General features: G+C 42.7%; 6 protein-coding genes across 15 annotated transcripts in view; 4 read left to right on the top strand and 2 right to left on the bottom strand.

Moving 5' to 3' along the window:
- Positions 1-1564: 1564 nt before the first annotated feature.
- LOC142658961 (uncharacterized) lies at positions 1565-95675 on the bottom strand. The gene is made up of 12 exons (XM_075834566.1): positions 95601-95675; positions 89462-89652; positions 48456-48690; positions 30832-30947; positions 10730-10971; positions 10196-10249; positions 4242-4339; positions 4066-4162; positions 3843-3974; positions 3548-3702; positions 3096-3449; positions 1565-1792 (listed from the first exon to the last, which is right to left on the bottom strand). Exons 10-12 carry the CDS (start codon positions 3596-3598, stop codon positions 1565-1567), a joined length of 633 nt encoding a protein of 210 aa, XP_075690681.1. The 5' UTR covers positions 3599-3702; positions 3843-3974; positions 4066-4162; positions 4242-4339; positions 10196-10249; positions 10730-10971; positions 30832-30947; positions 48456-48690; positions 89462-89652; positions 95601-95675.
- Positions 36279-69638, top strand: SLC38A5 (solute carrier family 38 member 5). Of its 5 annotated transcripts, none has more exons than XM_075834944.1 (17): positions 36279-36315; positions 54031-54108; positions 56429-56591; positions 56927-57008; positions 60240-60355; positions 61218-61291; positions 61514-61606; positions 62369-62450; positions 62574-62656; positions 62910-62968; positions 64837-64965; positions 65059-65138; positions 65641-65741; positions 66593-66717; positions 66812-66956; positions 68845-68948; positions 69181-69638. In XM_075834944.1, exons 3-17 carry the CDS (start codon positions 56494-56496, stop codon positions 69283-69285), a joined length of 1476 nt encoding a protein of 491 aa, XP_075691059.1. In that variant the 5' UTR covers positions 36279-36315; positions 54031-54108; positions 56429-56493; the 3' UTR covers positions 69286-69638. The 5 variants fall into 5 exon arrangements, with proteins under 5 accessions (XP_075691059.1, XP_075691056.1, XP_075691058.1 ...); XM_075834941.1 differs by lacking the exon at positions 36279-36315 and adding an exon at positions 36626-36735; XM_075834943.1 differs by lacking the exon at positions 36279-36315 and adding an exon at positions 49477-49583 and having other exon boundaries at positions 54036-54108.
- Positions 73389-89697, top strand: WAS (WASP actin nucleation promoting factor). 2 transcript variants are annotated; one of them, XM_075834937.1, is made up of 12 exons: positions 73389-73541; positions 81648-81782; positions 81863-81949; positions 82701-82797; positions 84150-84191; positions 84270-84320; positions 84512-84698; positions 85411-85453; positions 86669-86825; positions 87033-87439; positions 89176-89290; positions 89482-89697. In XM_075834937.1, the coding sequence occupies exons 1-12, from the start codon at positions 73428-73430 to the stop codon at positions 89535-89537; spliced, it is 1491 nt and encodes a 496-aa protein (XP_075691052.1). In that variant the 5' UTR covers positions 73389-73427; the 3' UTR covers positions 89538-89697. The 2 variants fall into 2 exon arrangements, with proteins under 2 accessions (XP_075691052.1, XP_075691053.1); XM_075834938.1 differs by lacking the exon at positions 73389-73541 and adding an exon at positions 75616-75959 and having other exon boundaries at positions 89482-89696.
- A 312-nt stretch (positions 95676-95987) lies between the features above and the next one.
- On the top strand, positions 95988-106982 carry SUV39H1 (SUV39H1 histone lysine methyltransferase). 2 transcript variants are annotated; one of them, XM_075834930.1, is made up of 6 exons: positions 95988-96063; positions 99805-99950; positions 103423-103914; positions 104708-104854; positions 105143-105272; positions 106311-106982. In XM_075834930.1, the coding sequence occupies exons 1-6, from the start codon at positions 96036-96038 to the stop codon at positions 106442-106444; spliced, it is 1077 nt and encodes a 358-aa protein (XP_075691045.1). In that variant the 5' UTR covers positions 95988-96035; the 3' UTR covers positions 106445-106982. The 2 variants fall into 2 exon arrangements, with proteins under 2 accessions (XP_075691045.1, XP_075691044.1); XM_075834929.1 differs by having other exon boundaries at positions 103423-104112.
- A 794-nt stretch (positions 106983-107776) lies between these two features.
- WDR13 (WD repeat domain 13) lies at positions 107777-115231 on the bottom strand. 3 transcript variants are annotated; one of them, XM_075834928.1, is made up of 11 exons: positions 115162-115178; positions 114764-114880; positions 113845-113930; positions 113533-113770; positions 112497-112606; positions 112298-112428; positions 111734-112041; positions 111211-111391; positions 109236-109377; positions 108239-108357; positions 107777-108083 (listed from the first exon to the last, which is right to left on the bottom strand). In XM_075834928.1, the coding sequence occupies exons 3-11, from the start codon at positions 113883-113885 to the stop codon at positions 107899-107901; spliced, it is 1455 nt and encodes a 484-aa protein (XP_075691043.1). In that variant the 5' UTR covers positions 113886-113930; positions 114764-114880; positions 115162-115178; the 3' UTR covers positions 107777-107898. The 3 variants fall into 3 exon arrangements, with proteins under 3 accessions (XP_075691043.1, XP_075691041.1, XP_075691042.1); XM_075834926.1 differs by lacking the exon at positions 114764-114880 and having other exon boundaries at positions 115162-115231; XM_075834927.1 differs by lacking the exon at positions 115162-115178 and having other exon boundaries at positions 114764-115151.
- Positions 115232-120455: 5224 nt separating this feature from the next.
- Positions 120456-122828, top strand: part of ZWINT (ZW10 interacting kinetochore protein) — a 10489-nt gene continuing 8116 nt past the window's right edge. The window contains exons 1-2 of one of the 2 annotated variants that reach the window (XM_075834933.1): positions 120456-120515; positions 122648-122744. In XM_075834933.1, coding sequence (XP_075691048.1) covers positions 120496-120515; positions 122648-122744 — 117 coding nt within the window. In that variant the 5' untranslated portion in view covers positions 120456-120495. The other variant, XM_075834934.1, reaches the window with a different exon arrangement.

The following is a 122828-nucleotide window of genomic DNA, read 5'->3' as shown; positions in this document are numbered from 1 at the left end:
TGATATACATTTTTATTTTTTCCAAAGGCGTACATAGCCTTTAACTAAACTGAGCTGATCCTGAAAAAACTGCTCACCTTCTTAAGGTTTGCCTATAAGAAAAAAAGAGCAGTATAAGAGCTAGTCTACACGTGGTGTAAATACTGTGGATTTTACGCAACGTCTTAAAAGAAATTGACATGCGGTGCGTTTTTTTTTAAGCTGCAACATCTCATGTGGTTGCGAAATCGCCGCAGTTTTGTTGCAGGTTTTCCCCATTGAATTCAATGCGGATCTAAATCCCGCAACGAACAGTCAATTGTTGCGACTTTTGCGTCAGGATTGCAGCGATTACGCAGGAAAAATCGCAACGTAGGAACAAAACAAATAAAAACCTTATACTTACCTCTGATGTTTCATCCCATGTGACTAATGCAGCCAATCACAGGCTGTAGTAGCGGTCACATAGGATGAAACGCCATCCCAGGAGGCTGGCCTGGATTTCGTCAGAGGGTTGGCCTCCTGGATGACGTTTTATCCCATATTATTGCCACTGCAGCGGTCTCCTGGGGCCAGCAGGCCGACTAAATGCTGCAGTTTTCTGCAGTGGACATTCCAGGCGAAAAACCACCAGAATTTAGTGTATTTTTTTCCCCCGGAATTCCCTGCGGCCACTGGGGCAGATAACGTGTACCTTTTACATCGCTTATCCGCCCCGTGTGAACTTAGCCTAAGCGTTAGTTAAAAGGGTTGTTCACTTTTTATTTTTTTGTATTCGTTTACTTATAGAATGGGAAATCATACAGGTTACTAATATACATGTATATAAAATTCTGCTCACACCTTTTTTATATTGGTGCAGTTGGCTCTGTATGTCTGTATGTATGTATGTATGTATGTGTATGTGTATGTGTATATATATATAAGTATAACCCACAGATTTATCCATAAAAAAGTACCCATAGGATAACTGAATGGACTAAATATGGTGTCAATCATGTGACCAACATCATGTGAACCCTGGTATTCAGGTAACACTGTCCAGGTATAACAGGTGAAAGATAGTTTATTGACAAGCAGAAGTTATAATGTATTTCTACCTACAGCAACATCTCATCATGTCTGTCAGTGTCTGTGAGGAGCAGCTCTTCCACTCTTCCTCATGGCTCCTGTGTGTTGTTTTTTTTAAATTTAACTTTTATTAACTTTATGACAACATCTCAAACAGACAGGCACCCATTTTATAAATCATCTAGGGACCGTGAATAAGCCGGAAAAAGCCGAACAGACACGAGGTAGCTGAGCGCTCACACGAGCGCTTCAGCTGCTTCGTTCTAGCGATTGGTCGGGGTCTCAGTGCTCCGACCCCCACCAATCCAAACTTCTGACATGTCACTATGACATGTCACATGTTTGTCAGATGTTTAGCTACACTTTAAAAAATAAATAAAAACTGGACAGCCCCCTAGTTAGTTTCAATTTTTACAGACCAATATTACTTGTTTCAAATGGTGTTTCTCAAACCATTAGTTTTGAGACATTCTATTGTTTAACTCTCTGTTGATTATCAATCTGTTCCCAAAGTTCAGCAACACTGTCGGCGTGATTCTTGTGCAGCGGCTTCATGCTGAAGGGTGGACTCCTCCAAGTCACCACTCCGTTTCTGGAACTCTGCCTCTTGATTCTTGTTCAACTCAATCTGAGCTGAAGTTTCCCCTCCAACTTCTTCAAGCCTTTCACTGATCTCCTCAAGCTCTCTAGACAAGTCGGCCCTGACACGAGCAGCCGGCCGGCTCAGCTTCAATCTCCTCCACTTCAATACAAGTCTAGTAAAGGAAAATTGTAATCAAAAAATAACTTCTACTCCCACTCCATACACCAATACTCACCCCCCCCACCCAAATTCAAATAACCACAAACCACACCCAACCACAACCAAACACACAACAAAACCACCACCACCTACCACAACTAACACCTACCAAACACCAACACCAACTCCACAACCCAAAACCACAAACAACCACCCAAACAACAAAAAACCACCACAACCAAACCACAACAAAACCACAACACAAACACAAAACCCAAACAAACACACCCACACCACCAACACACCAACCACAAACACACCCAACCCAACAACCAACCACCAACAAAAACAACCCCACCTCCACAACACACCACACAACCAACCCACCCTACCCACAACCTACACACCCCAACAAAACCACCCAACACACCCCAAACCAAACAACCACCCACAAACACAACCAACAAAACACAAACACAAACACAAACCACCACCCACACACCACCAAACACAACAACCACAAACCCAAAACAAACACAACCACCAAAAAACAACCCCACACCCACAACACAACCACAACAAACCCCACCCAAACCAACACACCCCCACACCCCACAACCAAACCCACCACCACACCCACCAACAACCACCACCCCCCAAACCCAACAACACCTCCCACCCCATCCAACCCCAACCACACACCTACCCCAAAACCACACAACAACAACCCACCCCCCCCAACCCACAACCCCTCCCCACCCCCCCACAACCTCCCCCATCTCCCCTCCCCCATTCCCTACCACCCCTCCCCCCCCTCCCCCCCTCCCCCCCTCCTATCTACCCCCCCCATTCCCTATCTACCCCTCCCCCCCCATTCCCTATCTACCCCTCCCTCCCCCTACCTACCCCTCCCCCCCACCTACCCCTCCCCCCCATTCCCTATCTACCCCTCCCCCCCCATTCCCTATCTACCCCTCCCTCCCCCCTACCTACCCCTCCCTCCCCCCTACCTACCCCTCCCCCCCATTCCCTATCTACCCCTCCCCCCCCATTCCCTATCTACCCCTCCCCCCCCCCCCAATCTACCCCTCCCTCCCCCCATTCCCTATCTATCCCTCCCTCCCCCCATTCCCTCCCCCCTCCCCCCCATTCCCTCCCTCCCCCCCATTCCCTCCCTCCCCCCCATTCCCTATCTACCCCTCCCCCCTCCCCATTCCCTCCCTCCCCCCTCCCCCCCCTCCCCATATCTACCCCTCCCTCCCCCCCCCCATTCCCTATCTACCCCTCCCTTTCCCCCATCTACCCCTCCCTCCCCCCATCTACCCCTCCCTCCCCCCCTGGGAGTAAGTCCAGCGTTGCTTTCCTCCTCATCTTCCAGTTTCTTCTTGGGAGTCAGTCCAGCGTTGCTTTCCTCCTCATCTTCCAGTTTCCCCTTCTTGGCAGTCAGTTCAGCGTTGCTTTCCTCCTCATCTTCCAGTTTCCCCTTCTTGGCAGTCAGTTCAGCGTTGCTTTCCTCCTCATCTTCCAGTTTCCCCTTCTTGGCAGTCAGTTCAGCGTTGCTTTCCTCCTCATCTTCCAGTCTTTCGGCGAATTCCTTTATTTTATTCTTAATGAGACGGTCACAGCTTTCCTCTACATCAGTTGAGTTCTCTCCTTCCTATGGAAGGGAAAAGTTTTGTTTTATATACAAATTATATTTAAAAATATTTTATTTTTTTTACAAATAAAAGAAACTTTTAAAATATTATATCTTACAGATTGCACTTGAACCAGTAAGTCATTCTTTTCTTGCAGAAAACCAACCATTTTCTCCTCCAATTCTTTCCAATTCTTGTGTCTGATTTAGACAGGACGTACTTGGTATTCACAAACTCTTCCTTCATGTTGGGCATCTCCTCAGTCTCAGCATTCTTCAGAAGTTAAAATACAGTTTCATCCATCACCAATGCTTCACATTCATGAATAATCTGACATTGTACTAAATGGCAAATACAGCATCACTAGCACACAATGGATTCTATCTACACTTTATTACATTTTTTTTTTTTACCTTCTTTCCACCATCTTCCATTTGACTCATCAAAAAACCTCTATGAAGAGCTTGAGTTCAGGTGATTTGTTGGGCCAATTTATAATCCGTCATTACTTTTAGAATACCCAAAAGACCAGCTTTGAGGAACACCTGAAGGGAGAGGGACATTATTAGTTGGTATCCCACATGCTTTTCAGTTTGTTTTTTTATTGGACTTTTAACATTGGTATAAAACTCCTACCTTTGTGTGTTCTAATCTGTACTGTGTGTGATCAATATCAATAGAGCCCAGGAGCTTCTCAAAATCCCCACCTCGAATAGCATTTAGACTCTTGTACCTGAATTGGATGACGGATGATTTATAATATGTTTGTATTTCTTTTTCATTTTGGTGTGATTTTATTAATAGCGGTTTACCATGGTTTAACGTCACCATATAGGATTCTGCTGGAGAATACTTTCCAGCACACGAAAACATCTCAGTTAGTAGATGATCAGCTGATGCTCCATGATACCTGGGTGAGAGCAATATCATCAATTGGTAACAAAATAGCCTTGCGTGATTTTTTCCAAAAGATACTGGTGGTGATTTACTCAGAGAATTGGTCTTACTGAGAATCAAACAAAAGCACAAAGTGAGAATAAGTGTTCTCAGGTTAGTCATAAGATGCTCAGAGTCTCCTGTGAAATTAAATATACCAAGTTTTTTTTGATGAGAGGGTTACCTAACCCCCTTATTGACTGCCAATACACCTTTTTACCACACAGTCATTAAGGGGTCTCATTCCAATGAATAAACCTTTTCATGCTACATCGGTATGGTGTCCCGAACTGGGAGTAGCAGCGGCTCAGTAGTCTGATGACAGCTGGGCTCCTGCTCTAACACCTAGGATCGGAGTTACCTCCAATCTCAGCCGTTTAACCCCTTAGATGCCACAGTCAATAGAGATCATGGCATCTAAGCGGTTTACTAAGGGAGGTGGGCCGCCGATGGACTGCAATAGCATTAAGGGGCCTAACATGACTGTATGCTTATTGGGCCATGCTGTATATTGCCTGTCAGTTTTATACTATATATAGAAGCTATCAGCAGATCGCATAGTATTGTAGTATTACTGTATATACAGAGCTATTTGAGCAACACATTGTGGTACAACTGCATGTGTATTACTATACAGCACTGCCATGTGGATACTACTATGTATGTATGTATGTATGTATGTATGTATGTACTGCTCAATCTGTCCTTATACAATTAAATTACATTTGTGTACTAAATCTAAATAGATCTATTTTTTTTTTGCTATAGGAGGCATTAATATACATGTGAATATTAATTTTGGTTGGCCACTTGAAAAGAACCTCGAGTAAGAAAATAACTTTGAATAATGTACTCGAAAATGCAATAGAAGAGTGAACTTTATTATTTTAAGATTTCATGGTGAAGTATCAGTCGGCTATTCACATGTCGTGTTATGCAGGTGCCATTCCTATGTCCAAGCAGCACAACCCAATGAATGAGGGGGATCAAGAGTTCAACACAAACTGTTCTTCTACCTTTCTGGGGCTGCATTTTATATTTATGCTATGGGGTCTAATTACACCTGTGGAGTAACTACCTGAAAATAAAATCCATTTTTAATTGTTCCAAGTATAAACACTAAAATGGGCTAAATTGCCAATACATATCTGGTAACAGGTAAAAGCAATGAATCAGACTGAAGAGAACACCGGAAAAGACGAGAGCACAAGCTCAATTTCCATATTGGAGTAAACCTGCTCAAGTTCAACAGTATCTACCTGATACAAACTGGCGCAAAAAATTGCAACTATCCAGCATAGTGTGCCCTACGTGTTTCTGCACTCAGTTGGTGTAACGAGGGCGTCCTCAGGGGTCACAGACAGTGTTAGATGTCACCGGGCAGTACTATTATGTACTATAGAACGTAACCCGGTGTGTATATGTCACAATAGAACATGAACTGATATCTGGCGGTCAGCAGTGTCGTTTGCGCGCCGGGAGACGCGATACAGTACTCTCGAGTGCGGTCTGGCAGTTCATGTTCTATTGTGATATATACACACCGGGTTACGTTCTATAGTACTGCCCGGTCACTGTCTGTGACCCCTGAGGATGCCCTCGGTACACAAAGTGCAGAAACGCGTAGGGCACACTATGCTAGATAGTTGCAATTTTTTGCGCCAGTTTGTATCAGGTAGATAAAGTTGAACTTGAGCAGGTTTACTCCGATATGGAAATTGAGCTTATGCTCTCGTCTTTTCCGGTGCTCTCTTCAGTCTGATATACATTGCTTTTGCCTGTTACCAGATATGTATTGGCAATTTAGCCCATTTTAGTGTTTATACTTAATAAAATCAATTTTTAATCGTTCTTTCAGGTAGTTACTTTACGTCAATTTGAAAGAATACTGTATCAGCAATTTAGTGAAATAATTTTCTAATTACACCTGTGGGTACAAAAAAACACTGTACGTCAGGTAAGTTTGGTTGTGATCCAGCATTGAATTATTACAAGGACACACTATAATAATCCCAGCCTAGAGGATAGTCATTAGACAGATGAATCCACATCAGATAATCTACCTAGATCTCTACTTTAACCAATATGAGCTGTACATAAACCTATAAGCTGTACATTAGCGGGAAGGTATTACACAGCTGCTTTCTTATCCCCACTCCTACGTCAGTGATGAAGTCTGGTTTCAGTAAATAAGGGGTAATCGTGGCAGAATTAAAAGCTCTACAACTTTCTAATATTCTGTATGTGGCAATTCGGTACAGTTTTCTAGATCTCTGCTTGATTTAATTCAATGGGAATCTTCATTGTTAACTTTCAGACGTTGAAAATGTGTCCAGGTTCATGTGATGATCACAAGATCTCCGAGATTAGAGCGGGGCTGCGGCTGCGTATTACAGTTGTTGCCGGGCTCCTGATTGCACGAGCTCGCCTGCTGATCACGAAACGCGTCACTGAGTTAAATGTGTTGTACAGGATTAGAAAAACATGGCTGCTTCCTTCCAAAAACAGTGCCACATCTGTTCACAGGTTATGTGTGGTATTACAGCTCTGCTGCAAAACCAGACACAATCCTTGGACGGTATGGAGCCTGTTTCTAGAAGAAAGAAGCCATGTTTTTCTTATCCTGTACAACTCTTTTTAGAGGAATATTTTTAACCTGTAATATTTTGTTAGGGGACAACTGTTTGTACTTTTTTGCTTCAAATGTTGGTGGAATTTCCCGTCTCAAGGTATGTCGATTATGGGCAGCCATATCTAGCGAGTCCCTGTTTTGAACATGTCCCTACTTAATAGATCTGTTTTAAATCTATTAATTCTCAAGTTGAATCCACTAAGAAAAGTGCAAATCTACAAATCTCTAATAGCGTTGCATAATTATTCCCTCTTACAAAGGGAGCAATTGTAATACCAGGTTCCCCGCAAATGGCCTGCAGGACTATCAACACAATACAGGGGCCATTCACATAAGCTTGTGTCCTGTGAACAGGGATGTAATGACTGGCATGGACCACAAAAGCATAGGTTGGGCAGCACATTGACAATTCACAGAATACTGTATTCTGTTCTTGGCACCTGTGGCGTTCTGCTAACATATTAAGGAACTGCTAGTTACACAGTTCCCAAATATGATCGTTCTAGTGGCTGCGGCCTACAACTCCACTATAGGACTGAATTCTATTCTATTAGTATTCATTATATGATCATGTGAACAGTACAGCACCAATTATATTTTACCAACAATGTGAAAGATATTGAAATGCAATTCTGAGAGCAGCGAGTAGGTTATGGCCCTAATGAGAACTTTATGGCATCCGGTGCTATACTACGGCACTCATTGCAATTGTCTGGGTTTTGCAGTCAGTGGAATAACAAACTTTGATTCCATTTGTAGTATTGTCACCATTGACTGGGATCTATCACGTCTTGTGGAACGTGGCAGCTTTATCTGGCAGCAGCTATTCGGACCAGCGCACAAGTATCTTGTATCCTTCCTTGGACAGTAGTCACACTGCGCTTAAACCCTGTGTTTTCAGCCTGTTGGCAGCATGGCTCCATTTAATAATATGTTACACAGGAGCCTCAATCTTTCCATGAAACTAAAAACATCCTATGAAGTGTCTTTGCCCTTGGACTTGACAAGATGCCCAGTTTTAGATCTCCTTGAAATTCAATCTGAGACTTGTGCGCTCCTTCCCCTCCCGTCTTTGACACTAAGTAAATGCAAACAATCTTAAACAGATACCTGATACCAACCACCCACATGACATCTGGGCTCTATTCTAGGCCTGGCATGTCTGGCAAGGAATTAAGGAAAATACTTAGCTGCCTTCTCAGCCTGTCTCATCTTATTAGACACCATCTTAAAATTAATTATATGTGAGATTTATGCCGTGTTTCATAGCCAGCAAGAGACTCGCACAGATATCAGGGGCACTCTTAACAGTTCTGTTTCCTGTTCAAGGAGCCGAGAAGGATGAGCAACATCTGGCACCTGTAATGGGTAAGAAAAGGCAAGTCCTGGAGTGGAGGAGGGAATTCATTTCTCTTAATTAGGATTTAATCCCCCCCAGGCTGAAGAAACTAATAGAAGCTTCTTGTGCGAGTCTAACCTTCTAGATCGGTGGAAATCACAGGGTGCACAGTCATTACTGAGAGCGCTACCAACTGGCAACTTAAAAAATTACCACCTGCAGGACAGATATGCCCACTCCGCAGGCTGCCTGACCTTCAGAGGTGAGTAATAATACTGCATGTGTGTTTGCACTACAGAACATCTGTCTAGCACTGTATCTCTTAACATGACAATACAATTCTATTATACTCCATACATAGAGCACAACAACTCCCAACATGGCCACGAGATAAAAAGCCTGGACGCTCCATGGCGCCAGACACTGCTGGATATTTGTTGTTAGTACGACTTTACTTCTGTTTCTGTAATAACACATCTGAATTCATTTAGCATGTATATAGTAGTGTACAGGATTTTTGTGTCTGCATGTGGGAACAGCGTGCATCTTCCGTGCCGCTCTGTGGATTAAATCTGTTGAATGTATGAAAACAGGACACGCACTTGGGTAACAAACCAATGGGTATGCTAAAGTACACAATTGTAGAATTTTTTCCCCTATACAAACGTATAAATTATAGCTGTAACTAAGTAAGCAACTGCTGATTTCATTATTATGCTGTTCTCGTGGAGAGTAGCCCAAAGCTCTCATTTAAAGGAACACTCCAGTCAATATTTTTTATCTTGGACCCCAGGAAAGGTGATAAATGTACAACCGCTGGGACATGTGGGAGTCCCGTGTTTCCCGTTTGAATGAAGCGGCGGTCAAGAGTGCGTACTGCCACTTCATTTACTGTCCACAGGACTGACAATGGAATGATGGTCATGCTTGGCTTTCTCAAACAGGGGACACAGGACCCATGTCAAATCGAGTTTCCAGCGGTGGGACCCCCAGCGATTGTACATTTTGTAGAGGTTTATTGTGGGCCAATGCCTTTAAACCTAAAATGTATCATCCCTCTATTTAATATACATACAGTTCCCTGTTATAAGCCATTAAGGGCTGCCTATAGAATGACTGCAGTGGGATGACTGACAGGAAGTGCAAAATAAGCTCTGACCCCTGTGTTTACTCCCCCATGTCTCATATCTCTCCTGGTGAACCCCCGGACACTTACATCCGTATATGTGACTTATAGCGCTGCTATACTCTCAAGAGCTCGTGTAGTGGCCCTTTAATATTGATTGAGAAAACGCATGTAGTTTAATATTCCCAGCGGTAACACTGCTCCTATCCAGTCCTGTCTCTTTCCTGGAGGGACCGCTCATATATTTGGACTCTGTTCACACCTTCTGGAAGTGAAGAGAGCCATAAATACTCATGTAAACCAGAGAGGCTGCAGACGACCTGCACCAGCCCTTCAGATCCTCATGTCTGTGAGAGCAGGTGCTGGGTCACTCTTCTGAGGTGGTGTCTCTTGCTTTGTGACAGATGTCACATATGGTTTTTCTTTTAAAAGGACTCTCCAGCAAAGTGAGGGGCGTCACGACAGAGAGTTTCATGTGACACCCTCAGAACAAAGTTCAACCTCCGGGGTCAAGTTTTTCTTCACCGGCGGTGGCTCTGTAGGCTCAGCTCGTGAGTTACGACCTTTCCTCATGACAGGCTGGGAGATCAGGTCACCATGTTTTCCTCAGAGGTCAGAGGACAAGAACGGTCTACTTGCCAGACTAAACACTAACCTTATCTTATTAATAACTGGAGCATTATGGGAGCTTCTAGGAGAAATAATAGAAGTAATATAAAGAGATTCTGGTAACCTGATGTTAATAGTCGGCCAATTCCCATAATCCGGCACAGAACCGTCTGACACTCTGTAAGGAGAAGATTTAGTGGTAATAACCATTGAGAAGGCTCCTGTGAAAATACCAAGTGTACAAGTGGTCTTATAATAAGGCTTCATTCACACGGCCGTATAACCATACGTTTGGTGCCAAAAGCAGGATTCAATTCAGTCATGAGAAAGCCAGAGAGCCACCCCCCCCCCCCCCCCCAAAAAAAATCCTGTGTGGGGTATTAAATAAAGCGTAATACAGCCGAGTGAATAAAGATGGAGGGAACGTTCCCTGCAGGAGAAGCAGCTGGATATAGTCCACGCCGTGCAGAATCCAGCATTAGTAAGGTTGTGATGGGCGACTTCTTGCCAGTTTCAATAGTAACATGAGGGAATTGTCGTTCAAGCAATTCTCTACTATAATCATTATAGGGACAAGACTCGTATATTTGAGCGTCTCCTTCTGATTAGATTTGCTTATAATATAATAATTCTGTACATTTTTATCTTAAGATCTTACCAGTTGTACATGGACCTCCCGACTCTCGTACCAGGTCATCTTGAGTTTCCACGGCTGTTTCCTCCCGATAGACAATGCGATTAAACTACAAAGACGGAATATTTTTAGCTCGGTATTTCCACGTTGCCTTTAATGTCGTAGGATGTGTCACATCAGGTAACCAAATATTTTCTCAGTCTCTGTCGTTTCTTTCCTCTTTCTAGTAATTGTATTTCGTGGTTCTATTTAGGAAAATATGTGACCTGGAATAATAAACAGAATGAACATGCTGGTGGCGCTATTTTATGAGGACTGTGTAATGGATAAACATCATTTACTGAACCAAACCAAAAAACAAAAGCAGATGCAATGGATGCAGGCAAATATATACAGAGTTTTTTGATCAACACCCTAACAAAACAATTTTTGGACACATGTATTTGGGGGGCGATCACTACTAGATTTCTCCTTTTGGTTGCGTCATTTACTGTACCGGTGGCATGGACAGCAATCCCCTACTATACGCTTCTTATCTGAATTGCTTCTTTTGTTAGATTCTCGGTATTGAGCGCCAATCAACAAAACCGCACGTCCATCAGCGCTCGTCTGCTCCATTTAAACAGAACAATGATCGGAATTGTTGAGGACGAAAGATCATTAATGCGATTGTTTGCCCCCCATACATTTTGCATCTTATCGGCAGCAAATCCCCTGCTTACACTGGAAGATGTAGTGCCAACAAGCGAACATTTTGTGGGCCGCATAAAAGATCCGATCAGCTGACAAACGAGCATGTGCTCATTTGTGGGCTGATCATTGGCCGGTTTACACAGGGCAATGATTGGGAAGGAGCGTCATGCGAGCGATTGTTAGCCCGACCATTGTCCGTTAAAAGGGTCTTTATAGTGCGAGAACGGCCAAAGGGATGGAAACAATCCCTGCAGTTCAGTTGATTTCCCCGTCATGGTCCTGTGTTCTTATCGGACAGCTCATCTTGTAAAGCATGATAACTGAAGTACCAGATATAACAGGGGTTCATGTGTATCGATGCTAAAGTCAAGTTGTTGAGTTGGAGGTCATCTGGTTTAAATTATTAATGGAAGGGGGGGGGGGGGTGAAAAAAATAAATACATATATTTTTTTCCCCTTAGGTATTGGGTGTGGACTGGATGGGGTTTTGGCTTTATAGGTCATTTTGTATATTGGATGCTGGGTTGTGATATGTAATGTAGCTTATGCAAATAAAAAGATTTGAGAAAAAAAATGTAATTGGTGTATATGCGGTTCCTAACAAGGGGTTGTTTCATGAACCCCCCCCCCACACACGACTCCCCTCTGTTAGCCAATCTCTCGTTCTGGCAGACTCAACCGGTCCATATTTTACACAGTCGCCCATTCATTCTCCCTGTGATAAAATGATTAGTGGCTCATCCAAACTGAAGGTCCCCTTGTGGTCAAAAAGAGGTACATACACTAAACGTTCCCAAGCATGAGAGCCGCACTATGATGATCTATAACTAATGCTAACAAGAATAAAGACAATAAGTAAACTAGAAGAAAATTGTTAATTGAAAAAAAATGCCAAGTGTCCATATTACTGAGCTGCAGTGAAGTCCAGGTCCACGGTGGTGAAAGTGGTGTCAAGCGCCTGTTATATGAGCATCGGGGAAAAAAAGGCTTCAATTTGCGCGGCCGTATCGGAATTGGACCACCGTTGATTGGTAAAGAGTTGCCTTCTCCGATGAGTCACGTTTTCTGCTTCATAGAACGGATGGACGTCGGCGCGTCAGGCGAGAAACATCAGAGAACAAACACCCGGCAACCATTGCTGGAAGAACACGAGCCGGTGGCGGCAGAGTTATGGTCGGGCGATGTTTTCATTGCGTTCTCTGGGCCACTCATCCATGTGGAAGGCTCTGAAGAGATTTGGGTGTGAATCCATCGTTGCAGGTCACGTCCCCCCCCATACATGCTGACTGTTTTCCCTGGGACAGATAGAATCTTCCAGCAAGACAACGCGACATGTCACACGACTAGAAATGTCAGATAGTGGCTGGAAGAGCACGACCGAGACCTCCAAGTGCTTCCCCGGCCCCCTAATTCACCAGACTGGAACCCTATTGAGCATCTGTGGGACCACCTCGATAGAATCTTCCAGCAAGACAACGCGACATGTCACACGACTAGAAATGTCAGATAGTGGCTGGAAGAGCACGACCGAGACCTCCAAGTGCTTCCCCGGCCCCCTAATTCACCAGACTGGAACCCTATTGAGCATCTGTGGGACCACCTCGATCATCTTGTTCGCTCTGTGGTATGATCATCTTGTTCACCCTCCACCAACGTGGGATGCTCTGCAGTCAGTACGGCGCCAGATACAGGAGACCACCACCCTATAGAGTCACTCCCCGCCGTCTACTGCTGTCCAGCTGCACGTGGCGGTTACTCTGGATATTATCTGCTGGTCATAATAATGGGACTCGACTGTATGTATCCAATGGTTTAATAACCACAAAGAGTGAAGGCTCCACCTGCGGGAACACAGATGATGCCACTTCACAGGTAATCATCACTTCATATACTGACAATTATTTCAGTATAATATAGAGTAAAACTACCAATGTCCTCTGCAGCATGGAGTACAACCAGTATTACAATGACAGAGGTCACCATGACATCCTAGCATGAATGTTACTAAATCAAGCCCCTGACGGACATACACATTATACTGCATTGTTGCTGCCCCTCCTGCCACAGTCCACACAGAACGCCATTTGAGGCTGAAAGTAGCACCAGGGCCAGTCTGTGTGTGCAAAGCAAGATGTCAGGTAGACATATCACATAATAGAGAATACCCATAAACACACATATATATCTCTCTCTCCGTATCGAAGTCAAATATGCCGTCGAATATCTAAAATTGCACACAATAACGTGGTGGTAAGGGAATGTAAAGTACATATAGTAAAGTTACAAAGTGATCAATAGAGCATGATAAAGCATAAATATATTTCCATTGAAACAACTATATACTGTATACACTCCACATGAACCACTATTGATAGAATATATTTACCCAAACGGGAGGATACAGCTTTATAAATAGGAACCCATTGAAAAAGCTGATGTCGAAACTCGTGTCGGGGTGTTCTAGTTGTATAGGGGATCAGCATGCAAGACATGGGTTGGTATTGGATTTTGACCCTGGTTTAGGGTTTCCTATTCATAAAGCTGTATCCTCCCATTTGGGTTAATATTTTATTGGACATATACTTATGCTTTATCATGCTCTATTGATCACTTTGTAACTTTACTATATGTACTTTATACCCCCTCACCACATTATCATGTTCTATTGTGTGTTATTTTAGATCTTTGATGGCCAATTTGTTTTTATTATGTTTCTCAAAGTATTTGATTTTTGTATGGTACAGGATTGTGTACTGTTGGTTATTATTAGACCTCGATACAGATATATATATATATATATATAGAGATACATATGTTTATGGGTATTCTGTTTAAGTGCTTATATATATATATACACACACACATTTATAATATTACGCTGTTTAGGCTTGGATTTATTTGGGTATTGTTATCACATTATGTATCCTACCGCCCTTTGCCAATCTGCTACACACTGTGCCCGTTCAGTGATAAATGTAGTACTATCAGAAACATCAAATTCATACACATGGAGAACATGCTGTATCCTCCTGCTCCCATGTACATCCTTACCACAACAAACGGGGCATATAAATTGATGCACATGTGAGCCTGTATGGTAAATACACCCGCACGCGCACACGCACACACACACACACTTCATGTATTACTTGTAGCAAACGTTTCTGACCAATCGGTAGAGTGGTATTGTGCCCAGTTATTACTCAATTACTACACCCCGGTAAATGAATCCTTGTGTACTGTCTAGAATGGCGTCAAGGAGGTGGTGTAAATTTTTGGGAGTTTGGTCTGTCATCCTAACCCCCTCCTCTTATTTTCATCTGATTGTATATATTTACATTGAGCGATACTATATGTAGAATTGAACAAACTTGAAGGTTTTTTTTTTAATATCTATTTGGGCAGGTAATCTTGTTTTAAATTTTTTGGCTGGTCTAGTTTCGGAGGCGCCCTTATATTGTATCGAGGATAAATTTATAGGTTCTCTGATCATCCGGCTCTTCCAGATTCATGAACAGAATGTCAACTCTACAGTAAAGACTGACACGTAACACAGAAATGAGTGGCGCGAGGTGAACAATGGACATTTATATACTATGGTAAGCGACAGGACAACAAGATGGGATCTGTGTCTTCAGCCATTTTCTGTTAACCATTTAAGACAGAAAATATGAAATATTTAAAAAAAACAAAATATATATTGAAAAAACATAAAATATAAAACACACTTGGAATTTCAAATTCTCTCACGCCAACCAATAAAATCAATAAAAAAACAAATAAACCCAGCCATGACTTCTTCCCGTGTTCCAGTAATGAACCCAGGAGCTCATTGTATGTATTTTTATCCACTGACGCCATCAGAATGTTCGCAGTGATCCATGGTGCTCTGCTCTGGCAGAATGGCTGCCTACTGTGCACTTCCAACAGATGGTGGAAAAACAATTGAAATAGCAGGAACTTTGTTTTAAATCTAATTTCTTCTGCCCGCAGGACACGTCTAAATATAGCGCTATGTACTGCGCCCGCTGGGAGCTGACCGGAACAATCTCTGCTCTTATCTACAGGGCACAGATCTCGTCAGGAGCAAATGAACATATCAAATAGTAAATGATATCCGGCCCCTTAAATCCCAGGGCGCACACAGCAGAACGATACCAACATGTGACTATAAACGCGTGCTGGTGCGGAGTACAGGCCGGCTAATACCGAGAGGCGCTGGATGGCAGAAACACATTTTTGCAATATATATATTTATTGACACCCCCCCCAATCCAAAAAAACAAACAAACACTTGTTACTGTAAGTCTTCCTCTGTTATGTTTTATCTGACAAACAATATGCAGATTAAATGTTTTTTTAAATTTAGGTTGACAACCCATGTCCATATGCCTGTTCCCACTCGGGACCCTCTATGTGCCAGAACCAAACGATGAGGGTTGTCCTCCCCCCAGGGGGCTAAGGCCTCATGCACACGACCATAAAGGTTTTTACTGTCCACAAATACAGGTCTGACGGCTACGGACACACATCCGGGCAGGTCCATGCCACAATTGCGAACAAGAATAGGACAAGTTCTATTTTTTGCGGATCATTTCTTTGACACAGACACACATCCGTAAATATACTGAAAGATAGAATAGGCCAATAGAAATAAGTCTGCAATTCATCCGTAATTAAAGATGAAAACTACGGTCGTGTCTTAGGGTTAGTCTACAATTGTTGAGACCTCAGACTGATTCAGCTGCACTGATACATCGTAACAAACTATCAGGGCAGGTGATATATTGGTGCTGCTGACTTTATTTCGTTTGTCTAGACTGAATACAATTGTAACAAACCCTCAGCTAAGAGAAGTATTAGGTCAGTACAGATTTTCAACTTCTGCATGCAAACAAGAAAGTTTCCATCCACTGACATCAAGCAGAGATTGCAGTACCAGTATTAGTTTTAATGGCATTCGATCAAAACGCAAAGCTAGCAAACAGTGACACTGGCGTTGTGGTAACGACACAACAAGGATTGATGGTGCGTCTGCCCACCTCTGATTTCCTGACACGAATTATATCACCTTTTGGCTGCCATAAAATCCTTGACCTGTGAGAAATGGACATCGGACTTTCTGTATCACTGTCATCTCTTCACACTTCATGTTAGAAGTCGTGTGTAATCTTACCAGTCAATTTCATATGTGATGGGTCTGATGTCTCATTAGCACTTCCTGTGGCTGCCAGACTGTCCACGGAGAAGTAAACAGACTTGCTGCCAAACACGACCAGAGCAGCGAAGACATCACGGATCTTGGCACGTGTATGACAAGTTTGATTTCTTGCCATGAGACAATGACGAAATCGCTTGATCAATTCAGAATTCGTGGAGATCACATGTCCCAATCGCAAACCAATCAGATTTTAGCTATCACTTTTCTAGAGTAGATAAAAGAATAAAAGCTCGAAGCTGATTGGTTGCCCTGGGCGATGCCTTTATTTAGATTTTTCCTTGTTTTTCATAAATACATTAGGAAGAACATAATAGGTCTTATTTGTGTTTCCATTTCTTTCTAGCCATTCTGCATGGAAGCAGGTGACCTGTCCTTCAGGTGTCACTCAGGCCATGGAAACATTTCAAGGAACAGTTCATAAAGTAAATAACAAGAAGTCAATAGATTAAAGCAGCGTAAATACACATAAAAGCGTTAGAAGCTAAATCAAGAGCTTGAAATTACAGGGCCGGAGCGCTCTGAAGGTCACAAGGCGTCTGTCTCGGGTTCAGCTGTCTACTTTTATAGACAAGGCTCCTGCAGATTTCCACAGCTTGGCAGGCAAGGAGCGCGGACGTGTCTCAGGAAAGCATTTTAATCCCCCCTATTCTTAATGCCGCTGCTGCTGGTGAAGAATAGACTTCACATACCAAGAGTGGACTCATCCCTGGGAAGAGGTTCTAAAATTAGGGTAGTTGGGTCCCAGGTCTCCACTGATGCTTGTGTGGAATGACAGGAATGGAAATGTTAGACGTCTGCCAGAAGTAGAGTTCAGGAGAGAATAATGGGGTTCAGTACGATGATAATAAAAATGTAGTCTTATCACCAGAAATCAGGACGGGTGCAACTTTCTAATTTACACCCTGTAACAATTATAGAGGGGGGGGGGGGCGGTCACACAGATGAAGGAGAGAACTTCCTAAACTCGACATGGACACCGCTGCCATCTGACGTGCTCCGTAATCGCTGCAGGGATGCAGAAACAGGACAGAGTGTATATTTAATGGCTTTTCCCCACTTTAGAGATAAATGTCTTCAGCCCTGTTCACACAGACATGTTTCAGGAATTTTGAGGCAGATTTTGAACTGCCTGCAAGTATTTTTCCACGTTTTTTGGCCGCAGTAATTGAAGCTAATGCAAGGACCGCGGGCAAAAAAAACACTCAGAAACGAGTGCCGCAGGATTTTCTGCCTCTCGCTGATTTTAAATGGGAGTTCAGAGGCGGAGACCGCAGCCAGAAGCCGCCTGGTAAAAAACAGTCTCTGCCTCCCATTGAAATTAATGAGGGGCAATTTCGGCTTTTTTTTGCCACTGATTCCCATGAAGTTTTCGCATCAAAATCAGCGCCAAAAAAACTCAGCGTGAACGGACCCTTATAGGTGAAGGTCTCACCTCTGGTGCCCCCACCCATAAAGCAGCAGGAGCATACAGAAGGAGATTGAATGGAGAGGTGGGCGCACATGTTTATATCTCTCTCCATTAAAGTCTATGGTAGGTACTGAAATAGCTGAGCAAGAAACATTGACGTGAACGGTACTATCCTCTTTCCTTAAGATTTAGCTTCTGATCATAATAATAATAATAATAATACCAACAATAACACAACGAAGAAGCAGCAAGTACAACGACATGTACAAGGGGGCATCCAGTCAATATTAAACTTTGTGTAGTGTACCTCTAGACTAGGGAACTCCGTCACCATGTACTAATAATTTACTAAGTCATAAATGAAAAATAAAAAATAGTTAAAAACATTTATATTCTGAATGTCTTTTCTATCATGTACGAGATATAGAACCAATTTTCAAAACCCGGTAGAAACATTCTTCAGTGCTCAGTGTTTCCCTCTGATGAGTAATGTGTTTTGTATGAGCTGAGCAAAGAGGTAGGGAAGTGACAACTACTCTTAGCATGAACAAAGTAACTACTATAATACTGCCCCCTACATACAAGAATGTAACTACTATAATACTGCCCCCTACATACAAGAATATAACTACTATAATACTGCCCCCTATATACAAGAATATAACTACTATAATACTGCCCCTATATACAAGAATATAACTACTATAATACTGCCCCTATATACAAGAATATAACTACTATAATACTGCCCCCTATATACAAGAATATAACTACTATAATACTGCCCCCTACATACAAGAATATAACTACTATAATACTGCCCCCTATATACAAGAATATAACTACTATAATACTGCTCCTATATACAAGAATATAACTACTATAATACTGCTCTCTATATACAAGAATATAACTACTATAATACTGCCCCTATATACAAGAATATAACTACTATAATACTGCCCCCTATATACAAGAATATAACTACTATAATACTGCCCCTATATACAAGAATAACTACTATAATACTGCCCCATATATACAAGAATATAACTACTATAATACTGCTCCTATATACAAGAATATAACTACTATAATACTACCCCTATATACAATAATGTAACTACTATACTACTGCCCCCTATATACAAGAATATAACTACTATAATATTGCACCCTATATACAAGAATATAACTACTATAATACTTCCCCCTATATACAAGAATATAACTACTATACTACTCCCCCCCTATATACAAGAATATAACTACTATAATATTGCACCCTATATACAAGAATATAACTACTATAATACTTCCCCCTATATACAAGAATATAACTACTATAATACTGCCCCTATATACAAGAATATAACTACTATAATATTGCACCCTATATACAAGAATATAACTACTATAATATTGCACCCTATATACAAGAATATAACTAGTATAATACTGCTCATAATACTGCTCCTATATACAAGAATATAACTACTATAATATTGCACCCTATATACAAGAATATAACTACTATAATACTGCCCCCTATATACAAGAATATAACTACTATAATACTGCCCCTATATACAAGAATATAAATACTATAATATTGCACCCTATATACAAGAATATAACTAGTATAATACTGCTCATAATACTGCTCCTATATACAAGAATATAACTACTATAATACTGCTCCTATATACAAGAATATAACTACTATAATACTGCTCTCTATATACAAGAATATAACTACTATAATACTGCCCCTATATAAAAGAATATAACTACTATAATACTGCCCCCTATATACAAGACTAAAACTACTATAATACTGCTCCTATATACAAGAATATAACTACTATAATACTGCTCCTATATACAAGAATATAACTACTATAATACTGCCCCTATATACAAGAATATAACTACTATAATACTGTCCCCTATATACAAGAATATAACTACTATAATACTGCCCCTATATACAAGAATATAACTACTATAATACTGCCTCCTATACACAAGAATATAACTGCTATAATACTCCCCCCTATATACAAGAATATAACTACTATAATACTGCCCCTATATACAAGAATATAACTACTATAATACTGCCTCCTATACACAAGAATATAACTGCTATAATACTGCCCCTATATACAAGAATAACTACTATAATACTGCCCCATATATACAAGAATATAACTACTAATACTGCTCCTATATACAAGAATATAACTACTATAATACTGCCCCCTACATACAAGAATATAACTACTATAATACTGCCCCCTATATACAAGAATATAACTACTATAATACTGCTCCTATATACAAGAATATAACTACTATAATACTGCTCTCTATATACAAGAATATAACTACTATAATACTGCCCCTATATACAAGAATATAACTACTATAATACTGCCCCCTATATACAAGAATATAACTACTATAATACTGCCCCTATATACAAGAATAACTACTATAATACTGCCCCATATATACAAGAATATAACTACTAATACTGCTCCTATATACAAGAATATAACTACTATAATACTGCCCCCTATATACAAGAATATAACTACTATAATACTGCTCCTATATACAAGAATATAACTACTATAATACTACCCCTATATACAATAATGTAACTACTATACTACTGCCCCCTATATACAAGAATATAACTACTATAATATTGCACCCTATATACAAGAATATAACTACTATAATACTTCCCCCTATATACAAGAATATAACTACTATACTACTCCCCCCCTATATACAAGAATATAACTACTATAATACTGCCCCTATATACAATAATATAACTACTATACTACTGCCCCCTATATACAAGAATATAACTACTATAATATTGCACCCTATATACAAGAATATAACTACTATAATATTGCACCCTATATACAAGAATATAACTAGTATAATACTGCTCATAATACTGCTCCTATATACAAGAATATAACTACTATAATATTGCACCCTATATACAAGAATATAACTACTATAATACTGCCCCCTATATACAAGAATATAACTACTATAATACTGCCCCTATATACAAGAATATAAATACTATAATATTGCACCCTATATACAAGAATATAACTAGTATAATACTGCTCATAATACTGCTCCTATATACAAGAATATAACTACTATAATACTGCTCCTATATACAAGAATATAACTACTATAATACTGCTCTCTATATACAAGAATATAACTACTATAATACTGCCCCTATATAAAAGAATATAACTACTATAATACTGCCCCCTATATACAAGACTAAAACTACTATAATACTGCTCCTATATACAAGAATATAACTACTATAATACTGCCCCTATATACAAGAATATAACTGCTATAATACTCCCCCCTATATACAAGAATATAACTACTATAATACTGCCCCTATATACAAGAATATAACTACTATAATACTGCCTCCTATACACAAGAATATAACTGCTATAATACTGCCCCTATATACAAGAATAACTACTATAATACTGCCCCATATATACAAGAATATAACTACTAATACTGCTCCTATATACAAGAATATAACTACTATAATACTGCCCCCTACATACAAGAATATAACTACTATAATACTGCCCCCTATATACAAGAATATAACTACTATAATACTGCTCCTATATACAAGAATATAACTACTATAATACTGCTCTCTATATACAAGAATATAACTACTATAATACTGCCCCTATATACAAGAATATAACTACTATAATACTGCCCCCTATATACAAGAATATAACTACTATAATACTGCCCCTATATACAAGAATAACTACTATAATACTGCCCCATATATACAAGAATATAACTACTAATACTGCTCCTATATACAAGAATATAACTACTATAATACTGCCCCCTATATACAAGAATATAACTACTATAATACTGCTCCTATATACAAGAATATAACTACTATAATACTACCCCTATATACAATAATGTAACTACTATACTACTGCCCCCTATATACAAGAATATAACTACTATAATATTGCACCCTATATACAAGAATATAACTACTATAATACTTCCCCCTATATACAAGAATATAACTACTATACTACTCCCCCCCTATATACAAGAATATAACTACTATAATACTGCCCCTATATACAATAATATAACTACTATACTACTGCCCCCTATATACAAGAATATAACTACTATAATATTGCACCCTATATACAAGAATATAACTACTATAATATTGCACCCTATATACAAGAATATAACTAGTATAATACTGCTCATAATACTGCTCCTATATACAAGAATATAACTACTATAATATTGCACCCTATATACAAGAATATAACTACTATAATACTGCCCCCTATATACAAGAATATAACTACTATAATACTGCCCCTATATACAAGAATATAAATACTATAATATTGCACCCTATATACAAGAATATAACTAGTATAATACTGCTCATAATACTGCTCCTATATACAAGAATATAACTACTATAATACTGCTCCTATATACAAGAATATAACTACTATAATACTGCTCTCTATATACAAGAATATAACTACTATAATACTGCCCCTATATACAAGAATATAACTACTATAATACTGCCCCCTATATACAAGACTAAAACTACTATAATACTGCTCCTATATACAAGAATATAACTACTATAATACTGCTCTCTATATACAAGAATATAACTACTATAATACTGCCCCTATATACAAGAATATAACTACTATAATACTGCCCCCTATATACAAGACTAAAACTACTATAATACTGCTCCTATATACAAGAATATAACTACTATAATACTGCTCCTATATACAAGAATATAACTACTATAATACTGCCCCTATATACAAGAATATAACTACTATAATACTGTCCCCTATATACAAGAATATAACTACTATAATACTGCCCCTATATACAAGAATATAACTACTATAATACTGCCTCCTATACACAAGAATATAACTGCTATAATACTCCCCCCTATATACAAGAATATAACTACTATAATACTGCCCCTATATACAAGAATATAACTACTATAATACTGCCTCCTATACACAAGAATATAACTACTATAATACTGCCCCTATATACAAGAATAACTACTATAATACTGCCCCATATATACAAGAATATAACTACTAATACTGCTCCTATATACAAGAATATAACTACTATAATACTGCCACCTATATACAAGAATATAACTACTATAATACTGCTCCTATATACAATAATATAACTACTATACTACTGCCCCCTATATACAAGAATATAACTACTATAATATTGCACCCTATATACAAGAATATAACTACTATAATACTTCCCCCTATATACAAGAATATAACTACTATACTACTCCCCCCCTATATACAAGAATATAACTACTATAATACTGCCCCTATATACAATAATATAACTACTATACTACTGCCCCCTATATACAAGAATATAACTACTATAATATTGCACCCTATATACAAGAATATAACTACTATAATATTGCACCCTATATACAAGAATATAACTAGTATAATACTGCTCATAATACTGCTCCTATATACAAGAATATAACTACTATAATATTGCACCCTATATACAAGAATATAACTACTATAATACTGCCCTCTATATACAAGAATATAACTACTATAATACTGCCCCCTATATACAAGAATATAACTACTATAATACTGCCCCTATATACAAGAATATAAATACTATAATATTGCACCCTATATACAAGAATATAACTAGTATAATACTGCTCATAATACTGCTCCTATATACAAGAATATAACTACTATAATACTGCCCCTGTATAGAAGAATATAACGACTATAATACTACTCCCTATATACAAGAATATAACTACCATAATACTGCCACTATATACAAGAATAGAACGACTATATTACTGCCCCTATATACAAGAATATAACTACTATAATACTGCCCCCTATGTACAGGGATATAATTACTATAATACTGCTCCCTATATACAAGAATATAACTACTATAATACTGCCACTATATACAAGAATAGAACGACTATATTACTGCCCCTATATACAAGAATATAACTGCTATAATACTGCCTCCTATACACAAGAATATAACTACTATAATACTGCCTCCTATACACAAGAATATAACTACTATAATACTACTCCCTATATACAAGAATATAACTACCATAATACTGCCCCTATATACAAGAATATAACTACTATAATACTGCCCCCTATATACAAGAATATAACTACTATAATACTACTCCCTATATACAAGAATATAACTACCATAATACTGTCACTATATACAAGAATAGAACGACTATATTACTGCCCCTATATACAAGAATATAACTACTATAATACTGCTCCTATATACAAGAATATAACTACTATAATACTGCCCCTATATACAAGAATATAACTACTATAATACTGCCTCCTATACACAAGAATATAACTACTATAATACTGCCCCTATATACAAGAATATAACTAGTATAATACTGCCTCCTATACACAAGAATATAACTACTATAATACTGCCCCTATATACAAGAATAACTACTATAATACTGCCCCCTATATACAAGAATATAACTACTATAATACTGCCCCCTATATACAAGAATATAACTACTATAATACTGCCCCCTATATACAAGAATAACTACTATAATACTGCCCCTATATACAAGAATATAACTACTATAATACTACCCCTATATACAAGAATATAACTACTATAATACTACCCCTATATACAAGAATATAACTACTATAATACTGCCCCTATATACAATAATATAACTACTATACTACTACCCCTATATACAAGAATATAACTACCATAATACTGTCACTATATACAAGAATAGAACGACTATATTACTGCCCCTATATACAAGAATATAACTACTATAATACTGCTCCTATATACAAGAATATAACTACTATAATACTGCCCCTATATACAAGAATATAACTACTATAATACTGCCTCCTATACACAAGAATATAACTACTATAATACTGCCCCTATATACAAGAATATAACTAGTATAATACTGCCTCCTATACACAAGAATATAACTACTATAATACTGCCCCTATATACAAGAATAACTACTATAATACTGCCCCCTATATACAAGAATATAACTACTATAATACTGCCCCCTATATACAAGAATATAACTACTATAATACTGCCCCCTATATACAAGAATAACTACTATAATACTGCCCCTATATACAAGAATATAACTACTATAATACTACCCCTATATACAAGAATATAACTACTATAATACTACCCCTATATACAAGAATATAACTACTATAATACTGCCCCTATATACAATAATATAACTACTATACTACTGCCCCCTATATACAAGAATATAACTACTATAATACTTCCCCCTATATACAAGAATATAACTACTATAATACTACCCCCTATATACAAGAACATAACTACTATACTTCCCCCCCTATATACAAGAATATAACTACTATAATACTGCTCCTATATACAAGAATATAACTACTATAATACTGCCCTCTATATACAAATATATAACTACTATAATACTGCCCCTGTATACAATAATATAACTACTATAATACTGCCCCCTATATATAAGAATATAACTACTATAATATTGCACCCTATATACAAGAATATAACTACTATAATATTGCACCCTATATACAAGAATATAACTACTATAATACTGCTCCTATATACAAGAATATAACTACTATAATATTGCACCCTATATACAAGTATATAACTAGTATAATACTGCTCATAATACTGCTCCTATATACAAGAATATAACTACTATAATATTGCACCCTATATACAAGAATATAACTACTATAATACTGCCCCTGTATACAAGAATATAACTACTATAATACTGCCCCTATATACAAGAATATAACTACTATAATATTGCACCCTATATACAAGAATATAACTAGTATAATACTGCTCATAATACTGCTCCTATATACAAGAATATAACTACTATAATACTGCCCCTGTATATAAGAATATAACTACTATAATATTGCACCCTATATACAAGAATATAACTACTATAATACTGCTCCTATATACAAGAATATAACTACTATAATATTGCACCCTATATACAAGAATATAACTACTATAATACTGCTCCTATATACAAGAATATAACTACTATAATATTGCACCCTATACACAATAATAGAACTACTATAATACTGCTCCTATATACAAGAATATAACTACTATAATACTGCCCCTATATACAAGAATATAACTACTATAATACTGCCCCCTATGTACAGGGATATAATTACTATAATACTGCTCCCTATATACAAGAATATAACTACTATAATACTGCCCCCTATATACAAGAATATAACTACTATAATACTGCCCCTATATACAAGAATATAACTACTATAATACTGCCCCCTATAAACAAGAATATAACTACTATAATACTGCTCTTATATACAAGAATATAACTACTATAATACTGCCCCTATATACAGGAATATAACTACTATAATACTGCCTCCTATATACAAGAGTATAACTACTATATTACTGCCCCCTATATACAAGAATATAACTACTATAATACTGCTCCTATATACAAGAATATAACGACTATAATACTGCCCCTATATACAAGAACATAACTACTATAATATTGCCCCCTATATACAAGAATATAACTACTATAATACTGCCCCCTATGTACAGGGATATAATTACTATAATACTGCTCCCTATATACAAGAATATAACTACTATAATATTGCCCCCGATATACAAGAATATAACTACTATAATACTGCCCGCTATATACAGGAATATAACTACTTTAATACTGCTCCTATATACAAGAATACAACTACTATAATACTGCTCCTATATACAAGAATATAACTACTATAATACTGCCCCTATATACAAGAATATAACTACTATAATACTGCCCCCTATATACAAGAATATAACTACTATAATACTGCCCCCTATATACAAGAATATAACTACTATAATACTGCCCCTATATAAAGGAATATATCTACTATAATACTGCCCCTATATACAAGAATATAACTACTATAATACTGCTCCTATATACAAGAATATAACTACTATAATACTGCTCCTATATACAAGAATATAACTACTATAATACTGCCCCTATATACAAGAATATAACTACTATAATACTGCCCCCTATATACAAGAATATAACTACTATAATACTGCTCCTATATACAAGAATATAACTACTATAATACTGCCCCTATATAAAGGAATATATCTACTATAATACTGCCCCTATATACAAGAATATAACTACTATAATACTGCCCCCTATATACAAGAATATAACTACTATAATACTGCTCCTATATACAAGAATATAACTACTATAATACTGCCCCTATATAAAGGAATATATCTACTATAATACTGCCCCTATATACAAGAATATAACTACTATAATACTGCTCCTATATACAAGAATATAACTACTATAATACTGCTCCTATATACAAGAATATAACTACTATAATACTGCCCCCTATGTACAAGAATATAACTACTATAATACTGACCCCTATATACAAGAATATAACTACTATAATACTGCCCCCTATATACAAGAATATAACTACTATAATACTGCCCCTATATACAAGAATATAACTACTATAATACTGCCCCCTATATACAAGAATATAACTACTATAATACTACCCCATATATACAAGAATATAACTACTATAATACTGCCCCTATATACAAGAATATAACTACTATAATATTGCCCCCTATATACAAGAATATAACTACTATAATACTGCCCCCTATATACAAGAATATAACTACTATAATACTGCCCCTATATACAAGAATATAACTACTATAATACTGCCCCCTATGAACAAGAATATAACTACTATAATACTGCTCTTATATACAAGAATATAACTACTATAATACTGCCCCTATATACAGGAATATAACTACTATAATACTGCCTCCTATATACAAGAGTATAACTACTATATTACTGCCCCCTATATACAAGAATATAACTACTATAATACTGCTCCTATATACAAGAATATAACTACTATAATACTGCCCCTATATACAAGAACATAACTACTATAATATTGCCCCCTATATACAAGAATATAACTACTATAATACTGCCCGCTATATACAGGAATATAACTACTATAATACTGCCCCCTATATACAAGAATATAACTACTATAATACTGCTCTCTATATACAAGAATATAACTACTATAATATTGCCCCCTATATACAAGAATATAACTACTATAATACTGCCCGCTATATACAGGAATATAACTACTATAATACTGCTCCTATATACAAGAATACAACTACTATAATACTGCTCCTATATACAAGAATATAACTACTATAATACTGCCCCTATATACAAGAATATAACTACTATAATACTGACCCCTATATACAAGAATATAACTACTATAATACTGCCCCCTATATACAAGAATATAACTACTATAATACTGCCCCTATATACAAGAATATAACTACTATAATACTGCCCCCTATATACAAGAATATAACTACTATAATACTACCCCATATATACAAGAATATAACTACTATAATACTGCCCCTATATACAAGAATATAACTACTATAATACTGCTCCTATATACAAGAATATAACTACTATAATACTGCCCCCTATGTACAGGGATATAATTACTAGATTACTGGCCCCTATATACAAGAATATAACTACTATAATACTGCCCCTATATACAAGAATATAACTACTATAATACTGCTCCTATATACAAGAATATAACTACTATAATACTGCCCCCTATGTACAGGGATATAATTACTATAATGCTGGCCCCTATGTGTGCACAGTCAGGTTACTTTCGGTTTAGATTGAATAGTTGTTTGCAAGGCCACCCTGCCGTAGGAATGTCAGCAGAGCCAGGACCAGGCAAAGTTTGAGACTGGAGCCAGCAGGAGATTGTAGCGGGAAAGGCAGCAGAAAGTTAGAGATACCCACATTCAGCAGTCGGCCTGTGCAGACAAGTGGGTCAATAGAAGAGGAGGAGTAGGAGGGTGTTGTACTGACTAAGTTAAGGCTTTTTTACACCGGCCGATAAGCGGCCGGTACAGCGAGGGCCGATCAACAAGACATCGTTGATCAGCGATCAGGTCACACTATGGATCCCCTATGGATGGGGACGAGCGGTCGTTACTCCGATCGCTCGTCCCCATACATTATCATGTCAGTAGCGCGTCTCGATGTTTACACAGGGAGACGCGCTGCCAACAATGATAATATTTCACTTTTTTAAAACGATACGACCAGCAGATGATTCAGCGTCAGCGTTTGCGTCAACGTGCGTTCTATGAACTATTGTCTGCTCGATAATCGTCCTGTGTAAAACGCCCTTTACAGTCATTGCCTATCTAAAGCTCCCAGACCTAAGCGGCAAATCACTCAGTGTGAATTAACTCCCCCAAAACCACACCAACTTTTTACCCATGTTTAAATACACCCTGAACCTGGCTGGTATTATTGGGTGGGAAAATGGAAACCCTATGGATGTTCATGAAGGGATTATATATTTATCCGTTATTTGCATGTAGGACGACGTGATAAATAATTTCTATCCCGTTTTAGGATTTTTATTCTCGGTGTATCGATGATTTGTGGTATGTGTGTTGTAGGTTTCTCTCTGCGGTGAGTAATCCGATTCCCCAGTAGGGACTTAACACAAACCTCACCTTCACACCGTTTTATTTAGGTTGCGGCACCAAACACCCACTCCCTGGTTAATTAAGAATCAGCGCCTGACATCACACCCACAAACAGGATGTGCCAAACCAGGCATCACCTTCTGGCGGCAAGTCCTGGGAATGACTGTACAGCACAATAGTCTTAATATCTCAGATCTCATTAGGATGTCCACCATTTGTCCTATAAGGGGTTATCAGCTAAACATAAACGTGCTAAGCGGAGGACTCCCCATATTATCCAGAGTGAACAGATGTGTAACTCCATAGAAATCAAAAATCCACTAATTCAAATGGGGGGGGGGGGGGTCTAGCCATCGGTGGAGGTCTTATTACATAGGCAGTATCCACGGACATGACTGGGTCAATGTACACGATGCGTATAACGTGCGGTTTTGCGTGCTGCAAATCCGCAGCGTAATACAGTACCAGCATAGTCAATAAGATTCCAAAAAATCTCATGTACACGCTGCGGTATTTTTCGGACTGAAATTTACCTGTGGTGCGTTTTTTAGAATCCGCAGCATGTCAATTTATCTTGCGTTTCCGCTTGCAAATTCTATCTGCCTAGTGCAGATAAAAACCGCAGCATGAAAACGTGGCGACCACGACCAAAATGGAAAAACACACCTTTTTGCGGTTTCCTGCGTTTTTTCCGCAAGCAAAATACGCAATGTGGGCATGTAGCCTAAAATGTCATACAACCACATTAGAACTAAAATAAAGCTGTATTTGAATGGTTGCATTTGGGATTTTTTTCCACTAGATGGCGCCAGAGCACTACATGACTGCCAGATCATAGAGCAGGTTTCCCATAGTATTACTGACCTGGTTTACAATGAGTCACTCCATCATCCCACAGTGAAGAACTTCGCACCTCTCTTTGTAGAGCACACCAATGAAGGAGGAATAATGCAGTAATTCTTCCACCAACAGGAACAAATCTTAAAAAAAATAAAAATAATAGTTCATTTAATAAAAAAAAATAATTATAAAATGTATACCCAATTCTGATTGGAGAGAATCCCTTTTCCTTCACTATTGCTTACAGCAGCGCCTGAATACTTTGTGCAAAAAGCTGAACAGAATATTAAATGTTTTCACACAACTGAGAAGGACTCCCCCTTCAGTTAATTTTTACTTATAGAACGAGATCTGTTGCAACATGGAAACCATCAACAAGCAGGGTAACTTTTACTAATAAATCGTATGGCTGGAATGAATCCCCAGGACAGCTAGTGATTAACATAAAACTCATTTCCACGTATTCCGATTAACATATCTACTACCTGCACTGGGTCTTCACATGTTTATGATCTGGACTGCAGGGGGTATAAAAGCTGCTAATGAGTCAATCAGACCCATGACCCGTTCCCAAAAGTACCAAATACCCTTATGTGGACAGATACAACAATACGATTTGTAATCATAACAGATCTGTCAGCAGCAGCAGCTTGTTGATGGCTTCCAGGTAGAAACAGGAGATTCCTATTTACACTGCACAGAGGGGGGAAAGAATGTTAAAAAGCGAATGAATACATATTAGAAAGATTTTACATTTGCTGACTATAATTAATGTGAATAGTTTTTGAAGGCTCTACTGTAAACACAGAAACCGATGTGATTGCAATCTCTGTACTGCGCTTTGGAGAGTTGAATCAATATATTAGGGATAAAAAAAAACATAACATATGGATCTCACTATCAGTACTGCATCTCCCCCTCACAAAAAGTGGTGTGTGCCTCGAGAAAAAACGTTGTCATTATTATTAAATCAACCACTAGATGGCAGCACATTACCAGTCCATAGAGGACCATAGCCTCCAAATGTAAAGCTGCTATAAAGGGGTTGTGTTGTATTGTATGGCTACACCTGTCCTATAGAAGGAAACATTTTACTATAGGAACATTTACATAAAGGAAAACTGCATGAAAGGCAACTCCCTAAAATCTTCCCATTCACTGCAGCACATCAGCAAACACAGGGTGTTGGTGGTGTGAACCCTCTAGTATTGGGGAGAGTAGAGGTAGGACAACGTATTAAATCAGAGAGGGGTGGGGAGTCATTTCTGGGTTCAATTGCAAATATGGGGTGCATACCTCCCAACATTAGGTGGTCTAAGAGCGAGTGGTCTAAGAGTGATGGTCTAACATTCAGCCCTATTAACATATGGATTGCTCCAATGACAATGCAAATGTATAAAAGCAGTAAATGATAAGCTAGTATACAAGGTGAGGTCTAAGTAGTAAGGAAGCAGAAACACACCTTATGGAAAGCCAGCAAATGTAGGGATCTGGTGTCAAAATTAGTAGTCCCCCCAAAACTGGGAGGTATGAGGGTGCATTACCCCACAAGTATTCTGGATTCCGCAGGACAATAGGATATTGCTGCCACTGTCCCTTGGACATGTACAGACTCTTTCGCTGGCCAGACTTATTCCTCCTGTGTCAATCTCAGGAATACATGTACATGTGATCTTCACTGATAAACTGCTCACATGTGACATCCTACTTGGAGGAATATGTATGACTGCCTGGCTCCATGGCAGTCTGTGGCTGCTACGGTTACAGGTGGCACTGTGGTGTATATTTGTCACCACTTGATTTCCCATCTCCAAAGGATGAGAGGTATGAATAAAACGGTATAGTATATTCACTGTGCAGCAATAACATTAAAACCACTGACAGGTGACGTGATGACATTGATGATCTGGTTTCAATGGCGTCTGACATGGCGGGGGGGGGGGGGTATATCAGGCAGCAAGTGACCGTCAGTCTTTGAAGTTGGTATTGGAAGCAGGAAAATAGAGAAGTGTAAGGATCAGAGCGACTGTGACAAGCGCCAAATTGTCTGGACGACTGGGTCAGAACATCTCCAGAACGTTTGGTCTTGTGGGGTGTTCCCGGTATACAGTGGTCAGTACCGACCAAAAGTGATCCAAGGTAGGACAATCAGTGAGCCGGCGACTGGGTCATGGACGCCAAGCTAATTAACGCATGTGGGTAGTGACGTCTGCCCGGTCCGGTCCAAGCCCACAGAAGAGACACTGTACCAAAAATTACTGAAAAAGTTACTGCTGACGATGATAGAAAGACGTCAGAACACGCAGAGCATCGCAGCTTGTTGTATATGGGGCTGTGTAGCCGCAGACCGGTCAGAGCGCCTATGCTGACCCTGTCCCCCGCCAAAAGCGCCTACAATGACACGTGATCATCAGAACTGGACATGGAGTAATGGAAGAAGGCGCCTGGTCTGATGAATCACGTTTTACATCATGTGGACGGCCGGGTGCGTCGGTCACCTGGGGAAGAGATGGCACCAGGATGCATTATGGGAAGACGACGAGCCGGCGGGGGCAGAGTGATGATCTGGACAATGTTCTGCTGGGAAATCTTGTGTCCTGACATGTGAATGTGACACGTACCACCGACCTAAACATTGCTGCAGACCCCCCCCCCCCCCTTCATGGCAGCGGTATTACCTAATGGCAGTGCCCATAATGCCCCCGCCACACTGCAGACATTGTTCAGGAATGGTCCGAAGAACCTGACAAAGACTTCAAGGTGTTAACTCCAAATTCCCCAGATCTCAATCTGATCGATCATGTGCTGGGGACCTGAAGAATATTAGGCAGGTAGATTTAATGTTATGGCTGATCGTAGTATAATATATATATAAACTTTAGGGACCCAATGTAAATATGGGACGTACATTGGTGCAGTATACAGACGACTCCCATCATCCACGCCGGACATACAATGATGATGTATACAGACAACCCCTATCGTCCACGCCGGACATACAATGATGATGTATACAGACAACCCCTATCATCCACACCGGACATACAATGATGCTGTACACAGACAACCCCTATCATCCACACCGGACATACAATGATGCTGTACACAGACAACCCCTATCATCCACACCGGACATACAATGATGCTGTACACAGACAACCCCTATCATCCACACCGGACATACAATGATGCTGTACACAGACGACCCCTATCATCCACACCGGACATACAATGATGCTGTACACAGACAACCCCTATCATCCACACCGGACATACAATGATGCTGTACACAGATGACCCCTATCATCCACACCGGACATACAATGATGCTGTACACAGACAACCCCTATCATCCACACCGGACATACAATGATGCTGTACACAGACAACCCCCATCATCCACACCGGACATACAATGATGCTGTACACAGATGACCCCTATCATCCACACCGGACATACAATGATGGTATATACAGACAACCCCTATCATCCACACCGGACATACAATGATGGTATATACAGACAACCCCTATCATCCACGCCGGACATACAATGATGCTGTATACAGACAACCCCTATCATCCACACCGGACATACAATGATGGTATATACAGACAACCCCTATCATCCACGCCGGACATACAATGATGCTGTATACAGACAACCCCTATCATCCACACCGGACATACAATGATGCTGTATACAGACAACCCCTATCATCCACACCGGACATACAATACGGCTGTGATGTGACGGCTCTGAGGACACCTGAGTTCATCTGCATTGTTCCACATTTCCTTACTCTAATGCCAAGTCTAAAAATGGGAAACAGCAGAACTACAGGAGCTGGCGCCACAATCTGCGGGGAGCCCCGAGCGCAGCGTGTCATTATATCATATAGCCCATGCTGAGTTATAATATACAATACAGTGAATAGAAGAAACAATATCATATATAGAGTGTACAGTGCGTAATAAGCTAATAATATAAACCCCAACCTGACAACGCACGACACAGACACGAGTACATCGTTGTCAGATCCTTCTTCTGTAATCCACTTATTAAACTGTCCCATACATGATAACACCAGACATGCTGGGAGTTGTAGTTCTGCAACAGACGGATGAACATTTATTATATGTAGGTGCCGGGAGACAGGAGTGCTGGCATGATAAGCACATCCTCGGTGTGCCAGGCAAAAATAAATAAATTTCACTGCCTTTGCCCCATTCTACTTGTGCCCCTTCCAGACTATAAGTGGACGAAGTGTGTTCAGGCAGCAATCCATTGTGCGGTATTAGGGTGCCCCTGGGCACACCTGGCACAGTACCTTACAAATGCTTTAACAGTTGCCTGCCAAATATTTGCTACGTCACCCTCACCCTTCAAAATGGCTTCTGTATATGTCTACAGTTTTAAGCCGGGCCGTTATAGTCTGCGATGCCAAGGGGAGATAAGGAAGCGGACTAACTGGTCCTACCAAATTATGCACATGGGCGTACTGGTCGACTCCCAGGCCTCATATGACAGTTTCAGCAGAATGTGCAGGATGAAACCTAGAAGTAATCTCGTCCTGATAAAACAGTCCCCCTGGTGGACACATTTTTCTGAAAAACTAATTACATTGGTAATCTCCAATTAAAAAGAGCATATTCCCTTAAAATACAGCCCAAAAAATGAGTTATCTTTTTAGAAGTTCTTAAATTTTTCTCCACTATTTCTGTCTTATGTTGGTTTTTGGGAAAGCCGTGGGACAATTAATATGGAGGCCATTACAGTTCCTACAGCGGAGGTCTCCCAGCTTTCTTGGACTCCTGAATGGCAAATCTGCTTAGGAGATACACATATAGATATCCCCATGGTACCTGTATAGAACTTATTCTAGGACCACCAGGTGGTTTAAGGTCACCTGTGTGGGTGGAAGTGGGTAAAAATAAATGAACCCTTTAAGAGTTAACTGCAACTATAATAGCAGGCGTTAGAAGAGACAAAGCATGTGTGGTATCCGGCACAAATCTGAAACTTAACAGTGACAAAAACCAGGACAGAATCACTCTATAACAGACTCATAGCTGCCTCTAGAAGATGCACCCTGGACATCTGCAGTCAACATGTTCCCTCCTGAATTTACACATAGGGGAGTATATATGACTACAATGATACATCAACAGTAAAGAAAATAGGAAAACATGGCTTCTCTCTTTCAGGAACAGTGCCACTTTCGTCTTTAGGTTGTCTATGGTATTGCAGTTTAGTCTCATTCAAACACCAGACACAACCTATGCGGTAAGTAGCGAGATGAGTAGGGAGAAGGTAGAACAGAATTTTGTGCACTATACCCTATAGCAGGGATGTCCACGGTCAGCCCCTTCCTCCATGTCACTACGATGACATCATCAGTATAAGCGGTGCCCGAATCTATAAGTGCTGCTCAGTCTGGACTTGGCATTATTACACAGACCCAGACCGGGGACTCATCACAACTGGACCCTTCACATTACACCATGGTCAGTCCTATAGACTTTCCATCAGGTATTTCATATGCAGAAGGATGGTAGGAATTTATCATCTAGTTTGTCAATTTAATCCCTGAAATACGGAAAGGGGGAGGGGGCAGGTGGTAGAATAGTCCATGCCGAAATAAGATTTTACATTTTGGGTTGGTTGGTTTTTTTGGAAGGGGAACTTTAATGAGAAGTGTCTATTCCAGTAAGTGGTTCAGTTCTTCCGGCAGTTCTCATGGAGTCCCCCTGTCAGCCCCTCCCCGCAGCTTCCCATACACTCAGGTTTCCATGTGTTCCAGGGACTGCACAGACGTCCGTAGCTCCGGTGTAATATCTGCACATTATTTTTGTCCTCTGCTTTGGATTAGTAGGATATAATAGACTTATGTGAGCCCCAGAACCAAGATCGGAGGCAGCAAGAAGGTAGGGATTGCAGTTATATATCTATGTGCATAGATTTCCTATGGTGGGGTGACGTGCGGTTATATATGTATGTATGAATATGTAATGTTATGGGGGGCTTTATAATCTATATGGACTACACGCACACGTTCCGCAGATAAAATCCGCAGGTAATATTGTGGGGTTTTTTAAAGCGGATTTTACATATTGATATGGAAACCGGTGCAGATTTCCTGCTGCCAATTTTGGTGCTATAATAAATATACACACACACACACACACACACACACACACACACACACACACACACACACTTGTCAAATACAATTCCGAGGCAAAAACGCAAGATAAAAATCCGCACCACAGGTCAGTTTAGTGTGTGAAAAAATTTGGCAACATGTAGATAATATTGCTTGAAATGTAATTTACTTTGCTGGTACTGTATTACACTGTGGACTTTTTGCAGAACATCTGCATGTAATACGCATTTGTGTGCATGTGGCCAATATTACCCCAAACTGCCCCCGATCCTTGTTATCAATGGACGTGGGGAGCCCAGAGACTGCAATGAACATAGGGGGTCTCCAGACTTATGATCATCTTGACTTAGATGCACATGGAGAGGGGGGGGGGGGGTTCAATAGACTCTTTACGTATTGTCTTATTGTCTTATACTTTTTATGTATATATAAATTATATATCCCCAGGGGTTTTATATATATATATATATATATATATATATATATATATATATATTCTGTTATATGCTGTAGACACACATGATGTAGCAAAGAAATAATATTGGAGTGTATATAACTTTAGGAGTTCAATTCTAGAAATACAAGTATATAAAGAGTTCCTGAACCCCCCCCCCCCCAGATGAAGAAATGGTTAACTGCTATTATAGCGCTACAATTCCCAACTTGTCTCTTCAGTATTCTGCTGGCTGGGCATGCTGGGAGTTGTAGTTCTGTTGCAGCGGATCTCATCTCGTTCTCTGGGTTCATCCTCTTTTTGTATGGGGACATTTACATCTATCATGTTGTGTATATGTATATTCCACCTTGCACTGGACAGGCAGGTGTGTACTGGGCCTATATCTTGGGGACATCACTACTTAACGGGACCCTCTGGGATTTTGGACAACTAATATGAGAGCGGTAGACATGTTCCCACTTCCTAACACACGCTGATAAAATTCTGATGCTGGGAATGGAGCATTATTAGTTTCCATAAGCCAACATTACAGAAGGGGGAGTTACAAAGCTCTCTATGGTCCTCCATCCCCTATTCTATAGAGCAATCTTAGGGTATATTCACACGCAGCAGATTTTCTGCTGAAATTTCTGCGACTGGAACTCTATCCCATACATCTAAATGTGAATGAATTTCTGCAAACCTTATTCAGATGACTAGGACACCCGCAGACATTTCTGCAAGAAATCTGCCATGTGTGAATATACTCTTAAAATCACCATACTATACTATAATAATAAGTTCTGTGACTTTCTAATGTACTTTTCAAAATCTCTGCTTGTGGTGAGAGAATGGAAACATTCTTATTTATATCCAGGGATTGAAACCCCAAACATACAATTTAACGTTTGACACAAAGTATCCAGTCTAGACAATCCTCTGATCTAAACACGTCAGCAGCACAAATGTCCCTCCTGGTCTTGACTTCAGGCTCTTACTTACACTGATACATAGTAGCAAACTACAGCTGCGTGCCAGCAGGACTAGATTTGTATGGATTTTTTCAGCCTCTGGATGTAAACAATGTTTCAGTCAATTGAGAGCAAGCAAATACCTAGAAAACTGTGATCGTATATTAGAAAGTAGCAAAAAAGAAAGTTATTATACAATGGCAACACTTTACATATAGGACAATCCCTTTAAGGATCCCACTGGAAAAGGTAATAGTTCGCAAGAAATACCAGAGCACTTGTTGGATCGGGACCAAGTGGTCTTATGGATGGAAAGCTTTATTGAAAAGACTCAAAACACACACACACACACACACACACACTGCCCTCTTTCCCATAAAGCTATGTTCACACAGAGGTTTTTGATAAATTTTTTACGCGAAAACCGAGCCGAAAAACTAGTCAAAAACGGCCCGAAAATGCCTCCCATTGATTTCAATGGGAGGCAGAGGCGTCCTTTTCCCGCGAGCGGTAAAAACGTCTCGCGGGAGAAAGAAGGGACATGCCCCATCTTCGGGCGTTTACGCCTCTGACCTCCCATTGACAACAATGGGAGGCAGAGAAAGCGTATTTCACGGCGTTTTACACCCGCCGCTCTCAATGGCCGCGGGCAAAAAACGCTGCGAAAATCGGCGTGCAGGGAGAGGAAAATCTGCCTCAAACTTCCAAACAGAATTTACAAGCAGAAATTCCGCCTGCAACAAACTCTGTGTGAACATAGCCTTAGGGTATGTTCACACGGCCATTTTTCGTGCCGTAAACGCCCGAAAAACGGCTGAAAAATCGGAAGCCTAACGCCTCCATATATCTGCCCATTGTTCCGACAGAGCGTTTTTCACGGCGTTTTTTTACGCGTAAAAAAAAAAACCAGCGAAAAAAAAGTGCAGGACACTTCTTGGGACGTTTTTGGAGCCGTTTTCCATAGACTATTGAAAAAAGCTCCAAAAACGGAAGTAAAAAACGCAGCGAAAATTGCAAGTGGCACGAAAAACGTCTGAAAATCAGGAGCTGTTTTCTCTTGAAAACAGCTCTGTATTTTGAGACCTTTTTGACTCTGCGTGTGAACATACCCTTATGAAAACATGATTACAGTACGGGACAGTTGTCTGGCAGCGAGGCAGGGACTCCTAGCGTCGTACATAACTAAAATGCTAGGAGCCCGGCTCCCTGCAGTGTGTTTGGTCCGGGACTTGCGGCCGAAATACGTTCCGTCATTTACGGACGTAACATGCTCGTGTGAACCCAGCCTAACCGTAGTCTGATGCTTTGCATAAAGTTGCTGCACTCAAACTTTTCCACCTGACCTAGGAGATCTCTACTTCACCGTACTGCTGTGTAAGGGAGGTGGCAACCACTTAAAGCGATTGTCATCAGTATTAGCGCCACCCACTGAGTCCTTAAAGGGGTTGTCCAGGATCAGAAAAACATGTTTGCTTTATGCCAAAAATAGCGCCCCAACTGTAAATAGGTTGTGTCTGGTATTGCAGCTCAGCTCCATTGAGGTGAATAGAGCTGATATGCAATACCACACACAACCTGTGGACAGGTGTGGCGCTGAGAGACAGCAGCCATATTTTTCTTGGTACTGAAAACATGATTACAGTACGGGACAGTTGTCCCGCAGCGAGGCAGTGACACCTAGCATCGTACATAACTATGATGCTAGGAGCCCGGCTCACTGTAGTGTGTTCAGTCCGGGAAATGCAGCCGACAAACGGACCGTATATCACGCACTGAACACACTCATGTGAATCCGGCCTTAGCCCCATGCACACTACCGTGCCCGTAATCACAGCCCGCGATTGTGGGCACGGCCAGCCGCTGACGGCTGCCTGGATCTCAAGCACAGACTCGGGCCTCATGCACACGGCCGTGCCCGTAATCACGGCCTGCTATTGCGAGCTCGGCAGGCTGCCGAGGGCCGCATTTTCGGGCCATGCTCCCATAGTTACATAGTTAGTACAGTTGAAAAAAAGACATGTCCATCAAGTTCAACCAAGGGATGGGAAAAGGGAAGGTAAAAATTAATCCCATACCAAGTATGGCCTCATGCACACGGCCGTGCCGGTAATCACGGCCCGCGAGTGTGAGCACTGCCAGCCGCGTGCTGCACTTTCGGGCCGTGTTCCCATACAATGGGAGCACGGCCCGTAAAAAACGAAAAGTAGGACATGCTCCATAATTCCCGGCACGGTTCTACAGCACGGACACCTATCCGTAGAAACACGGAAAGGTGTCCGCGGCCAATAGAACCGGGCGTGTCCGTAATTGTGGACCGTATTACGGTCCGCAATTACGGAGATTTTTTTACGGTCATGTGCATGGGGCCTGATTTATAACCTGCAGTTAAAAGCTGGCTATACACATAACAACTGTTGGCTTAATGCAATGATTTTGCTAGGATCGCCTCACATTCTAATATGCATAGGGGTGCAATGGCCGATCCTTTTTTCAAGAGATAAGCGGCGTCAGGTGCCTGACCACTGCTTTTCTCCTTTACCTACTGGTATGTGCCAACATTGCACCTGGTCATTCAGCACATCAAGACCAGATCCATCATTGGCAGGGAAACAGGAGATGAGGACACTGCAGCCAGCCTCTAGGTTATAAAATGTTACTAGGACTGGATGATGACTACAGCTGCACGGCTCCCACGTGGTGTATTAAGCTGCACATTACAGAGTATGAACACTTTAGCAACCATTTTTTATATTCCACTGCACTTGCAAATTATCTTGATTAAACATGTATTATAAAATTGTATCTACAGCTCCTATGTAAACCTGTATGTCTCTATGGTTAGACTACAAACAAACCCTGTCTAGTCTGATACAGCAGCCATAGTTCTTTTCAGCCGTCACCTACTTCTTGCTAAGATTGTATAGGTACCACATAAAATCTCAATGTTGAGGCCAAGTAGTGTTGTCCTAGTCACGTGACGTGATCGTGAGCTATGATAGGGCGGCTGCTATGCCCCTGCCTTCATGGTATCACTAAGGTTGTGTTCACACCACATTCAGTGTGCACGTTCAGCCTATGCCGACCAGGTCCATAGACCCTTATAGATGCCAAAAGATTATCCATTGGTTCTCCGCCAGGCAGGCATACATCGGTAGAACTTTATTTCTTTTTACTGTAAGGAAAAGTGCTGCCTGCTGCGCATTCCTATACCGCCAGGCAACGCACTGTATAACATGGCAGTCCATGCATGACGTATTTCACTGTTTGACACCTGGTTGCGTATGTCGGAGGGATTATGTTAGGCGCATACGTCAGGAGATTGTATGATTACACTGTCTATGATTTCACATATGTTCACCTCACTCATTCGTCATCGTGTGCCGTCTCGTCGGATGACATCTTGTTGGTTACCTGGGAGGGACGATGGTTCAGCTGTATTTAAATGTTCACAGATGACAGCACAGCCGAGTGTAAAACACACATAACTAGTATCCTGCTGCCCGGCTTACTAGAACACACCGCATTGTCCTATGGTTTTATATGGACACACACTGGATACACTGACCTTTCTCCAGCACTGGTCTATTAATACCCGTGTATTTCAGGGACTGAAAGGCCCTAAGGATTCAGTATAAAAAAAATCTGCTCCCATTTCTTTAACCCCTGTTCTTCCTTAGAAGCCATAACGGGACCGTTCGTTCCATCCGGCAATTGGCCTACTCATGAACCAAAGCAATGTTTAACCCTTTAATTTAGGGACCGTCACTCAGGCTCATGTATTTAATTTCCTACTATAAATCCCTTAATTGCATCAATTAACCCCTATTTATATTACAGCAAAGCTTACATTTTGATCATTATTTTACGGTTTACATAATAATCTAGAATTCATCTATGTAAAAAGTTGAGTTACTTTGTAAATAAATACGCTGTGTACATAGTAAATGACATTACTTATCCTGTACTGATCCTGAGTTACATCCTGTATTATACTCCAGAGCTGCACTCACTATTCTGCTGGTGGAGTCACTGGGTATATACATTACATTACTTATCCTATACTGATCCGGAGTTACATCCTGTATTATACTCCAGAGCTGCACTCACTATTCTGCTGGTGGAGTCACTGTGTACATACATTACATTACTTATCCTGTACTGATCCTGAGTTACATCCTGTATTATACTCCAGAGCTGCACTCACTATTCTGCTGGTGGAGTCACTGGGTATATACATTACATTACTTATCCTGTACTGATCCGGAGTTACATCCTGTATTATACTCCAGAGCTGCACTCACTATTCTGCTGGTGGAGTCACTGTGTACATACATTACATTACTTATCCTGTACTGATCCTGAGTTACATCCTGTATTATACTCCAGAGCTGCACTCACTATTCTGCTGGTGGAGTCACTGGGTACATACATTACATTACTTATCCTGTACTGATCCTGAGTTACATCCTGTATTATACTCCAGAGCTGCACTCACTATTCTGCTGGTGGAGTAACTGGGTATATACATTACATTACTTATCCTGTACTGATCCGGAGTTACATCCTGTATTATACTCCAGAGCTGCACTCACTATTCTGCTGGTGGAGTCACTGGGTATATACATTACATTACTTATCCTGTACTGATCCGGAGTTACATCCTGTATTATACTCCAGAGCTGCACTCACTATTCTGCTGGTGGAGTCACTGTGTACATACATTACATTACTTATCCTGTACTGATCCCGAGTTACATCCTGTATTATACTCCAGAGCTGCACTCACTATTCTGCTGGTGGAGTCACTGTGTACATACATTACATTACTTATCCTGTACTGATCCGGAGTTATATCCTGTATTATACTCCAGAGCTGCACTCACTATTCTGCTGGTGGAGTCACTGTGCACATACATTACTTATCCTGTACTGATCCTGAGTTACATCCTGTATTATACTCCAGAGCTGCATTCACTGTACAGCTCTGGAGTATAATACAGGATATAACTCAGGATCAGTACAGGATAAGTAATGTAATGTATGTACACAGTGACTCCACCAGCAGAATAGTGAGTGCAGCTCTGGAGTATAATACAGGATGTAACTCAGGATCAGTACAGGATAAGTAATGTCTTGTATGTACACAGTGACTACCAACAGAATAAGTGAGTGCAGCTCTGGCGTATATAATACAGGCTGCATCTCATAATCCTGTACTGATCCTATCTATACATAAACAGTAAAATCACGCTCAAAGTTGAAGTAGGTAGATTATTTTTTTTGTCCGAGAACCAGTATCATGTGCTGCTGGAGTGTATCCAGTCATGTCACACTGCCCTAGGAATTTTTTCTATATGCAATTCAGCTTTAGTGATACATGATGGGAAACCTAGTGCTGTGTGGTTCTCTGAAATAGTATCACACATCAAAGGCTTAGATACAGCAGCTCAGAAGACCACGGCATACATAATAGGCTTAAGTACACTGGCTCAGCTAATCGTATCACACATGATAGGCTTAGATACGGCACCTCAGCAGACCGTATCAGACACAATAGGCTTAGATACACTGGCTCAGCAGACAGTATCACACATGATAGGCTTAGATATACCAGATTTAGTGTGGAAAGCAGTACGTTTTTTCTTCTTACTTTGTCCTGCTTTGTTGACATTGCTCAGACTACAAAATTTTTCCACCTAAGGTCGTGTTGACACTTAGGTTCTAGTTTTCCTTGTGTGAGTCGGGATATAGATGACGTGTTCGGATTTCATATATGCACGCGGTCTTCAGAAACATCCCCTATGGCACATCATACATCATCCCCTGACGTCCTGCAGTGGGAGGAGACGCACACACCTGTTACATGAATGATTACCTGATATCAGCAGGAACCTGTCACTGATAACTACAAGGCCAGCGGTGCCCGAGCGCAAAACCCTGCACAAACAGCCGCAGACTCCTCCACGGAAATCTGTTGCAAAAAATAACCTTGTCCTCTTCTGTAAAGTTGTGAAAAATCTGTATCTGGGAAAGCTGGGTGAAAACCAATATGCAACAGCTTCTGCCAGGGCTCTAACCCAGCTTTCCAAGACTCTGCAACGTCACTTATAATAATTCCTAATGATAAATAGGACATTGGCGTAAAAGGACTTGGGGCAGTTAATGTAGAACCCACTGGACCTCCCAATAGTCTGGCATAGTCAATCATCCGGCATTTTTAGATTAGGCCGGTTACTACAGTCAGTACTATTAACCATGTCACTACTGAAATGGTTCAGGTAGTTAAAAAATGTTTAAAAAAAGTACCCAAAAAAAACCAATCCTAAAATAGTTATGTCTATTACATCCATTGCAGAACTCGTGTAACTTTATAACAATAATTGCACTTAATATATTTAATAAGTGGATCTATCATGGAATATCCAACCGTGTGCCCCTCCCCCAATATTGGTATCCCTCCCCCCCGGCTAAGTCTCTGGGTTGTAATATGACGACTCTCAGCCGGCCTGGATCATGACAGAGGCAGCAGGAGACAGAAGTCAAGTCATATTTCGGCTCCCTGCTGTCTGGACTCACAAGTAGCCAAGGAAGATGTTCTGCAGATTACAGGAGGAGAGATGCTCTGCAGATGATAAGTCAGTAAATGAGGAGTATATAAAATAATAGAGGAAGCAGAAGGTGACAAACTATCAATAGAAGTTACGAATTATCTGTACAAACCCCAGGCGTCGTCCCTCGTGGCTCTATAGGGCATGCAGCACATTAGGGCTTAATTACAGGTTATGGTTAAACCACGTTTTTTGCATGGATTTTGCAAAAACCGTGGCAAAAAAAAAAAGGCGACTTTGCTGCACTGTGTGAATAAGCTCAATACTAGACAGTAACATAACAGAGGAGTGTAGGTAATACAACCATAGACACTGTATCACCAGTAAATATAAGGAGTCCATCACACAACGGTGAATGTCTGAGGTGTACAGAGTCATAATAAGTCACCCATAGACGACTATAAGGCCCTGCTGTTCCTAAAATAAACATTAGCACGCTTCTTCAGATGCAGGTAGTCATTATTAGAAGAATATGTGCCGAAAAAACAGACGCTGCGCTATTTTTTTGTACCGGATCTGCTACGTAGGTGTGAACGGAGCCTTAGTTACATCAGTTACCGGAAAAGCTGGGCTAAAACCAGTATGGCTGTGCATTGGTGCTGTTATTCGGCTTTCCAATACTCCTGAATGGTTATGCGCTGATCCACGTCTCGCTTTCACATTACTGATTGGCCATTCAGAACTCTGGAAAAGCTGGGTGACAGCCCCGGTGGCAGCTGTAATAGCGGTCGTACTGGTGGTGACCCAATGTTCCTAGAAACAAATAGAACTACAAGAGAATTTAACGTTATGTAGGTGGACGCGCTGAGAGGGTAAATCTAAGGCAACGCTGGAGCTCTTCCCAGGTTTTTCCCCTGATACAAGGATAGTAGACTACCGGCTTTCACATATGGAATATATAGTACGTATAAAATACACTATACATTACACAAAGGGATAACGGTTTACCTACTGTGCAGCCTCAGTATATTACAAGGTCATCCTGGAGCAGAATAAATGCAAGGAGGCCACACGGGTCTAATATGACCCCCCCCCCCCCCCTTGAGAAGGATAGGTGATAAATGTATGAACGCTGGGACCCCCACTGATCACTAGAACGATCGCTGTGAGGAGTCTGAATGAAGCAGCGGTCACACATGCCTCCTGCAGCTCCATTTACGGTCTATGGGGCTGACGGAAAAAGCAGAGCGCTGTACTCTGCTTTCTCCATCGGTCCCAAAGGCATTAGATGGAGCGGCAGGAGGCATATTCCAGTGACATCCCACTTACTATTATGGGGGGGGACAGAGACACTTAAAAGGTGAAAGAGGGTGTCTAGGATTAGAAAAACATGGCTGCTTTCGTCCAGAAACAGCACCACACCTGTCCGCAGGTTGCGTGTGGTATTGAAGCTCAGCCCCATTCGCTTCTATAGAGCCAAGCAGCAATACCAGACACAACCCACAGACCGATGTGGCGCTGCTTCTGGAAGAAAGCAGTCATGTTCTTCCAATCGTGGACAACATTCTGGCTGCCTGCAGTCACCACTAGAAGGAGCTCACAGCATATGGATCTATACAACACCTATTGCTATGCGCTCCCTCTAGTGGCAGCCAGAATTTTATCATTTATTTCTATGATTGTGTGAAGGGAAGCAGGAGATTCTGAGTTCTGCATCAGAAAAACAAAGCTCTGAAGATTATGAAATCAATCAGCACAAATGTTTGGACCGATTTGATCAAGCTAGTTAAAAAGTTAGAAGCACTTAAAAAGGTGGTGGAGGTTGCCCTTTGTTTGCAGGGCCATACATATATAAGTTGTCCGACCCTGGGGAACTGCATATTCCGGTTTAAAGTAGAGCTCTACTATGGTTCGGTGGTGACCGCGCAACCGAGCTCTGCTCTATAATCTCTGGAAATGTTATTTTTCGTTACACTTTGCATATTTTCTCTATAATCTGTAACGTTTAAACCACAAACAAGTGCGGCGTTCCCAGAGATATCATCCCAGGGGGTTGGACATGGTATCTGAGGGGGGGGGGGGGGGGAATCAGCTGGACTTAAAGTGAATGTCCACCATTAAGGGTGTATTCAGATGTAGCGGTTGAGGTGCGGTTAAAACCGCATTAAGACAACCCCAATGCGCTTTTACTGCATTTTGATGCATTTTTCGATGGTGCTGCGTTATTTACTGCAACTGCGTCCAAAAACGCAAGGTCTGAATATACCCTTAATATTTTTTTATGTCCAAGACTAGGTGCTGATTTCATAATATGTCTATATAGCGCGGTCAGAGCTCTGTTTTTCATGACACAAGGCTCCAAATTCACTGCACAGACAGGTGCCTAAGTGTCGCAACTTACGCAAATAGCTGTTTTTCACGTGTATTTTTTGCAACTTTTACATTTTTACGCCGCCTCCGGCACGTTAACAAAATTTTAAACATTTACTATAACTTAGGACAGAAAATGATCGTTCATAGCTGGGCTATATTTGATTTTTTTGGGGCGCGTGGACAGTGAGAGTTGCGGCTAATTTAGTTAGTAAATGGCGCGCTCCTTTTAATAAATCAGGTGCATTTTACTCCAGACTGTTTTTAGATGAATATGAAAGGTCACTCTTAATAAATTCACCCCCAGAATTAAATGATAAAACCCTTTCTGCCTGCAGCCACCACTAGGGGGAGCTTACTGCATACAGATTTATTATGGAGTTGAATGTATAAAAACAGTATGCAGGAATCTCCCCCTAGTGGTGGCTGCAGGTATCATTTATCTCTATAGTTAGGCAGTAGATCTGGAGTTCTGCAGATATTTCTCAACATATGAATGATTTTCATGACTAATATTGTAAAAGAAAATTGTAAATCACTGGACACTGATCGACGCCAAAATTGTCAAAATACATATATCTGCCAGTATTCAAGCAAGTTAGGATGTGGACATTGATGAGGATGGTGATTTGGATTAAGCCCACATTTATTTAGCATCACAGAAATTGGATCGGGTAGTTGGCAAAAATTGCGCCCTCTTTGCCTTTTGATAAATGCTTCATCACACCTACTTTTCTCACCAGTTTTAAGACGACAGTTGTCGCAGTTGTTTGCGCAAATTTGGCGCAATTTTAGATTCAACTTTTTAACCTTGTGCAGTTTCTGCCAATTTCAGCCGTAAAATGAATAATAAATCTGGGACAATGTCCTTATGACAACACTGGACCACCATAGGGGAGAGCCTACATTTTTGTGGCGTTTTTTGGGTTAGTGGCATTTTTAACAAAGCGCAGGAAGCTCTTAGTATGTCGTTTTTTTCCATCGCCTCTATATATTCGAATCCTGTTCTGTAGATCTATATTGTTGGAGCTTAATTAATGGGTTATTTTATTCTCCAGGAATAGCTCGCAGACCAACTATCTGCAGATGTTAAAATGATTTCCTATCCCTCCTGGGAGTCCAGTTCTGGGTGTCTTTTTCTTAAAGGTACACTAACCTCAAAAGGATTTTCCCACTGTAGACCTCTATATATAGACTGGATATGTCTTAGAAGTCTGATGTGGGTGTCCAACTGCGCGGCTTTCTCAGTATCTCCCATTCAGTATAATGTAGAACGACTCCAGATGCGCCGCCCGTTGTCTGCCAGGACCGGGCACCCACATTCGTTGTATTGGTGCAGATGCCAGTGGTCAGACCCCACTGCCCGGTCTCTCTGTATGATATGTCAAATTCTGTAGCGAGGAAAACATTATGAAGTCTATATTATTTTACATTTACTATGCTGAAAGCAAACTATCATTTGCGGTTATCAGCCATTTCATATTTTATGGTACTTAGAATATCGAACATTGTAATAAATTACGTAGAATTATATATATATATATATAAACATTGTATAGGCCTCCACCTATGCCTTCCCTGGTCCAATGACATACACTGTATAGGTCTCCCCCTAAGCTGTCCCTGGTCTTAGTGTATATATATATGTGTATGTATGTATGTATGTATATATATATATATATATATATATATATATATATATATATATATATATACATACACACACACACACACACGGGGGAAAAAACATGTAAATATATATATATATATACACACACATAAATATACATATACACACACGAGAAAAAAAACACACACACACACACACACACACACATATATATATATATATAAAATTTATTCTTTTTTTTCTTCGTAAGCGAAGAGCGCTAAGGGTTAACCTCCAGCTTGAAGACTTTTTGTAGGGCGAGAGTGGACGTCTTTATAATTACAGGGGTATTTTCTGTGAGTGGACACAGTGTATGTGACTTGGAGAAATTCTTAAAGGAGAACAGTGCGGCCTCTCTTCTCAGGGGCCTCCACCCACCACCCAAGGAGCACATGGTATATATGAATGCAGCACTGACTAACACTAGCAGAGTAGACCATATACGCTGTAAGGGGCGGGTCTGTGTGTGTGTGTCACTAGGTTTTGGGTTGGCCAGGGTGGGCCTTTCTGCCTGTGTGTATGTGCAGAGTGACAGCATTGATCCTCCGTCCTGTGAATTCCAGCAACAAGTAAAAAATCCCAAGAGTGGAGCACCCCTTCCCTGAGATGTGCTGGGTGAGTGTTGGGTTGAGGTGGGGTGTGACTGAGGCGGAGCAGGGGGATCTTAAACCCAGAATTCATGACTTCCAGAGCAGCCTTGATGCAATACCACGCTTCTCTTGCATCAGACGACACTTGATCTGCTCCTTCAAGCTGCCTGACAACTTCAAGTGCAACAGGCCCCTCCCCATTAGCCATGGGGGGGACTCGCAAGGGGAACTGGGGTCCCTACTTTAATAAAGGGATGTATCCCTGGCGGTTGTCGCTCTGAACTAAAAAAAAGGTAGACGTTTTATTATCTACCATCTGGGTGACTAAGAGAGAGAATGTGTGTCAGAAGGAAATACATTTTCTGGTCTTTCCTGCATGCCGGTTTATTTCATTATTTCCTTTTAGTCAGCTGAGTAGACCTAGCAAGACAGGTCAGGACATCTAGAGATGATAGTAGAGCTGAGTTTGTCATTGACACTAGATCATTAATGCATCGGGAGAACGCTTTGAATGAAGATAATGTAGTAGATTGAGCTGCATTCCTATGTAAAACCACAGATAACGCTTCTTTAAGTCACCCCGAGTTGTGCTGATCTACAAAATCAGCTTAGTTACATTTGGCAAAGTCAGCTCTGCTACATCGCAGTTCCACAGCAGCTGGAAACTCAAACCATTATTTTTGATACTTTTGGACAGGAAAAAGTTAAAATTGACATTTTAGTAGAAAAGTTCCACATCTGGCGGCAATTGTGCATTAATTTTAACTATATCATTACCAGACTGCCCCCCAGCTTCCGGCGATGCAGGTTTTGTTTGGTTGCTCGCTCTGCTTGAAAACGTGGCCCAAAGGAAAATGAGGAAACAAAGTAACTAGAGAACAAACAGCGTGAACCTGACAGTGTTCCTTCCGCTGTAATAATAGAGGATTACAGGCGCACAATGGCACAGAAACGTTTAACTGTATCTGACTATACAATAAGAAGCCCCCTACCCTCCTGACCCCCGGCGCACACCATGAAACATAAAGTTACTTCTTCATACCAGAACAAAGTCTCCCCCTCCTGAGCTGCTCTTAAAAATACTAATGGCTGGAAAAAAAACAAACAAAATAATTGTATCAATATTTTTGTCATTTTTTATTTTGATATTTTATGCGTATTTTAAATGCAACAAAAGTTTGACTTTATTCTAATTTTAGCTACTGTGGACTCAGCGGGAGGAGCAAACAAACACATTGAGATAATAATAACCAAAGAGACAGAAAATGTCTGTCAAAGTGTTGTGATAAAGTTGGAGGAGTTGGTATTGTATTTGTTAGGCTACCGTCTGGCACAACAACCAGGTGCCAAATCCACAGCAAAACCATATGTTACTATAGAAGGTTTGACCACAATTGTGCAATATATTATTAAATATATATATATATACACATATACACACACACACAACTGTTTTTGCATGAATGTGTGTGTGTGTGTGTGTGTGTGTGTGTGTGTGTGTGTGTGTGTGTGTGTGTGTGTGTGTGTGTGTGTGTGTGTGTGTGTGTGTGTGTGTGCGCCCGCCCCTGATGTAAGGTTAAGGGTTTTAACACTTTGGACAGTCCTGTTATGTTAGAATGGTCACTCAAGTTAATCACAGGGACTGGGACCTGCGGCGATCAGCTGTAATCTGAGGCAGGACCTGGAATTAAGTGTTCAATTTCCCTGCAGTGCCACCACAGGAGAAATAAAGCAATGCACAATTCCCAGCCTGTAGGAGTCTACCTGTATAGCATCTGCTGGAATCATTAGAGATAGTGTAGTGTTTACACCAGGCATTTTACAGCAGTATAAAAAAAAATCTTGTATGCAGCTCTGGCGGTGAACGTAGTATAAAACATGATGTTTTTCAATGAAATCATGATAAGTTAACAAATTGTGATCTCATCAGTTATTAGTCAGATCTTCATGTACATCTGTTGTATGACTAACAGAAAAGCAGCAGCCCCCATCCCTAAAAATGATTCATCCTAATAACTGATATAGACAGACCCCTCCCCCTTATTACTAATAGATAGAATTTAGTGTCTAAATGGGTACCTCAAGTATAGATGATGCCTCCACTAATAATCAAGATACGTATTCTGCCTCCTAACTCTTATATGGGATATGGAGGCAGCTGTCAGCGTGATAACTGGGATACAGAGCGGCCTCCAGCGCGATAACTGGGATACAGAGCGGCCTCCAGAGTGATAACTGGGATACAGAGCGGCCTGCAGCGCGATAACTGGGATACAGAGCGGTTTGCAGCGCGATAACTGGGATACAGAGCGGCCTCCAGCGTGATAACTGGGATACAGAGCGGCCTCCAGCGCGATAACTGGGATACAGAGCGGCCTCCAGCGCGATAACTGGGATACAGAGCGGCCTCCAGCGCGATAACTGGGATACAGAGCGGCCTCCAGCGTGATAACTGGGATACAGAGCGGCCTCCTGCGTGATAACTGGGATACAGAGCGGCCTCCTGCGTGATAACTGGGATACAGAGCGGCCTCCAGCGTGATAACTGGGATACAGAGCGGCCTCCAGCGTGATAACTGGGATACAGAGCGGCCTCCAGCGTGATAACTGGGATACAGAGCGGCCTCCTGCGTGATAACTGGGATACAGAGCGGCCTCCAGCGTGATAACTGGGATACAGAGCGGCCTCCAGCGTGATAACTGGGATACAGAGCGGCCAGCAGCGCGGTAACTGGGATACAGAGCGGCCTCCAGCGTGATAACTGGGATACAGAGCGGCCTCCAGCGTGATAACTGGGATACAGAGCGGCCTCCAGCGTGATAACTGGGATACAGAGCGGCCTCCAGCGTGATAACTGGGATACAGAGCGGCCTCCAGCGTGATAACTGGGATACAGAGCGGCCTCCAGCGTGATAACTGGGATACAGAGCGGCCTCCAGCGTGATAACTGGGATACAGAGCGGCCTCCAGCGTGATAACTGGGATACAGAGCGGCCTCCAGCGTGATAACTGGGATACAGAGCGGCCTCCAGCGTGATAACTGGGATACAGAGCGGCCTCCAGCGTGATAACTGGGATACAGAGCGGCCTCCAGCGTGATAACTGGGATACAGAGCGGCCTCCAGCGTGATAACTGGGATACAGAGCGGCCTCCAGCGTGATAACTGGGATACAGAGCGGCCTCCAGCGTGATAACTGGGATACAGAGCGGCCTCCAGCGTGATAACTGGGATACAGAGCGGCCTCCTGCGTGATAACTGGGATACAGAGCGGCCTCCAGCGTGATAACTGGGATACAGAGCGGCCTCCAGCGTGATAACTGGGATACAGAGCGGCCTCCAGCGTGATAACTGGGATACAGAGCGGCCTCCAGCGTGATAACTGGGATACAGAGCGGCCTCCAGCGTGATAACTGGGATACAGAGCGGCCTCCAGCGTGATAACTGGGATACAGAGCGGCCTCCAGCGTGATAACTGGGATACAGAGCGGCCTCCAGCGTGATAACTGGGATACAGAGCGGCCTCCAGCGTGATAACTGGGATACAGAGCGGCCTCCAGCGTGATAACTGGGATACAGAGCGGCCTCCAGCGTGATAACTGGGATACAGAGCGGCCTCCAGCGTGATAACTGGGATACAGAGCGGCCTCCAGCGTGATAACTGGGATACAGAGCGGCCTCCAGCGTGATAACTGGGATACAGAGCGGCCTCCAGCGTGATAACTGGGATACAGAGCGGCCTCCAGCGTGATAACTGGGATACAGAGCGGCCTCCAGCGTGATAACTGGGATACAGAGCGGCCTCCAGCGTGATAACTGGGATACAGAGCGGCCTCCTGCGTGATAACTGGGATACAGAGCGGCCTCCAGCGTGATAACTGGGATACAGAGCGGCCTCCAGCGTGATAACTGGGATACAGAGCGGCCAGCAGCGCGGTAACTGGGATACAGAGCGGCCTCCAGCGTGATAACTGGGATACAGAGCGGCCTCCAGCGTGATAACAGGAATACAGAGCGGCCTCCAGCGTGATAACTGGGATACAGAGCGGCCTCCAGCGTGATAACTGGGATACAGAGCGGCCTCCAGCGTGATAACTGGGATACAGAGCGGCCTCCAGCGTGATAACTGGGATACAGAGCGGCCTCCAGCGTGATAACTGGGATACAGAGCGGCCTCCAGCGTGATAACTGGGATACAGAGCGGCCTCCAGCGTGATAACTGGGATACAGAGCGGCCTCCAGCGTGATAACTGGGATACAGAGCGGCCTCCAGCGTGATAACTGGGATACAGAGCGGCCTCCAGCGTGATAACTGGGATATGGATTAGCCTCCCACCCAATAACTGTGTGCTAGCAGGTGACGGTGCTATGGGTGATGCTCAGAGTGTTGTGTGTGTGTGTGACATTCATGGTCGGTGTGGGGTTTTCTCGAGTAAACACGAGGTGCTGACTTTTGATTTGGTCTCTCGCAGGGTAGGATGGAAAAAGTTACCGTCTGCTGTAGAACTCTGTAACGCACCGTCAGCCCATCACCATCCGGCCGCTCACAGGTAAACATCTTATTACTACATAAAGACCCTCATATCTCCCCAAAAATACTGATATACAGTAAATACTGGTTAAATGGTAGACTATAAGGTCACAGAAAACCTCCTGTCCATAAATGTCTATCTAACCCATTCTATACCCAACCCATCTGAGTAGTCCTGTACTAGGTATTAAAAATTCTAAAATTGCAGTCAGCCCTCTAGTCCGGAAATATGGGTATTACTGTATAATTTCTTAACGTGTAGTCACGGGGCCGAGGCTCATGTGCTACACATCCAAGGCACATCCTGTGCCCATCTATTAACTTTATTGACACGGTCCTGAAGAACACATCTAGGGAGAAATGGGTTTTCTTTATATGTCTTTGTCAGATGCCAAGCCAAAGGATTCCCAAATTGGGCTTCCAGTTCAGACATGCCTTACATAACAGAGGCCAGACCTTCGTATCGGAGGTCAGACTTAGGTGGACAGCAACTTACTGCACTCAAGATATTCATCTTATTTTTATAATGCCATATTTCTCCAATGTGGACGCAAAACATGAAATGGGTGACGATCAATTCATGTAATAGTTATATATGGATGCCAGATGTGCCATGATGCTTTGCAGCAGGGGGGGGTGGGGGCAAAACAATCAAACTCCCTTTTTCTGCAAAGTGGGGGAAAGAAAGTGACAACTGCTCAGAGTCCAGATAACTTATATCACCTAAGCGTTACTGCAATATTTTTCACAGAGATTAGTCAATATGTTATCCTGTATTTTTAATTATGGCTGCAAAACAGTCCCAAATCAGAAAGTCCCAAAAGCATACAACCCCTTGAATCCAGAACCTGATGATCTAAGTACCAATGACCTTTTTTGGGACAACTGAGGGAATAAAGATCCTGGAGAACATTTTATTTTACATATTTAAAGAGGATCTCTCAGGTCTCGATCAGAGGGCTGCATAGTATAGGGAAGGAGACGCTGAGCTCGGGAATATATAGTTTTCTATGATTTGATCAAGTAATTTTATGTAAAATGTGGTTAAAAGGCTTGAGAGCCTGAGAGTCCTGCTTCCTCCGCCCACACAAAGTGATTGACAGCTCTACATACATACAAACGCATGCAGGAAAAGCTGTCAATCACTTTGTGCGGGCGGGGAAAGCAGGACTCTCAGGCACTCTGTCCTGGCAGCATTTTAACCACTTTTTACATAAAAATACTAAATCAAGTCATAGAAAACAATATATCCCTGAGCTCTGCATCTCCTCCTCTATACTAAGGCCCCCTTTAGACATGCACCTGATTGGATCCACTTTAATTATTTTTTTTTAGATCATTAATTTTTACATTTAAAAGTCTGGACTAAAAAGTTGCAGCCATTCTGGGTATGGTATCTGCACTCACGGTCATGCTGTCCAACTGGTTAAAAAAAAGCCCCCGCATTGCTTCAAGCATTTATTTTTAGAAGTGTAACCGTATACAGTAGCTCCGTCCTACCAGACACCTGCACAGTACTGTGAAGAGGAACATGGAGTGTAAAAACGGTCAAAGGAAGTCCTAGGTCTTAGGGACTGGTTAACCATAGGGTACACTTTCCTGATCTGCAAGCGGGTCTCTAGGTGTTGAGACTACAACTCCCAGTATGCCCTAACATACAGTTTAAAAGTATAAGTCTACTGAGCAAAGGTAAAATTTACTCTTTGTTATAGACCTTCATGACCGTATCACTTATTTTCACAATCTAAAAATAAATTATTAATAATAATATAATAATAAAGATTCTGCTGCTGCCTGGAAATCACCAACAAGCAGGTTCATTGCTGATCACAGATCTTATCATGGGTTAGTTCTTGTTTAAATTATATCCAGGAATGTTCAACTAGTCTGATATATAGATTATTAATACGTGTATTTGAGTTAATGAGTTGCGTAGATACCAGGGGCAAAGTATAATAATAGATCCGTGAACAGCATCTTGTTGGTAGTTGCCATTTTTGGTTTTTTAGTTTACAGGGAAAATAAATAAGAGAAACCGCCAAAACAATAATTAGGACAGATGTTGGCTTCTACATTTGTTCACTAGAGTCAAAGTCAGTCAAAGGTGAAGCATCACGCTAGCGACTCCTTCTTGCGCCCATCAGACGAGTCCGCTTTAATATATATTTACTATTGAACATCACACCTAAAAGATAATGACAATGTGGCTGATGGCTTAAAAGTGGCCAACCCCAAATATATAAAGTATGCAAGTTTCAATATGTTAGTTATTATGATGTATATGTCGCCATCACCTTCTTTATACCACTTTTTAAAGATTTATTCGGTCGTCCCCTTAGGGTCACTGCTCTGAAATCGTTCCTTGTGTCATCAGTTCTTTAATAAAAGGTTTCTGGGGCTCATTATGGAAATGGAGAACTTGGGGGATGGCGAAGAATCTCAGATGTTGAATGGGAGTGTGTCGGAAAGCCTGAACACGGACAGAGTGACGCTGGACGAGGGGTAAGACCTGGTGATTTCTTTTTCTATACAGGAGTCCAAAGTGAGGAACCACTCAAATATCTGGAAGACCAAAATAGATGGATCTCACGAGATTAGATCAATGGCTGTACCAATGATGTGAGCTATTGTAAACGCTACGGTCTTTAAAAGGTGCCATCTTGAATTTGACATTTTTGGGTTGTACCCGACTGGTAATTCAACCCTGTATAGAGATATCATATCGGAGGATATGTTGTGTCCGTGTGTTTGTTGTATGTAACTTTTAATAAGATGACTGCATGTTGATCAACATGTCTCCATCACGTCATTTGTCATTTATGTATGTTTTATTACAGATATGAAGCAGACGAACCAGCCAGTCAAGAGCAGGAGGGGTTCCTGCAACATGTATCGAGTCAAAAAACCCAGTTCACTGATGTAAGTACTGATTTCTCCCAACAATGTCACCTTGTATAGTCTATATTCTGCTTTATATACTTTCTTGTATGTGTGGTTGTCTGGCAGCAGGTCCCTAGCAACCAGTCTCAGGTCTGCAGTTCAAGGCTGAATTGCCTGCGAGATAATGACAGGAAAAGGGCAAGTTGAAAGATAGAGAGAAATTTTTGTTTTTTAGTACTACCAAACCTACCATATAAAGAAAATTTTGGCAAAAATACATTTTGATGGAAAACACCTTTCAATTTGTTTAAGCAACAATTTAGGTTCTTCAGTCAACACAGCAACGTGGAAATCAGGTCACATTTGCATAGTTTCACCAGAAAGCATGATATCATTTCACAAGGGTGTCAGTAGTCAAAGAAGAGTAGCAAGAAGTTTTATACATGGAGATCATTGGGTCTAAGATCTTCCAAACATTCTACTGCTAAACGGGGGTTAAGGGACCTCTATTCTCCCAATAAGTGAAAGTTCTAGAGAGGGAACCCCGTCTATCAAAGATATATACATAGAATATGCCATAAAGGTTTCTCATCGGCATTGCCCCTTCATTAAATATTGAGTCATTGAAAAGGCTGTACATTCCGCATGAAGAAGAAAATCTTGAGGGTTGTTCACAACCAGACAACTGATGACCTATCCAGAGGATAGGTCATCAGTATATGATTGGTGCAGGTCCGATACCCGGACTCCGCACCGATCAGCTGCTGCGGCTGCCTACGTGAACTGGATGTTATTGCACAATATGCAGCGTACGGAGCAGGAAACATTTGTCTCTGTACAATGCAGCTCGGGCCGCTATTCCGTGACCGGAGAAATCGGTTTCCAGCATGGACGTCCGGTGGCTGGAGACAGCCGATTGGCGCAGTTCTTGGGATGTCTGACCCCCCACCGATCATATACTGATGACCTATACTGTGGATAGGTCATCAGTTATCCAGTCGTGGACAACCCCTTTAATAACCTCAACTTACCAACAATCCCTCATTTCCTATATATTACTGGATGTCTTAACTGAAAGTGATATCAGGGAAAAAAAATTGTCTAAGAAAGCGAATATTAAACCCAAGGTTTTCTTTCTTAATGAGATCTGGCAGTCCTCTACAGTATAGGTGAAAGCCAGAACTCAGTTTTCCGGTTAGAAAATTCTTCCTTTGTTGAGAACAAGACTTCATAGAAACAGACAAGAAAACGTCCACCTCTGACGCGTTTCTGGCCCCTCATAGTATCCTTAGTCATCTACAGCATTTGCCGGAGTGAAAGGGTGACACATCTGTCAAATAAACCATTCCATGGTGAAGCATCCTACAGAGACACCCGCAGGAGGTCTACAAACTATTATGGACTGATGACGCGGAGTGTATTAGTTAACAGGGATATTGGCCCCTTATTCACGTCATTTGCCATTATCCTTCAAGGACGGTCAATGCTGAACAATAAGCAAAAAACCAACCTATATAAAGTTGCTTTGTTTCGAATGTCCTTACTAAAATACATCAAGAGCTAGCAAATCCCTAATATCGTGTGATCAAAAATTGTAGCTAAAGGGGGCGAAAGTCAAAGCATTTACATTGAAGTGTAGACTGACCGGCAGCAGAGTTTACACTCGACTGTGGACTGACTCGCAGCACGGCAGCGTTTACACTAGACTGTGGACTGACTGGCGGCAGCGTTTACACTAGTCTGTGGACTGACCGGTGACAGCGTTTACACTAGACTGTGGACTGACCGGCGGCAGCGTTTACACTAGACTGTGGACTGACCGGTGGCGCGGCAAGGTTTACACTAGACTGTGGACTGACCGGCCGCAGCAGTTACACTAGACTGTGGACTGACCGGTGGCACGGCAGGGTTTACACTAGACTGTGGACTGACCGGTGGCAGCGTTTACACTAGACTGTGGACTGACCGGTGGCTGCGTTTACACTAGACTGTGGACTGACCGGTGGCTGCGTTTACACTAGACTGTGGACTGACCGGTGGCAGCGTTTACACTAGACTGTGGACTGACCGGTGGCAGCGTTTACACTAGTCTGTGGACTGACCGGTGGCAGCGTTTACACTAGACTGTGGACTGACCGGTGGCACGGCAGCGTTTACACTAGACTGTGGACTGACCAGTGGCACGGCAGCGTTTACACTAGACTATGGACTGACCGGTGGCAGCGTTTACACTAGACAGTGGACTGACTGGTGGCAGTGTTTATGTAGCAGGACTCCAGGCTAAAGAAAAATCACTTGCGCCTAGGAACCATATGATATTTTTTAGAAGCATTTGCGACCATTTAACTCACAATCTGCACCCTTCTGCCAGCGTTGAGGTTTCTTCTTCCCCAAAATGCATCTACTTCTGTTATTTTTAGCCGTCTAAATGTTTGACAACAAACAATTGCAACTTTGTCTGTTGAGGACTTGCCTTGAAACACGACAAACTTGCTGAAACAAGCGCTCTATAACCACTCAAAGCTGATGACTGGTATTTCTCCAGATGCCCCGGTATCATTTCTTCATGTGACTTCTCATTTACTCTCTTGCTATTGAGGCTCCCAGTGTGTTACCCTCAACATCAATAAGAATACAAAAGATGACATAGCATTGTCCAGGCATCTAAGGAAAAAGCCATAATGCTGCTGTGTCTTGTACCTTCTCTGAACACAAGGCAGTAAAGGAGACTAGTCAGTGTAGTCTATGGTTCCCAATTCCAAGGCGGAAACAAAATTTCAGGTTTGACTCCCAATATCTCACTCTCCGTTATGTCACCCTCACCGGGACCCAAGAAGCTGAGATATGGGGAGCTGTTTGAGGGGTCCAAAAAGTTGCTTTAGCGGCCATGCTTGTGACATGGAGGGAACGCTGTGGTTGCTGGCGATTTTTTTTTTTTTTGCAAGTCGTTTATTTTAGGTAAAATGCTCCATCACTGAGCTAATGTAAGACATGCGAAAATATGATAGACATCTATTCACTGGGGATCAGTAAACAAGTTGATTCAGTGAGCGGATAAATGTTCATTGATTGCTATAATGACCCGATGTACATAATGACTTCATTCCAGTCCTCTGTATAGAGTTATGCCGAGTTGTGTATGAGTCTTCTGTTGAGATACTGTATATATATATATATATATATATATATATATATATATATATATACACACACACACACACATTACTGTCAATGTAAGGCGTCTCAAGTCCTCCGCTGTTTCTTCCACAGTTTGAAGGAAAGACGTCTTTTGGGATGTCCGTGTTTAACCTGAGCAATGCCATCATGGGCAGTGGCATCCTGGGCCTTGCCTTTGCCATGTCTAACACAGGCATCATTCTGTTTGTGTAAGTATCTATACGCGGTCTCCTGGCTCCGGTCCAGGCCGCTATCAGTTTGGGAAACTCTTTTCCATGAACAGCTTCTTCATGGGGCACGACCGTAAGCAGCTGCTTCTAGACAGATTGTAGGCTCCTATTCCCACACTGTACACAGTCCGCATGCTATACACACACACACACAGATAGAACGCCTATATAATGTACATATATACCTCTGTCTACCGATATACAGCCTGCCTGCTACACAGATAGGCCGTCTACTATACATATACAATCCACACATATGCGTAAACTAAGGCCTAATGTCTACTATGCAGATAAACAACCTACCTGCTACACAGATATAAACCTATATAATATACATTCTGTATAGATGTACAATATTACAGTCCAGCTACTACTAAGACCAATATAATATACAGACATACATCCTATTAGACCATATCACAGCCTTTATACTATATAGATATGAATCCACAGCCTGTCTATAAATATACAGTGTACTATAGAAAAATAGTCTGCCTACTATACACATATAAGGGCTAATGTACAGAAATAAAATCTAGTATATTCTCTCCCAGTCTATGTACTATGTACATACATACGTATGCTGCCTACTCTATAGATATAAGGTAGCCTTCGTATTCCGTATATACACGGCCTGCACTATAGAAAAGTTTGTCTTTGTATTATGTACCTTATATACGCTGCCTGCTCTATAGATATAAGGTAGATATATGGGCTGTCTGCTATATACAGCCTCACACACAAGGTCACTATGGATAATTGTTCTCCCTTTACTAGACTGCAGTATATACGTGTCTCTGTAAAGATTTAGCGTGTCAGGCCATGTTCTTCTATCTTGCAGGATCCTTCTGATATCCATTGCTCTCTTGTCTTGTTACTCCATCCACCTCCTCCTCAAGTGTTCGGGTGTTGTAGGTACGTGACCCTCGTTCTTCGCCTGGTGTTGAGTATTAGTATTTTTTTCCTAGTGACTTTGGAACAGAACGAATGCAACGTATTCTGTATTTCCTAATATTTTAACCCTTCCCATAACGGACATCTCTCCTTAAAATCCTTAGACAATCACGGTCAATGATGCGGAATAGGAGAGCAAAAATTGCTCCTCATTTTTCTTTGTCCATCCTTTCTCCTGGACAGGTATCCGCGCCTATGAACAACTAGGTCAAAGAGCATTTGGATCGGTAGGAAAAATTCTAGCGGCGCTAATTATAACCGTACATAATGTGGGCGGTGAGTAAAAACGTTTCCTCCTCTGTTCTCGATGGTTTCTTCCACAAAATGCATGATTGTTCATTGCTTTACGTGCAGCTATTTAGCCAATCATATAATAAGCATGGTTCCTTATCTATTATGTGATTGGCTCAAAAATCGCATATTATGTAGAGTGGGACTACGAGTATATGCGCTAATCTACACTATAGAATAAAAGAATGAAAAGGAGGTAACCCATAAAAAACCAGCGCCACACTTGTCCACAGGTTGTTTATGGTATTGCAGCTCAACGCTATTGACTTTTAAAGGGCTTTGATACCAAACACAACCTGTGGACAGGTGTGGCGCTGTTTATAAAAGAAAGCAGCCATGTTATTCTAATCCTGGACAACCCCTTTAAGGTTGTATTTTAGACTGCAAGCAAAACTCATTGTGTAAACTTCCACTGTTCCTTTCCTTTCTAAACTAAGATCCCTCCTCACAATAAGAATAAGAAACTTAGATCGCAATATGTTAGCCTGGTACCATATTAGGGAAAATATAATATACTATTATCATGTCAATGCCATTTCAGATTATGGGTGCCTCTGCCAGGCTTGGGTAGTCTCACTGATGAGAGTCCCCTGTTGAACACATTGGGTGGGTATACACGTTTATGTTAGACGTTTATGTTAGTTTCACTTGCTGGAGTAAAAAGGAGGGCCCCCTTAAAGTGCATGGGATATCTTCTTTTAACAGAAATTGCAAAAAACTTGTCAAACTTCTTTTTTTTTTTTCCAGCAATGTCGAGTTATTTATATATCATCAAATACGAGCTTCCCCTCGTGATTCAAGCTTTCCTGGGACTGACCAAAGCAACCGAGTAAGATTAGAAAGGTCGTACATCTGTCTGTGTGTATGTGAACTATGGGTGTGAGTGTTTACCCGTGAAAATGCCATCACCCCATTATATGTACCAGATGTCTGAGTATTTTCTCCTCCGCAGGGACTGGTATTTTAACGGTAACCTGCTCATCATCATTGTCAGTATCCTCATCATTATGCCTCTCGCACTCATGAAACATCTGGGTAAGACCTAAAGCCATTGATCACGTCCGGCGAGGATGTATAGTCAGGACTCTCAGGTTGTCAATGTGTAGAGCAGTGGTCACCAACTTGCAGCTCTCCAGCTGCTGCAAGACTACAACTCCCAGAATGCTCTGACAGGCATGCTCAGAATTGTAGTCTTGCAACTGCTGGAGAGCTAGAGGTTGGAGACCAGCGCAGTAGGGTATGACCAGCTTGACCGTGCAATGGCTGATCTTTTATGTCTCTCTTTTAGGTTATTTGGGTTACACAAGCGGCTTCTCGCTCAGCTGTATGGTGTTCTTCCTGTGTTCGGTAAGTTGTAGGAAATGTTGTCAGGAATCAGATTTTAATTTTTTTTGCATGCAAATTCATACCTGGGCAACATACTGCTGTGGCAGGGGAGATACCATGATCCCTAAGGTGAGAGTGGGACCTCCTGGCCATGTTCTTGCTTCTCGGGCCTTTTGGCTAAGAGAGTGTAGCAGCTGCACTTATCGGTCGGAGGTTAGCAAACATCCCTGCCGGTGGGGTGATGGCCATCGTAGAGGGACGACAGAACGTCGAGGAGATGGGCAGAGAACCCCACGATTGATGCCAGCGGTCGAATAGTTTAAAAACCCGAGTTGTTAAGTGCCCCAGGAGTGGTGACCGTGGGGTGTCTGAACTCACTGGGGGTGGAATCCCACTGAGTGATGGCACATTTGCGCGCACTTGTCTTTCACACATTTGAGCACACCTTTAATTTTCCTGGCCTTTTGGCTGGGAAATGAGGAATTTTTATATTTGGCGAATGTCTAGGCTGTATCACAGCGCACATTCACTTATTTAATATTGTTTTTCACTATGTTTGTCACGTTTGTCACATTGGATTTCTAGGATGCGGTCCCCTTTTGGGTCCCTCGCAAGGTCCAGGGGGAAGACATGTTCCGACTTCCCTTGCAACACCGGCCTCCCTTCCTCTTCTGAGGGGAGGTTCAAACCTGATACAGGCTCCTAGGTGGGCACTGGGGTGGCAGCCCAGGAGTGTTTGTTGGGTCTTGCTGAGCTTCAGCGGGGGGGGACCACCGATCCTCGATCCTTTGGGCCTATGGTCCGGAGGGTCAGGGAATTATTATGCAGGGCCTCTCTCCTTTAGGAGAAGGGCTGCGATAGAACGCATCCTCAGTGCACTTTTTTGTGTGGCACCTCTGCAATTTTTTGTGCACTTTGGGTGATAGAGAGCACGACTCGAGCTTTCATATTAAAAAAAAATAAAAATAGTTATTCCACTCCCACTATCGAATAAAAATCACGCTGCCTGACAGACCTCCTCAAGTGCCCCTTGTATGGTATAAACCTTCTAGGAAACTGCAGTACCAGAGGTGAACTCCAAGTGGCGGTGCATTTCCCTGTTTAATATTACTATTCTATAGTTTTGTTATATTGTGAACCCAAAGCGGATGCTTTGCATTAACGCTCCGTAACTTACAGCTATCCAACTGTGAAACTACAAGTCCCAGCATGCAATGATAGCTGCAGACAGTCATGTTAAAAAGCTCAAGCTTTGCAGCAATGCATGAAAAAAAATCTGAAAGTCAGGAGAAATTCTCAACTTGAATTGATCAATTTTATGTAGTGCTCATATAAATAACCATAAGTAAATTTGTAAATTAAAGTTTACACCCATGCCCATAGAATAGAAGTCTAAAATACATATTGGTAATGTTAGCTAAAATCAGAGGTTTGGGTGGTTCCTGACTCGTGATTCACCCTTTATATTAAAGGAGTTTTAGAAAACCCATTTTCAGAATTCTGAGTTAATAATGGAGTCCCCTGTTTAGGACCCTTCTCTATAACCAGAGTGCAGAGCTGCTGGAGGACCGATCATGTCAGTGCATTACAGCACATTGATTTCAATGGACACTGTGCAATGTTTAATTTCTCCTGTGGTGGCGCTGCAGAGAAACTTAACACTCACTGCCAAGGTTCCATCAAAGATTACAGCTGATCGCTGGGGTCATAACTACAGGACATCCCGTGATCATCTAAATCAGCAGATAACATTTAGCTTTGGTCTACAATGGAGGATTAAACGGAGTATTAAAGGTTTTGCAAGTGTAGACCTCTGTAGATGTTCCTCACCATGTCATTCTTGTATTCTCTCTGTCCTTCTGCGTTAACGCGCTCTGCCCCCTTTCCAGGTAATCTACAAAAAATCTGTAATACCATGTCCTCTGAACTCAACATATACAGAGCATACTGTCTACACTAATGGTTACAACGCCACGGAGGATGAGTGCTCACCTAAGTTATTCACTATCAACACTCAGGTATGTCTGTCCCGAGATCCACAAAAGACGTCAAATATTTGTTACATTTTTCCCCACATTAACATGTAACATCTGAAATTACTTTCATTTCAGACTGCATACTCCATCCCTATCCTTGCGTTCGCCTTTGTGTGCCATCCCGAGGTTCTACCCATATACACTGAGCTGCGCAGGTATGAACCCTATATAAAGCGACCATGTGATGTGATCTTCCTGTAGCAGGCAGGACCCAACATGCAGTACCAAGTCCGATTCCACATATGCTTAAGTCATCCATATGAATTCGCTTGGCCACCAAAAACCACTAGACACAAAAACACACAAAAGTCCTGTTTCCTGTAGCCGAAAACCACCGGAAATTCCTTGTCGGTCAATCAAACCTATGCATGATAACTCTTGCAGCCATTTTTTTTCTATTGCTGCAATGCATCGAATATTAAAAAAATACAGCAACTTTGCAAAACATTGTGATCAAAAATCTACCGTTTTGTGTATACAGCTCTTATGAAGACCTATGTGGCTTAATAGTTAGACTTCAAAGAAAAACCCTGTGTAGTCTGATCCTGCAGTCATGTGTTACTCCCTTCCCTTCCACTTTGCAAATTTGACTCAATTCTCATGGAAGACCCAGCACACAATACATGTAACATACTTTTATCTCTTTTATGTATGAAGTGCCACCAAGAAACGGATGCAGAATGTGGCAAACGTCTCCATCTTTGCCATGTTTATCATGTACCTGATGACAGCTCTGTTCGGCTACCTGACTTTCTATGGTAAGGGTCATACAGGAAAATTGGGTGAAGAGAGCCATCGATGCGAGAGAAGTTAAAGGGTTAAATCTATAACGTTCGCTAAGACTCTAAGACCCAGCTATTGATTTGGATCGCCTACTTTTACTTTGAACTGGTTATCATGAACGAGGCCCAGTTTATTCCCAATGACTTCTGTGGGTTCCTTTTTAGCAGCTCAAAATAGGGGGGGCGGGGGTCAATAAGCACGGTACCCTCCAATCATCTATGTACAAAGATGGAACCACAATGTAATCTACTGGCACAATGGCATCCTACAGAAATCATGGTGCCCCAGAGCAGAACTCAACCCACACAGAGCTCTAGCAAATAATTATTTTTTTTTACAGTAAATGTTCACAAATTCTGGCTGCCTGCAGCCACCACTAGGGGGAGCTAACTGCGTATTGATTTATACAGCTAGTATTTACCTAATTGAGAGCTGTATAAATCTGTATGCAGTGAGCTCCCCCTAAGCGCCAGCTATAGGCAGCAGTTCAGTATTGGGCTCCCACCTACAATTGGCCCCATAGCAGTCGTGTGATTTGCCTCTAGATCACATGTGCCAATGATAATAGAGCATGTAGGAAGAAGAGAAAACAGTCCCATTTATGACCAACAAGTGGGGCTGCACCTTCCTGCATAAATAATTGTATCTTGATATCATGCCATAAAACAGTGGTATATAAGATTACTGCCCAGTACAATACACAAATTTCCATGATGTTTTATGCCGTCTCCTGGCGGCAAGGGGTATTGCAAGTGTTTTCTATTCCACTGCTATGTCTGACCACATTTTTGACAATGTATGTATATATATATGCCCCTTCTGTTAGGTAAAGTGGACTCGGAGATGTTACACACGTATAACCAAGTAGACCCCCTGGACACGCTTGTGCTTTGTGTACGTCTTGCTGTGTTAGTAGCAGTTACACTGACTGTGCCGGTTGTTCTATTTCCGGTAGGTGAGATTGTGGTTGAACTTTTTGCTTAAATCTGGATTTACTTTTATTTTTTACATTGTCCTAATGTTCCTGCCCTGTCTGTGACTGCAGATCCGTAGAGCCATCCAGCAGCTCCTCTGCCCCGAACAGGACTTTCGTTGGTGGCGGCACACACTCATTGCTGTGTGTTTGCTGGTAATTGTCAACCTGCTGGTCATCTTTATTCCGAACATCAAGGATATTTTTGGTGTTATTGGTAAGAATTTCTTCAAATTTGTATTTTTTAGCTATATGGAGATATAATGTGCATGAGTATATACAAAGCTGCATGGACCATAGACGTAAATTAGACTCATGTCCCTTAGTTATTATGCCCCCATATTAATTGTCTTTGGAAATGGTCAACAAGTTTGTTTTTGGACACGCCCTTATCAGCTTTGAAGAGCAGCTATAATACAGGGGGCAAGTTAGTTTTTTTCTACATGTGTGTGTTCTATGTTCACATCTGCGTCAGGGCTCCGTTCCGTCGTAGCTTTCTGTCAGAACGGAGCCCTGACTGACACAACTGAAACCGTAGGTCTCCGTTTCCATCACCATTGATTTCAATGGTGACAGATCCGGTGCCAATGGTTTCCATTTATCTCCGTTGTGCAAGGATTCCGTCCTTTTGACCGGAAAAAAAACGACGGTATTCATCCGGTCCAAACGACAATACTTGCACCACGGAGACAAACTGAAACCATTGGCACCGGATCCGGTGATGGAAACGATAAAAACCTACGGTTTCAGTTTGTGTCATTCAGGGCTCCGTTCCGACAGAAAGTTCTGACGGAACGGAGCCATGACGCAGATGTGAACGAAGCCTAAGATGCCTGTACGGTGAAAGGGACTTCCCAGAATGCAATGCACCAGAGCATGATCCGTGCAGACACAGAAAAAGCAGGGGATGCTGGGAGATATCAGTGTTGAAGCCTGGAAAATAGTGAGTGCAGCTTTGGAGTATAATACAGGATGTAACCCAGTATCAGTAATATATGTATGCAGCGTCTCCACCAGCAGATTAGGGAGTGCGGCTCTGGAGCATAATACAGGACGTAACTCAGGATCAGTACAAGATAAGTAATGTAATGTATGTACACAGTGACTCCACCAGCAGAATAGTGAGTGCAGCTCTGGAGTATAATACAGGATGTAACTCACAACAGTACAGGATAAGTAATGTAATGTATGTACACAGTGACTCCACCAGCAGAATAGTGAGTGCAGCTCTGGAGTATAATACAGGATGTAACTCACAACAGTACAGGATAAGTAATGTAATGTATGTACACAGTGACTCCACCAGCAGAATAGTGAGTGCAGCTCTGGAGTAGAATACAGGATGTAACTCACGGCAGTACAGGATAAGTAATGTAATGTATGTACACAGTGACTCCACCAGCAGAATAGTGAGTGCAGCTCTGGAGTAGAATACAGGATGTAACTCACGACAGTACAGGATAAGTAATGTAATGTATGTACCCAGTGACTCCACCAGCAGAATAGTGAGTGCAGCTCTGGGGTATAATACAGGATATAACTAAGGATCAGTACAGGATAAGTAATGTAATGTATGTACACAGTGACTCCACCAGCAGAATAGTGAGTGCAGCTCTGGAGTAGAATACAGGATGTAACTCACGACAGTACAGGATAAGTAATGTAATGTATGTACACAATAATGCCACATATTAAGTTGAGTCACTAATTATTTAACCTGTAAAATGGTGTTTAGATATGGACATACCATGACAACTCGTCTATATGACCTATTAGGGCATATGGATGTTATAAAGGGGGTGTCCCCTGCTTGGGACCCCCTCTATGTGCCAAAATGGAAAGTCCTGCCCAAGTGGACTCGGCACGTCTATGCATTTCATCGATGGCCAAATGTCTGGCTGGCTGTGCTTCTGCCCCCCCCCCCCCCCTCCCCGGTGATAATAGCAGATCGCAGGGGGTAGAGAAGTCTTCATGAGACAACCCCTTTAAGTCTATGTAAATACAACACTGGGTGTTCAATTACGGAATATGGAGTGATGGATGTTTTACCCGATGGATCACAGTGGGTGCTGGATTTTACATTTATTACTATTTATATCCTACAGGATCCACTTCGGCCCCATGTCTGATTTTCATCCTGCCAAGTATTTTCTACTTAAGAATTGTTCCCAAAGAGAAGGAGCCTCTGTTATCACGTCAAAAGATTCAGGTTTGCATAATCGTGTGCCCTACTTATTACTGCCTTCATCCACCCCAATCTCCCATTATCCATCACTATGCACAGGGGGTGGTACATAAAGTGGAGGGGCCCCATACCAAAAGTCAAAATGTCAAAGAGCCTCTCACCTAGTGGTGGTTCCACCATAACCTCCATATTGGGAAGGCATCAACGTCTTTATGCTTTACCTCGTTCTCTTATGTGTCTCCATTGCTTTTTACAGGCTGCCCTCTTTGCCTCCCTGGGTTTCGTGTTCATGATAATTAGCTGGAGTTTTATGATTGTGGATTGGACGACGACGGGACGGAGTAGCATTGGGGGGCACTAGCCTTCTCTTGGCTCCCTCTCCCACGGTTAAGGACAATGGGCCAGTCCTGCACAACACAATGGACAGCTTCGACACCGGAGATTTCAGGACTAGCTGACCGAGAGGAGAGTGGAGCTTGCAATGTGTGCTGGACAAGACAATCTAAGCCATAAGTGCCCCCCAAAACTGTACCACGCCCCCCAGCTGCTGCTATGCCTCACTACAACCAATTGACATGTTTGCTCAGGTTTCTTCTGTGTCTTAGTCATTGGAGGCTCAATACTCATCATCAATTCTTGGGATATTCATTCACTCATGTCAGGTGCCTCTTTCCTCAACACTAACAATATGTCAATAAATCACATTGTATCTACCTCACCGCCCCCTGCTTAGGGGGATCAGTGTGTTGCATTCAGGGGGCTCAGTAATCTCTGAGGACATTGCAGCAGCAGAGAATTACAATGTGCTATGTTGAATTGTATAAAGAATATCTCTACATGTTACAACCTGCCATCTTTATTATGCAGCTTGACATAGACTCACTGTGTCGGACAAAGAATTAGTGCAGAATAAGACCCCAATCTACAGTTGCATACGTCAAAGTTTTTGAATGAGCCCTATAAACATGACCATTAGGCCGGGTTCACACTGAGTTTTTTTGCAGGCAGATTTTGCGCTGCCTGCACGCCGATTTTCACCCGCAGCCATTGAGCGCCGCAGGCAAAAAACGCCGCAAAATACGCTCTCTGCGCCTCCCATTGATGTCAATGGGAGGCCAGAGACGTAAAACGCCCGAAGATAGGGCATGTCCCTTTTTCCTGCGAGCCGTTTTCTCCGCTCGCAGGGAAAAAACGCCTCCCATTGAAATGAATGGGAGGCATTTTCTGCTGGGTTTCAGAGTCAAAAAACGTGTCAAATAAACTCAGTGTAAACTGACCCTTAAAGGCAACGTACATTTATTTTTTTACATACACTGTTTTATTGGGAAAAAAGTATTAGTTTGTTTGGTGCAACTTTCTAATTATTTTTTATTAAAAATTATTTTTACTTTAGGAGCTAAAGCTGCTTTGTATCCTGTATACAGAGCAGCTGTATCGAATGCGGAGATCTAAATTATTCAGGTCAGTGTTACTGACGGGTTCAGGGTCAGTGGGTCCTGCGTGTGTCTGACATGAAGGATCCACCAGTATGTGATCACACCTAAGCTATGAACTTAGATATGATCGATAACAGCACGATCCTGCGTGAACTGCTGTCACTGAGCCCGTCAGTCCCGCTGACCTGATGGATACAGGTTTCAGCGCTAGATACAGCTGCTCTGTATACAGGATATAAAGCAGCTGTATCTCAAAAAGTAAAAAAAAACCTTTAATAAAATGTATAAAGTTGCGCCAAACACACTGATACGCTTTTTTATAAAAAAAAAAAAAAAGTTTTCAAAAGGCTTACATAGCCTTTAACTGTTACATGGCTGTAGTCATACTCGACCCAGCTCTATAATGCAGCTGGTTCCCCATTAGGTCAAAGTGCTCTGCCGGGTCACATCAGTCTGTTTTTTTGTTTCCCTCCGTCCTGATCACTGTGAATCGTGCGTGATCCCCCCCATGATCTGCCGTCACCACGCCGACCCTCCCATGTTACACACTCCTGACATGTTACATGTTTGAATAGCAGCTGTACAAGGCATGTGTTACATGTGTGACACCTAAACTTTTGAAAGAATATTTTAATAAATTTTTAAAACAATGTTTGCAATTTCTTATATTGTGTTACACCAGTGGTCCCAAATTTTCTGAGGCAGCGACCCACTTATGGCCAAGATGTTTGTTTGTTTACCCCCCCACTACAATACTTAGCCTCATTTAGTCTGACGTATGTCAACATCATTCATAGCCAGATGCCGGTACTTTGCTCCATTAGAAAAATAAGTCTCTGCAACAATCGAAATATTGATAATTGTGCGGGCCGGGGAAAGGTGGGGTCAAGGTATCCTGTTGCTGCACGTTGCGGAGGCCCGACTATGGCGGCTGATGGTGGGTCATGTCACCAGACCCGTCCATCAGAGGCTAAGCGAGGGGTTTAGCAAAGGGGGGCGAAACACATCTGAGTGGGGCCCCACACACTATACTGACACCTTAGTGGCCCCCCCACACAGTATAACGCCTCCCCACACAGTAGAATACCCCATATCTGCCCCCACACAGTATAATGCCCCTATAGGTTTCCCCACACAGTACAATGCCCCCATACAGTATATTGCCCCATAGCGTCTCCCATACCCAATATAATGTCCCCATAGTGCCGAATAAAAAAGTACAAATAAATTACCATGACTGGAGAAGATCCCTTTGCACCTCTGGTCTGTGCAGTGTGTGGCTCGGCACAAACAGGCACGATTACATCACTGCGCAGAGCCGCTCATGGACGGAATTACATAGTGAATGCTGGAGCAGAGAGCTGTCAGCTACCTGTTTCTGCAACGGATTCAACTATATCTGCATCCTGAGAATGCAGATCGAGTTGAAAACAGGATATCTGTAAGTGGCACACGACCCCCGTAGGTCTTCACACCCCCCCCCCCCCCCAGGGGATTGCGAACAACAGTTTGGAAAACACCGCGTTATACAATGTCTGATAGGATGAACCACTGTGCAACTGATAAAAACAAGATTTCTAGGATTTCAGGGGAATTTCCACATAAAATAAAACATTTCTTTATTATATCTGTTTTGAAAGGGTGACAACAAACATGGCCTATCATTACAGTTCCGACACATCTTTTTTCAGGCTCCTGAATGGCAGATTGGCCATTTAGAAGCAACATGAATATACCTCCTTTAGGATCAGTAATGTCACTCGTAATCATCACCCATCTTTCCCAGAAACAGATATAACTTAGAAAGGGCTTAACAGAATTTAATGGATGAGAATGAATCAGGAATCACGTTAATTTTGCTTACAGAATAGTCGAGTTATATCCATCAGCAAACTAAGCTCTCAGGGGATGCTGGTTCTCCTTGTGGAGATCCAGCTGTTGTAGGGAGTCTTATTGGCAATGTACTCTGGGAAAAAAATATGCAAATTAGCTTTCCTCCAGAATGAAGAAAACTGTCTCTCTAGTGCCACCTATAGGCAAGTCAATATCCGACTCCATTAAAGAGCCTTGAAACATTACTAGGGATATCTGCCACACCATAGAGACCCATCTGTAGACAGCGAAGTTCTTGCTCCTCGTCAGTAGGGAGTAAAACTTCTTACACTAGCTTGATATCTGCAAGGAGAGCCAGTACCCCCCCGAAGAGCTGCATCAAATGGCATCTCACCAATTCGACCAGAGCCCTACTCAAGAAAGAAATTGGTCAAAACCAGCGCCGATCGCTACAGCGTAAACATGTGTATTTATATGTAGCAATAAGCTCATGTCTTCTTAAGAACTTCAATAACATTTGAAATTGTCTTTCCTACGGCCTCTACTGCTAACGACTAGCAGAGGTCTATAACGAGGGGCTATAACGCAGACAAATTATAATTTAAGACAATTTCTCTTGTACAACCGCTTAACAGGTTTACACTGCACAAGGATTGTGAACTTCTACCAGTTATTATGCAAATTCCAAAATGTTGGTTTACCCGATAAGTTTACGAGTCATTGCGCCCACAAGATCTGCACACTCCTCTCCCGTCAATATTGTCTACTTCGTTACAGCGAGTCCTATCCTTGCCCATTCCACAATTCATCTAGTCTTGCTATGACCATCCCCATGTACCGCCATATATTTCCGATGCAACGACCACAGTGGGTGACCATGTGTCAATCAGGGGACCCCATTTATGACATCTATATGTCCTAATGGGGTATATGAACAGGTGTGGTCTTCATGAGACAACACCTTTAACTTATTGGGCGCTTTATTCCCAAACTGAAAGCGGGTAATCATGGCCATCCAGAGTTGTATTAATGCTCACATACACCCACACAAAGCTTGATATGTGGGTAAGGAAATTCTTCACTTGTGTTATTGTACATCCTCCCAGCACCTCACCAGTCTTTATATCCTGGCTGAACTCACTGGTGGTTTATCTGCTTCCGTTTGCTTGCATTTATGTAGCGCGTAAGTTCCCTTTTTTAACTTCATGCTAACGACGACGGCCGGGTCTTAACCATGAGCAGAGGGTCGTCCAAACCCGGGGGCCGCGCCCAAGAGAATGCCCCCTCTGTCCTACTTATGGCCCAGGAGAATCAGAAGGTGTTCCAGCTGCTGGGGAGAAAGTGCACGGTGAGAAATGTGGTACCTGGGCGGGCATGGAGTTATAGGGAACTAGAGCACAAATGCTAAGAAATAGGAAATGAAGCTCATGTAATCATTGACACAAGCACGACGGTGTCCAGAGCGCCGGTATAACACAAGCTCCAGAGTACAAATCCCCCCTATTCTTGTTGTAGCTATACATTGCACATACAATGTATATGGGACGAGATTGTACAGTTGCAGCCCATTTACAATGTACTACATCCAGCACAATGCAGAAAGGTTGTGGAAAGCTTTGTGGGAGCTTCACGCAGGAAGACCACCCTAAATAAAGGAGCGGATCCAAATCACTGCCATAACAAGCTGTTGATAAGGGTACAGAAATGTCTCCAGGTAGGACTAAATGCAACCGGTCAATACATCCAGGGACCCCAGTTTACAGTAACCTTGAACAGATGTCATCCAGATGCTGCGGAAACCTTCTTCGTGGAAAATGACCTGCGGTGCAGTTTTTTACATTTTCAGCATGCCAATTTCCGTCCTGGAATGAGCACGGATTTGTTGCAGATCTTCTCAATTGATCTGCAGCAAGATCCACAAATGCGGATTTTAAATGGACGATATTTTTTTTTTTCTTAGGAAATCCACACAATTCAGTGGGAATTTGCCATTTCGGATTTTTGTTGGTTTGAAGCAGAAATTTTCCGACCCGAATGGACTTAACCTTAGGCCCTGTTCACACGGGGTGTTTTCCAGGCGAAAAAAAATCTGCCCCAAAATTCCTTCAGATTTTGACCTGTCTGCACTCTGCTTTCCGCGGCCATTGAGTGCCGTGTGCAAAAACCGATATCTCTGCCTCCCATTGATGTCAATGGGAGGTCAGAGACCTTAATGCCTGATGAAAGGGCATGACGCTTCTTTTTCCCCATGAGCGTATTTTTCCGCTCGCAGGAAAAAACGCCTCCGCCTCCCATTAAAACCAATGAGAGGTGTTTTTGGACTTTTTTTGCGTGGTTTCCACTGCAAAAAAAAAAAATGGGCCAAAGAACACATTGTGAACAGGGCCTTACATGTCTGCCTGCAAACTGTAAAGAAAGCTGTGCTGGTTTCCAAAATTAACCAGCAGACTAGTGATATCTGCTCTTGATGTAACAGCAGTAGAATATATAATGTAACTAAATATCAGAAGAAAGTGAATATCACATGCTATGGACATCCGAATTTTTAAAGCGTTATTCCCATCGTAAATAAGAAATAGTGTATCACTAGGATATACCCAAAGACAAACCTGGCGATGCAAATTATGAAACCACCAGGAACGGCGTCACTTGCATTTGTGTCAATATTGGTAGATACAGCGAGTCACATGGATCACAAATGGCACTCCAACTCTTACTGTATAAAACACCACTATACATCTACTGAGTAAATATTGCTCCATCCTTATCATTTCCTTTTTCCTGTAAGTGTCTGATCGACACATTAAAAAGTATCAGTGAGTACAGGTTCCATGATTCACCTGCATCTGTCCACGCCGGAGATGTGACCCGCATGACCAGCGAGCAAACAAGGAAGTAAATGAGGTGTTCCTTGTCAATCTGTGATTATTGTGTGCATAATAACGAATAATCCAGAACAAAAACGTGGCAAACAAAGCTGCTCTGTGCTGCAAATTAATTCTGTAACGCAAAAATTACTGCACCATAGCAAAAACTTATTTTTCATACTAGGGAAAGAATCACATTTTGCACCAATAAATTAAAGGTGTTATGCAGTTTTATATAAATTAGACTTAGGCCTCATGCACACTTGGCCGTCGTACGGTAGCTAATGACAGAGCCGGGAAACACGGACTGCACACACATACATATACACTGATATTATGTAAGCAATCATTCCCATATAGGGAAATATTCTGAGTGAAAGCAGGCCTCCGCCGCGGAGGTCTGGTTCAGATGTCCATACTGAAGGACAAAGAGAGGAAGGACAGATATTTAGAGAAGGTCGAGAAGGGGAGTGAAGGTCTGGAGAGAATATGCAGGGGGGGGGGGGCCTCCAAGACATCCCCCCGGATAAGAACGCTAATCAGGCTGCCTAGATAAATGTAGCTCTTGCACAATGTCTTTGTCGGAGTCCTGGAAAGCAATCCATGGAGTCCAAGTTTGGCAGAACTTGGTGTTCGAGTCGTAAATGACGGAGGTCAAGTCCTCCATATGCATAAGGTCGTTGACCTGTGAAACCCAGAGGGACAATGTAGGAGGAGAGGGATCTTTCCATCGTAGTGGGATACAATGCCGTGCTGCCATCACTAAAAAGTGAAGCAGGGAGCGCTTATATACATTAACCGGAACGTCACAGTGATGAAGAAGGAAGAGGGCCGCGTCCAAGGTTATGTCTGTGCCTGTGACCTCAATTATCACCCGTTTGACGCCTTCCCAAAATAGGGTAAGAAGGGTGCATGACCAAAAGGTGTGGAGGAGGGTACCATTTTCCCGTCCACATCTCCAGCACAAAGGGGATGCTGTAGGGAAGATGTGGTGTAAACGGGCTGGGGTCCTGTACGAGCGAGACAGCAATTTGAAGCCCGCTTCTTGATATCGTGAACTAATCGAGGTCTTGTGGGCCATAGTGAGAATACGTTTGCTTTGTGTGAGAGAGAAGGAGATATCCAGGTCAACCTCCCATTTAGAAAGATAGGCGGGGAGGGATAGATCAGGGGGGTCTATAAGGAGTTTGTAGATTGTGGATAATATGTGCCTAGCCAAATCAGAACCAGCACAAAGGTCCTCCAGAGGAGTCCTGTCCGTTTGATAGGAAGCAGGAGGTGAAATAGAAGAGCAAAAGTGTCAGAGTTGAAGGGATCGCCAGATAATTACAAATTTATTTTCCTTTGGTTTCTACAGTTTCTATGCTGACCTAAGAGTCTCCATGGTAACAGACTACAAACAAACTCTTTGTAGTCGGATCCTGCAGTCATACACTCTTCTATTTGTCCCCTACTTGTTGCTAACCCACCAAATCTACTTCAGCAAGAAGTAGGAGACAGATGGAAGGCAGTGACTGCAGCTATACAGGGTTTGTTTGTTGTATGTAAGACCAAGTTCACACTACCGTTACTTTCCGTTTAGCTCTCTTCTGCTAGACGAAGAGAGGATCGAAAGCTTAAACGGAAACCAACGCTGTTTCAGTTGCTTTCAGTTTGTCTCCATTTGCTAGGTTTCCGTTTTTTTTTAACGGAAGCAAAAGTGCAGTCTGCAAAACTTTTGCTTCCGTGAAAAAAACAAAAAACTGAAACCTAGTGAACGGAGACAAGCAGAATCCAACTGAAACAAAAGAATTACCATTGAAATCAATGGTAATTTTAACGTAAGCGATGCTTTCCGTTTAAGCTTTTGATCCTCTTTTCCTCTAATAACAGTAGTGTGAACTTAGCCTTACCATGGATACACGTCGGTCCATAGAGGAGCTGTAGAAATCAAACAACAAGAAATTTGTCATTAAGGACCTGTTGCAAAGTCGCAGCTTTTTTTTAATTTTAGACACATTGAGACAATAAAAACAATTGGGTCTGCGAAGGTGGACATACGTTAAAAGTTGTGCAACTTTTAAGGTACTTTGTGTTTCAATGTCTATTCGTTTTCAAGATCCCTGCTTGCAGTCAGTGAAAGGGAACATTTCTGAAACCATGCAAAGGCTGTAAAGCCCATACAGAACTATTACATGAAGTTTGCTACAATTATATCAAGTATAGACATTCCTCTGTACACTAAATACAAAATCTCCCCTTCTGTCCCGATAGTTTGCTGCAATGTATCAGTGCAGGTAAAACGTATCAGCCTGGAGTTCAAACCGTTTTGCTAACAGGGGATTGCAGCTAGACCCCCGCCACATGTTGCGTATACTGTTTTGTATAAGTCAAAATACTATTATCTCAATTGATGTGCATACCAATGCAATCTATTACTCCCTGTTACCAGCCACTCCACGCCGATTGTACTGCTCTTCAATGGGACGTCTAGAAAACTCCCTGTCCCGTCGCGATCACTACATTACCTCACATATGTCCTGTGCGGAGATCCTCCATCTACGTACGTGACTGATATTAACTACTCTTTTTAGAACGCTGCTGCATTTACGACTTTTGATTTAATTTGCTCGTATATAAGTTAAGAAACACCGTAGTTCACCTCCTTGTGATAAATTGTAGAAGTGAATGATAAAGACCATTTTCCTGCTTCTGGCCGGGGACAGACAGTGATGCACCGACACACACTGCAAGACTCACACCGGACTGACGCCACAGGGAAATGAAGGGGGAAACTGGATCAAGGCCTCATTCACACGAGCGTATCCGATTCACGCGTGTGAATCGGGTCCGTGTGTGCTGCGTTATGCATCAGTGTGCTTTGCGAGGGGCATGCATTTTTCACGCACTCGCAAAGCATATCTTTTTTTTTAAATTATTTTCAACTGAATTGATGCGCTAATCACGCACTGCACACGCATGTGCATCCGTGTGCTGTGCATGGTTTTCACGCACCCGTTGACTTCAATGGGTGTGTAGGTGCGTGATAACGCACCAATATAGGAAATGCAGTAATTTTCATACAGCGAAGTCTCGCATGTGTGAACGGCCCCATTCAAATCAATGGGTCCGTGTGATGTGCGTTGTTTCAACGCACAGCACATGGACGTGACTCACGCTTGTGTGAATGGACCCTAAGTTTCATGCTCGTATTTACAGGGGTTATCTGGTATAAGAAGCCCCGTTTAGAAAGGATTGCGCCATTTTTAGGTCATAAAGAGAGAAACCCCCCCCCCCCCCACACACACACACACACACACACACACACACACAGTTAAGATTAGGACTAATTCATATGACCGTAAGACAAAATGGCTGCATAACGTAAAGAAAAAACTGGCATAATTTCATCAGTATGGCGTTCCATAAGGATGTCTGTATTATGCCCATTTTTGTGTGTGTGTTGGATGAGGTTTTGTTTTTTTACGTCCGTATATAAATTCTCAGAAATCATCAAGAATAAAATTCTTTATTTTCCCAATTGTAATACGGATGGTTCTTCATAAGGGTATGTGCACACGAGAAGTGCCTTTTACGTCTGAAAAGACAGACTGTTTTCAGGAGAAAACAGCTGCGTCGTTTCAGACGTAAAAGCTCCTCCTCACATTATGCGAGGCGTCTTTGACGCTCGTAATCTTGAGCTGCTCTTCATTGACTTCAGTGAACGACGGCTCAAATTACGTTGTAAAGAAGTGTCCCGCATATAATGTATATAAGTGTCCCGCATATAATGTATATAAGTGTCCCGCATATAATGTATAGAAGTGTCCCGCATATAATGTATAGAAGTGTCCCGCATATAATGTATATAAGTGTCCCGCATATAATGTATAGAAGTGTCCCGCATATAATGTATAGAAGTGTCCCGCATATAATGTATAGAAGTGTCCTGCATATAATGTATAGAAGTGTCCTGCATATAATGTATAGAAGTGTCCCGCATATAATGTATAGAAGTGTCCCGCATATAATGTATATAAGTGTCCCGCATATAATGTATATAAGTGTCCCGCATATAATGTATAGAAGTGTCCCGCATATAATGTATATAAGTGTCCCGCATATAATGTATATAAGTGTCCCGCATATAATGTATATAAGTGTCCCGCATATAATGTATAGAAGTGTCCTGCATATAATGTATATAAGTGTCCCGCATATAATGTATAGAAGTGTCCCGCATATAATGTATAGAAGTGTCCCGCATATAATGTATAGAAGTGTCCCGCATATAATGTATAGAAGTGTCCCGCATATAATGTATAGAAGTGTCCCGCATATAATATATATAAGTGTCCCGCATATAATGTATATAAGTGTCCTGCATATAATGTATAGAAGTGTCCCGCATATAATATATATAAGTGTCCCGCATATAATGTATATAAGTGTCCCGCATATAATGTATAGAAGTGTCCTGCATATAATGTATAGAAGTGTCCTGCATATAATGTATAGAAGTGTCCCGCATATAATGTATAGAAGTGTCCCGCATATAATGTATATAAGTGTCCCGCATATAATGTATATAAGTGTCCCGCATATAATGTATAGAAGTGTCCCGCATATAATGTATATAAGTGTCCCGCATATAATGTATAGAAGTGTCCCGCATATAATGTATATAAGTGTCCCGCATATAATGTATATAAGTGTCCCGCATATAATGTATAGAAGTGTCCCGCATATAATGTATAGAAGTGTCCTGCATATAATGTATAGAAGTGTCCTGCATATAATGTATAGAAGTGTCCTGCATATAATGTATAGAAGTGTCCTGCATATAATGTATAGAAGTGTCCTGCATATAATGTATAGAAGTGTCCTGCATATAATGTATAGAAGTGTCCTGCATATAATGTATAGAAGTGTCCTGCACTTCTTTTGACGAGGCAGTCAATTTACGCGTCTTCGTTTGACAGCTGTCAAATGACGACGCGTAAATGACAGGTCGTCGGCACAATACGTCGGCAAACTCATTCAAATGAATGGGCAGATGTTTGCCGACGTATTGGAGCCTTATTTTCAGACGTAAAACGAGGCATAATACGCCTCGTTTACGTCTGAAAATAGGTCGCGTGAACCCAGCCTTTCTGTATAAGGGTCAGTTCACAGTGCGTTTCTTGGTGCCGATTTTGATACGGAGACCACGTCTTTATCAGCTCCAACGAAAGCCCCAAATCGCCCCCCACTCCCCATTGATTTTTAATGGGAGGCAGGAGGAGTTTTTTTTTTTTAACCGGGCAGCTTTTGGCCACTCGCGGAAAAATAAGTGGCATGCTCGTTTGGAGCGGTTTTAGCATTTGATTAATACGACTAAAAAAAATTATCAAAAAAAGCCGGAAAAAAAAAAAACAAACCCCACTGGCATTTCAAAATCTGCCAGACAAAAACGCCATGTGAACTCTGCCTAACAGATACAATTATTTTGGGTCTCTACTGACTTCTCTGGAGAAGTCTCGCCCACGAATCGGCATTCGATGATACACACAGCGATTTGTCTTTTTACGGAATCCAACCCTGCGTGTCCGTGCAGAAAAACGTTCATGTGAATTGAACCATGTACTATTATAGGGTCAATGTGCATACAGTATTGCTAGACTAGGATACTACATGGAGATGAAAATAATGGTCGTGTAAATTAACACTTAGGCTACATTCACAAAAACGTGACAGATTTACGGGCGTAAGTCTGTCCGTGTGCGTTGCGTTATGCATCAGTGTGCTTTGCGCGTGGCATGCATTTTTCACGCACTCGCAGGCACTTATTTTAATTTTTAATGTAATTGATGCGTAAAACACGGACAGCACACGGATGTGCATCCGTGTGCGGTCTGTGGTTTTCAGTGCACCCATTGACTTCAATGGGCGACTAGGTGCGTGAAAACGCTCTAATATGGGACATGCAGTGAGTTTCACACAATGGACTCTCGCTGCGTGAAAACTCACTCGTGTGAATGGCCCCCTTGAAATTTCAATGGGGCCGTGTGCTGTGCGTTGTTTCAACGCACAGCACACAGACGAGATTCAGATTGAATGGGCCCTTAGAGTTTACATCATCTAGAACAGGGGTACTTCGTTATCTCTCAATATATTCGGCCACTCAGTTATTTCTTTGTCTCCCATAGACTGGAGTGGGCCTTGTGCATGCTTGGCAACCCCACCATAATTCTCCTTCCATTATTAAGGAGAACAGGGGTCCCTGTTCTAGCAATCATGAAGGTCCCAGTTGTCGGATCCCAACTAAACTAACATTTATCACTTATTGCCAAGAACACTTTAGGGGGAGTCTGCCACCTAGTGCCAAGTAAGGGAATAAAAGTTAATTTTCTAAGCCAATCAGAAACGCTAAAGACTCATAAGACTCGTTAGAAGCTCCTCCTCATTCAAAAGAGTCTAAGGGGTGGGGTCACAGTTATATGGGCCCCTGGCTATAACTCTCCTCCCTTAAGCGTATAATACTCTGATTTAGGATCATATCTCAATAATTATATCTTTAATATATAATTTGCCAATTTGTTTTAACCCCGTATTTCTCAATCTTTCAGACTTTGGCAACAACGGTGGTTCAATTACTGCTGGCGCCGAGCAATGATCACTGGATAAAGCAGAGTTGCGGCATCGCGTGTCTAGAGAAAGACAATCCTAAACGTTCCTATTTTATTAGACTGTATGACATCACGGTACGTATTACTCCTATGAATGTCGGGTCTATTGCAGTTCTAGGTTTCAGCTTGTACTAGTATAACTTCTTACTTTGCAGGAAGAAAAGCTGGTCTGGGAGCAGGAGCTACATCAGCAGCTCGAATATCTCACTCCTCGTCCATTCTTCCACACCTTCCCCATAGATGTAAGTTTGTCTTCTTCCGCTGTGAGTTGTGACATAGATAATGGACACAAATGGATAGCGTAGTCGTCACATTATTTTCTAGTAAAGCCCATATATTCATGTTACCCAGACCGTTCTGTGGGATTCTGGTAGGATATTATTTAAAAACTTCTAACAACTTTGCTTTTGTGATCTTACATGATCGCACGTCCTCTTCTCTAGTTACATCCAGAGCTGCATGCTCCTGGTTGCCATCTGTAATCTGCCAGAACTTTGCTGACACGCATACCCGCTAACAGTCTTATTATACAATGCAGCCTGGTGCAGTACTCTGGGGAGATGTACTTATTTTCTATAAACGACTACCGTACATTGTGCAATGGAAACACTACATCTCTAACAATGCAACACAGCAACATAAGAACGAATAGAAATAAAAGCAAAATTGCACTGCAGCTTTTGAAGCCAATAATAAGATATAATATACTTGATAAGTGAAAAACTATTTCTATAGTTACTCCACATTACAGGTACATATTATGATATGCTTGGTAGAGGCCCTGAAAGGGCAAGAGCAGGACACAGGGATGCTCTCTATGATGGCCTTTATATCCCTGTGTCATGCACCACCCCCTTGGGCCTGCAAAAGGTTTAACACATTAAATCGGTTTTGCCCGGGTGGCTTCTTTAACAATAACTTCTAAAAGCGGCGACCCGCATCATAGCAGATCCATGAATAAGATTAGCCTAACTTTGCACATTCTACCTGAAGGGGTGCCAAGCTGGTCTGAATTTTGCCAACGAAGAGGAAGCCGAAGTATTTCGAGCGGTTGTCGAGGAAAAATTGCAAAAGAAACAACACAGACAAGGTATAAAGTCATTGTAGCCGACTGTCCCCAATTTCTAGGGGTTTTCTACTGGAACAGAAAAGAATGGATAGTCTAGAGCAGCGGTCCCCAACCTTTGTTTTTTAACCAAGGACCAGTTTCATTTAAGACAATTTTTCCACGGATCGGCGGCAGGTTTTAGTTCTTTTCAGGGTTTAGGGTCAGTTCACACCGAAAATCCGCAGCATAATACAGTAGAAGCAAAGCGGATGAGTTAGGCTGGGTTCACGCGACCTATTTTCAGACGTAAACGAGGCGTATTATGCCTCGTTTTACGTCTGAAAATAGGGCTACAATACGTCGGCAAACATCTGCCCATTCATTTGAATGGGTTTGCCGACGTACTGTGCAGACGACCTGTTATTTACGCATCGTCGTTTGACAGCTGTCAAACGGCGACGCGTAAAAATACAGCCTCGTCAAAAGAAGTGCAGGACACTTCTTTGGACATTTTTTGGAGCTGTTTTCTCATAGACTCCAATGAAAACAGCTCCAAAAACGGACGTAAAAAACGCCGCGAAAACGGCCTGAAAAACGCAGCGAAAACGGCGTGAAAAACGCCGCAAAAAATGCGAGTTGGTCAAAAAACGTCTGAAAAGCAGGGTCTGTTTTCCCTTGAAAACAGCTCTGGATTTTTAGAAGTTTTTGGTCACTACGTGTGCACATACCCTTAGAACAAATCTCATCCACATGCTGCGTAAACAGTGAGCCGAAAAATCTCTGAAATGCAGTTTCATTCCGCAGCATGTCAACTGTATTTTGCGTAAACGCTGCTTATTTATTGTAGGTTTTTCCCATTGAATTCAACGGGGTGGTAAAACCCACAACAAAAACACAACTCTGAAAAAAAAAAATCTTAGACTTACTCAGAAGTCTGTTTCTTCCTCCAGGCCAGCCGGCCAGCCTCCTGGGATGATTCATCCCATGTGACCGCTGCAGCCAATCACAGGGTGGCGGAATGCTCAGCAGTTTTCCGCAGCGGACATTCCCGGCGAAAAACTGCACCACAAATTGGTGCGGTTTTTCACACGGAATTCCCTGCAGCCACCAGACCTCAAAGCCTAGGATGCCCATATGCCACCCTGGCACTTCTAATAGATAGGACAGAAATGTGATGACATCATGCTAAATACTCAATGATGTAATCACCATGGATATAGCTAGACGTAGCTCGTGGCTTTAGCGAACAGTAAGTAGAACCCCCTCTATTTTATTCCCCCAGACCCCTCTCCCCTTTTTAGCAAGACTATGTGGACGCAGTTGTATATATGAATGACAGTAGGACTTCAGTGTGATGGGTGTGCAACTTACAATAACGTATCTTCTCCTCTCAGAAAAACGCCAGGCGCTACCGCCGCCCCCGCCAGTGTTAGATGGTAAGTGTAATTATAGCGGAGATTGACGGCATTCAGTCAGAAACTCTAGATAATTGTTAGTTTTTCTACCATTTTCAGAGAGAAGAAGCGCCCTTCCCCTGCCCCCACCACCAGGACAATCCTCCAATGGTAAGATAGATAAAATATTAGTACAATGGTCATCTTAGGACGTAGCGTCATTTTGCACTTTACTTAAAATACACGAAGGGTTATGTCCTGGGAGTGGAGAATAACCAGCGCCTACTTCAGCCCTAGGCAGGAAATATATGGATCCACTTAGGTCTATATATTAGCCTGTCCCTCTTTAATACCTCTCTCAGGTCCTCCAAGCTCACAACCGCCTCCACCGGTCCAACACTCAGGCTTTATGCCGGCCGTCAGTATTCAAAACCCAGATATCACATCGGAAAGATACCGAGCACTTCCAATACCCAGTGATAAATCCAAGAGCAAAAAGGGGAAGAAGAAATTCTCCAAAGCGGATATCGGGGCACCGTGCGGATTCACGTAAGTATAATCATGTAAATATTTTTTGGTTGGTTTGTGATCGCGTTATATATCAAAGCAGTGGCTGAAAGTCCTCAAAAAACCGGTTATAGATCCAGGACATGCCAACGCAATGGGGACTGATAGATGGGATAGGCAGAGCTTGGGGACTTTGCAGTTTCCCAACCCACCTGCATTGCAACATTGGGCACTGTTATTAGGCCAAGTTCATACACAAATTTTTTGCCACCGATTTTGACATGAAATTGCGTCGTAATCTGTACCAAACACGGCCGAAATTGCCTCCCATTGATTTCAAAGGGAGACTGGCGTTTTTTCCCCGAAGCGGCATGTCCTTTCTTGCCGCGGTTATGCCTCTGACCTCGTTCTCAATTGCCACGAGTGAAAACTGAAGCGAAAACCGCGGCACAAAAATGCGGGCAGGTCAAATATTTCTGCCTACAAAATACTCCATGTGAACAAGGCCTTAGAGCTGCGTAGTCACAGAATAGATATAAGGAGCGCAATGGCGGCATCCGTATGTGCTAAGCTGGTGGATAACCTTGTCAAAAGGAAAAACTGAGGGTCAGCGCTATGAAAGCACACTGCTACGACATGTTGCGGTACACGATACACTACACGCTGGGATGTTTTAGTTTTTTCTACGTATATAATTAAACGTTGCAGCGGATCATTCACACAGTATGTAATGTTATATGTCGCTTTATTCCAGGCATGTCTCTCATGTTGGTTGGGATCCAAATAATGGGCTTGATGTAAGTATGTCCAACCCCATAGACCTATCATCTTACATGAATACACCCAGTTTAGGATTGTCCCGAGGAAAGACATTTATCACCTATCCACCGGATCAGCGCTGATCGTATAATCGCTGCGCGTCCCACTGTGGATAGGTGATAAATGTTTTTTGTGTAACAACCCCTTTTAAATCTTTATTTAATAAAAAGTACACTTTCTAATATTAATTAGAAATACTACTTTGTGTTTTTATTCCTTAACAAGTTCAAGATGTGTGCTTGCTGTCAGTGAATGGAACATTGTTGTCTACATTTAGGGGCTTAAAATTTTCCCTGACCTACTTTTATACAGATGCCATTTGATGCAATGTATCAGTGTAGGTAAAGCTGGAAGTACACGAGATGAAAGTGGGACGAAATTACTAAATTGTTACCATTTTGGCCGACAATCGTTTTAAAATTTTATCATTCACGATGGCCGACAGCAGGCTACTGTCTGACAAAAAAGTGTCCTGAATGTTCGATTTTTTTCAGCCTTGGCTGGCGGTGTACAGCATAATCAGCCAATCATTTGTTGCTTTGCACAAGCGCAATCTGTTGTCTTAGGCCCCATGCACACGACCATAGATTTCGTCCGTAACTATGGACCGTAATTACGGACCCATACATTTCTATGGCCGACTGACACCTTCCCGTATATTTACGGGAAGGTGTCCGTGCCGTAGAAACCTTCTGTAAAAAATAGGACATGTCCTATTTCTTAATTTAACGGACCATGCTCCCATACTTTATAATAGGAGCACGGTCCGCAAATGCGAGTGACCGCAGACGTGATTACGGACACGGTCGTGTGCATGGGTCCTTCTAGTCTGTTGTCTCTGATCTGTCAGTTTAGTCTGGCATATTGATGGTCAGATGGTTCGTACGATTGGTCGGCCGATCCTTAACAGCGATCAGCCTGGAATCCAGGACGGTAGAAAGATTTTTACTGCTGTTCACAGCAGATTTTGTAAACCGATACATTACAACAATTGTAGCAAACTACAGCTGTGTATAAAGGTTTCCGTTCACTGACCGCAAATGGAGATCTTAAAAACGGTGAAGAACTCAATTTTATTCGAAAGTAGCAGATGATTAAGCTTTGATTACATAAGACTGAACTACCTCTTTTTAATCCGGTCTACCTCTTGTGATAATGCCTCCGTCCCCCGTTACCCTTAATTTGACAATTAGGTAAACGAATTGGACCCGGCAATCCGTAACCTGTTCAGCAAGGCAGGAATAAGCGACGCGCAACTAAAAGATGCAGAAACCTCAAAGCTGATCTACGACTTCATAGAGCAGCATGGAGGGGTTGAGGCTGTAAAGGAGGAATTGATGTCTGGAGGAGGTGAGGATTCAGTACTTATGGTCTATTACACAATGCTGATGTACTCCACATGGAGAATGTCCCATGTTTCCCTGTGAGGCTCAAACTTCATTAGATTTAAAATTTGTGAAGAAACAGGAATATCTATAAAAAATACGAATAAAAAATAGAAGCAGCTATCCTATAAAGCTATTTTTTTATTTTACTAACCATATCTTCTTCCTGCAGATTCTGCCCCACCACCTCCACCTTCCCGCTTTCCGCCATCTCCCACTCGTCCAACCCAGGGAAGAGGCAGAACAGGCCCCTTACCACCTCCACCATCCCGAGGCACTAGTGCCCCTCCACCCCCTCCTCCATCTCGCAGTAGTCCTGCTCCACCACCTCCCCCTGACTTCAACAGAGCTCCGCCTCCTCCACGAGGTGGGGCTCCCCCGCTTCCACGAGGTGGAGGTCCACCTCCCCCACCTCCACCACCACCGCCAGAGCCACAGTTCCACAGTGGTGGTGGTGGCGGTCCTCCACCTCCTCCTCCCCCTCCAATTGTATCGGGAGGCCAAGCACCACCGTCCTCTACTGCCCCTAGTGGTCGTGGAGCCCTCCTGGACCAAATCAGGCAGGGTACCAAACTGAAGGTAGGTTATCAGCAATGTGAGTTATCAATATGTCAGACATACAGTACATTATACCCCTCAACAAGAAACACTACAACTCCTAACATGACAACCAAGACGTGACCATAACAACTCTTTTATAAGCTACAAAGACGAATAAACATCTCAACATGACTAGATCACTATACAGAACACAATTCTATTAGACTTTATATACAAAACACTACAACTAACCATATACAGGACTATATACAGGATTATGTGACAATAAATAGCATTATAAGTGACAGCCAGCACGGTTTTACTAAGGACAGAAGTTGTCAAACTAACCTAATCTGTTTTTATGAAGAGGTGAGCAGAAGTCTAGACAGACGGGCCGCTGTGGATTTAGTGTTTTTGGACTTTGCAAAGGCATTTGACACTGTCCCCCATAGACGCCTAATGGGTAAATTACGGACTATAGGTTTAGAAAATATAGTTTGTAATTGGATTGAGAATTGGCTCAAGGACCGTATCCAGAGAGTTGTGGTCAATGATTCCTACTCTGAATGGTCACCGGTTAGAAGTGGTGTACCCCAGGGTTCAGTGCTGGGACCCCTACTATTCAACTTATTTATTAATGATATAGAGGATGGGATTAATAGCACTATTTCTATTTTTGCAGATGACACCAAGCTATGCAATATAGTTCAGACTATGGAAGATGTTCATGAATTACAGGCAGATTTAAACAAACTAAGTGTTTGGGCGTCCACTTGGCAGATGAAGTTTAATGTAGATAAATGTAAAGTTATGCATCTGGGTACCAACAACCTGCATGCATCATATGTCCTAGGGGGAGCTACACTGGCGGATTCACTTGTTGAGAAGGATCTGGGTGTACTTGTAAATCATAAACTCAATAACAGCATGCAGTGTCAATCAGCTGCTTCAAAGGCCAGCAGGATATTGTCGTGTATTAAAAGAGGCATGGACTCGCGGGACAGGGATGTAATAATGCCACTTTACAAAGCATTAGTGAGGCCTCATCTAGAATATGCAATCCAGTTCTGGGCTCCAGTTCATAGAAAGGATGCCCTGGAGTTGGAAAAAATACAAAGAAGAGCAACGAAGCTAATTAGGGGCATGGAGAATTTAAGTTATGAGGAAAGATTGAAAGAATTAAACCTATTTAGCCTTGAAAAAAGACGACTAAGGGGGGACATGATTAACTTATATAAATATATTAATGGCACATACAAAAAATATGGTCAAATCCTGTTCCTTGTAAAACCCCCTCAAAAAACAAGGGGGCGCTCCCTCCGTCTGGAGAAAAAAAGGTTCAAGCTGCAGAGGCGACAAGGCTTCTTTACAGTAAGAACGGTGAATTTATGGAATAGCCACCGCAGGAGCCGTCACAGCAGGGACAGTAGATGGCTTTAAAAAAGGGTTAGATAATTTCCTAGAAAAAAAAAAATATTAGCTCCTATGTGTAGAAATTTTTCCTTCCCTTTTCCCTTCCCTTGGTTGAACTTGATGGACATGTGTCTTTTTTCAGCCGTACTAACTATGTAACTATGTAACTATGTAACTCTGAACATGACCCGACCAATGGACAAGATCATAATACAACTCTATTCTACGGTGTACAAAAAAAAAAAAAAAAAGACTACTCCTCCCAACATGATCTCATATGATCCCATGATCCCAGGCTTGACGTTGACCGCCTATTCCAGCCCTGTTCAAACTTCAATAAGTGATTTTGCCTTGTTTTCCAGGTGATAGAACCAGGTGACGTGCCCGCCTCACCTACATCTAACCCAACCTCAGAGGGGTTAGTGGGAGCTCTCATGCATGTAATGCAAAAAAGAAGCAAAGCCATCCATTCCTCAGGTAATTCTTACCATCCCGAAAGCCATTCCGCAAGTGTTTTACATTCTTATTCTCCCAATGCATCCACTAATTGTATGAATGCCTCCATGCTGGTCTTTTTTGGGGGGAGAGAAGGCGATTAATCAAGTTTAGAGCACTCCCATCATTCCCACAATTGTCATTAATACTCACTGTGCCTTCTGCGTCTTTAGATGAGGATGAAGATGATGGAGGAGAGGAGGAAGAGGACGACGAATGGGATGACTGAGTTGCCATCAGTACGCAGGATCATTTTGTTTTTTCCTCTTTATGTTGCAATAAATGCAGAATACAGTTTGCTAGTGTCGAGGTCCGATGGAAAAAAATCCTTGGATTTCATGTACCTTATTAAAAACAGATAAAAAAGGGTTAATTTGTGACTGAATTAATAATTTAAGACAATCATTATTTTATATACACAAAGTAGAGGTCTTTACAATGGTCGTGCCACATGAGCAGCTTTCCACACAGCGAGGGAAAAAAAAAAAAAAAAAAGATGTTCATACTGGATGGTTACCACCGGAATAAAGTAATACTAATACCGCATTCTCCTAAAGATGCCTACTTATTACTGGGGTACTGCTGGAATCCCCAGCGATTGGCTATAAATCGGTGGGGAAACCTGGCAGTGAGTGTTTAAAGGGGTATTCCCATATTCACGGGATACGCTATAAATGTCTAAAAGACTTGTGACCAACCTCTAGGACCCGCACCTTTACTGAAAATGGAGGTCATTTAACCCCCGTTTCACCTGGTCCGGCGGCCACTGGCTGCAACATCCAAGCAGGGACTAGTGGAGAGAGTGCCAGGCTTGCATGCAGATTTCTCCATTCTGCTGCATAGTTGTTCCGGAAACAGCCGAGTCACGCTTGATCGGCTGTTTACATAATTACCATTGTTTATTGCAGGACAAATTATCTTTTTAATGGCACTATTTTGGGGTACATTTCATTTATTATGTACCTTTTATTAACTTTGTCTGGGTGGTGATAGAAACACCAAAAAACATTTGCCATTATTTTTTGCATCTTAAAGGGGTTTTCCACCTGCTGACAAGTGATGGCCTATCCACCGGATAGGTCATCAGTACATGATCTGTGGGGGTCCGACACCAGGGCCCCGCACAGATCAGCTGGTCCGGTGCCTCCGTGTATTGGACGTACAAGCCGGAAGCAGTTGGCTCCGACTACGGAATAGCGGCCGAGCTGCAGTGTTCAAGTGAATAGGAGTCGACCTGCAGTTCTGCAGCACGGCCGCTATGTTATGTACGGAGCCAACTGCTTCCGGGCTACGTACATAGCATTATGTGCCACAACATCCGGTGCCCGCAGGCCACCGGAGTGGGTTATCGGTGTGGGGTCCGGGTGTGTGACCCGCACCGATGACATACTGATGACCTATCCGGTGGATAGGTCATCAGTTCTCAGAAATTGGACAACCCCTTTAGGTTTACGGTGGGATCGCGTTACTGCCAGCAAGAACTGCTCACCACAGTGTCAGTGGCACGGTCCCCTCGTGTCTGTGCCTTTCGGTCATTGGTCCACTGTGAAATCGATTCTGGAGCATTCGAAAAATGCTGGAGAAATTTTGACAGAAAAAGCTAAAGAATTTTTGACATTTGTGTGTAACAAAGACAAAATGGAAGTGGTTGCTTTTCTGGACGACATTACAAGACATTTAAAAGATTTAAATGTAAAACTACAAGGTAAAAATCAAACAATATTTGACTTGATGGATGAGTGAGGGCTTTTTAGAAGAAATTAGAGCTTTTTCATAGTGATCTACAAGAAATTTTGCTTCCCTTACCAAAGCTCAAGGACTCATACACATGACCACATTGGTTTTGCGGTCTGTCAGACCGCAAAAAACCTTGTTGTGTATCCGTGTGTCATCCGGACTTACGGATCCACAACAATTCACCAGTAATGATGAATCCGCAAATCCGGACCACCACTGTCATGTGCACTGGGCCATAAAAAAGAATGAGTCTGCAATTTAACCACAACAATGTGGTTAAACTGCGCCCGCAAAAATATGGTCGTGTGCTTGAGGCCTAAATCCTAACTAAGCTTTTAGAAAACTTTGGACATGTCAGAAGTTTTGATCGGCGGAGGTCCGGTCACTTAGACTCCCACCCATCACTTAAACAAAATCGGCAGAAGAGCTCGGATGAGCACTGTGCCACTTAGTTTCTGATCTGCTTTTTTCTCGGGATGCCGAGAGAGCAGTGTATGGACGCAATAGAAAGTTCACGAGTCCGTATACTGCTCCGAGGAAAGCCGATCAGAAAGGTAGAAGCACAGCGATCACCCAAGAAAAAAAATAGCATTAAATCTTCTTATGTTCGGTTCTACATAAACTTGTGAATCGGCATTCTCCACTATGAATCTGATAACGCAGTCGGATCACAGATCAGCATTTGCATCAGTCTGTTCGAAGGGAAGTCTCCGTCTTTATACCGCATTTAAAACAGCTGGTGAAAGAGAAGAGATGCCGGTTTTCCCACTATTAAATCTGAATGTAAATAGTTTGACAAAGTTTGCAAAAAGTTGGCAAGACAACATCTTCACTACTGGTATTCAGCTCAGACCTTCACCTGACGACAGACCCTGGTAAGCGGATCTCTGCTAAAAGTAGTCTAGTACCCCTGGTCTATCCTTAGGATAGGCCATTAACCCCTTCCCGAGATTCTCTGTATATATACGGCGCTGTCGGGAAGGTGTTCCCGCAAGCCGCAGTACAGTTACGTGACGGTGCGGGCTCAGAAGCGGAGCCCGCACCATCATACAGCTGGCACCCTCCTGTAACAGCCAGGACCGGAGCTACTCTCCGATCCGGCTGATTAACCTCTCAGATGCTGCGCTCTGATCGGTTACCCGACCGGCAACCCAATCACTGGGTTGCTATGGCAACCGGAAGCCAAATAATGGCCTCGATGTCTGCCTTGTATGGAAGCCGATGAGGACCCGCCTCCGATTTGTTAAAAAATGTTGTAAAAAAGTGAAAAACACGTTTCAAGTAAAAAAAAAAAAACAGCTTTTTTTCCTATAATAAGTATTTTATTAATGGAAAAAACATTAAAAAAAAAACTAAACAACAACTACACACAATTGGTATCACCACGTCTGTAACGACCCAAGCGATTATGTAATTTATCCCGCATGGTGAACCCCGTATAAAAAAAATAATAAAAAAAAACAAAAAGGGAAAAATGCCAGAATCTTTATTTTTAGGTCACATCCCCTCCCAAAAAATTGTGATCAAAGAGTCACATTTACTCCAAATTAGTACCAAAAGAACTTTTTTTTTTTTAAAGTGATTTTATTGTGCAAAAGCTGCAATACATAAAAAAAAAAAACTATATAAATGCGGTATCGCCGTAATCGTATCGACCTGAGGAATAAAGTTAACATGTAATTTATGGCGCATGGTGAATGCTGAAAAAAACCCAATACTGTTCCAGAATTGCTTGTTTTTTTGTAATTTCCTATTCCAAAAAAAGAAATAAAATAAAAAAAAAAGTGTTAAAAAAGAAATCTACAGCTTGTCTCGCCCAAAACAAGCCCGCACACAGCTCCGTCAACCGAAAAATAAAAAAGTTATGCCACTAGTAATGCGGTGATGAAAAACCATTGCAATGTGCAGGCCGGAGGGGAACAATCCTTCAGTTTCAGGGCCCTAGTATTTAGGAACTAGGAAAGGAAAGGACATAGCACAAGTGCTGGAAGCGAGGGCGCCCATATTATACCAGCGCAAAACTTTCCCAACAATATTTGGCAAACTACAAAGGAAAAAAAGTCCCCAAAAGGGGATAAGAAAGACTGCAGTTTAATAGTGACACCGGCCTGTGCATAACGGATCGCTTCACAGCGTACCGCGCATCTATGGATAATTGTATTATTTACCCATTATACCCTCTTATTATGCCCTGATGTACTTCACACAGATTACATGTGCCCCCACATTATTAACTGAAATACCAATAATACTCCAAACAGAACTATTACCAAGCAAAATCCACGCTCCAAATGGTGCTCCTTCCCTACAGCGTGCCCAAACAGCAGATTACATCCACAAGTAAAGCATAACCATACCCGGGCGAACCCGCTAATTTATGGGGTAAGATTCTCCAGTGGCACAACATATTGTGCGGTGAATGGGCAGATCAGTGGAAAAATTGCAATTTTCCCTTTGCATCATCCACTGCGTATTAATTTCTGAAAAACGACTGTGGGGTCTAAATTCTCGCTACACACCGTGATAAATGCCTTTAGGGGTGTAGTTTCTAAAATGGGGTCTTTTTTTTTTTTTTTTATACATCAGTGGTTTTGCGAATGCAATATGGCGTCCGCAAACCATTTCAGCAAAATCTACACTTCAAAAGTCAAATACCGCTCCTTTTCTTCTGAACCCTCCCATATATGTAAACAGCAGCTTATAACCACATATGGGGTATTACCGTACTCGGGAGACATTGCTTTACAAATGTTGGGGTTCTTTTTCTTCATTCCTTGTGAAAATGAAATATGTTGGATCTAAAACTGCATCTTATTAGAAAAAATGTTTAAATTAATTAATTCAGCAAAAAATCCTTTGGGTTTAAAATTCTCACTATACCCCTAGATGATTCCTCAAGGGGTGTAGTTTCCCAAATGGATTCACTTTTGGGGTGTTTCCACTAAACTAGTACTACAGGGGCTCAGCAAATGTGACACGGTGCCCAAAAACCATGCCAAAATCCCAAATGTGCTCCTTCCCTTCTGAGCCCTACCGTGTTTCCAAACAGCAGTCAATGACTACAAATGGGGTATTGTTTTACTCGTGAGAAATTCCTTTACAAATGTTGCAATGCGTTTTCTCCTTTAGTCCTTGCGGAAATAAAAAAATAAAAAAATAGCTAAACCTACATATTCTTTGAAAAAAAATTAATTTTCATTTTAACGGCCTAGTTCCAATAATTTTTGAAAAAAAACTGTGGGGTCAAAATGCTCACTATAGATAATTTCCTCAAGAGGTGTAGCTTCCAAAATGGGGTCACTTGTGGGGGATTTTCCCTGTTTTGGCACCGCAAGAGCACTTCAAACCTGACATGGTGCCTAAAATATATTTTAATAAAAAGAAGGCCCTAAAATCCACCAGGTGCTCCTTTGCTTCTGAGGCCGGTGCTTCAGTCCATTACCAGACTAGAGCCACATGTGGGATATTTTTAAAAACTGCAGAATCTGGGCAATAAACGTTGAGTTTCTCTGGTAAATCCTTCTGTGTTTACAAAAAAAAAAAATGGATTAAATCTGAATTTCTGCAAAAAAAAAATAAATAATGAAATTTGTAAATTTTACCACTATTTTGCTTTAATTATTGTTGAACGCCTAAAGGGTTAAAAAAAACAACTTTCTAAATGCTGTTTTGAATACTTTGAGGGGTGAAGTTTCTAAAATGACATGACTTTTTGGGGGTTTCTAACATAGAAGGCCCTCAAAGCCGCTTCACAACTGAACTGGCCCCTGTAAAAATAGCCTTTTGAAATTTTCTTGAAAATGTGAGAAATCGCTGCTAAAGTTCTAAACCTTGTAACGTCCTAGAAAAATAAAAGGACCTTCAAAAAACGATGCAAATCTAAAGTAGACATGTGGGGGATGTTAATTAGCAACTATTTTGTGTGGTATAACTGCCTGTCTTACAAGAAGATACATTTATACTTCGAAAAAATACAAATTTTTGCAATTTTTCACCAAATTTTGTTGTTTTTGACAATTAAACACAATGTATCGAGCAAATTTTGCCATAACATAAAGTCCAATGTGTCACAAGAAAACAATCTCAGAATCGCTTGGATAGGTAAAAGTATTCCGACGTTATTGCCACATAAAGTGACACGTCAGATATGAATAATGAGGCTCTGTCAGAAAGGTCAAAAGTGGCCAAAGCGGGAAGGGATTAATTTTGCAGTACCGTGAGGTCTCTTCGATGTTCTCATTCACTGACAGCAAGCCACGATCTTAAATAAAATAAAGAAATCTTGGGACCACTTTTGGTAATTGCATTTCCTGGCATAAATACGTAGGAAAAAAGTGGCGTGCAGGCGAGACACCACATTTATAAAGACCTTGCACCACTTTTCCCGACGCCTCCCTTGGAAAAAGCGTGAATTATTTATCGTGTTATCGTACGGCCACCAGCGGGGTAGAAAGGCAACACAAAAAACAGACTGCTATAAACTCGCTGTACATATATATATATATATATATATGTGTGTGTGTGTGTGGCTTCTATATCAGGACTAGACACTTACAAAATTTCTCATTTTTCGTCAGTCAACCACCCAAAGCTGCAACAAACTAACATCTGACTGAAACCCTTGGATTTACCTCACCGTTTCAGTACTAGGGACTACGCCTAGTCTTCCTTCATAAATGTCTTCATTATCGGCCATGATATCAAAGACCATTACCTCTTCAAGAAATACAATCTACTACAGTAAAATGGCCGCTTGTGAGTAGACCTAAAGCACTTTGTCCTCTTGTAACCACCTGTGGTGAATTTCTTACTACTCCCGTCTACTAGCGCAGAATCGTGTAAAATGGCGCGCAATTCTAGGTACCAACCTCTTAACCGACGTCACGCGGCTCTCAACCAATCCTGAACTCGCCATGCTGCCCGCGCCGGGTCTGTTTGGCCAATCAGAATAAAGACTGCAATCGAGAGTCCTGTGGCTATCCCGCGCAACATGGCGGAGAATTTAAACGCTGTGCATGGTGAGTGACCCGATGAGGGTGATAATCACGGAGTAAATAAGCGGCAGGAGGAGTTCATCGATGGTGTCAGTTTAGCGGTGCTGTTTGTGTATTTTCAGGGTGATATTAGTGCGGGATGGATTAGCGGTTACTTATGAGGGAAATCTGAACTTCTCCTTGATTTCAGTCAGATTTGCTGAATGTCTGTCAAGAAAAAAAAAATGGTGGAATAGCGGGTTTTCACATCAACCTTCCCCCTCCCCCAAAGAAGTTAGCTACATGCACACGACCGTTTGTATTTTGCGGGCGATAAACAACGGGTCCGTTTTGTATACCCGGAAACCCGTATTCTGGGATCTGCAAAAAAACGGAGGGCAGGATATGTCAGTATCTTGTCCCAACCCCCTGAGAAGGTCGCGTGTTTCACGACTCATCCGCAGAACACGAACGCCATACGGATAACATCTGCGTGCCGTCTGTGGTCTTCTCATCGCCATAGACTTGAATAAGCGAGGCCGTGCCGCGAAAACACGGATAGGAATGGGAACTGCGCTGTTTTTCGGCACCGATCCCAAGCGGATCCGTGAAAACCGCTTTAGTGTGCATTTCTATATCTGCTAAAAAAATAAATAAATAGCACGCTAGCGAAAACAACGGTCGTATCATTTAGTCCTGTTTATACCCCCAAAATGGTGCCAGTAAAACTACGGCTCGTCACGCACACGGAAGTATATTGCATTTTTTTTTTTTTATTATTTCACAGCGCCAATCTGTATTGAGGTATATTGTGCAAATGATACCCAGGGGGACTAATAAAAAAAACCTCTTCCTATTTTTCGACCCAAAGTAACGTAATAGAAAAGAAACGTAATTGGTATTGACGTATCCGTACAAGTCTGAGGTATTCTAATATAACGGTATTTTACCCGCACCGTCACCTTAAAAAATAATAATTATATATCCGGCAGAATTGCTTTTGGCAAAAAGTGTTAAATCTCATGTAGCCTAAAAAAACTGCCGCTCATCACGCAAAAAATAATCCCTCCATCCGCTACCGCTCCATCGATGGAAAAATAAAAAAAGCTATTAGGCCCCGTGCACACGAACGCATTTTTGCTGCCGCAATTCACCCGCAAATCCGTGGGTGAATTGCGGCCCCATTCGTTTCAATGGGCTCATGCACGTAACCGTGGTTACCACAGTCGGTGCATTGCCCGGGAGCCTGGACCGCAAAAAGATCGGACATGTCTTGTTACGGCCGCATCTTGCGGTCCAGGCCTATAGAAATGAATGTGCACGGTCCCGCGATTTGCAGGTGAAATTATTATTATTTTTATTTTTTTTGGATGAACAACGTTTTTATTGACCCAATATATATCCAATCCGTATGGGAGGCAGAGGCATTTATATTTCTGGGTGGCTTTTGGTCGCTCACGGTGAAGAAAAAGCAACATGTCCTTTCTTTCCGCGGTTTCCGCCTCTCACCTTCCATTGAATCAATGGGAGGCAGAAAAAAACCAACAGAGCTCTTTTCTGAGCGGTTTTCCACAGTGAAAAAACACGTAGAAAAGTGGCTACTGGCAGCAAAATCTGCCTCAAAATTCCTTAAAGAGGCTCTGTCACCAGATTATAAGTGCCCTATCTCCTACATAATCTGATCGGCGCTGTAATGTAGATAACAGTTGTTTTTATTTTGAAAAACAATAATTTTTGAGCAAGTTGTGAAGAATTGGTTTCTTCATGCCCAACTGAGCGTTTTTTAACTTTTGACCAAGTGGGCGTTGTACAGAGAAGTGTATGACGCTGAGCAATCAGTGACCAATCGGCGTCATACACTTCTCTCCATTCAATTCCATCTCTACTCACAGCGTGATCTCGCGAGATCACGATGTGCTTTCACTCCCGCAGTAACTTTACCGAAGTGTCTTGAGAGTGAATAGACTTCACCTCCAGCCAGGATGCGAAGTCTATTCACACTCCTCGCACTTCGGTAAAGTTACTGTGGGACTTGCTCACAGTACAGCGTGATCTCGCGAGATCACGCTGTGCTGTCATTCATGTCCATCTCTACTCGCAGCACAGCGTGATCTCGCGAGATCACGCTGTGCTGTAAGTCCCACAGTAACTGTGGCACTGGTGAAGGTTTCCAGTTTCGCAGAATATTATAACAAGTCCACAAACGTCTACATTGACAGATAAATAAAAAGGTTATGGCTACTGGAATGCAGGGAGGAAAAATGGCTGTGTCGGTTTTGGTTTAAAGGAGTTGTCCGGCGAGGAAATCCCCTTTTTTTCTAAATACGGCCCCAGCTGATGTCTACGTATTCCCCCTGCAGCATTACACAGCGCCCATTGAAATCCATTACAGCAAGAGACGCTCTGTGGCTAACGGGGGTTAATGCGTCTGACATGTATATTCCATAAAGTGTACCTATGCTTTTCAAAAAGCTTTTGGACATGTCATGGTGACATGGCAGAAGTTTTGATGGGTGGAGGTTCGAGCACTGAGACCCCCACCGATCCCTAAAACCAAGCTGCTCAAGAAGCGCTCGGGTGAGTGCTGCGCTGCTTCGTTTCTTATCTGCTTTCCGCAGAGCGGTTTACGGGCTCAATAGAAAGTCTGAGTCTATACACCGCTCCCTCGACTTCTCGAGTAAAGCAGAAACCAAGCGGGACAGCTCTCCCCTGAGCGCTTCTGCCCCTTCGTTTTAGCGATCGGTGGGGACTCGGTGCTCGGACCCTCACTGATCAAAACTTTTGGCATGTCAAAAGTTTGTTTTTAAACTCTAGGTACACGTTAATAAGGCCCCATTTCCATCACGTTATTGCCTTACGTTTATCCTGTACCTCCCGATGTACATGATAAACGTGTTTATAAGGGCTCCGTTATCTCAATGTAGACCAAAAGAATGCTTTTGGTCTCCGTCGGTATACTTTTTTTTTTTATTTTTAAGGATAAAATCGCATAGAAGACGACACTTTTCCATCCTAAAGGAACCCACAAAAATGTATCCCGCTTGGTGTGCGTTTTTAACAACAGGTGCTGTATTCAACAGGGCGCTCCCGACATCACAGTATGGACAGTAAGGCCGGGTTCACACAGAGTTTTTTGCAGGAGGAAAATCTGCCTCAAAATTCCGTTAGGAATTTTGAGGCAGATTTTCCTCTGCCTGTATGCTGATTTTCGTGGTGTTTTTCGCCCGCGGCCATTGAGCGTCGCGGGCATAAAACGCAGTGAAATACGCTTTCTCTGCCTCCCATTGATGTCAATGGAAGGTCAGAGGTGTAAAAGCCCGAAGATAGGGCATGTCCCTTCTTAGGGACAATGGGTTACGTCGGGAGCCGTCCAGACGTAAACATTTGACAAAAGGCCAAGACGTGATGTGAACGCTGCCGGACATATATAGATCCCGGCCCAACAACTGGTGCTGCACCCTTTGTAATAGTAAAAACACGTATAGCTGCTCCTTATGTTACACCATGCCATCAAAATCTGCACCAATATCCTCAGGACCCAGTCTTTTTTTTTCTTGTGACTTCTGGTGATTAGAAAAAGGTTACAATTTATTATTATTTAGTATTATTCATTTATTATTACTAGTAGTATAAATTTGTATAGATTATATAATATTAGTAGAGTTGTTGTTGTTATGGGGACAACGTTTGGCAGGGCAACAGAAATGATGTTCAGTAAAAAGATTCCTTCTTAATAATCCATCTGTCCCCGCCAGCGTTTCACCTGCAGTGTTTCCTCTTTTGCAGGTTGTTCGGTGGACTGTCTCTCCTCTGAATCTCATCTCCAGGTACTTTGTCGTATCGAGCACATACGTTGTGCTGCCCTTGGGGTGAACCGGAAGAATATCTGCAACTTTGAGGTGGAATATCTGTGTGACTACAAGAGAGTACAGGTAGTGTGTATATAGAATATTCTAGGGGTTGTGTGGGGGGACAGACGACCGGTATATGGAAAGGGCTTGTCTTCGGGAGACCTATGTAGTGCTATTTTTTTTTCATCGTTTTAACTTCATTTTTTGACACTGGCAATTGACAATATAAATGAATTTTCTTTAATTACACTTCCGGTTCACTTAACAATGGGAAATGTCAGAGAACAGGGTTGTCAGACTTCAGCCGCAACAATTGACAACTAATGCAGTAGGTGACTTCAACCCATCTGCATAGTCGACAGCCCTCTCAGTCTATCAGTTTCTATTGTTGAGAGTATGGGTAAGGCCACACGGGTTTGCACAGTCCCGGCCGCGGTGCTTCTGACAGCCGTGCCGGCGCCATGTTCAACATGCCTGTTGATGGCTGCACGTTGTTGCTGGTAAAACGGCTGTTTACCGGCAAAATCTCGTGGCCATACAGGGTGTATTCATTACCTGCAAACTTGTGCGGCTGTTAACAGGCAATTTGACAGCCATGCCAAACGTGGTGCTGGCACGGATGTAGGATCGGGCCTCTTCATTTGGGCTTACCCTAATACTGTAAGTAAGAACAAGGAGGCAGAAAATCCCCCCCCCCATGTGTTGACTCCTTTTTGTTTTGTTTTTCCAATTAAGTGGGAGTCTGGCCGCAGTATTATCTAATATAATTTGTCTTAATTAAAGCATATGTCCTGGTATAGGAGCACAGTCCATAAATCGCAAAAAATAAGGACATATCCCATTTTTTGCGACTCATTTCTATTGGCCGGACACACTGGTAAATATACGGGAAGGTGTCCATGGCCAATAGAAATTAATGTGTCAATGTAATGTGTTCATTTTATCTTCAAATACCGATCCGTAATTGCGGATAAAAACTACGGTCGCGTGCACGAGGCCTTAGACCAGGGGTCAGGAACCTTTTTGGCTAAGAGAGCCGTAAACGCCACATATTTTGAAATATAATTCCGCGAGAGCCGTACAATATGTTTAAAGGGCCATTGACAGATCAATCGCTCCAATGTTCACTTAGTACAGCAAGGAATGCTCCTCCCTGCTGTATAAAGCCACAACTGGACTGAAACAATGGTAATTAGCAGTAAAAAAATTAAATAAATAACTTACATTGTGAGCTTGCGATGCATGACATCAGTCCAGCAGTCTGGCTTCTTCTTTTTCCTGCGCATGACTGGAAGCTGGCATTCTTCCCACCTGATGTTGAGAGAATGCCAGCTTTGAGGCATTCGCAGAAGAAAGAAGCTGGAATGTTGGACATGTCACACAACGCATTGTCAGTTATGTCAATTATCTATTTTATTATTTTACAGCGAATTATTGTTTAGGTCCAGCGGTGGCTTAGTGCAGCAGAGAGGAACACTCCTTTGTGTACTAAGTGACCGCTGGAGCAATTGTATCTGTCAGTGGCCCTTTTAAAAGTGTTGGTCTTACAGAAAATGAACAAAAAAGAGAGGCTCAGACCCATCTGGGAGACCTCCAGAGCTGTAATAAAGCGCTCAGAACAGATTTTTGCCCTGATAGTGGTCCTTTAAATCAGTTTCTTATGCCCACAAGCGATTAATTTAAAGCCCCCAAGAGTGTAATATGGGTGGCAGATGTTTTTTAAGGCCATATTTTTTTTTTTTTTTTGGCGGGGGGGCTATATTATGGATTATGTGGGATTATTTTCAGGGGTGAAGTGGGAAGGGGGGGTTGGTGGGACACACTGTATTACACAGCCCCTTTATTGATGCCGCTCACTGCTGCTGACCATGAGGCTGTGTAACAATTTCCATGTTATAATGTTCACCTTCAAAGCAGCAGCACAGCCAGGGGTTTCTGGAACGTCCAAGGGAGACACAAGGGAGGAGGCAGATGCCGCTTCACTAGGGGACGCAGGTGCGTGCTTGCAGACGGCGCGGCTATGCAGGGAGTTATGGGAAATGTAGTCCATGCTCCCTGCCGCTCACCACTGCCGCCAATGCTTATCAGGCCATCAAAGAACTACCGTATATGTCGGCGTATAAGACGACTGGGCGTATAAGACGACCCCCAACTTTTACCCTTAAAATATAGAATTTAAGATATACTCACCATTTCGTGCAGGAGCGCTTCACTATGGCCATCGGCGGCAGGACCCAGGACTCTCTGTCTCTTTGAACTCGCGCATGCGCAGATAGGCGAGGTACATGATGGGGTTAATTACTATTAATGTGAGGAACATGGAGGGTAAATTCATCGCACCTCGCGCCTAACATTAATAAGTGAATGAAAGCCGTGTTTATTTCATTTTTTTACAGCGTACACATCATAAATGATGCAAAAACATTGTTGTCCGCGCCATTACTGAATGTGTGTATTTTATGTATTGAGACTTATTTTAATGTTTATTGTAAAAAAGGTGAAGGTGTATATTTTTTTAAAAATGTAACCATACTTTGTTTTTACTTTCTTTTTAAACTTTAATGTACTGACATATATCAGATATGTGCCAGTACATTAGCCTGTGGACAGATAGCACACAGGCTGTTGTTAGGACATACTTGGGTATATCCTAACAACAAGAGATATGGTCAGACAGCCCTGGGGTCCGTCAATAGACCCTGGGCTGTCTGCCCATATATGGTATGGCCCTCGATCGCGTCACAGGAATTCCCTGTGATGCGATCCAGGGGCATCCCCCCTTCTCACTTTCCCCTGAATGCTGCAGTCAGCTGTGATCGCAGCATTCACGGGAATAACGGCGGAGATGAGAGGTTCTCTGATCTCCGGCGTTATAGAGCGGGGCTGCGGCTGTGTAATACAGCCATTGCCCCGCTCCTGACAGGAAGTGCGCGCGCGGTCAGCATGAGGAGATGCGGCCGGCGCTGCACTAATGAGCGGCAGTTCAGGCACTGAAGACAACATGGGGGTGCTTTGTAGCGCGCCCGCCATGTTCTGTCTTCAATGCCGCAGATCATTAGTGCAGCGCCGGCCGCATCACGTGATGCTGACCCCGCGCGCATATGTCAGGACTCAGGAGCGGGGCTGTGGCTGAATTACACAGCCGCAGCCCCGCTCTCATAGTCATGTGTACTATACTGAGCTGTGCGGCTGCAACGTGCATCCCTCCCATAGACAGGTAGGAGCCCTGTCTGCGAGCCAGATACGGCCATCAAAAGAGCCATATCTGGCTCGCGAGCCATAGGTTCCCGACCCCTGCCTTAGACCATGGAAGATGCATAACGCGTTCCCGCAATGCCATAATCGTCCTTTCTTCAATTTGCTTTTACTGCAATTTCTGTCCTTCCCTACAAGATAATCTTCTTAGTAACCTGAAACAAATCCAACTACACTGCAACCTGTCCCAGTGGTTTTATATAATCCCGATATGTTTTGAAGATTAGTTTGACATTTGGAGTTTTCTATCTGGTTTTCCCTGTCACCATTTATCTAACGGTGACTTTTTGCCCTGTAGGAAGAGGAGTTATACCTTGTGAAATGGAAGGGGTACCCAGAATCTGAGTGTTCGTGGGAACCTCGTCATCACCTCAAGTGCTTCAACCTCATAAAGCAGTTTCACCGTGATTTAGAGCGAGAGCTTCTCCGACGGACCAAGGCCACAGGAAACACTACAAGTAAAAAGGCTATTGCACGGTGCCCGCGTCGGCTTGACTCGAGCCTTTCACATCACGTGGTTTTAAAGGCCAAACAGAGACAACGGCTTCGATTGTGGGAGCAAAAACTAAATACTAAACGAGCCCATCCAGGCCTCATATTAGTAGAGAACGAAGTGGATCTGGAGGGGCCCCCAAAAGACTTCATGTACATTAATGAATACAAGGTGGGGGAAGGGCTAACCATTACTCAGTCTGCTGTAGGGTGCAAGTGCCAGGACTGTTTTACAGATGAGCAAGGCTGCTGCCCGGGAGGATTTCAGAACAAATTTGCTTATAACGAAGATGGACAGGTGAAGGTCAAACCAGGCTTTCCAATTTATGAATGTAACTCTCTCTGTCGCTGCGGCCCCTCTTGTCTAAATCGTGTTGTGCAAAAGGGAATCCAGTACAAATTCTGCATCTTTAGGACCTCTGATGGAAGGGGATGGGGAGTTCGAACCCTGGAAAAGATTCGTAGGAACAGCTTTGTTATGGAGTATGTTGGTGAGGTGAGATGCCATTCGATGTCTATGTGGTGTTGGGCCACCCTCTGCACTCGGGCAGGTCTAGTGTCTTTGATTTCGCTTCTGTAGGTCCTGCTATTCAGACACATTGGGCACGGACCCGACCAGTGATGGAGGGGGCTCTAATAGGAAGAGAGCTGCAATTGCTATATTTAGGAAGTGAGACGGGGCAAACGGCTGCCATATGTTTTCAGTACTGCTAGTTTTAAGGTGGGAGGGGGGGGGTCCAACATGGCTCAACCCAGAGAATGAAATGACAGCCGGGTCTGCCAACGGCCCAGGTTTAGTTGTTTCAAGATCCGATGAACACTGTCGTATCTAGCAACCTGAAATGAGTGGGTTAGCAACTTGGCACAGTATGACTTACCTAACATTTATAAATCTTATTAGGATATTGCAAAAGGTATATATGAATTGTATTTTAGAATTTAAATTGCAATTTCATGTTTTAGGGTGAGAGTTTAAAAAAAAAAAAAAAAAAAAAAACAATTAGTGAGAAGAAATTCTATAGGTGAATTAAAACCCATGTATGTATGTTTTGGATCTAGATGTTTATAAATGATGTGGTATTTGGTTACAGATAATCACCTCAGATGAGGCGGAACGCAGGGGGCAAATCTACGACCGGCAAGGGGCCACCTACCTATTTGACCTGGATTATGTGGAAGATGTGTACACTGTGGATGCTGCCCGCTATGGAAATATCTCGCACTTTGTAAACCACAGTGTAAGTATTCGTATCTGTGTGTGACAAACACAAAGCAAGAAAGTGTCGGTACAAGTTTCAGGCTATGTTCACATCTGAGTTGCAGTGCTAGAAGGACGGACCTAGTAAAGGCAGTAGGGATCGTCCGGAGCCGCTGGTATCTGTCATGGGTTGGATCCGGCTTAGCGTCCTGGTTTCCGTTCTAGACAGAATCCAGGACGCAGATGTCAACAGAGATGTGCATATATATATAATATGCACATCGTGTACCAATTTAGTTCATAATGATTTGATACTGATTCGTTGCAGTGTAAGCCAAACCTCCAAGTCTACAACGTCTTCATCGATAATCAGGATGAACGTCTACCTCGAATCGCCTTTTTTGCTACTCGCACAATACGTACTGGCGAGGAACTTACTTTTGACTATAACATGCAAGGTGAGGCTTTTTTTTTTTTTTTTCCTGGAAAATTTTACTAACCATTAAAGGGGTTGTTTCACAGCAAGAACCCCGGTCTATACGCCATGCTAGGACATATGCATGTGTTAGAGGAGGGTCCCCCTTTACGTGCCAGAACTGCATTACTTCGACAGTAATTAATTTGACTAGCCGGAATGAAATGCTGCAGATGGAAAGTGTGGCTGGTCACGGCTTAAAATATTCAAGGCAGTAGAAATAAAATATTAGTTGCTGGGGGGTAAAGAAGCCGGAGTTGGATTATTTTTAATAAGGGGTTGTCTTCATGAAAACAACCCCATTTAACTAGAAATTGAATAGACCCTAACCCCATTGTGTGATTGTACTCACCATTAGATATAGCGTATTTCATTGTGTAGCTTTTATAAATAAAGTAGCATTTTTAGGGTTTTTATGTTATTCAAAAACCGTGCCATGCTCGTCCATGAGTTGTTTCTGGTATCGCAGCTCACCCTCATTTCGTCAGTCTATGGGAGTTACCCGAAGAACCCCGCAAGCTATTTACTCTATCATTCGGCCTGTGAAAGGATACGGCTGCCTCGCTTGGCAGAAGGGGGTTCTGACAGACCCATTAGTAGTGACTTCCAGGGGTGGCTCCCCCACCTATCTGTTGTTAATAGTACATCGCGTGGGTATGTCCTAAATGTCTGCTTATTTTTGTTAGAATTACCCACCACTATGTTATATAACTAGAAGAAAGTATTTTGCCAGAAATTCACACAGCAAATTTTGTCGCACAATGGGATTTGGTTTGGGCACATAGTGACATTGCATCCAGTCGCGACTTATATCCCGGATTTAAGCCATCTGCGTGGTATAATGCAAAGCAGTCTAGATATAGCCAGGATGCAAATACTGTGGAGCAACACTAGAAGCTTAAAGGGCCAACCCTAAATAACGTATGTGACCCTTCCACTGCAGCAATATGTACTGCCTCACGCTGCGTAAACTGGATGGTAGTAAATTTGCCCATATCTTTGTTTTGTTTTTTTTTTCCAGTGGATCCAGTTGATGTTGAAAGCACAAAGATGGATTCTAATTTTGGTCTGGCTGGCCTTACTGGATCACCCAAAAAAAGAATCCGGGTGGAATGCAAATGTGGCGCAACTAGGTGTCGTAAATACCTCTTCTGAACGTAGACTGTGATTAACTCTTTGTGGACAGGCAGCTTGCTCCCACGGCACTTGAATAACTGTTACCAGGGAGGAGTGGGGTGTTTACATCTCTTGTAACTAATTATTCTGAGGGAAGAGCTCCGACTCTGCGGCCTTCCATCCCCCTCCCACCAAAATATGGTGCTATACAATATTTTTATCTTTTTTTTTTAAATGTAAAATGAACAGGGCTACTTGCGCCTCCGCCATACTCCTGCAAGTACATGGCTCCTCATATCCCTCACTGTCGTTATGCGCAGGGGCCTCTTACGCTGCATTACACTTGATAGTTTACAATACTTGAATTGTCTCCCGTCCGCCATTCAGTCTGTGAGAATATAATGAAATATGCACCAGGTTCTGCTTTCTGGCAGGGTCCGTGTTTCGATCCTTTTCTTTGTAATGAAATATTGGATGATTTATTTTTTAGATTTTTTTTCTGAACACTCTTATTAATGGTTTTATTTTTTAACCTTTTACTCTTCACCTTGTATGTAAATATATGATGTAATCTCAACACGGGTTGACTCTTAATTATGCTGCTATAGAGGGACTTTGTAGGGATTTGGCTATTACATATCCAGCTACATAGTAACATCCTGAAAAGGATGTAAAGCCTGGGCTCATGAGGCGAAACGTTGCTGACTACTGTCACCGGTATAGAAACAAAGCAGAAAATATTAAAACATTCTTATATCATGTCCTGGCAGGAGGTAATGTATATTCATTGTCATGACACTGCAGTAACGTTATAGTGTGTTAATGTGGCTGCACATAGTGATATAGCTATAGCGCTATCTGCAGTGTAAATTAATGGAGAAGTGTATGATGCTGATTGGTCGCTGATTGGTCAGCGTCATACACTCCTCTGTACAACGCCCACTTAGTCATATAGTAAAACACGCCCAGTTGTCCATTGAGAAACTCATTAGCATAAAGCTAATATAGGTCATAACTCCGTCAAAAATGATCATATTTCTAAATATAAAACACTGCGGTTATCTACATTACAGCGCCAATCACATCATGTACAATATAGGCCATTTATAATGTGGTCGAAGAGCCTCTTTAAGGGTTAAGCTAGTTAGCGCCAAGAGCTCCCATTTTTCAGCTCCGAGAATCAGTTTGGGGATTGTATCCTGTGCCTGGCATCCAGCTGAAAATGACATTTTTGAGGAGCATTGTGATGAGTAGCAGAGATTGCTCTTCCAAAATGTCCTTTTCAGTTGGATGCCAGGAACATTACCCAAAAAAACAAATTGGAAAGGTTATCTTTAAAGATACTATATCAATCATCAAAGTCTGCGTTCGTAGTGGTTTTTTTTTTTATTCCATAAGACATATACAGAAAATATAAATAATAGGGTCGATGGATGGGGTGGGACATTGCACATGATTATTCGGGGCTGCTTTAGCTAGAGGGGGTCATGTATTCACTTCTGCTCTCTTCTCCAAATAATAACCATTCCCTTAGCATCACTGGAGGCCAAGAGGCTTTCATCACAGTTGAAACTGACACCAAGAACTGCTGCGCTGTGTCCTTGAAGCTTGTTCACGATGGCCTTGGTGGCCCGTTCCACGTCAAAAAAGTAGACGCACATATCTTCACTGCCTGTCACTATAGAGGGAAAATATACTTATTAAATGTTTCAGGATAATGGTTATGTATATATCTAAATAATGCAAAAAGTCCTCCAAACTGACAAGGGGATGAGCTGGGAAGAGGTAAGAAGCACACGTTACATACTGATCTATACAGTCATAGATACGCACCAACGCAGGCTCCCTGTCTGAAGGACATGAGTGGACAGAAAATACTTCCAATGGCGTGACTCGTCTGCTGGATCGGAAATGTTCGCTTTAACAGTAACGTTCCCTCGTTATCTACAACCCTACAAAGACAGAAAACACCATGCCCGATCGATCAGTCTGTTTACATCGTTACGTTTAGACCTTGTTCACAAAGTGCAGATTTGCATGTGGTTTAAAAAAAAAAAAGAGACAAAACCAGAATAGAACTTGAACATAACTACATACAGGAAGGCCTTAGAAGTCCTTTCCCTCTGGATCCAATTCTGGTTTTGGCTTAAAAATCGCATGCAAAATCTGTAGCAACTCTACTGTGTGAACAAGGCCTTAGTGGGATAAATTACAGATGCAGCAGAGCCTTATTTATAATTTGCCTCTGCTGCCTTTTCAAATAACGTTGTTTCCTATTCTTAAATTCCACATGGAGTCTTGTCAAAACTCATCACTGTATAAATGCCATGTGAATTTTCCCATTCACTGCAAGCAATTCAAGATCTCTACTTGCTGTCAGTGAATGGAATATACCGTTCCGCTAGAGGCGGAAAAAAACCAATCTTAATGATGTTCAACTGTTCGGGCTTATTCAGACGAACGTGGAATACGTCCGTGTGACGGCCACACGGACGTTTCAACGGACCATGTGAAGGATCAGTTGAAAAATAGGACATGTTCTATCTTCTGATTTTACGGATCACTCCATAGACTCAAGTCTATGGGGATCCGTGAAAACGGGACCCGCACGGGGGCAGTGCAGACGTGAAAAACTGCAGTTTTTGATGTCCGAGATTCCCCACGTTCGTCTGAATAAGTCCTTAGGTTATTGGAGCTCAAGAAGCACCGAACAGGGCAGCCTCTGAATAACCTGTGAGGGTTTCCATTCACTGACAGGAAGCCGCAGAATTGAAAGACAAAGTAGTTTTCAAGCTTCACTTACATAAAACCCCTTTTAAAACTCCTTTACCTGTATAACAGCAGCTTATTAATACAGGCATTCACCAGCAAAGAAGGATCCCGGGCTTCACGACTGATCCATGACCGAGCAGAGAGGCTGGTGATGGCACTGCCTTCTGACACCACCAGACGCTTGGCTTTGGTCAGTTTACCTGCAGGAGACAAGTATAGAGCACTGCTATCTCTACTGTACACTTATAAGGTATAACTATAGCAGTGGTCTCCAACCTGTAACTCTCCAGCTGTTGCAAAACTACAACTCCCAATATTCCCTGACACCTGGTGGCTGTCGGCATGCTAGGAATTAGGTCGTTCTGCAACAGCTGAAGAGCCACAGGTTGGGGGAACACTGCTCCACAGTGTTAAACATTTGACCTCAGCAATTTTAGCCTCTAACAATAAGACGTTTGGCAGACACTTCAGGATCTTGTTTTTCCAATGTGTGGCAGAGCAGGATAATAGGTAAAACCAGGTGGGCAGCAGATCTCTCTCTGATAGTTGGTATCAGTAAAGAATCTGCCAGTCTATTCCCATCTCAGACATTTAAAGCCTATCCACAGGCTATGCCATGAATGTCTGATAGATGCGGGTATCACCGTCCTACCTCGCGAGGCCACATCTAGGCGTAGAATGGACATAGAGGTGGCCACTCATCTGTTCGGCTCTCCATTCGCTTCTATGGACAAAGCAGAGCGCCCTCCTTCAGTTGCCCAATTTCCCCATAATCATGCATGCTTATTATAAGGGGGAAAGTGGAATAAGCCGCTGACAACCTTCCCAATCCTTCTTTTCCCCCCTGAAGTTTGTCGTAGCAGTGGGGTCGGGTGGCTGTAGTACACATTGGATTGTCTGTGTCTGGGCACCTTTAGGGCAGTAGTCTGCAGACCACTGGATATGCCACAAGAAAGTGCACCCTGTACGCAAACAATGACCCCACTGGGCCGATTTAACTGGTTGCCGACACAGGACGAGTATGCTTGTCCTGAGCGGCGAGCACTTCGCGCATTAGGACGAGCATACTCGTCCTGTGTGACAGCCGTCCCTGCGCTCGTCTGTGCGCGCGATCGAGAGTGGGGAAACGGCTGTAATACACAGCCACGGCCCCGCTCTGACAGCGGAGAGAAGAGAAACATCTCTCCGCTGTTAACCCTTTGAACGCCGCGATGAAAGCTGATCGCGGCGTTCAAAGAGAGGGGACTGCACATTGATCGCGTCACAGAAAATAACTGATGCGATCAAAGTCCACAACTCGTATGGCCAGACAGCCCAGGGTCCAGTGAAGGACCCCAGGGCTGTCTGAACATATTTCCTGTTGTTAGGGCATACTGAGGTATGCCCTAACAACTGCCTGTGTACAATCAGTAACAGGCTAATGTACTGGCATATAGATCTATGCCAGTACATTACAGTTACAAAATAAAAATCAAAATGATAAATCCCTTTATGGGATTAAAAAAAAAAAGTTAAATGAATGTAAAAAAAATAATAATGGTAAATAAATAAAAAGTAAATAAAATACCCAGAAACACATTTTTTATAATAAATCAACTTTTTAAAATATAAGTCCCAAAACATGAAATAATATAGACACATTTGGTATCGCCATGACCGTAACAACCTGTACAACAAATGTATAACATTATTTATGATGATCGGTGTATGGTGTAAAAAAATAAATATTAAAACTGATGCGCAACTGCTTTTTTTCTGCATTTTAATCTAATTAAAAATTTATAGAAATTAAACGATAATGTATTTGTACCAAAAAATGGTACATACATAAAGTACAACTCGTCCCGCAAAAAACAAAGTCTCATACAACTACGTCGTACAAAAAATAAAAGCGTTATGAGCGTCGGGATGCAAAGAGGGAAATGTAAAAAAAATTGCTCTGTCCTCAAGGCCAAAATTGGCCGTGTCCTTAAGGGGTTAATTGCACAGCAAATGGATAGAAAAGTAATTCTGTTTTCACAGATCCCGCTCACCTGTGGCCATATCAAAGAGGAATGAGAAGATACTCCCGCGGTCATCGCCCGCCCACAGGATACGTCCGGCTGAGTCGAAAGACAGAGAGAGCACTCGTCCGGTCAGCTTGCTGCTGCCGCCCTTCACCTTCTTACCAGTGGAAATATTCACAACATGGATGTTGTGTTTGCTATTACCAACCTTAGAAAGAAAAAAACAATAAATCGGTGTTACCCTTCACATATGCCCTAATTTAGTGGTCTCCAAACTGGCTCTATTGGGGAACTACAACTCCCAGTATGGAGAGCATCGCACCTATATAGGGACCTGTTCTTTCTATATCCGCAGTAAGCATACAGAAAGACCATGGCTGTATATCAGAATATAGGGCAGGGGTCAGCAACCTTCAGCACTCCAGCAGTTGTGTAACTACAACTCCCAGCATGCCCTGACAGCCAAAGACTGGGCATGCTAAGAATAGTATTTTCGCTACAGCCGGAGTGCTGAAATTTGCTGACCTGTGATATAGGGGATCACACTCACCACAGTGAGATTGTTATTGATAGGTTGGAAAGTGCAGCAGAGCATCTGGGCCGAGTCCGGGTCTGGAATCTGTCGGATGCAGCGGCCATCATAGGTGTTCCAGATGTGCATGCTGCCATCCAGAGAGGTGGAGACGATGATGTCATTGGATAAGGACCAGGCAAAGTCACTGACTGGACCGTTGTGTCCGCGTAGGGTCTGCAGGACGGTAGGGGGGGTGGGAACCAGCTGACACACAGATATTGTACCATCCAGGGAGCAGCAGGCCAGGAGGTGCTTGTCGTCATTGGCAAATTGAACCTTGGGGACTGTGAGGACAAAAATAATGTAAGAATCTGGTTTAATAACCCATTGACTGACACCTGCCATCTGGTTCTTACGTGCACCCCATATAGCCAGAGTATAGAAATAAGATTGTTAGCTCTGCTCCCTCCCTATTACATGCTCTGTTGGATCCAGCTATGTCGGTAGACCGGGAGAAAGCCTGACAACTATATTCCCACGCTCTTATGGCAGGTGACATATATATTTCTCTGGATATTCACTAGGTAAATTGCCTCTTACCAGCTTGATCCACGTGTTGGTCAAATATGTGATACATGCCGGCAAATGCATAGTTCTCACTCAGTGTGGTGTCACCGGCCATCGCCCTGCTGGCTTCTGCCAGTGGTGTTGGCACCACACTGCCAGGAGCCCTGTGGGTGAAACACCACGTTAGATATGGCTCATACTGAGTGTTTTTGCACTCAGCGATTCTCCTCACCTTTCCTCTTGTGCCACGCGGTTCATTTGTGCCTGCAGTTGGTAGGAGCCTCGGCTTACAGAACGTCTGTGACCTCGTGAGCCCTGGGAGCGTGGGTCGTCTTCCAAATCCTGAAGGGGTAACAATAAGTAAGTGCAGTTGCCGCCAGCATGGCCGATCATCTGCGTCCCACACAACTATTTGGGTGCATACATATTAAGAACAACTTCCTCCGTGCTCTTGAGGTTCTTAAAGGGGTTGTCTCAAGATTAAAAGTGATCTAACCACAGGATAGATGATAACATGCAGATTGGCGGGGGTCCGACCGCAGGGGTCACCACCTGTCACGAGAACGGGTGTACTATTCTAATAGACTTATGGTGCGGCAGGTCACGCATGCTCACTGATGCTCCATTCACGGTCTATGGGACTGCTGGAGATAGATAAGTACAGCGCCATACAGTGCCATAGAGAATGAATGAAGCAGCAGGGTCCGAGCGAAACCCGTCGCCCCGCTCTGGTGATTGGTGGGGGTCCCAGTGGTCGGACCCCCACCGATCAGCATTTTTATCACCTATCCTGAGGTTAGGAGATAACTTTTAATCTGGAGACAACCCCTTCAAAAATTCTGTACATCTTTTTTTAAGATCGGTTTCTGAGAAAGCTGGGCGGTGATCAATACGTCAACCATTACAGTCCAGAAGAGCAAATATGCCTAGATGTGCAGTGATATAAAAGGACAAGATCACATGAGAAAGTATGTCTTTCAGGAATCTGGGAAAGCTGGGTGAAAGTAGGAGTGGGCTCTTATTCTGATTGTCCGACAGCTTTTCCAGAATCCTGAATGGCACTCTCCCGCAGATAAATGGCTCGAGTCCTCCGGAACGGCTCGCGACTCTCCATTCTGGCTCATAGAGGGGGGTTCCAAGCTGCGGACCCCTCTATAATGTCCATATGCCCTACCTGAGCATATGGACAGGGGTTGTCTTCATGAGAAAACCCCTTTACAGGGTTTTATCAAATGCTTGTAGGACAGGTTAACCCAATGATGGCTCACCTCCATACGGTCCAGGGTGGTGCGAGAGCTGCGGATGCTGTTACTATGTGCTCGAAAGCTGCTCTGCTCAGACAGGGGTCCGTATCTCTGTGCAAGGAGTTGACTACGAAGTTTCAAGTACTGTCGCCGCAGCTGCGGATCATACCCGGCCTTAGCATTCTCCCGAAGGAGCTGGCTGCGTCTCCGGATGTACTGAGTGCGGAACTGTGGGTGCGCAGGAGTGCGGTATGCGTTGTACCTGACGGAGAGTTATTAGTTTACAGTCACTGTACACAGGCAGACACATATACACATTGTACAGACGCTCTTTACCTTGCATCAACTGCCAGAACCTGTTGCCAGACAGCAGCCATTCCACGGACACTGCAGTTCCCTCAGCTCGAAATGACGGAGAAATCCTAAAAAGTGACAGCTAATTCTTAGTTTTATTCTTATTAATAACAGGGTGAATCAGGACTCAACCCCCACATGTCAAAAACAAAAAACATATAGCTCTGCTTGGTGTCAGTAAACAGAAACATGTGTTTATGCCCAGGAGCTGAAACTGCACTAGACAGAACACATCTGTTTTGTTAAAGGGGTATTCCCAACTCATACATTATGCCATGAATGTGAGTGCCCCGAACCCCGTCCCACCTGGTGAAACGGTCACTGCCTCCAGGTGGAGACGGGGCTGCGAAGCTCTCACTTGCTCGGCTGTTCTATGGATATGCCATAAATGAGTTGGGAATACCCCTTTAAAGGTGTTCGTTTTTAAAGGGACTGTCCACTTAGGACCTTTCTCTTTTCTGATGTTGCTCTTCTTGACAGAAACCTAACCAAAGGGTACACCTATCTATACCAGCAAGGGAAGCATAGTATTGCATGGCGCCCCATTGAGGTCAATCGGTTGACCAACTCTTGGTACCCACTCAAAGACGCCCATAACCCCTTTCTGGGCACATGGAGAGGGATTGTCCTGGGTGGAGAAGCACTTTAACTTTACGAGGCTCACCGACTTGTTATTCTTTCAGGCACAACCAGTTTCTCATTATCATATTTGTGACTATATCAGGTGGGGAGTGTCACAGAGCTGCATGTGTCAGAGAAGGAACATCTATATCTGGCCATACAGCCCCCCCCCCCCCCCCCATCGGTTCAGCTACAAGCGGGCATGTTGTTTCAATGGGAAGAGATAAGCGGTTGTCAGATACTGCTTATCTCCTGAGTAAACAAAGGGTTAAAATCCAACCTGTCCAATCCCTGCTTTTCATAACAGCAAAGGTCTGTCCCAATATTCATTCTGCCAGATCAATGATATCAACTCCATTATATGGGGAGCGGTAGACATGTTGCTTTTCTTCTAGTGCTGCAGTGAGATTGTTAAATAGAGCGATCACTTTAAATAAATTTGGGTGACCCACTGAGATCTCCACAAGAGGGTGGAGCGCCTGAAGGGTCACCCACAGGCATAGATTAACATATATGACAGCCCTTCTAGAAAGCGCTGCATTGTAGCTAATGAATCACGTGACCCATAATATCTTATACACAAACCAATCAATCAATGCTCCGATTATAACACATCCATAAGTGAAGAATAATACTCTATATGAGATGTACAGCTACTAATATATAAAGACAAGGAACCTGCTCCGCCGGAACACCCATCCGCCCTGACTCCACCGGTGACGTCATCATTTAAATCTGCACATCATATTGGTCTACAGGCTGTCAAACGCTCCACCAACCAGGAAGCATCTTCCCTGGCTTCGACCAATAGCCATCGGGAGGAGGCGGATTTTTTGTTGTCAATCAACGCGATATTATAAACTAGAAAACAATGTCATAATTCGAACACTAGGTGGAGGTTGAGTGTTATTTTGCTGTCTTAACTCCAGGTGCAATTTTATTGTAGTCTTATACATGGTGTACAATATAGGATTTTTTTGAATGCTCTCCAACGTTCTGAAATGGAAAATAGGTAGAGCCAATCATAGTGCCCTCACCACTGTCAGACACACTGCTCCCACCACTGCCAGACACTCTGCTCCCACCACTGCAAGACACACTACTCCCACCACTGCCAGACACACAGCTCCCACCACTGCAAGACACACTGCTCCCACCACTGCCAGACACACAGCTCCCACCACTGCAAGACACGCAGCTCCCACCACTGCCAGATACACTGCTCCCACCACTGCAAGACACACTGCTCCCACCACTGTCAGACACACTGCTCCCACCACTGCCAGACACACTGCTCCCACCACTGTCAGACACACTGCTCCCACCACTGCCAGACACACAGCTCCCACCACTGCAAGACACACTACTCCCACCACTGCCAGACACACAGCTCCCACCACTGCAAGACACACTGCTCCCACCACTGCCAGACACACAGCTCCCACCACTGCAAGACACACTGCTCCCACCACTGTCAGACACACTGCTCCCACCACTGCAAGACACACTGCTCCCACCACTGCCAGACACACAGCTCCCACCACTGCAAGACACGCAGCTCCCACCACTGCCAGATACACTGCTCCCACCACTGCAAGACACACTGCTCCCACCACTGTCAGACACACTGCTCCCACCACTGCCAGACACACTGCTCCCACCACTGTCAGACACACTGCTCCCACCACTGCCAGACACACAGCTCCCACCACTGCAAGACACACTACTCCCACCACTGCCAGACACACAGCTCCCACCACTGCAAGACACACTGCTCCCACCACTGCCAGACACACTGCTCCCACCACTGCAAGACACACTACTCCCACCACTGCCAGACACACAGCTCCCACCACTGCAAGACACACTGCTCCCACCACTGCCAGACACACTACTCCCACCACTGCCAGACACACAGCTCCCACCACTGCAAGACACACTGCTCCCACCACTGCCAGACACACAGCTCCCACCACTGCAAGACACGCAGCTCCCACCACTGCCAGACACACTGCTCCCACCACTGCCAGATACACTGCTCCCACCACTGCAAGACACACTGCTCCCACCACTGTCAGACACACTGCTCCCACCACTGCCAGACACACTGCTCCCACCACTGCAAGACACACTACTCCCACCACTGCCAGACACACAGCTCCCACCACTGCAAGACACACTGATCCCACCACTGCCAGACACACAGCTCCCACCACTGCAAGACACACTGCTCCCACCACTGCCAGACACACTGCTCCCACCACTGCAAGACACACTGCTCCCACCACTGCCAGACACACTGCTCCCACCACTGCCAGACACACTGCTCCCACCACTGCAAGACACCACTGCTCCCACCACTGCTCCCACCACTGACAGATACACTGCTCCCACCACTGCCAGATACACTGCTCCCACCACTGCCAGACACACTGCTCCCACCACTGCAAGACACGCAGCTCCCACCACTGCCAGACACACTGCTTCCACCACTGCCAGACACGCAGCTCCCACCACTGCCAGACACACTGCTCCCACCACTGCCAGACACACTGCTTCCACCACTGCCAGACACACTGCTCCCACCACTGCCAGACACACTGCTCCCACCACTGCCAGACACACTGCTCCCACCACTGCCAGACACACTGCTCCCACCACTGCCAGACACACTGCTCCCACCACTGCCAGACACACTGCTCCCACCACTGTCAGACACACTGCTCCCACCACTGCCAGATACACTGCTCCCACCACTGCCAGATACACTGCTCCCACCACTGCCAGATACACTGCCCCCACCACTGCCAGACACACTGCTCACACCACTGCCAGATACACTGCTCCCACCTCTGCCAGACACACTGCTTCCACCACTGCCAGACACACTGCTCCCACCACTGCCAGATACACTGCTCCCACCAACCACTGCCAGACACACTGCTCCCACCACTGCCAGATACACTGCTCCCACCACTGCCAGATACACTGCTCCCACCAACCACTGCCAGACACACTGCTCCCACCACTGCCAGATACACTGCTCCCACCAACCACTGCCAGACACACTGCTTCCACCACTGCCAGACACACTGCTCCCACCACTGCCAGATACACTGCTCCCACCAACCACTGCCAGACACACTGCTCCCACCACTGCCAGATACACTGCTCCCACCACTGCCAGATACACTGCTCCCACCTCTGCCAGACACACTGCTTCCACCACTGCCAGACACACTGCTCCCACCACTGCCAGATACACTGCTCCCACCAACCACTGCCAGACACACTGCTCCCACCACTACCAGACACACAGCTCCCACCACTACCAGACACACAGCTCCCACCACTACCAGACACACAGCTCCCATCACTGCCATACACGCTGCGCCCGATATTACCGGACACACTGCCTCCATAAGAGCCAACCACACTGCCCCACACAAGCTACAGCCAGCAAAGTTAGCTCTTCCACGTATATAAAAATCTGCTTTTAACCCCTTTCAGCCGCAGCCATTTTTCAGATTTTCATTTTCATGGACCCCCAGTGATGAGGAGAACGGGGGGCCGAAAGTCCCCCGAAGTGCTCCATGAGAATGGAGCGCTGGTGCGCATGCTCGATAAGCGCTCCATTCATTTCTATGGAGCTACTGGAGACAGCGGTTCCTGAAGTGCTGTAGGTGGGGGGTACATGTGTTTGTGGACAAACCCCTTTCATTTAAATACATCTTTTTTGACTTTCAATTATTTTATTAAACAGTATTTTTTTTGTCCCACAACGAAATTTTTAGATTTTTTTTGGTACATAGATTTTCCCTTATGATCTACTTGATTTTTATATGGAAAATCATTCCAACCATAGAAATCATTTTGCAGTAGAATACTTTGCATTGTTTCACAAATTCGAGAAAAAATAAGTTTGTTAACGGCGTGCATTAGTATACTTAGAAATACATCCAGTGATATAGCTTTAAGGGTACGTCCACACACTGCAGAATTTCCGTCTGGATTTTCAGTGCGGAAATTCCGCAGCCTTTTCGCATAAGGCTGAGTTCACACAGAGTTTTTTGCAGGAGGAAAATTCCAAATCCCAAACTGAATTTTTGACCTGCCTGCACGCCGATTGCCGCGATTTTCGCTCGCGCCCATTGAGTGCTATGGGTAAAGAACGGCACGAAATACGCTTTCTCTGCCTCCCATTGATGTCAATGGGAGGTCAGAGGCGTAAACGTCCGAAGATAGGACATGACGCTTCTTTTTAGGACCTGTTCACACTGAGTATTTTGATGATTTTTTTGGCGCGGAAACCGCTCTGCAAAACTCGTCAAAAACCAGACAAAAATGCCTCCCATTGATTTCAATGGGAGGCAGAGCTGGTTTTCTCCCACGATCGGTAAAACCGCTTCGCGGGAGAAAGAAGGGTCATGCCCTATCTTTGCGCGGTTACGCCTCTAACCTCCCATTGACATCAATGGGAGGCAGAGAAAGCGTATTTCGCTGAGTTTTTTGCCGTGGCACTCAATGGGCGCGAGCGAAAAAACGCCACGAAAAACGCTGCGAAAATTGCAGCAAATGGCGTGCAGAAAGGTCAAAATCTGCCTCAAAATCCCAAACAGAATTTTGAGGCAGAATTTTCCTCCTGCAAAAAACTCTGTGTGAACATAGCCTTACCGTGAGACGGTTTTTCCGCTCGCGGTAAAAAAACGCCTTCGCCTCCTATTGAAATCAATGGGAGGCATTTGCGGCTGTTTTTTGGGCGGTTTTTGACGCGGTTTCCGCGTCAAAAACTCTGTGTGAACAGGGCCTAAGAAATTGACATGCTGCATTTTGAAAATCCGTACCGCAGGCCAATTTCCGTACGTTTTTTCAACATCTTTTTCCGCAGCGCGTGGATGCGATTTTATTCATTTCTCATCCACTTTGCTGCTACTGTAACACGCCGCGGAATTTCCACACGGAAAGTCCAGATAAAAATTCCACAGTGTTTATGCTGTGTGTGGATGTACCCTAAATCCTCAAAAAGCTACAATTCTATTGTCCACATCTTCAAACTTGCCAACTTTCCTGGATTCTCCTGGAAAAAAGGGGAGACCTCCGACACTCCTGGAAGAGCAGGTAAATCTCCTGTTCTAACAAAATACTCACCTGTCTCCATTCCTGCCATCCTCTCCGCTCCCAAGTGCCGCTGCAGACAACGTCCTGTCGCTGTGGCCGGTGGCACCTGGGAATTAGGAGGACTACAGGATCGGGGAGTATCTGGTCTGAGGTCTGTATTACGTTAGGGCGTCTATATTTAGGGTGTCTGTTCTGGGATCTTTATTTATTTTGGGGTTCTGGTGTCGTTTCTGTACTTAGGGGGTCTCTTCTGGGCTCTGTATTAAGGGGATCTGTTCTGGGGGTCTGTATTTGAATAGGAGGTCCTGTCTGGGGTCTGTATTTGTAGTTAGTATTTGTTTGGGGGTCTGTACTCATTCAGATTGTGATAAAGGGGATCATATGCACTATTTGTGATTCTAATGCCGTAGTTTGTGGTCATGTCCTATATAAATAGATGGGACATGAGAAAAAAAATTACGTAGCGCACGTGACACTTCGTCCAACGCAGAATCTCCTCGATATACCCAGTGTGCCAGGTATGACACAGCTTTATTACAAGATGGGAGCAGAAGTGGGCACATCTGTGGTGGAACTACAAGTCTCAGAACACCAAGCCAATCTTAGACATAATTTACAGAGCATGAGAGCATTTACCATACAATCTGTGACTAGCAACATATTAGCTACGCTCGAGCGCAACCAACAGACTATTATATGAATATTAGAAATCAGTAGTTTAGGGTTTCGATGCCTCCACCAACATGGCGTCTAGAACAGCTAAACCTAGTTTCCAAGACAATACACGCAAGGTCTTCTGGGTAGAGGCGGGACCTATCAGTGCAATAGCCTATAAGAATGCAGGTAAGGCTATCCAATAAAATTTGTATTTTGGCAGCGGGAAGCTGTGACGAGATGGCGGAGACAGCACAGCGGTTAGTATCGGGCTCGGGAAAATACCCAACAGTGTCGAGTCCTAGAGACGAACGTATGTTGTTTGTGCGTGCTGGGTAATAAAGTGAGCCGCCTTATTCCCGGGGGGCAAACTGTCCACAAATATATACACTGGGGTACTATTCCATTGCACTCTATGGCAGATATATTGTACATTAGGGGGCGCTGGTCCATTCACTCTATGGCTGATCTATATAGTACGCTACGGGGTGCTGTTCCATTACATGCTTTGGCAGATACAATATTGTACACTAGGGGTGCTGTTCCATTGCACTCTATGGCTTATATATGGTACACTAGGGGGTGCTGTTCAACTGCACGCTCTGACTGATATATTACACTAAAGGGTGCTGTTACATTGCACTCTATGGCTGATATCATAGTACATTAAGGGGTGCTGTTCCATTGCTCTCTATGGCAGATATAGTATACTAGGGAGTGCTGTTCCATTGCTCTCTGGCTTTTATATATATATATTGGTACACTAGGCGCTGTTCCATTGCACTCTATGGCATATATATATATATATATATATATATATTACACTAGGGGGTGCTGTTCCACTGCACGCTATGCCTGATATATAATACACTAGGGGATCTGTTCCATTGCACTCTATGGCTGATATATTAGTACACTAGGGGTCACTGTTCGATTGCTCTCTATGGCAGTTATAGTGTACTAGCGGGTGCTATTCCATTTCTCTCTATGGCAGATATAGTGTACTAGGGGGTGCTATTCCATTGCCCTCTATGGCTGATATATATTAGTACACTAGGGGGTGCTATTCCATTGCACTCTATGACCAATAGGGGGTAGCCATTGCAGTGTGCAGATTGCTCATAAATGGAGTTTCTAATAACGTTACGTTACGTGTTTGCTCGGCATGCGGCTCCTATACATGCCATCCTAATATGTCATGTGTGCTGCGGAGCCCGGTGATGTGATTTAGAGGCCATAACCACTAGTCCAGCTGTCACTTTCTATTCTGTATATTTTTTTTATTGGGGAGAGCTCTGTAATACAATATGGCCATCATTACAGCTTCTACAAAGGTTGTCACCAGCTTTTCCAGGCTTCTGAACAGTAAATCTGTAGTCCCTTATTTCTTATTACAGAAGACTCCTGTGAAGTATAGAACAGCCCTTTAAAAATAGAAGATAATGGGTTAACACAGTTGAGTGACGGTGGTTGGTCAATCGGCTTAGGTCTGGTGTGAGGATAATAGTCCTGTCAGTCTTGTCGGGGTATTACCTGTGATCTGGGAGACAGAGCCTGAGACGCAGACTAAGAACCCTCCAAGTTCCCCCACATGTCCTATATAGTGCTATGGAGACCATTGTGGCCGGACTTGTCATTCATTTTCTTGTTCCTTAGTGAATACTTGGTATAATCATAAGTTACGTTAAGACTCCTTCCCCAGACTCATTCATTGCTGCACCCAGCAGCTCAATGCAGACAGAAAGACCTGAAACGCTTGAGCAATATCTTATATTGCTCTCCTCTTCATTGCGTTCTGGGAGATGTAGTGTTTTATGGTTTTTGACTGTACATTGCCTGATTATGTGTTACATATACTATGTATATCAACATATAATATCAGGACGACCATGTGTAGATTTGCCATTTGGGTATCGAGGAGAGCTGGGGGGAGAACCCTGTGGTGCTGTAATTCAGGACAAGAGTTGAACATGGAGGAGGCTGGGAGGAATGCGGGGTATTTAAAATAATTTAAAAAAAAGTTCGTTTTAATGTTCTTTTAAGACTGCAGATCTTCAGCATGCTCTGTACAGACCTTAATCCTGAGAGCTAACAGGAAGCCAGTAAAACACATTTATCCCTGCTGCATAGGTCATACCTGGTGTCATTGAGCTGGGCGGCCAAACTGTTCCCCATTCACTTCCTATTGTGCCAGTTTCTACGTTAAAATTTGAGGGTAGGGGTGGGAGACCTCATCCAACTCCACATTCCTGTTAGTATGGGTCTATATAGAACTGCTTGTACAGTTTAAAGGGGAACTGTACAAAAAAGATGAAAACGCACTAACACCGTGCATCACATATCCGTTTATCAGAGGCGATCATTGATTTTTCTCCGGATTTATTCCCTGCAGGCTTTTGGATTCCCTCTCGAGCAGCCCTTGTCTGGACGTGCGGCATAAAGAAGGAGATGGAGGGATCCCAGCTAAAGTCCTGGTGGATTATTCCATAGTGAGATACCTGTCCTCCATGTTGCCTGCTGCGTGGACCTGCCACGTTCTGCTTTTATATGCTTGTGGTATATGGCAGCTACGA

This window comes from Rhinoderma darwinii, chromosome 8, assembly GCF_050947455.1.
Source record: "Rhinoderma darwinii isolate aRhiDar2 chromosome 8, aRhiDar2.hap1, whole genome shotgun sequence".
In the NCBI taxonomy this organism is placed as follows: domain Eukaryota; kingdom Metazoa; phylum Chordata; class Amphibia; order Anura; family Rhinodermatidae; genus Rhinoderma; species Rhinoderma darwinii.
The sequence above is the reverse complement of the archived record's forward strand: the minus strand, read 5'-3'. Positions and strand labels throughout refer to the sequence as shown.

Coding starts and splice junctions, on each gene's coding strand:
- LOC142658961 (XM_075834566.1), bottom strand. CDS start 3,598: ATGGTTGGTTTTCTGCAAGAAAAGAATGACTTACTGGTTCAAGTGCAA. Junction 3,450..3,547: donor TACTGGTTCAAGTGCAATCT/GTAAGATATAAT, acceptor TCCCTTCCATAG/GAAGGAGAGAACTCAACTGA. Junction 1,793..3,095: donor GTAGATGGGGGGAGGGAGGG/GTAGATGGGGGA, acceptor CTTGTATTGAAG/TGGAGGAGATTGAAGCTGAG.
- SLC38A5 (XM_075834944.1), top strand. CDS start 56,494: ATGGAAATGGAGAACTTGGGGGATGGCGAAGAATCTCAGATGTTGAAT. Junction 65,742..66,592: donor CGGCTACCTGACTTTCTATG/GTAAGGGTCATA, acceptor CCCTTCTGTTAG/GTAAAGTGGACTCGGAGATG. Junction 66,718..66,811: donor TGCCGGTTGTTCTATTTCCG/GTAGGTGAGATT, acceptor CTGTGACTGCAG/ATCCGTAGAGCCATCCAGCA.
- WAS (XM_075834937.1), top strand. CDS start 73,428: ATGAGCAGAGGGTCGTCCAAACCCGGGGGCCGCGCCCAAGAGAATGCC. Junction 84,192..84,269: donor GCCCCCGCCAGTGTTAGATG/GTAAGTGTAATT, acceptor TACCATTTTCAG/AGAGAAGAAGCGCCCTTCCC. Junction 84,699..85,410: donor GGGGCACCGTGCGGATTCAC/GTAAGTATAATC, acceptor GCTTTATTCCAG/GCATGTCTCTCATGTTGGTT.
- SUV39H1 (XM_075834929.1), top strand. CDS start 96,036: ATGGCGGAGAATTTAAACGCTGTGCATG. Junction 96,064..99,804: donor GAATTTAAACGCTGTGCATG/GTGAGTGACCCG, acceptor CCTCTTTTGCAG/GTTGTTCGGTGGACTGTCTC. Junction 104,855..105,142: donor CGCACTTTGTAAACCACAGT/GTAAGTATTCGT, acceptor GATTCGTTGCAG/TGTAAGCCAAACCTCCAAGT.
- WDR13 (XM_075834926.1), bottom strand. CDS start 113,885: ATGGCTGCTGTCTGGCAACAGGTTCTGGCAGTTGATGCAAG. Junction 113,771..113,844: donor GTTCTGGCAGTTGATGCAAG/GTAAAGAGCGTC, acceptor ACTCTCCGTCAG/GTACAACGCATACCGCACTC. Junction 112,042..112,297: donor CCAACACGTGGATCAAGCTG/GTAAGAGGCAAT, acceptor TTGTCCTCACAG/TCCCCAAGGTTCAATTTGCC.